Raw genomic sequence first — 118445 nt, forward strand, 5'->3', positions numbered from 1 at the left:
AAGAAGTATAATTATATACATAAATATCTAGTAATTGGTTGCCGTGTGAACATGGGAGAAAAATACCCTTATATTTCGTCAGTTGGGGTGCATTTCATTTCTGGTTAATTTTTATTTTAAAAGGACGACATAAAGTACCACATGAACTACAAGCGTTAAGCGTTAAGTAAATGTGGTAAAAATACAACATTCAGCCATACATACAATATAGTTTATGCATTGTTTTGGGGCTGATATCCTGACATAGGGCCGATAAAGATATGATCACGGTCGACACTCGGCAACCGAGAGATTGGTCGGATAAACTTTATTGAGTATGTGGCTATATAGGCAGTGGGTCTGTTAATCGGGTTGGTTATACGTCTGTTAAGAGTAAAACGCACAATTTAATGTTAAATTCTATTAAATATACAGATTTTTGGCATATTATAAGAATCAAATAAAAAAAAAAAGTGTCTGACAAAATGATATCTATCAAAGAACATTTTCCTCCTTTAAAAACATTTCATAGTCTGCGCAGTTTTCAGTAAAAGTAAAAGGCGTCGTGCAAGTATGTAGCATTTATGATTACACGCATAGCATTTGTTTAAAGAAAAGTCGAAACAAACAATTTTAGATATCATTTAAAAGACACAACATACTACTTTGGTTCTTAAATATAAATTGACATTAGTAAATATTTCATAATTGTATTATAACGTGAGTAATATCACGTTTTAGTGAAAATTATGTGAATAAAGTCTGTTAATGGGTTGAACAATTGAAATTGTGTCAGTTAAGAGTCATTTAGCCACGAAAAATAGTTTTGCTACCTTATATTTTCCAATTGAAAATGTTAGGAATGAGATTTTCTTGAGGTAAAAAAAATTGTAAGGGTTCCGAGGAACCCAGTGTCTCGCCTACTTTTGCTGTAAATCGCAGGCTCAACAATAATGAAGAAAAAAAATAAAAATAATCGTTTTGATACTATATTATGATTGTAAGAAGCTTCTGTCCAAGTTTGGTCAAAATTTAGGATAATGAATGTATCTAATAAATTATTTGAAAACTTTAACTGCAGACTGTATGTAATGTTAACTGGAAGAAAATCTAAGTCCATTTAAAAGTAAAATACAGAATAAATGGAGTTATCGTTTTACAAAATTTACTTCTGGATACTATCTTATGATCATAAATAAGCTCTGGCCATGTTTGTTACAAACCCAGGATAGTTTAAGAAAGTTATTAAAATTTTAAAAACTTTAACCACAGAGTAAATGTAATGTTTTCCCGCAGAAAAAATAAGTCCATTCAAAAGTAAAATACGGAAAAAATGGATTTATTTAATTACAAAATTTACTTCTTGATACTATCTTATGATCATAGACAAACTTCTGTCCATGTGTGTTACAAACTAAAGATAGTTTAAGAAAGTTATTTAAACTTTAAAAACTTTAACCACAGAGTGAATATTTGTGGACGCCGACGACAACGGAATGTAGGATCGCTTAGTCTCGCTTTTTTGACTTTAGTCGATGGCTCGACAAAAATAATTATACGGTGCAATACTATCCTTTCAGTAAAAGCATTTTTATTTTGTCTTTCCTTGCATTTTATTCAAGAGTGTGTCACTACAAAATAGCGTGATCTGGGTTGGCCGATGGAATATGCATGCATTTATTATTAACGATTTCAATCAGCCTAAATTTTTGTGTCTGCTCAAAGTAGCATGTTCTGAAATTCATTTTATTCCGTTTAGTTCCTTTTCTACATATGTGAAGAGGAGAACTGCAGATGTCTACATTTAAACGTCAAGCATTTGTCACCAATATGAGTACATCGCAATCATTACTGTTTCAACACCTAGGGAGGTTTAATGTCTTTATTCGTAAACAATTTTGTTTTTCCTTTTTTTAGCAATGCATCACTCTCTACTGTCCTTATCTTTTATGTATATTCTGTCTCTCCATCCAGATTCTCGTGTATACCATGAGGGTACGGATTAAGGGGGTATTGTTTATTTCTGTATTCTTTAAATGGTTATGATACTTTTCTCTACATTTTATTTATCTTACCCATTATTCTTTCTCTATTCTTTATAAATAGGCATCCCAATATACTGATGTTTAGTTACATTACGACGTTTATCTCTGATTTATATACTGTTTACCAATGTAGATGACAAATTGGTGCCATTCATGACAATTAAACAGAATCCACATGATATATGCGACCATTCTCGGATAAAATCAATTTTACTTGAATTTAACACTTTTTGAAACCATTTTTATCAATTTTCAATATCCATTGCCTAAATTGTTATTGTTAATGTGTTTTGTTCCGTATATTTTATATTCCATTGCTCATGTTTTGTTTCCGTTTATATTTTATGTTCCATTGCTCAAGTGTTGTTTCCGTATATTTAAGCCGCTCGTCTTGAGCCTACCAAATAATACACCATAAAGTAATAAATTCATACTTTTATTGTCATTCATAACTCTTAACAGACCAATTGACAGACCGGGTTTTATACATCCGACCCATTAACAGACCAGGTTTTTAATAAAGATGGATTTATATCACCAAAATACAGATTTTCGTGTAGATTTCTCACACAATGATATCATATTGGTTAACACATATAATGCCTGTCTTTGTTCGATGTTCAAAATATTGCATGCAAGTAAATTCAACCCGAGTGTCATTTTGTGTAAATTTTGTGTGTGTAAAATGTGTTTAAATTTACTGATGAGTAATTTGCCTTCTCATTTTTTTCGATCGTACATAGAAGCTAGAAAAATAATAATTACACCACTGGATTCAGTACTTTAAATAGTTTTGTGAGTCATAAATATTTTTAATGATAAACATATATTTAACAGGTTATACAATGAAACTTTCTGAGTTTTCAATGATTTTCTCGATAACGCCTGATTAACAGACTTTAGCCAACCCGATTAACAGACCCACTGCCGATATAGCCGCATACTCAATATGGATTAACCGACCAATCTCTCGGTTAGCCGAGTGTCAGCCGTGATGATATGAAAATGCCATGTAATAATCTATATCTATTATAATACATGTAACTAGGTCCAATGTATAGCTGGCATGACATAATAAAAAATTCAACTTCATAAAAACTAGTACAAGCCAATGATGTTGTTTGAAAATCAAACTTTTCTAGGCCGTTTTGTTTTGATTATAATCAATACCACTAGTAATTACACGTAGTTGCTTTAGTTATAAATGTTGTGTAACTACCAACTACTAAGACATTGCCAGTAAATAAAACTAGATCATCATTATAAATAAGACCGTCAATTAAACGGACAAATACATGTATGTTTATATCAGACATCGTCCGTTAGCTAGACAACGTTATGAATACATATATTTCATTTCGTTTCAAATTGAAGTTTTCCCGTTTGCTACGAAACGATGCGAAAGAGGAACAATGTTATATATCATGTATTTATATGTTGTTTAAATCGAGGAAATCTGTTCAGTAAAGTAATATTAAGGATTGTATCGCAAGAAAAAATAATATGGTATTGCAAACAACTAATCCTATATCTGTGTTTGTTATGTTTATAGTCTATTAAATTTTGAGATTAAATACTTTTATTTCGGATCTTGGATCTGTATTCTCCTCTGTGTGGTATTTGTTATAAAAGCGATACGATAGACTGTAGTTCTACAATTTAATCTGTTTGTCATGTTATCTCAATCCCCTTCCCTTTAATGAATGTGAACTACCGAATTAGACTATTTACCGGATTTGTAATCACATAAGCAACACGACGGGTGCCACATGTGGAGCAGGATCTGCTTACCCTTCCGGAGCACCTGAGATCATCCCTTGGTTTTGGTGGGGTTCGTGTTGTTTATTCTTTAGTTTTCTATGTTGTGTCATGTGTACTATTGTTTTTCTGTTTGTCTTTTCTTTTTTAGCCATGGCGTTGTCAGTTTGTTTTAGATTTATGAGTTTGACTGTCCCTTTGGTATCTTTCGTCCCTCTTTTATCGCAGGTGAACAGTTTACTCATGGTGAATTATGACACCTCCTCTTATTCTTTGTATCTACGTTTACATATAGTCGTTCAGAATCATTTGAACAAAACACTTCAGAAATGACTCGTTATAGGATGTGTTGTATGGACAATTGATTGTGTGAATGACACATGATACGAATTGGGTGAACCCTATACATTGGAAAGACACAATTGTGTACTATTTGTTGATTGCTATAGAACTCTTAAACTTTTAATATATATATCCAACTCGTCTAAACATCAACCCAAATTTTTGGTTCTTCCCTCGCCGGCATTCGAACCCATGCTACTGTGATATCGTGACACCAAATCGCCTGCACTGCAGCCGTCCCGCTAGACCACACGACCACCTGGGCTCTCAAAAAAAGAGTCACGATATCACAGTAGCATGGGTTCGAATCCCTGCGAGGGAAGAACCAAAAATATAATTATTTTCTGTGACTGTATCTTACATTAATTTGTAGGATCCTTTACTATAGATAATTTAGCTGATCTGTAACAATAACATCTTCATGCCTAATATATCATGTACTGTAGTACGCCGCTAGATTAAAACTGACGTGGAAAGGTAACACATGGCCAGCGAAAGCTCTTTTTTGAGAGCCCAGGTGGTCGTGTGGTCTAGCGGGACGGCTGTAGTGCAGGCGATTTGGTGGCATGGGTTCGAATCCCGGCGAGGGAAGAACCAAACATTTGCGAAAGCAAATTTACAGATCTAACATTGTTGGGTTGATGTTTAGACGAGTTGTATATACATTATGTACACAGCCATGTATCACCATCATTGATGGCGATCCGATGGATACATCTGTTGTAGGGTTGTCACTGACTAAGACGTACTTATATATATATATATATATATACAACTCGTCTAAACATCAACCCAACAATGTTAGATCTGTAAATTTGCTTTCGATCGTACATAGAAGCTAGAAAAATAATAATTACACCACTGGATTCAGTACTTTAAATAGTTTTGTGAGTCATAAATATTTTTAATGATAAACATATATTTAACAGGTTATACAATGAAACTTTCTGAGTTTTCAATGATTTTCTCGATAACGCCTGATTAACAGACTTTAGCCAACCCGATTAACAGACCCACTGCCGATATAGCCGCATACTCAATATGGATTAACCGACCAATCTCTCGGTTAGCCGAGTGTCAGCCGTGATGATATGAAAATGCCATGTAATAATCTATATCTATTATAATACATGTAACTAGGTCCAATGTATAGCTGGCATGACATAATAAAAAATTCAACTTCATAAAAACTAGTACAAGCCAATGATGTTGTTTGAAAATCAAACTTTTCTAGGCCGTTTTGTTTTGATTATAATCAATACCACTAGTAATTACACGTAGTTGCTTTAGTTATAAATGTTGTGTAACTACCAACTACTAAGACATTGCCAGTAAATAAAACTAGATCATCATTATAAATAAGACCGTCAATTAAACGGACAAATACATGTATGTTTATATCAGACATCGTCCGTTAGCTAGACAACGTTATGAATACATATATTTCATTTCGTTTCAAATTGAAGTTTTCCCGTTTGCTACGAAACGATGCGAAAGAGGAACAATGTTATATATCATGTATTTATATGTTGTTTAAATCGAGGAAATCTGTTCAGTAAAGTAATATTAAGGATTGTATCGCAAGAAAAAATAATATGGTATTGCAAACAACTAATCCTATATCTGTGTTTGTTATGTTTATAGTCTATTAAATTTTGAGATTAAATACTTTTATTTCGGATCTTGGATCTGTATTCTCCTCTGTGTGGTATTTGTTATAAAAGCGATACGATAGACTGTAGTTCTACAATTTAATCTGTTTGTCATGTTATCTCAATCCCCTTCCCTTTAATGAATGTGACCTACCGAATTAGACTATTTACCGGATTTGTAATCACATAAGCAACACGACGGGTGCCACATGTGGAGCAGGATCTGCTTACCCTTCCGGAGCACCTGAGATCATCCCTTGGTTTTGGTGGGGTTCGTGTTGTTTATTCTTTAGTTTTCTATGTTGTGTCATGTGTACTATTGTTTTTCTGTTTGTCTTTTCTTTTTTAGCCATGGCGTTGTCAGTTTGTTTTAGATTTATGAGTTTGACTGTCCCTTTGGTATCTTTCGTCCCTCTTTTATCGCAGGTGAACAGTTTACTCATGGTGAATTATGACACCTCCTCTTATTCTTTGTATCTACGTTTACACATAGTCGTTCAGAATCATTTGAACAAAACACTTCAGAAATGACTCGTTATAGGATGTGTTGTATGGACAATTGATTGTGTGAATGACACATGATACGAATTGGGTGAACCATATACATTGGAAAGACACAATTGTGTACTATTTGTTGATTGCTATAGAACTCTTAAACTTTTAATATATATATCCAACTCGTCTAAACATCAACCCAAATTTTTGGTTCTTCCCTCGCCGGCATTCGAACCCATGCTACTGTGATATCGTGACACCAAATCGCCTGCACTGCAGCCGTCCCGCTAGACCACACGACCACCTGGGCTCTCAAAAAAGAGTCACGATATCACAGTAGCATGGGTTCGAATCCCTGCGAGGGAAGAACCAAAAATATAATTATTTTCTGTGACTGTATCTTACATTAATTTGTAGGATCCTTTACTATAGATAATTTAGCTGATCTGTAACAATAACATCTTCATGCCTAATATATCATGTACTGTAGTACGCCGCTAGATTAAAACTGACGTGGAAAGGTAACACATGGCCAGCGAAGCTCTTTTTTGAGAGCCCAGGTGGTCGTGTGGTCTAGCGGGACGGCTGTAGTGCAGGCGATTTGGTGGCATGGGTTCGAATCCCGGCGAGGGAAGAACCAAAAATTTGCGAAAGCAAATTTACAGATCTAACATTGTTGGGTTGATGTTTAGACGAGTTGTATATACATTATGTACACAGCCATGTATCACCATCATTGATGGCGATCCGATGGATACATCTGTTGTAGGGTTGTCACTGACTAAGACGTACTTATATATATATATATATATATATATACAACTCGTCTAAACATCAACCCAACAATGTTAGATCTGTAAATTTGCTTTCGCAAATTTTTGGTTCTTCCCTCGCCGGGATTCGAACCCATGCTACTGTGATATCGTGACACCAAATCGCCTGCACTGCAGCCGTCCCGCTAGACCACACGACCACCTGGGCTCTCAAAAAAGAGCTTTCGCTGGCCATGTGTTACCTTTCCACGTCAGTTTTAATCTAGCGGCGTACTACAGTACATGATATATAAGGCATGAAGATGTTATTGTTACAGATCAGCTAAATTATCTATAGTAAAGGATCCTACAAATTAATGTAAGATACAGTCACAGAAAATAATTATATTCATAAGTACGTCTGAGTCAGTGACAACCCTACAACAGATGTATCCATCGGATCGCCATCAATGATGGTGATACATGGCTGTGTACATAATGTATATACAACTCGTCTAAACATCAACCCAACAATGTTAGATCTGTAAATTTGCTTTCGCAACGAGTCAGTGACAACCCTACAACAGATGTATCCATCGGATCGCCATCAATGATGGTGATACATGGCTGTGTACATAATGTATATACAACTCGTCTAAACATCAACCCAACAATGTTAGATCTGTAAATTTGCTTTCGCAAATTTTTGGTTCTTCCCTCGCCGGGATTCGAACCCATGCTACTGTATATATATATATATATATATATTAAATGACTGAATAAATAGTCAACGATAAATCTTACGGGGCGATGGATCATATAAACATGATGCAGTACACTACATAATATAATATATAACAAGTCTAAAAGAATACAACATCACCAAAACACAATAAAACGAACAATATGTTAGATATTTCGGATAACAGATATCCTTCTTCGGTAATTGCACGATGATAAATGAATCATGTCAATTCAAATTAAGACTCTATCAAAATCTTGATTTATACAATTTAAACGAACGCTGGAACAATTTTAAAATTTTCAAACACACCGCAAAGACTACAAAAATATGCCAAAAATAAAAAAAGTTATGTACGATGTGCACTGGCACAACTCTAAATTCCCAAATGTGTTGACAGTTGAGATGTTAAACAACTGCGTGGAAATACAGTTCCAATAAACAGTCCTGACCGATCTAAACTGGTATGATATCTAAAATATGACAACGGTAGGGCAGTTGCATCAGAGACTGCGTATTTAAACATCTAAAAAATATAGTAATTTGATGATAAGAAAATGGAGTAATAAATGTTTACTAAGGTTAAGTAATAGAACGTGGCTGCGTACTTACACATCCTTGCCAACTGTAAATAAAAACTAATATAATTCAAAAATTCCTGAAAAGTGTAAGGGTCCAGTACGGAAGCCGTAGTAACTGGCCACAAGTGAAGACAGGAAATTAGTGATGGTAGGAAAAATGAGTGACTCTTCTATGTTTTTTCATTAATGCCCTCTGGGGAAACTGTCCTCAGCTTTCTTATCCAAAAACTTTCCCGAGCAAGTCTGTCGGCCTTTGACCAATCCTCGTTGTGATCTATGATAGTGATGGTAAGTTTTTTAAGATCAGCTTGGGCGTGCCCATGTGATCTTAAATGACGACTTACGGGGAGGTCGGGCTTGCATGTGTAGTCGCTACGATGACCATTCATGCGTTTGTTGAATGGCTGTTCTGTCTCGCCAACATACTGCATGCCACATCGACACTGAAGAATGTATACAACATTCTGGGTTTTGCAAGTTACATTACAAAATATTGTGTACACAGACCCAGTGGAGTGGCAAGTAAATGTTTGAGTATTCACTATTTGTTGGCAAGTCAGACATCGTTTGTTACCACACGACTTGCACCATCCTGTAGTTGAACAGCTTTTATTAGAGGAGACGGCAGCTTTTACAAATAAGTCTTTTAGACTTGCTGGTCTCCGAAAAGCTAAGACAGGAGGATCGGGAAAGATTTTGGATAATTTTGGGTGATTGGCAATACTATGCCAATTGGCACGGATCAAACGTGAAAGGTTTGAAAAAGCGGGATTGTATGTTAACACAAATGGAACTATTTTGCTGCGCCTCTTCTTTTTGTACTGTAACAGGTCTTTGCGGCTGTTATTGTTAGCACGCGCAAACCCCTTATCTATGTCCCATTTCTTATAACCTCGTTTGATTAGAAATCCGCGAAGTTCCTGTAACCGCTGAGTGACAGCCTCCTCAGAGGAGCAAATCCGCTTTACTCTGAGAGCTTGACTGTACGGGATACTTTTTGTACAGTGTTTGGGGTGACAGCTTTGGGGAGAAAGGTACTGATGTTTATCTGTAGGTTTACAGTAGAGGTCTGTTGATATGACACCGTCCTTTATAGATGTAGTTGTGTCTAAGAAAGATATCTTAGAGTCGGATATTTCATATGTAAATTTAATTGACTGGTGGGCGTTGTTTGCATGTCTGATAAAAGCATCCAATTTTTGTTGGGATTCGATCCATTTCATGTCAACATCATCGATGAAACGGAACCAAGACAGAGGTTTGGATAAAGATGATGAAATAATATGTTTCTCTAATTTGCCCATGAAAATATTGGCGTAAGACGGTGCCATTTTCGTCCCCATCGCTGTCCCGTTTATTTGAAGGTAATTATCACCATTAAAGGTAAAATTGTTGCATTTAAGGACCAGAGTAAGCAGCTGGACTAAACATTCGGTTGGTGGTTCTAAAGTGTTGCGAGAGTCCCATATTTCCCTACACGATTGTATTCCGTCATCATGAGGTATGTTGGTATACAAGGAGGTGACATCTAAAGTGACAAGGAGGGTTTCCGGAGGAAGAGGGTTCATGGATTCCATTTTGCGAAGATAATCTGTAGTGTCTTGAAAGTGAGAAGGAAGATTTTCTACATGACATCTTAAATGAAAGTCTACAAATTCCGAGATTTTTTCAGTCGGGTGGCCGTTAGCGGATACAATGGGTCTACCAGGATTGTTAACCTTGTGTATTTTAGGAAGAAGATACAACCGACCAGGCTTGGCGTTCACTGGTTTTAAATATCCAATTGTATCCTCATCTATGTGACCGGCATTGTGCATGGTTTGTAACGCAGTGATAATTTTGGAACTAAACTCGGAAGTAGGGTCATAGTCAAGTTTCTTATAAAATCTCTCATCAGAGAGCTGACGCTCTGCTTCCGCGATGTAGTTGGCTTTGTCCATTATCACAACGGCACTTCCCTTGTCTGCTGGTTTTATAACAATATCATGTCGGTTTCTCAGCGATTGTATGGCTTTTTTCTCGTCAGGAGTGGTGTTATAAAACGACGAGTATTTGTTGCTGGCGAGATGTACAACATCCGATTTGATTTTGTCAATAACATCTTCCAGTGTAGCAGATTTGCTAGGCTTTGGAATCCATGAACTCTTCTTCTTAAAATGCGGAATTATGATTTCGTCCTCCGAGTTGGACGTGGCTGTGTCTCCCTCATTATCCTCCTCTCTATCCTTGTTACCAAAGTATTCTTTAATTCTGAGGGTTCTGGCAAAGTTATTGAGGTCATCCTCCAGTTTCATATTATCTATGTTACTTGGAGTAGGGCAAAAATTTAAACCCTTAGATAAGACTTTGGTTTCATCCTCAGTTAAAGAGACTGTTGACAAATTGACAACTGTGTTGTTCGGATTGGCCGTAGTATGAAATTTTCTTCGAAATCTACGGTTGCGAGGCTTTTTACTAGACTTTTTTGAAGGACTGTTTAAAGGGTGGGTAACTTTCACGCCGTCACGTTTAAATTTGTTTATCTGCTTGACATGAAGCTTATGTGACTCAATACGTTTGATATCACTAAGGCGTACTTGAATTTCGTCAAGTTCAAGACCAGATAATAGGTTACGAGATCGGCAGTGCAAGTCATCACTAAGTTTGTATAGATTATTAACTTGATGAATTGCTTCTTGACGTAAAAGATTCATCAGGCTAAAGGAACTATTGTATAGAACAGTGTTCCATCTATGTAAAAATCTGTTTGACTTATCGCCTGTTGTAAGTGGCGAGGCTTTTAAAACTAACCCTGTTGGAATAATTCCTTGGTCAATGTACGTTTCTAAATTTGAAATATGATGTTCTGTTTTGATAATTTTGATAGTAAAAGATCTTAATTTCTTAAAATAAAATTGAAAATGCATGATGGAATAAGCAGTAAGAATATCGGATCGAGTGAGCACACTCAATGCAAACTACAAAAAGGTAAAAATATTAAATGACTGAATAAATAGTCAACGATAAATCTTACGGGGCGATGGATCATATAAACATGATGCAGTACACTACATAATATAATATATAACAAGTCTAAAAGAATACAACATCACCAAAACACAATAAAACGAACAATATGTTAGATATTTCGGATAACAGATATCCTTCTTCGGTAATTGCACGATGATAAATGAATCATGTCAATTCAAATTAAGACTCTATCAAAATTGTTTTAGTTTTTGGATAAGAAAGCTGAGGACAGTTTCCCCAGAGGGCATTAATGAAAAAACATAGAAGAGTCACTCATTTTTCCTACCATCACTAATTTCCTGTCTTCACTTGTGGCCAGTTACTACGGCTTCCGTACTGGACCCTTACACTTTTCAGGAATTTTTGAATTATATTAGTTTTTATTTACAGTTGGCAAGGATGTGTAAGTACGCAGCCACGTTCTATTACTTAACCTTAGTAAACATTTATTACTCCATTTTCTTATCATCAAATTACTATATTTTTTAGATGTTTAAATACGCAGTCTCTGATGCAACTGCCCTACCGTTGTCATATTTTAGATATCATACCAGTTTAGATCGGTCAGGACTGTTTATTGGAACTGTATTTCCACGCAGTTGTTTAACATCTCAACTGTCAACACATTTGGGAATTTAGAGTTGTGCCAGTGCACATCGTACATAACTTTTTTTATTTTTGGCATATTTTTGTAGTCTTTGCGGTGTGTTTGAAAATTTTAAAATTGTTCCAGCGTTCGTTTAAATTGTATAAATCAAGATTTTGATAGAGTCTTAATTTGAATTGACATGATTCATTTATCATCGTGCAATTACCGAAGAAGGATATCTGTTATCCGAAATATCTAACATATTGTTCGTTTTATTGTGTTTTGGTGATGTTGTATTCTTTTAGACTTGTTATATATATATATATATATATATATATATATATATACAACTCGTCTAAACATCAACCCAACAATGTTAGATCTGTAAATTTGCTTTCGCAAATTTTTGGTTCTTCCCTCGCCGGGATTCGAACCCATGCTACTGTGATATCGTGACACCAAATCGCCTGCACTGCAGCCGTCCCGCTAGACCACACGACCACCTGGGCTCTCTAAAAAAAAGAGCTTTCGGTGGCCATATGTTACCTTTCCACGTCAGTTTTAATCTAGCGGCGTACTACAGTACATGATATATAAGGCATGAAGATGTTATTGTTACAGATCAGCTAAATTATCTATAGTAACATATGGCCACCGAAAGCTCTTTTTTTTAGAGAGCCCAGGTGGTCGTGTGGTCTAGCGGGACGGCTGCAGTGCAGGCGATTTGGTGTCACGATATCACAGTAGCATGGGTTCGAATCCCGGCGAGGGAAGAACCAAAAATTTGCGAAAGCAAATTTACAGATCTAACATTGTTGGGTTGATGTTTAGACGAGTTGTATATAATTATATTCTATATATATATATATATATATATCAATATACATAAACATCATAATAAGACAACTGTTATTTCAACAACGTCGGATTATCTGGTGCAAAATTTAAAAACATTACTGCAGTTACTGCTTTGAAAAAAAGCATGCCGAGCTGGGAAGTATGTTTTTGCGCTGTGCTAGTGATCTTTTGCTAAGATATTAAAAGAGCGAGTCCTAGTATTAGACCTGCTTAGTTAAATGAATACTTGTCTGTATGGTTGAAAATATGCATATTTTGAATAATAAAACATGCTCGAAATAAAAGAATGTAAATACTTATACTGGGTATGGTTAAACAATGTATATAAGGAAATGCCTGTACCAAGTTATGTATGTGACAATTGGTGTTTAATCATTTAATATGTTTGACATGTATGAGCTCTTGATTTTGCTATCCGATCAGAGATTTAAAACAATGCTAACGGTACGTGTGGGTGTTAAATAAGTTACATGATAAATTCGCATATCAAATACACATATTATGTTTAAATGTTGTTGGTTTTTTTCCAGTTCATATGAAGTGACAGCTTTTGCTTCTAAATTTGATTTCGAGAGATATGATTTGATCGGTAGCTTTTCTAATGTGTGTAGGTAGTGTAGTATATTCTGTTTTATTATGTAACATTGCATTAGCAGATTCAAAACTGAAATGGAATGCAAACGACTTTATTCTAGTTGTAGTTCACCGAGGATATTACAGTTCAAGTTGAATCTATTTATGTATTGACTTGAGTAATCGTTGATATATACAGAATATAAGTGAACTGTTTATTATCTGAGGAATAGATATCTTGAGCTTTAGAAATATTTGGTCCTTAATGCTTCTCAACTACTTAATTTGGTCTTTTAAAAAGTTTTTGATTTTTTATTCGAGCATCACTGATGAGTCATCTGTATACAAAACGCGGGTCTGGCGCATATATAATATTTTAATCCTGGTATCTATGATGATTTTATTTCTAGCGATCTGACACACACTTTATAAAAAGTATGACAATGAAGGTTGGTTAAAACCATGTTGTCCACCCTTAAATTATGAATAGATATAGCGCATAATGACTTATACTTTTTTCAGCTTTGCTTATTTAACGTTACAGAAAAGAAAATATTTCCTGACTGAAACTTTTGATCATTCATTTGAATTTTGAACAGCAGATTGCAAAAAGAAGGATTTCGACTGACGGACGCTACTTAATAAATCTTATGTCACTACTATTAACTGTTTTCGAAAAGACACTGTTCAGTATTTTTTTTATTAATGTTAATAATAATTAATTTCAGGTAAAACTACTTTGGTTTATTTTTGTAGAAATCATTTCATAGAAAGACCGCGTACATTCCTGTACCATAAATTAATACTGTAATTTAAAGCATGCTATAATAGTTTTAAGTAAGTTATATATTGAATTATCATGAAACGATATTTTATCCTTTTCCCCCCAAAAAACGATAATTCTAAGGTATCAGTTTGAGCAACATGTAGCATATTTCCAGCAAAGTGTATACAAAGTGTATATCTCGATCCATAACGTTTCGATATTCAAATCCCTATCATTGTTTCGTAAAAAGGATTGCTGTTCACAAGGGAGCTATAAGTCCAGGAGTCTGTTGTTCAACTTGTGATTAAACTAATCATATGCATAATTTTAATCAGTCGTTAAAAGTTAATCTCATGATTAGTTATTGCAATGAATAAATTTCGTTGTTCAACTTATTTCAATCATTGTATTTACTTATGGTGCGATTAATTTTTAATCATATGATTAAGTTTGGGTAGTTAGCAAGTATGTTCCTCAATGCATTGTAAATCAGGGCTTATATAACTTCCATTTTTGCATTAAATTGTAGCATTCTTGTTGAGTTTTGAGGTGCCAACAATTATTGAAAAATATAACATGTTCAAAGTTTTATAAAGATAAAATAATTTATGTGAAAAGTAATGCCCTAAGAATATGCCGATGTGTTTGGTCCCTGCATGTTTACAATAAAATGGTTTAGGGTACGTACATTTTGTAATAATACAAATTTGCATTTCACTTGAATATTTTTATCATGCAGCATGTTGTTGTTCTAACTCAGAAACACTGTCAGTGATTGTCTTCAATCCTCAATAAAAACGCATCATTAATGGCAATGATTTTCATGTTTTTACCCTGTTTTTTACATATCTAGATTATGATGAGTCCTTTAAAAACTGTCAGTTATATTGTGATAAATGTTTATTAAGTACAACCTTTTTTACATGCTTAATGAAAAAATAATTCGGAATACAATCTCCATTGACGCGTAGATAAAGAGTGCTTTCTTTCACGTCCGCATTTCATCAAGTATGGAATGTCAAGTTAACATTTAAGACAATGTTTAAGGATGGTGTACATCGAAAAATAACAGAACTGAGATCGATTGTAGTTACTAAGACATGAGGAGATACAGAGGGACAATCATAAATATCTAATGTGTAAGTGTAATGTCATAATGCACAGTCCGTCAAAGTTGTAATTCAGTCAGGATATCTAAAGTTTCAATGTTGTTTTTTTAATTGAAGTAACAACTTGTTCTTGATATTATTTGACAATACCCTGTTAGAAAAACAAATTCCAATAAAAATAATAATAAAGATCAAAGAAATCAATCCGAGAGTGGGATATATCTTGGTTATCCGATACACGTGTGGGAAAAGGTGCATATTAAAAAAATATAAAAAACAAGGATATGTAGTATGATTGCCAACGAGACAGCTTCCTTAGTTTCAGAGATCAATTGGCGTGGTAGTTAACGAGTATAAGTCACCGTACGGCCTCCAACAACGAGTAAAACTCATATCGATGAATAAGCTATAAATTTTTGAAGACCTAGATATAACAAATCACGGTAAAACAATTGGATGAATTGAAACGAGAAATCTATAGGCTTTATGTATGCACAAAACTATGGACATAAAACATAGCAACAAACGAAAACTACTGAATTACAGGCACATGCAAATAGCCGATTGCATACAAGAAGCAGATGCTTATTTGGTCCCTTTTGTGTGGTCTCTTTTACCATTTGTTAAAAGGGTGCAACAACTAACCAACAAAGATATCTGCTTACTATGAATAAAATAACTATGGATTATGTTTCTATTTTTTTTCGGCAGAAAGCGAAGCTTCTTGTTTGAAATACATTCTCTTAATTGCTGTCCGTTATATGTGTGCATGAAGTGTTTGCAAGTTCATATGTCTTCTAAAATGACAATATATTCTTTTAAACCTTTAAGAAGTGATAAACACTTGTCCTATATATTTATTCAACATGTTCAAATTTCAGCAGAAAAATACGAAAAAAAACAACAGTTTGTTTGTCTCACGCGACAGTAAAACTACCGATGGACGTCCTTAAAGCTTCAAATACAATACAGTTATCTCTTAATTAGGTTGGGTTGAACATGTTAGTGGGACTCCAAACCCCTACCATGGGATAGTGTTTAACAGTTCAACATAAGAACGAAATATAACAATTAGTTGAAAAACGCGTAACTCATCAGATGGATTAAAATAAAATACTTCAAATAAGCTAACTCATTAAAAAGATACAAATAGAAATACATGTAACAAAAACACAACATGGACGTGACCGGGTACTTGTATATCCAAACAATAACAAAGACACTGAGTACAGATGTGAGAGTACTTGCAGTTAAGGTGGGTCGGCCCTTTAACAATGCGCATATTTTAACGCATGTTTCTTACGACGAGTGCCTTGGAAACGGTCGCTTTCAGGGGTCTTCTCAAAAATAGTTTTGACGACCTTAGAACGCGGGCGTGTATGAAAGCACCCTTGACGATGTAAACAAGTGATGCAAAACGTTCTTCAAAATAGGAAATATGAACGGTCAGAAATTCAGAGTGTTTTCTTTATTTTTCGCATTAAAGTCTAAAAGGAGAGAAATATACATGATCTAAGCATATTAACATTAAAAAAAAGAATATATAAATACTGACAAAGTCACATGTATGACGTCGACGGTGCCGCTTCGCTCCAAAAACGCATTCTCATCTTACACGGTCGCCCCTTGGGTCCGTTCGTACCAGATTATGAATTCACTTAAATACCGATTGAATATTAAATGATGTCTTGGAGATTTATTTTTGAAAATGTTTTGCCAATGACGCAATGATTAACTGTAAACAAATGATAGCGATGTACACAACTGCATGTCATCGTGCAGCTTTCAAAAACAGGTAAAACCCGTATAGTATTAGTATGCTTTAAAGGCATCGGGGCGGGTAGTCCAAATAATTATGACGTCTTGAAAGGCTATTATAATTTTTTTCTTTGACGCCTTACAAATAATTATGACGTCTTGAAAGGCTATTATAAAAAAAAAGAAATAAATTATAATAGCCTTTCAAGACGTCATGATTATTTGGACTACGGGGCGGGTACTTTTTCAAGCTATCCGTTTGGCGTTTTATAACAGTTTGTTTCTGTCATAAATCTCTTTAATATCTTTATTTCCAGTTATTTTGAGGAGTTTATTACCAATTATGCGATATATTTTTACACTGCAAAATTTTGATAATTATAGTATAATATTTTTTATTTACCCCAAAAAAAATTTGAACATGCCAATTTTCTAACAGATTTAATACTTGAAAGGCACACCTAACATTTTCATTTAAAGATTTGTTTACCTTATCAATGAAAGAGCACGAAAATCATCTGATAAACTTCCGCGTATCACAATATCATTATTTCCTGAACACTAGACTAAGTCCTATAATCTGTGACCTCGGGGCCAATGTTATCTATTTTATGATTTTGTTTCTCTATTACTTATTTTGCATGATTTGCAATTTACTGTTGTATCTTTCAATATGTCCATCGAGTTCAATTTAAAAAAAAAGAAACATCATTAAGTGAATCAGAGCAAGTGTTATTATTATAATAGACTAATGGATTCAGCAACTTATTTCACAAAAATGACTATTTGTTTTCCGGAAGAAATAAAAGGACACTTCAATAATTGGCTATTTTCTGCCTTTTCATGGAGATGAAAATTGATCAATCGGGGCGGATCTAGCCATTTAATAGGGGGTTCCCAATCCAGGACAAAAAGGGTGTGTTATATTTTCCCATTCAAGAGCAAAAAAGGGTTTCCAACCCCCGGAACCCTCCCCTGGATCCACCACTGTCAAAAGTAACCGGGACTGGCTGAGTATTCCGACCTATGATATAATTCCTCAATACTGCATGCTTTGCGGAGGACCGCAAACATTTTGGTTACTATGTCGGCATTTTTCTAGGAACACCCGCATCGTGTCGGGCAGTCACAAACACTACTAAAGACTTTATATTATATATATAAAAAAAAATCTATACTACTACCATGTTCAATCAGGAAAAGTTTGGATGGTAATTTTGAAACCCCACCCGGTATACAGGAACGCTATATTAGCCGGGCAAATTTTTACTTTTATTTTGATTTTTGACATGCTTTTTTAAAAGGTAAGCTAATAAGGAAAGTTCTTGATGATGAAAATAATTATAGTAGAGTGATGTCATTGCGGCAAAAAAATGAGAATGACAATTTGTTTGTGAGCACGAATTTAATGGTCTTTGATCTTACTGTGGCAAAGAAATGTATAACTAATCTATGCGTGATGATAAAAGGAGATGACGTTTTTATTTATAATATTGAATTTTAAATTTGAACTTTGGTGGATAGTTGTTTCATTGGCAATCATACTACATCTGCTTATTTACTAATCGTATGGTTAACATAGAAATCTGAATAATCTGACAGATGATCCCTTGAGTATACAGGGTACTCAAACAGCTTGATGTATACATACGAAGCCTCGCAAGGTCAAAAGGGGGAATTTTGCCTATACATGCACCAAGCATAATTGCATAACTTTCATAATTGATACTTTTCTATATGTTCTCATCCGTGTTATGTTTGAAATATTTGCCACTGACCATTCAGTATGAACAAATTAAATATTCATTATGATCAATAAATAAAAAAAAAAAATTCTGTGACTTTTAGTTGTTTGACTGTGTGGTATATGGTTTTATTGGTAATTGACGGGGACACAATTGTTATCTTCTAAGTAAATTGGTCTCCGGATTAGAGTTGCCTCATAAACAATGATACCCATCTTCCTATTTTTATACCCAACGCAACGAAGTTGCAAAGGGTATAATGTTTTTAACCCGTCTGTCCGTCTGTCAGTCAGTCTTGTTTCTCGTCATCAAAACTCCTCTCAAACTGCCCAACAGAATTTCATGAAACCTTTTTAGATAATAAGTACATACTATGTAGATGTGCAGGAAATTACGATTCATTTATTTTTTCTAGACGTTACGCCTCTTTGAACTTATTTGCTGCAATATGGTACTGTAACAGTCTCGCATTGCAACTCCTCTCAAACCACACAACAGAATTTCATGAAACCTTTTCAGATAATAAGGACATACTATGTAGATGTGCATATCGACAGGAAACTATGATTCTTTTTTTTTTCTAATACCATTTGTTTTCTTATTTTAATTCAATAGTGACAATGAGGGGACTGACAGCCAAAGCAGGGGCTTCAGTTATTCGCAATATTATCAACCAATGAGCCCGCACCCTATGTCAGACTCTCTAAAAATCATCCCATCAACCAAATATTTTGAAACACATTTAGAATTCAAGAAATAGATAAATCCATGAAAATGAGGTTAAGTTCAGATAAACCCTGCAAGACAGACATTTTTGTTTTTCATTCATTATTTTGTACATAAATCACCCATTCGTTTTCTCATTTGAATTGTTTTAAATTGTTCATTTGTCATTTCAAGAAAAACCAACTATGCAGAAGTTTTACTCTTTGTTGAAGTCTGTATGGTGACCTACATGTATAGTTAATTTTGTGTTGTTTGGTCTCTTGTGTCTTATTTACAATCATATCACATCCTCTTATTTGATATTTCAATTTGTTATAATACATTTAATACACCAAATGATTGATTGATTGTTGGTTGCTTAACATCCACCAAATATACATGAAGATGATCTATTGATTACACAATATAGAATATTAAAAGAGGACTTACTGTTGATCAATGAACCATACAAATGATTATGTGGTCAATGATAATTGTGAGAATTGTAAACTATTGCACACAAATAGTTTATCTACTACGTGTACCTTTTAGTATCTATTACATGAGTATATGTCGACGACCATGTTGACGACTCTGACAGTCAATGGTGTACCATATTACATCCTGAAAAAGGGTGTAAAAAAAGGCTCAACTCAATTAAATTTTTTAAACGTTATTGATTTTATTCCTCAAATGTCTATGAGATCAAATTTATAAAACATTAATTGATATTTTTAATTTCAATGTTCTAGTATACAAGTAAGTATTGTTGCCATTTATACACCATGTACATGCACAATCATTAGCTGATCAGCTCTATAATTTAATTATTTTTATTCTCCTTCGCTTGTTTTTTTTTATAAGACTCAATATATATGATCTGTATTCATCATTGGGACAGGAAGGTGAAGTAGGTCCTTTTAATGCATTTTTTTTTAAGGATTTTGACAGCACTAAGGCATATACATGTAGTTCCAATTTATAGTTGATCTTAGCTCCTTAAGTGGATTGTGCCAACACATATTGCATATACATGTAGAATGTTGTTTTTAAGTTTCAGCACTTTACACATAGTTTCCGGTTGCAAGACTAGATGATACTGGCTTCTCATAAAATTCTGTCGGTACTGTGCCAATAGTTTCCAAGAAAAGTTGAACATTCCAAGATCACTACTTCCATTTGCATGTATATGTACAAATGTACTTGCAGCCTGAAATTAAATATCAGAGTAATTTTGTCAGAAAATCAACAATTATTGACATTCAAAAGCATATATGGTGTAAAAATAATGAAGAATTTGTTGTGATCAGTAATGAACAAACAAAATATAATTACATGCACAACAAGTGTAAATAGTGGTTTTGTTTCTATATGTTGAATAAAGACTTCTTGCTGTTCGGCTGCCTTCAATTTTGAAAATGCAGCTCAGTCCTAATGAAAAAAATATGCTGAGGCTTTATGTACCCTGTTTGGAATATAGGATACACAAATTTTGTATTCATTAAAAATTACTATTCACAAAGCAACAATTATTTTCAACTCAAAATACAGTACCTGGCCAAAAGTATTTGTCATATGCATTTTTTTGCTACATGTATATATTTCATATAAAATCACATTACTTCAAAAAATATTTTGAGGGCATTTAAAAATGTATGGTTGGATTTAATGTTTATCTATGAGGCCTTAAAAGAAGTAGAATGGTCTAAATTAATATGTGTTTATTTGATAATAGGTTGGTTTTATGCGTTTTTGTTTTCCCTTGAGAACACTGTCACATAAAATATTTTCTAATAATTTAATTTGATCCATTATAATTTTATAGCAAATTTCTTAACAGAAAATAATGAATATGAGACTAAAAAAAAAAAGAACCACAATATACAAACCTGTGACAATACTGCTTCTTTTGGTACCAGGTTGCTTAAATTCAATCCAAAATGATCCCAAAATAATTTTTTTTAAATGTAGTTTTAAATACAATATACAGCTCAAAATCTTAAGTGACAAATAAGTATGGCCACACTCTCTACATGTTTAACCCTGATACTACTATTACTAGACCTGGTGTTTTGTATACCAAACAGATTTTTTTTTTTTGGGGGGGGGGGGGGGGGGGGGGCTAGGGGGTAATTGTTAACAAATTGTTTAATTGTGATTGTATGTCTCTGTCAAGACAAATTCTTCAAAAAGATGTATTGCCTCCTACTGTAAGGGTTATCATTTACAAATTAGGCCAATTATGTCATATTCTCAACAACAACAAAAAACAAGTCAATCAAACCCCTTAATTGATTATTAAGGAAACAGGGAAATGAGGGAATCCAGAGAAAAGGGTTATCTTGAAAATACATTTTGTCATTTTTTTTTGTCTTGGAAAGAGGAGAAAAAATTAGGGTAAAAAGAAAGGAAAATATAGTTGGGGCAAGGGAGTAGAAACTGCCCATGGAAGTTATGGGGTAACCCACATACATATGACCCTAACTTGGCTACGAAATTAGATTTCACAAATGATGATCAAAAAAGACTAATTCATTGACACTAACAGTAGCGTAAAAATGAGTTGTGATGCTTCCTCTACGTCCGTTAGCCCACGGATATCTTTCAAAACGGGCCAGACATGTTTACAACTTGTCAGTAAAGGGTAAAAATACTAAGGTAAACACATTAATAAGATACCGGCTATAACGATTAAACATGGAACAGCAATTGAGCCCATGCAAGTTCTCAGTCGCAGTGATTTTCAACAGTAGCGAGTACTTTGAGACAGCCCCCAAGTTTGTATTTTTCGTGATACTGGTTACATTTGGCTGCCAAAGTATCGAAATCTATGTTTTTTTTATGTAATAACTATACCTTCATCGTTGTATATTCGCCACAATGTCTGTTATGCATGTACGTGGTCATATTTATCAATGTATTATGCTGCTCGGCAATGGCGACCTTGAAATTCCTCTGGTCCGATAATGGCGCCAAATTAGAGGGAAGCAACTCGCGCCAGAGAAAATTACCGTATTTCACCTAAATAATCAAAATTTCGCTTTTTGATAACAAACAGTCATACGATAACCACATTTATATTCAGCCATCGTTTATTGATATAATTACAAACATTATTTTATTCAAGCCATCAATAAAAAATTCACAATTACGTAATTATTGGAGTGCATTGAAATCAGACCTTATGGGGTAGAGGGGTTAAACAAAAGCTCGTAACTTTTTTAAAAACCTGGTGACCCCCATTTTATTTTACCTTAAAATGCTCGAAAAGTTAATAGCTTTGACATATCTGTTTTTAAAAAAAATCTACCGGGGAAATTTTACGAAAAATCGATTCCATTAATATTTTTTGCCTTACACTGAAATTAGAAAATGCAAAATTTAGACATAAATCCGAAAATAAAAGGATTTTTAAGTTAAAAAAACAACAATGGGAAAGGTTTACCTTTCAAATTCTAATGTTTATTCACATAAAAATCATACTGACTTGGTTTTAAAAGTCTTTGAATTTGATGTAACCGTTATTGTTGTAAGGGTGGACCTGTTTGGAAATAGGGTCAAAATCGCACATTTCGCTTCAATTTGAGGGAAAAACGAGCCTGGTGACCCCCTTTTTTCTTTGCATTTTTGGATTCAGCATAAAAAAATCTACAGAATAAGTGAAAGTAAAAAAAATCTACCGGGGGTCACTATTGGGGTGAGCCACCTTAACTGACAGCTAGTTCAAAGCCACTAACAACTAATGAAGAAAAAACATGCATCTAAGACAAAATTATCACAACAGACGTGTATTTCGTCTTCATAAGCCCTATCAGCGACGCTCAGATCAAAATAGTTGGAAAGCCAAATAACAAGTACAAACATGATAAGTATTGTGCAAAAAAATTGTGCCATTTACAGCTAAGTTGATATATGCCTGGGATGAGAAAATCCTTAGTATTTCGAACAATTCAGATTTTTCGTTAACAGTTTGCAATTTTTGAATTTTCTTGATCTGAATCAATATTTTAAGGATGAATATGTTGAAACGTATTAGTGTTTTGTATAACGATTTTTTTCATTAAAAGGGTCTTACGTTTAAAGTATTGAATAAGATAAACGTTTGTATTTGTTAAACGCGATTGCAATTCTTTCCCAGTTGGTGATAAACATGAACGGCCGTTTGTTTATAGTACGTTGTGTACATCTATACTTCTTGTTTTTCCTAAAATATGATTAAAATAAAAGAAAGGTCGGTGACATTTTGTTTGCATTGTTTAGAAATGCTGATATTTCTACCTTTTTTCTGGAGATAAAAGAACTTTTATTTGCAATAAGTCATCTTAAATATGTACAGATTTGTTATGTAATAATCCTTTGTATGATAAATATACGGACACGCATTGGGGTAATGAACGGGAGTACAATTGTTACCTTGAATTTGGAAATTAAAAACTGTAATTGCGCTGTAGTTCTTGTTCAAATTCAGGAAGGGTTGAATTGATAAGATATAATGTTTTCGTAGAAAAGATGATAAAACACGGTTTGCAATGTTACGAATATCAATATTTCTTCTTGTTATCCAAAATTAAGTACATTTGTTTGTTATACGACAAATTTGTTATCCATGCAGTTCGATGGAGTTTAAATTAATAACACGTCCGGGTAATAACTAAAGAAACTAAATGAAATTTAACAAGGTCAACACTTACTAGATTTATATTTTTTTAATGACGTTTTATTGATTATGTAAGCAAGTGTCAAATGTACGTACGTGTAATTGTTCTTACGTTGACGTTAGTCTCAAATATGAATTATTGTCTTTTTTCAGGATACAAATGGCTAGTTGGAATGAGGTAAGATTTCACTTTTACAAGTCAAGTTTTCATTCACTTATTTTCAATAAATTACCACATTTAGCATACAGGTTTAAATATTTTCGGAGACTAGAAACACATTTTTTTCCGGGTCATTTTATAATAATATTTCAGTGCTTGAAAGCTGATATATATTATACTGGTGTTTAAAGTTGTTCAATCGTTGGTGATATGAAATATTGACATGGAAGAAATAGTTCCAGGATGATAATTAAATACGCCATCCGCGAGTTTCGTCTTTATAAGATTAATCAGTGACGCTCAGATCAAAATAGTTTTATAGCCAAACAAGTACAAAGTTGAAGAGCACAGTCTTAACCTTTGTAATTAATCAATGACCTATCGAATACCCGATAGAAATGACTTAATATTGTCAAATGATTCTGGATAAGCCTGTCAAATTAACGCAGATTTTAGAATCAATTTTGTGTGATACAAGACATATTTTAGAAGGTGACTATCATCAGGGAATTGTTAAATTAAAAATGCTCGTAATTACGAAAGAACAATTTACGCACTTCAACGTCAGCAAACAATATTAATGCTTTTGAGAAAGTCTTATTAAAGAATTTTATGTTTTCAACGAAACTTACGTACGTTAACGCAAGAAACTTAGACTAAAAGTTATAAGACATAAAATAAATTGTGGTTATCTCCCTTCGCCGGTTTCTGTATTTCAGATTTCAGTCGGATAGTTATAATATTGTTTTAATTCTAAAATAACATTCATGCATCAGGCACGGACCATTCGATTTTCGGGGGGGGGGGGGGGGGGAGGGGGGGCAGGGTCTGAAAATTTAAAATGAAGATATTTCTGCCCATTTGATAACTTTTAAAACAAAATTTCAACGTCAGAGTCCACCCCCCCCCCCCCCCCTTTCCATGAAAAAATGTAAATGATCGATGACTTCATTAAAAATTAAATACAGAACAACCATAAATTGTCTCGAAATATCAATGTTATTTGTACAAGGCTTAGAAACAGGCAGAAAGCGAGGGGCTGTTTCTTAGCATTGATATTTCGAGACAATATATGGTTATTCTACATTAATGTGTTAAACGTAAGCTTTTTTCATTCCAATCATATCTATCTGGGAGGGGCCTAAATCAAATTTGAAATAAATATGCAGGACCCTCGAATTTATGATGAAACCAATTTTACAAAATCGAAAAACAAGATTATTGGCAAGCTTGGACAAAATAGGCTCAATCGAAATGGCCTTAAAAGTTTATCCATGCACCCCCTCCCCTAAAATAAATTGGTTGCATCCTTATTAAAAACAATGGACATTTATTTAGCTGAACGAAAGTAAAATGTTTACAAACAAAATAGAAAAAAAAAACCCACATTTACAGAAAAATAATTTAACACAAATGTTTTAGAATGTCAATATTTTCCATTAATTTCCATCCGTCTTCCGTCTTCTCGGAACTGAGGGAATTATCGACCTTACTATAAGGTAAACGGTACTGTAGTTCCATCAGTTTACATTAAGAAGTAAATCGGCTTAGTCATGTTTGTACATAAGTTGACAGAGTAAGAGGTCAACAGGTTTACACTAGAAAGGTTAACAAGATGACCTTATAAAGGTCTTCAAGGTTGACAAGTGTTAATTATCTCAAATACCCTTCCCTTTTCACGAATGTAACCTATCGAATTACAATTTTTACCGGATTTGTAATAACAAAAGCAACACGACGGGTGCCACATGTGGAGCAGGATATGCGTACCCTTCCGGAGCACCTGAGATCACCCAAAGTTTTGGTGAGGTCCGTGTTGCGTAGTCTTTAGTTTTCTATGTTGCGTCTTCTGTACTATTATTCGTCTGTTTGTCTTTTTGTTTTAGGCCATTGCGTTGTCAGTTTATTTTCAATCTATGAGGTTGGCAGGCTCTCTGGTATCTTTTGTCTTATTTATCATAAAGCAGATATAGTCTGAAAGCTACCCAAATTGAAACGTCAGAAATTTTAAACGAATCAAATGATCTGCTTCTTTCGCTTATGCCTCTAATTTGGCTCAAATATTTAAGGCAATGAAACAGGAAAGACAATATTTAGATTACTATTTCCGAAAACATTACTCGGCATGGTTCACTTGTTATGGTAATGTATTGTTTTGATTGACAGCTAAGCCAACACCAAATTGCCTGTGATAGTCAATTTGTTAAGATTATACGCTAATTGTCGTCAAAAGGTCCAATAATCTTAGCATCAAGTCACGCTTCGTTGACATACATGGTTCAGATATTACAACCCATTCTGCATCATTTGATATCGTATCTCGCCTTGGATAACATACATGTCGATAGGGATTTCTTTTGTCGAAACGCCGACCTTTTCTTTTCCCGCGACAGCTTTCTCTTTTCCAGAGTAACTACCTTTCATCAGGGATGCTTCAAATGGTAATAGTAACACAATGTAACCTTTAATTGCGCTGTCGGTCTGTATGTCCGTCCGTTTGTAACACCCCTGTTGGCACTCTTGAATCTGCATCTTTCAAGGGATTCTAAACATGGCAAATTTATCACACCGCGATATTGTTTTTGTTCACTAATACCATAATGAATTTTCCAGGTAAAAGTTTTTTTGATAGATTGTGACACACACGACACATATCATTCATTGAAAAGTGAATAAAAGCTGAGTTATCAATAAGACAAAAAAATTATGTTTGGTATTCTTACAAATATTAACAAAAGCCCTTACTCATGTTAATGGCAATCAAATAAAATAACACCCGAAACGATCAAATAATCCAGGTATTTTAATATGCCTAAATATTATAAAGACACTACAACCTTCATGTATATATTTACCTAAATTACTGAACTTGTACAAGGTCCGTAATCTTTGATCAACTTTATCCTTTTTAGAACAAATATGTTCAAAAATCATTTTCCCGTATACTCTCTGGCACGCTATATTCACAAATAAGTTGAAAAGAAAATCTTTTTTTACGAAAATAGGAATCACTGTTAACTGCTTATCATTCAAAATATACCTGTGTACCCTGCGAGCAAAGTTTGCTTTTTCGTTACGTATGTTGAGATGTAAGACAAGTGTACTAAACTCTCGCTCGTGGAATACGCTATTTTAAATAGATTTGAACTTAATGGAAAAAGGGAGACAAACACAATTTTACAACGACCAAGTTAAGGTGTATTACGTACGTCAAAATATATTCTTTTTGTTTAATTTACAAGTTAAATGGTCAACGGGAGATAACAATGAACATTTTTTGAAATGTAAAGGTATGTTACGTATTACGTACGTCAAAAACCTAAAATTCTCTATTATGCTATGTGTAATCAACGTCACACAAATATCAATTATATAAGTGTTAATCATTGTTTTGGTTTCAATGAATTGCCATGCATTATGGAAAATATTTATCAACTGTCAAATCTAACGGTATGCTTGTGGCTCAAATTCATATTTTGATTATATTGTTATATTTTGTAAGTTAACATTAGAACTGAAATGCTCTGTTAAACAACATAAGTTATAGTCATACATTTCGTCATGTGGCCAATACAAGATCACATTATCCGTAAACTGTGTACTCATGTACAATGTATATTATATTATTCTGTGGTCAACAGTAGGCTTTTCTTACAGAAACTCATTAAGGCTGCATGGGAAGGACGTTTAACAGATTTGAAACTTTCCATTGAAAACGGAGCTGATTTGGAATATAGAGATGAAGTAAGTGACGTAACAGATAACTTAAGCATTCAAATATATATATATCAATGAAATGGGAACTATTCGGAGGACATGTTTATCGTTCATTTACCGTTCGCTGTTTACAAATCATATACAAGGTGAGGATAGTGTAACTTGGATGTTATTTTATCAAGTTACTAAACAAATACGGTGTTAAATACAAACGAAAAACATGGACATGACTGTATAGGTTAAAAAGTGCGTGATCTAGTTTGAAAAGGTCAAAAGTAAACTTCTGAAGTTGTCAAACTGAATTACAGACCCCCTTACTATAAAATAAGCCATAAGTTAGATGCGATAGACTTTTCTATACTTTTTTATATAGGTAGGTGGAACAGATGCACTGCATTAACATAGATGAAAACACATTATGAAACACAGCATCGCTGCAGATGAATCCGAGATAGTGCATCCTCTTAAAACTACATACCTTTGATGTTGCGCTCTCTTAGTAGAGCACACATTTTGCAGTGTGCCATCTTAATAATACACACCTTTGATGGTTCACCCTCTTAGTAATACACACATTTGATACGGTGTTCTCTTAATAATACACACATTTGATACGGTGTTCTCTTAATAATACACACATTTGATACGGTGTTCTCTTAATAATACACACATTTGATACGGTGTTCTCTTAATAATACACACCTTTGATAATTTTGGTACAATGTGTAGGTGGAACAGAAACACTCAATTAATGTTGATAACAAATTGTTAATCCCAGCATCGCTGAAGGTGAATCATAATAAAGTCCTAATATGTATAAACACTACTAAAATTGAATTCTGATACAACCCACACTTCACTATTAAGAATTTCTCATTATTAAACAGTACTGAATTGAGTCATCAATAATTCACACATTATTGATGATGAACCTATTTTAGATCAAACACTACTTATTTCCAAAACCACACTTCACTGATGATAAATCATTATAACCGTACAATTTACTGATGATACATCCTTATAAATTCGCACACTTTACAGATGATTGATCTTTATAATTTAAATAAATGATGATGAGCATTCCTCTTATATTTTACAGATCAATGATTTTGAACAGTGATCAAAGTTAAAGAAAATGATACATCCATTATTTATTGATGAATATGGATAAACCCACGCACGACTTTAAACCCTAATTAAATACAAATAAGAAAATGTGGCATGACTGACAACGAGACAACATAACCTTCGTTGACAATATATAAAGAGTAATCAAATAAAGGTCAAAGTACGGCCATCAACACACAGACATGTCTACATATGATTAACTCACACACCTCTGATAAGGATCGTAGTAAACTCACAATTCGATAATGGGGGACCCTTTGTATTGTGCGCACCATTGATTATAAATTACAATAAAAATGAACAATATTTGTTTATGAAACGTTACATACCAGAATCTCCTGATAACAACTCCTGGTGAATTCTAACATCAGAGATTAATAATATTTATTAGTTTACTCTTATTAATGATTTATCCTCCTCGATTAGCATACTACTAATACAAAATCCTCATTAATTAACTATTCCCTGATAAATACACCGTTATACGTGATCATAATCAAAGCAACCACTTGATAGAGTAATGTGTAATAGAATACTCGAATTCTTTTCTCATCATATTGGTATGATTATGTTGTACATTTATTTCGCATATATACACCTGGAAAAAAGTATTGCAACATTTCCATTGAAAACAATGTGAAATGACATGATTGTAGAATGTGTATAATTTGTATTTTACCGAATACTTTTAATATGTTTATGTTTTAAAATTGAATTCATGGTATTGACTTACTTTTCATCCAATTTAAAGGCTACATGGATAGGACATAACAGCTTCACGGAAAAGTTTTTCGCGTTTTTCACAAAAAATGCAAATTTTACAGGACTCATTTTTCCAAAAACATTAGTTCTGCAAAAAGTACAGATGTTTTTTTTATGCATTTAATCATTTTCGGTGTCAGATGTTTAGTTTGCTGAGAAAAATACTTTTATAAAATGTCGGTATAGAATACAAGACAAAGTTTGAATAACGTTTTTCAGTACAGCTCTAATGATGCATTTTTCTAGTAAGTCAATAACACAAATTTATTTTCAAACCAGAAACAGATTAAAAGTATTTGGTAAAACCCAAATTATACACATTCTACAACCATGTCATTTTACATTGTTTTCAATAGAAGTGTTGCAATACTTTTTTTCCAGGTGTATATACATATATATATAGCACATCTTATACATATATATTATCTACCGAATTGCGAAAATTTAATGTCGTTTATATGTTTACATTACAGAATTCATTTACACCATTATTGATATCAGTGTTCCATGGACACATCGAGATAGTCCAATACCTTGTTTCTGTAGGCTCTAACAAAGAAGCTAAAACAAAGGTAAGATATATCCTGATCAAACTCACTAATGTATGAATAAACACATCATCAGTAACACAAAACTTGATGTAATTGAATAAGTGAGGTCTAATTTAAATCTTGTCATTAAAACGAAAAAGATAGTACAGGTTTTATCTATCTTTTAAAACATATATTTTTGTCAAAACACATATTTTTGGGAGAAACATGTGTTACTCTGGCCCTTAACCTCTAAATTCTGGACCAGTACATAATCTGTTTGTTGATCTGACTTGTCTTATTGACAAACAATAAAGTATCCTTTTTTCTCTCATCGAATTTTACCAGATCCTTAACATAAAATAACAAAAATCTGAACTCCGATGAAAATTCAAAAAGGAAAGTTCCTAATCAAATAGCAACATAAAATGATTTAGCACATCAAACAAATGGACACTAACTGTCATATTCCTGACTTGGTACAGGCATTCTCAAAAAAAGAAAATGGGGAATTTAAGCTGAATTTATAGCGCTAAAACTCTCATTTGTATGACAGTCACATACCGAGTTTGTTTCTAAAAACGCATTTTGTTTTACAACTCAACTACCTTTTTTATGAATAATTGATGAGACAATTTTTGCAAACTCGACAGTCAGATAATATGAAGTGTTATTGCGTTATTCTAATTCGTTACCAATTCATCACTTTCTGCACACAGTGCATAAACAAATTTAATCAACGTGTGGTTAGTTTGATCTCAGTTCTACGTTGGTTAAAAACCGATTATCACGTCGAATTTTCTTGGTTTCCTCTAAATTTCTGATTATGAACCCTATCAATTCAAATTTATTTATGATGATTAGTCACTCATCTACCTATGTAAAATTTAAAACATGTCTAAAACAAGTTATCCAAAATGCATTTCAATATGAAATTCAATGAAACAGATCAAACGGCAAATGTGTATTGCAATTTATAGGAAAAGGCTATTGTGTATCACTCTAAATATGTATCACTAAAAGAAAATTACCCATATGAGTATACTAACTTAAATAAAGTCTAGTACCATATAAGTTTATGAAAATTAAAGATTAAATGGTGGTATCTCTCTAAACAAATTTAAGTAACAGAAGGTAATTAAATGCTGAAAAATCTTTAATAATATAAATGCTATAAGATATGAAAAAAAATATTATACGACAAACTGAAATAATATTACATAGATTTGATTGCAAAATATTGTTCTTAGAACACAGTCTTGTAATCTTGTAATGCCAACTCGCCCCACTTGCCGATCAGCCCACACTATATCGCCACTTTATAAAATAATCGCCCCACTATTGTTTACCGACTCGCCCCACTTTTGAAAAAGTGTAAAATCAAATTGAACAATCAGTCTGAAAACTCACTTATTAACGAAAAGGTTTAAACCCAACTGATTCAAGGTCTGGCAATTCACCCACTTATAACAGGATCTTGCTTCCTTTAAGTATGTCAAATTAAGATAAGTTCGTATCCAGTCGTTCTGGTGTAGTAGTATGTGTCATGGCTTGATATGCTAAAGTTTTTGAGTTCAAATCCAGCATATACACTGGATTTTTTTCTCCGTGAATTTTGATAGATAGTCTTTTCCGTATAATTGATTATAAGTTTTATAGTGGATTTGACATTCCCGCCAAAATGTTACAGAACAAAGGAAAGCATGCATAACAAAGAAACACAAAATTGGGTGATCTGATAGGGGTGATCCGGCTCAGATCACCCCTGTTAGAACAAGGGAGGTGGGATGTAATGGAAAAAGAAAAAAAACAAGACAGTACAGGTCTTATCTTTTTTTTAAAAACACATATTTTTGAGAGACATACGTTACTTTGATTCTTATCCTTATAATTCCGGACTAGCACATAATGTTTGTGCTGAACATACCTGTTTAATTGACAATATTTGATTTTGTATGTAACGCTTCTTCCGATTGGCTGACGTCGTTTTTGTTTATCATATCATATACACAATTTTGTCATCAACGTTTTTTTCATGATTTACGCCGGTTTAAAATGGAATTAAGAATTAAATTATAAGAAATAACTGTAATATTCAGTCAGTTAACAGAAGAGTTGTTAATCATTCTATACATGCGCTAATCAGTGTGCACCACATTTTTTATGTTATTTCTTCATAAACAGAAAAAGTATAATTACAGTCATTCCTTTTGTTTCTTCCATTGAATTTTATCAGATGCTTCAAGGGTAAAATGACAAAAATACTGAACCCCGAGGAAAATTCAAAACGGAACGTTCCAAATCAAATTATATAACACATCAAACGATTGGACAATGTCATATTTCTGACTTGGTATAGAAATTCTCAAATGAAGAAAATGGTGAACTGTACCTGGATTTATAGCGCTAAGCCTGTCACTTGTAAGACAGTCACATACCGAGTTTGTTTTCTGACAACACATTATTTTTTCTACAATCTGATTACTTTGTTTATGAATAATTGATAAGACAATTTCTGCAAAATCAAAAGTCACAGATAGTATTAAGTATTATTAATTTCTTTAATTCTTCGTCAATTTATCCCTGTATACAACCATTGTACATAAATCTAATCGGTTCGTTTGATCTCATTTCTTTATTGGTTAAAAATGGAGTTTGACGTCGAATTTTCTGGGATTTCTCTGAATTTTCCATTGTGACTGCATACAAAAATGCGACCATGTCTGATGACGTCACATAGAAAAATCATATTTTGTTTGAAAATCATTCGAAAAGAAAAATAAGTGTTCCTGTATATTGTTATAACATCACCAGAAAATTAGATTTCACCACCAAATCTCTTGTAGTACGAAATTTATCCACTCTCGACATTTAAATTTTATTAATTTATAATGCTCGTCGGGCCCCACCTTTTAAATTTTAAAATTTCACTGTCTCGATTTTATAAATATCGGATCACAATCGATGCAGTGGTAGAATCAATATTATAATAGTTGTTAGAATGTTATAACATGATATTTTAAATTTTTAAGAACTCTATGATAAAATTGCTTTATCTATCTCTTGCAAAAATATCTTTTGAATGATTGTTATTAAAGAAGCTTTTTGTATTTCACAAGATGGAACTAAATCAAATTAAATCAAATTACGCATGTTTCATTTTGTTTTTCTGATACATTTGTTTTGGGTAACATCTCAATTTATTTGTCAAGAAAAAGTGGCTGAAGTTTTATACTATCATTTAAAGAGATTAATTTTAACCAGTTATTGCAAACAACAAGTGTTTGTTATAATGTCTTTGAATATAGATATTACTCATACAAAAAAGAATCACTTGATACACAGACTTTATACATTATATAAAGAACATTCTTTATTTATTTGGCAGATCAGATATCATAATAAAACTGGTTGTTTATTTGTCTTTTAATATATAATATAAACACAAGTGTGATGTGCCTTTAGTATATACCACTGTGTGCTATCTGGTTTGTTTATATTGATACCACAACAGTCTCCATTGTATTCAACATGTTTGTGAAATTGAAAAATCGCCTTAAAGAAATAATCCACAATGCCTTTCAGCATAAAAATCGTCGCATACGCTATAAATTTATTACTTTTGGATTTCATAAGGCATGTTTCGTAAATAGTGACAAGCAAAAAGGTAAAACATGCTACACAGAAGAACAAGTGGTCAGTATGCTGGAGTTTCTTATCGACAACATATTTGTTGAGTTTTGAGGTATACTTTTCCAACAAATTGTCGGCATTCCTATGGGAACAAACTGTGCGCCTCTTCTTACCGACCTCTTCTTTTTTCCATATGAATCGGAGTTCCTCCAGACACTTGTCAAAAACAAGAAGCCAGATTATTTAATTTCACTTTCAGATATATTGATGATGTTCTTTCCATAAACAATCCGAACTTTTCTGTCTGGGTTCCATTAATACATCCCCAGAACTAGAGATTAAAGAAACAACAGGTACGACTTCATCCGTTTCAGTTTTAGACTTATATCTCGAATTTGACTTACACAGTCATCGCACTACCAGAATCTATGACAAACGAGACGATTTGAAATTTTAAATTATAAATTTCCCCCACCTTAGTAGCAATATACCAACTTCATCTACATATGGGATATATATTTCCCAACTTATTCGTTATTCAAGAGCTTGCATCTCCTACTCAGACTTTGTAAAACGTCATCAGTGTCTGAGTAGAAAGTTGATGAACCAGGGGTATGTTAAAGAACCTTTCGTCCTTTTTCTAAAAAAGTACATCGGAAGGTACCAATCCCTTGTTGATAACTATTTCGTATCAACTTCACAAATAATACACGATGGTCTTATTATTAATATAACTTTTACTGTTGAATGGTTTTATGTGATATTCGTTTGACGTGCTCGGTAATTATACATCTCGTCAATGTGTTTGTATTGTCTTTCATTTTTTGGTGATGTGTTTTGTATATGCGACTTTTGTGTATTTCTATGGTTCTTATAACGTGACTCTGTACTTCAAAAGATCCCGTCAGTATGATATTGTTCTATTTTATGTCGTAATGATATATTTCTATTATGAATTACAATATACGTTGAACCGCAAACGTCAAAATCATTCCATCGCGTAGTGGAATTAACTATAAGTGGATTCTTATAAATCCTATATATAACTGTTGGACTAGTTTAAATCTCGGTTTATTTCTGAAATTTATTCTTACATACTTTTGATTTTTTGACCCTATATGCTAACAATGCATAGGTAAATTTTAAAATTGTTTGTATGCACATTGAACGACAAATATATGTGACGTATAAAATGTTCTGACGTCAGACACACAAATCAATGAATGTGTTTGTAGATAAATGTTTTTTGTGTTCTGTTAAATTGTTCCTTTTAAAATTGTTATACGATGATGACTGATGTACCCATATTCTGACTATTTTATTTATTGTGTCTGTTTAGCCAACGCATCAATGTAAATATAACGGAACTTGTTGAGACTGTCATCAAAGTGAGAGGGTTAGCGCTATAAAACCAAGTTTTATCCACCATTTTCTACATTGGAAAATGCATGTACCAAGTCAGGAATATGACAGTTCTTGTCCATCCTTTTTTGATGCGTCTTGTTATTTGATTTTGCCATGTGATTATGGACTTTCCGAATTGATTTTCCTCTTAGTTCAGTATTTTTGTGACTTTTTTTTTATCACTAATATGAAAATAAGATCTCAGACTTATAGAACTATATCAAGCTGGATTATATTTTTCCTGTTATTCTTTTTGATTAATTTTCTTTTTCCATTTTTTTTTTAACTGACCGTTTTGAAGGAAACTTACACTGACACTGACTTTGAATAAATGCCTAGTTCATTGAAAAATATACAGGAATCTGATGTACAGTAGTTGTCGTCTGTTTATATAGTTCATACGTATTTTCGTTTCTCGTTTTTATATAGATTAGACCGTTGGTGTTCCCGATTGAATGGTTTTACAGGAGTTGTTTTCTGGGCTATTTATAACTTACTGTTCGGTGTGAGCCAAGACTCCGTGTTAAAAGCCGTACCTAGACCTATATTGATTTACTTTTATAGATTATTATTTGGATGGAGAGTTGTCTAATTGGCACGCATACCACATCTTACTATATCTATACACAACTGACATATTTGCCGTGTGTTTAGGGACCTTCCGAATTGATTTTCCTCTGAGTTCTGTATTTTTGTGATGTTATTGTTTTGATAAAATCATGTAATATTCACATCACTGATAACCAATCTTCTTAAATGCACATATACATACTGATAATTCCTCTTTGATGCACGCTTATAATGCATCATCGTCTGTCACACTTCACTGATAATGAATTGACATACACTATCATCTATGATGATATTTTTGCATTTAGATGTAATGAATCGTCACCAATTAAAAGACCACTAACGAGGATTCTGATAAATTCACACTATTTTAATAATGAATCGTCACCAATTAACAGACCTTTGACGAGGTCCTGATAATTTCACAGACTGTTGATAAGGATCCGAATTGATTCTCACTTTTCTGATGATGATACCCACCAATTCAAAGAAAATTGACAAGAATCTGGCTTAATTCCGACTACTTTGAAGATCCTGTTCAATTCAATAAAACAAAACATTTCAAACAAATTGAAATTATGTTTCGTCCCCCTTTTGTTTATACAGAACCGATTTTAATATAGTGTCAGCATATCAAATAGCCGTTGATTTTTCTAGATGAGTTGCTGGTCATCTTACTTAGTTTTGACCATTGATTTCAGCGATTTGTATTGTATTGATATATTTTACATAACATTGTCCAGTTGAAGATACAGTATATGATGTTTTTTTATATGTTAAAATCATCAATTGGAACGAATACTAGTTTCAATTACTGCACGTGAAAGATAACTGCATTTCTTCCGTTTCTTGCTGTGGTTAAGAAGCTTCTTAGGTCCGATTCATCTTCTTTTTATTCTGAATCACCACAAACTAATGCTGTTAGTCAGATAGCCTTAATAAACAATAAATATATGTTGAATTATAAACATGTGGGTGTTATTGTACAGATTTTTGTAAAGGTAATGCTGTTAGTCAGATAGCCTTAATAAACAATAAATATGTGTTGGATTATAAACATGTGGATCTTATTGTACAGGTCTTTGTAAGGTAATGTTGTTAGTCAGATAGGTTTAATAAACAATACATATGTGTTGGATTATAAACATGTGGGTCTTATTGTACAGGTCTTTGTACAGGTAATGTTGTTAGTCAGATAGGTTTAATAAACAATGAATATTTGTTGGATTACAAACATGTGGATCTTATTGTACAGATCTTTTTGCACTGAATCATTTTTTGTTTTGTTTTGTTTTCTTACAACGAATTTTTTTTTTTGGAACATGTTATTGTCCTTTTTTTTAAGAAGTTGACCAGTTGTTTTAAAGTTTTAGGTAAGATAGTATTACAAACATACCAAATTCGGAGGAAATTTCAAAATTGCAAAGTTAAAACATGATAAAAAATAATAAAAATAGTCGTGTCATTAACATAAAGAGATACTTTTATTTACTTGCCTTATTGATAGAAATCTAAAATTTTAACAAGTTATACATTCTAAAATGTATTTAAGAAAACAAACTGTCATATATTCTTTTGTGGTTTTCTATATTGTGATGTAAAGCTATTGTTTCAGAAAAAGGGAAAAGGTTTGGTACAATAGTTGTCGTTTGTTTATGTTATTTATACGTTTTTCTCGTTTCTCCTTTTTTATATAGATTATACCGTTGTGCTTCCCGTTTGAAGTGGTCTATACTAGTACTTTTAGGACCCTTTACAGCTTTTTGTTCAGTGTGAGCCAAGGCTCTATATTGAAGGTTGAGCATTGACCTATAATGATTTACCTTTATAAATTGTTATTTGGATGGAGAGCTGTCTCAATGGCACTCACACAACATCTTACTATATCTCTTTATTCTATCTATACATTTCTGTAGCAAAATTGTATTTACTAGAATAGTGCTGATGATGGGTATATGTTGTTTATATAGAATATACAGACATGTTACGAAGTAATACATATTGTACATTCTTGTTTCGTTAACATCTGTTTAAATATGCTGATAAGAACAAGTTTCGTTGACATACTTAGTCAGATACTTTTAAAGGAAACACTATTTGTTAATGAATTATAAAATTACAATATATTTATTTATATTCACAAAAGATTATGAACAGGCTACAAGTATCTACATCAATCTGTTTCCTAAATTACTTTTGTTAAAACAGATTTAATGCAACAATATTTTTTCGACCAACAGCTTTTTGTTTTATTGTTATATTGTATTTGTATTTGAGTATATCTCATCATAAAAAAAAATCAGTCTTTCATCAGTATATTGAAATGTATTGAATAAATTTAATTCTGATATCTCAAATAAAGTAAGTTAAATAAGTATTCCTTCTGTTTTTATGTTGTCAAAGGATTTGTATGTTATATATGTTGTTCATATTTATGCCATCCCGTCTACGACTGAAGTTATAATATCTGTTATATGTGATGGCTTACAGGATGGAAATACACCATTATGTATCGCTGTCTATGAAGGGAACTTACAGATAGTCCAGTACCTCATCACTGTGGGCTGTCAAAGGGAGCCAAGAAACAATGTATTTATGATTTTATTTTGATCCAATCCCCTCTTAATTGGTTATAAATGTAAAATCATATTGCAAATTAGACAACTGTAATATATTACCACATCTTCCTATATCTACTAATATAGTTTACACAATCTTGTTCCCTTTTCTAGAATGTGACCATCCAAATTATACTTGTAACAGAGTTTGTACTAACATAATCAACCAGACCGTTGCCACTTGTGTCAATTTATATGTGTTGTCAAATTTTATCCGATAAAACATGATTAATCACCAAGTTTGTTTTCTTACAATTATAATGTTATCAAAAGTTGATATGTTTTGCATGAGAATATGGTGTGGTAACTCCTTATTCAGATAATATTAATTCATGTAATTCTTTAGACATAATTAAAATCATTTTGAATTAAAGCAAATACATCATTTTGTAAAAAAATTTAGCGAAAGGAATTTATTGATTGGGTTAGTTCATACACTTTGTTTTAATCAATGAATCTCAGTCATATGAGGCATATTTGATTTAGTTTTGTGATATTTTTGTCTGATTTTTTAAAATATCTGACTGTCATTGTTCAGAAGTTGATAAAAACAAGTTGTTGTACATTCTTTATAACTCACTATTATCTAAAACCTTTACTTGTTATATTGAAGTAGGTTTTGTTCTGGTAAATTACTTACATCAGTTTCACTTGAATTTAAATTCATGTGAATCTCGCGTGAATGTCTCGTAAATCTCATCTCAATCGAATTTATACGTGAAATCAGTTAATGCGAGTTTCATGTGAATCTGATGTAAAACTCACGTAAATTGCACGTGAACATCGTACTTCACATATATGTTCAAATTTAATAAAAATCATGCAAAATACAAAATACGAATTTTCAAATGTGAAATTTGTGTGAAAGTTTTCAGGTGAGATTCAACTTGAACGACCTTATACATCATTATACATGACACGAACGCTTAAATGTTCATGTGAATTTCTCGTGAATTGCGATTCACATATGCAGCAAAAAAAAAACCCGTTGAAATTGAAAACAAAAATTGTGTAGGATAATGTTGTTGTTTTAATATTTATGAATCAATCAAATTAAGGTCATCACTCAAGAATATTTACGGTCGCCATAATGAGCTGATTGGCCATTATCACAAATGTGTGTCAGAAATCATATCTGATATTCGTCCTCAGTCATAATAACCTTCCATCATTACGGAACAAAGAAATGATACGACGGGTGCCGTATAGGGTGCAGGAAATGCTTACCCTTCTGGAGCACCTGATTTCACTCCAGTCTTTTAGTGGAGTTCGTGTTGTTTCTTAATGATTATTTATAACTGTTGATGTAAATGTCCTTTGGTTTTGTGAGTCCTTGTTTACACCTTGGTTTTGATTGTTATTGATTGACATCAAAGTAAATAACTATATTTGCAAACTGTACCTGGTATGTCCGACCCATGTGTAGGATACCGTGGAAGTTTTAAATATTTACATGAAAGTACATAACTATGTTTGCGGACTATACATGAGGTATGCCCGAGCCATGTGTAGGATACCGCGGAAGTTTTAAATATTAACATGAAAGTACATAACTATGTTTGCGGACTATACATGAGGTATACCCGAGCCATGTGACGGATACGGTGGAAGTTTTAGATATTGATATCAAAGTAAAAAAAATAATTTTGCGGACTATACCTGATGTATACTCGAGTCTAAGCAGAATTTCTTTAAGAATTAGATAACTTTGAATACTTTCATAAGTATGTCCGAGACCTGTGCAGGATATTTTAATTAGTCTTAAATTTTACGCTGGTTAAAGAGTTTGATAATCGTTTACATGCATTACCGTCTATGAAATAGTAGTTTTTACTTTTTTTTTTAAATTGACGTAGTTTTCTCTTGCGATCTTTAAATCTAAAGATTTAATAATGCTACAGAATTTTAAATTTGAAAATTATAAAAATATTACTTTGACATGTTTGACCTTTCTTTGTGAGTACACAATCGCAATGATTGATTGTGTACCCTTGTTATTTTGTTATCAACCGTATTACAACACTAACTGTCGATTTCCACTGTGAATACAAAATCTCAATGATTGATCGTGAACCCTTGTTATTTTGTTATCACCACTAATACAACTCTTTCCATATTGTTACTCTTCTGTTAGTACAAGATCACCTATGAGTTTACTTTTACTTTGTATTCCCTTCATGATGTCCATTGTTGATGACTGTTTGATGAAGCTAGTTATCTAATTGTAATAACAGGATATAGCAAGAATACCAATTACAATAACAGGATATAACAAGAATAGTCTGTAAAAGTTAAACAATTGGAACACTGTTTCATTTTGAATGTTTCAATGAAATTGAAGCAAATCCTATATTATATAGGTAGGTAAATATTCATGTTCCTGGTCATGATAACAGTCAGGTCACATTCAACGTCGGTTATATCAAATCTTTTAAAATTCTCGTTTGAATTAATGGCCAAAAATTATCAATTTACCTTAAGTTTTAAAAATAAAATAACAAGGATATCACAACTTTGAACCGGTCAGGTCATTGTCAACGTTGGTTAGGTCACGTTTTCACCAAATTTAAATACTTCATTCATTTATGTCATTCTTATTTATGTATTACATCATGAAATCTTATTATCTTTCAAATTTGAGATGAATCCTTTTAGAAACAAAAAAGTAAGACTCATTTTGTTTTGTCCGGTCAGTTCGAAGTTGGTCAGGTCATTGTCAGAAGACGTTTTCGAATTGTTTTAAAAAATCATTGTTTTGCTTTCTTATATTTGTATATTATAGGCAGAATTTTATCATATATCAAATTTGAGATAAATCATTTGAGATATAAAAGAAAATATGAGCATTTTTCATTCGGTTCTGTATTTGTCTTGTCATCGGTCAAGTCATTAGTGTGACCAATATCTAAACAATATTTTGTAAGAAAGTTATTGATCGGCTGACCAAAGTGCAAACCCTTTTTGGTATGGAATAAAACTAATGGTGTAGAATTTAAATCCAATGGGTTGGTTATTCATACTGATGAATGACGAATCAACGCATTAGTTTTTAGAACCAACTCATTGAAAGTGAAAACCAACGAGTTGAAAGTAAAAACCAACGCGTTAGAAATATAAAACTACGCGATGAAAATTGCATACGATATATTTATACTGCAAATGACACAATTTGATTTGATTTGATTGTTGGTGTATGAACGCCACTTGTTTAGCACCACCTTTGGGATATTTCGTGTCGGAAAGTTTTAATTGGTTGAGGAATCCGAAGTGTCCGGAGACAACCATTTATCTTCGATAGGAAAACTGACAGTACTTGTCAATAACGACTGGAGTCAAGTGCATCCCCACGACAATGATACGAACGGCCACTCATACACGTATTTCTTTGTGTACTGATATAATTCTTTTGTAAACATCTTATTTGATTTGTTGATAAGTTGTTGATGAAAACACATTTTTGTTGTATTTGTCAAACAATTAAAAAATCAATACTGGTCAGATTATATATAAAAAAGAAGATGTGATATGAATGTCAATGCGACAACTCTCCACAAGATACCAAAAGGACACAGACATAAACAACTATAGGTCACCGGACTTGTCAGATTATATTTGTATTAGGATTTGTCTCCTTGACGGGAATCAAACTACAATAATATTATATAGTACATTATACTAAAGAATTGTCTTTACTTTTTTGTTACAACTGACGTGTGTGCTATTATATACATTGTTTATATTCAAATTATAAAACTGTTCAATATATGGTACAGGCATTTTCAAATGTAGAAAATGATGGATAAAACCTGGTTGTATAGCGCTAAACCTTTCACTGTGTACGACAGTGTCATCAAGTTCCGTTATATTTACAATGATGCGTGAACTAAACAGACAGAATAAATAAAATAGTAAAAATCTGGGTATAGCAGTCATCATTGTGTTACAATTTTAAAAGAAACAACGTAAAAGAACACAAAAGCATCTATCAAATTAAAATCATATACATTGCTGTGTTTGACGTCAGAAAATGTATACGTCACATATGTTTGTCGTTCAATGTTCATACAAACCTTTTTTTTTTTATTTCGAAGTGGGAAATGATAGCATACAGGGTTTAAACATCAACAGTATGTAAAAATAAATTTAAGAAATAGTCCGAGATTTAAAATAGTCCAAAAAGTTCTATAGAATTTATAAGAATCCACAAATGGTTCATTCGACTGCGGGATCGAATAATTTTGACGTTTGTGGTTCAACGTTTTTTCCCTAATTTATAATATAAATATAACATAATGGCATTTTATAGAGCAATAACATACTGACAGGGTATTTTAAAGTACACAGTCACGTTATCAGAACCAAAGAAACACAAAAAGTCGCATTTACAAAACACACGAGCAAAAATGAAAGACAATACAAACACATTGACGGGATGTGTAATTACCGAGGCAGGTTAAATGTATGTAACAGAAAACAATCCAACAGTAAAAGTAATATAAATAATAGAACAAAGACAAACGGAAGAACAATATACCACGTTTTTAAGATGATAAACAACGTCAGTTCGGAGAATATATACATCAAGACCATCATGTATTATTTGTGAAGTTGATACGGAGTATTTATCAACAAGGTCTTGGTACCTTCCAATGAACTTTTTTAGAAAAAGGACGAGACGTTCTTTGAAATACCCCTGGTTCATCAACATTCTGCTCAGACACTAATGTCGTTTTACAAATTCTGAGTAGGAGCTGCAAGCTCTTGAATATCGATTGAGTTGGGAAATGTATATACTATACAATATGCAGGTGAAGTTGGTATATTACTACCAAGATGGGAGTAATTTCAAAATTAAAATAGTCTCTTTTGTCATAGATTCTGGTACTGAGATGTTACAAACCCGTTTTCTGTTCTAGAATTTGACCTTCCAAATAAGACGTTTTACTGGGTTTGTACTAACATAAGCAACCCGACCGGTGTGTCATGTGTTATTTTATATGTCTTGTTAAATTTTATCCGATAATTTTTTAATCATTTTCTGGGTTAACTTTGAATAAAAATAAAACAGAGGGTACCTGTAAAGGAAAACTGAAAAAAATACTGAAGATAAGGTAGCTGGGATTAATTGTAAAAACACACCAGTCAAAGCATTTGAAATATATTTTGGTCATAACAGAGAAGAATGTGAAAAATTAAACTAAAAGAATAAAATTGAGAAAATGAATAAACTATTTCATTTATGGGGGACACGTAATTTTACTTTAATCGGGAAAATTCTTATTATTAAAACATTAGTTTTGCCACTTTTTATATTTTTGGCAAGTGCCTGTACAGTTCCGGAGAAATTCAGAAATGATATAGAAAGTAAATGTTATAAATACATCTGGGATGGTAAACCAGATAAGGTTAAAAGAAATACTATGATAAAGTCAAACGAAGAAGGGGGGTTACAAATGATCGACATACAGAGTAATGTATGTCTCTAAAAGCATCTTGGGTTAGTTCACTCATAAGAAATGATATGTCAAACTGGAAGTTGATTCCATTAAAATATTTCAGCGTAGTTGGCATTAATTGGTTGATTTTTAAGATGAATTTTGAAAGTTTTAAGAAGAAAATTCTAGAATATATCAAACATATCCCTGAATTTTATAGAGAAGTATTTAAATGTTAGGTAATATCAGGCGGTGGACAAACAAAAAAACTACTAACTTCACATAAGTAAGGAAACAGGTCATTTGGGGGAACAAACAGATTAATTTTGAAACAAAAACTAGTATTTGTGAAAATTGGATTAAGAGTTACTTGATATATGTCAATGATACTATAGACGACACTGGTAATATATCTCAACATTTTATTCTAGAAAAAATTAGAATGCAAGCATAATTGGATTGCAGAAATAAATATCTTTAAAAAAAGATATTCCAAAAGACTAGCTTCAGATGTTACAGTCTGAAAGTTCTATAAAAAGTATCGTAAATATTCCTAGACAGAAAATAATCTGGAAAGGTAGTTACATTGAAGCTTCAAGCTTTTCAACAAATATATTATATAAGTCAATGTGTAAAGATAAATCTGAACCATCAATTGGTGTTAGCAAATGGATGCGTATTTTACAAATTAATTAGAACCTTAGTATTAACCAACTATATGTTTTCATGTTTCATTATTTAGAAGAAAATAAGTTAAAAATATATAGATGGAAACTTTTACAATTCATATTACCAACAGAACAATTATTGTTTAAATGGAAACATAAGAATGACAGTCTATTTAATGTATGTAACGAAGAAGAAGATTATAAACACTTTTTTTATTTCTTGTCGATTTTTAGAAATTTTTTGGAAAAGTATTTATGAGTTTATGATAAAATCAAATTGAAATTTTAGAGTATCATTAAAGCAATTAGTCTTTGGATATAAAATTTTTCACTCTGAATTATTTCCTAACAATCTTAGGTTTTTTTCCATATACATATCATATTATGTATCTAATCTGAAGTGAAAAAAGGTTACAAGCATATTTGGTGAATAAATATATAATGTTGTTTAACAAAAAAACGATACACATAATAAATAACCAAGTTTGTTTTCTTACAAAACAAATTTTATCAAAAATTAATGTATTCTTGATGTTAACATGTTGTTTTAACTACTTAGTAAGATAATAGTAATTTTTTAGAACTAATAAAAGTAAATCATCTTTGAATTATAACAAATACATGTAACCATGTTGTATAATAGTATCCTATTTTACTCGTTGTAGCAAAAGGAATTTATTGATTTCATACATTTTCTTTTACAATATAGATCTGTCATATGAGGCATATTGAATTTAGTTTTGTGATATTTAAAAAAAAAAATCGGACTGCCATTGTTGATAAGAAGTTGATAACAGCAAGTTGTGGTACATTCTTAGTTACACACTAGTATTAAAACCTTTTTTGTTCTATTAAAGTATGTGCTATACTGGCGAATTTCACTAACATCAATTTCTTTTGAATTTAAATTCATTTGGATCTCTTGTAAAATTCTCGTAAATCTCATCTCAAGGTTATACGTGAAATCAGTTTGCGAGTTTCATGTAAAACTCACGTGAATATCACGTGTAAATCCTATAATGAATTTTTCATTTGAAATTAAAATGATTTTAGAATATCGTTATTCAAATAACATTTATATTTTATATTTTCAAACTTAAAAAAATCATGACAAATACCATTTTGTTTCTGTGAAATTCGTGTTTTCACTTGATTTCATGTGAATCTCAAATCATGAGAAATTCACATGAACATTTTAACGTGAATTTCATGTATAAGATTGTTTAAAGGAAATCTCACATGAATTTTTCACGTAAATTTCATGTGAGATTCAGGTGAAATTAACGTCCATAAATTTTGCCTGTGTACAAATGTACAAGTATATCAATAGTCGTTCGTGTTAATGGCGATATAAGCCATACCGTATCAAAATTTCAACGCTTTAGTATTACTATCTGCGCGTTTGTTTTCACTTTCAACGTGTTGTTTTTAACTTCCAATACTTTGTTTTTTACTTTCAACGTGTTGGTTATCATTTGCAACACGTTGGTTGTAAGAACTAACACGCTGATTCGTTATGCATATGGTATGAAAAACCTGAAGATTTTTCGTTCCATATCGTAAGTTTTGCACTTTTGTCAAACTATCAAAATATTTCGTACAAATAATTATCTAAATATAGGTTACGATAAAGACTGTACCAGTGACAGGACTAAATGAAAAAAGCCCCCAAAAAGATTATTCAAATGAAAAATACTGTATCTCAATTTTGAAAAATAATAAGATTCAATAAGGTAATACATAACAGAACCGGAAGCCATAATTTAAATACACATTGAAAGCTTGCAAAAATGTCAACTGACCAATATTTACTTTTTTAATATTTTCAAAAACAAAAAATAATTATTTTTGCAGCCTATACCTGAGGTATGTTCGAGCCTTGTGTAGGATATCGTGATAGTTAAAAATATTTACATTAAAGTAAATAACTAGATTCCGGAGGTAGTTTTAAATATTTACATAAAAGTAAATATCTATATGTGCAGACTATATTTGACGTATGAGCGAGCCTTGTGTAGGAGACCGTGGTAGTTTTAAATATTTACATACAAGTAAATAACTATGATTGCAGACTATACCTGAGGTATACCCGAGCCTTGTGTACGATTTTGTGGAAGTTTTAAATAATTACATAGAAGTAAATAACTATGTTTGCAGACTATACCTGAGGTATACCCGAGCCTTGTGTACTATATTGTGGAAGTTTTAAATAATTACATACAAGTAAATAACTATGTGTGCAGACTATGTTTGAGGCATGCTTGAGTCTTGTGTAGAATATCGTGGTCGTTTAAAATATTTACATAAAAGTAAATAACTATGTTTACAGACTATACCTGAGGTATACCCGAGCCTTGTGTACGATATTGTGGAAGTTTTAAATAATTACATACAAGTAAATAACTATGTGTGCAGACTATGTTTGAGGCATGCTTGAGTCTTGTGTAGAATATCGTAATCGTTTAAAATATTTACATAAAAGTAAATAACTATGTTTGCAGACTATACCTGAGGTATGCCCGAGCCTTGTGTAGGATATCGTGGTAGTTTAAAATATTAACATAAAAGTAAATAACTATGTTTGCGGACTATTCCTGGCATATGCCCGAGTCTGTGTAGGATATCGTGGTAGTTTTAAATATTAACATTAAAGTACAAAACAACTATATTTGCTGACCTTTACCTGAGTCTTATGGAGAATTTCTTTTCAAATTAGGTAACTTTGAATACTTTCATAAACATAAAAAATATATGAGCGGACTAATTGAGGTATGCCCGCGACCTGTTCATGATATCTTTGTTAGTTTTCAATTTTCCAAAATATTCAATAAATTCATCGCTTGTTAAAATCTTTGATAATCGCTTACATGCATTACATTCAAGCTATTCCTATAGATAAAAGAATTTCTATGATTTTTTTTTAATTTTGTTTCAAAAATTGACGTAGTTTTCTCTTGCGATCTTTAAATATAAAGTTTGAATTATACAATTTTGACATTTGAATTAAAACGTTACTTTGACATGTTTGACTTTGTACACTTGTTATTTCATGATCATTCCTTTTACAACACTAACTTTCGATTTCCTTTGTGAATTCATTATATTAATGACTGATTGTGTACTTTTGTTATTCTATTATTTTATTATCACCCCTATTACAACACTAACTTTCGATTTTCTCTGTGAATACAAGATCTCAATGACTGATTAGTGTACCCTTGTTTTTTTTGTTATCAACCCTATTACAACACTAACTCTCGGTTTCCTCTGTGAATACAACATCTTAATGATTAATTGTATATCCTTGTTATTTTATATCACCCTAAAACACTAACTTTCGATTTCCTCTGTGAATACAAAATGGAAATGTTTGATTGTGTACCCTTGTTATTTTGTTTAGTAGTAATCTAGTTGCAATACAAAGATATAACAAGAATAGTCTTTAAAAGTTGAACAATTGGAACACTGTTTCATTCTTAATGTTTCTATGACTTTGAAGTAAAACCTATATTATATAGATAGATAAATATGCATGTTCCTGGTCAGTCAGGTCTTTTTCAGTTAATAGCCAAAATTCAACATTTTACTTTTTAAAAATAAAATAACAAGGACATCACAACTTTAAATCGGACAGGTCAATGTCAACGTTGGTTAGGTCACGTTTTCACAAACTTCAAATACTTTATTCATTTATTTTTATTCTTTTTTAGGTATTGAATCATGAAATCTTATTTTCTTTCAAATTTGAGATTAATTCTTTTAGAAACAGAGAAGTAAGAAGCATTTTCTATTTAGTCCGGTCATTGATGATGTTGGCCAAGTCATAGTTAGATGACGTTTTCGAATTGTTTTAAACAACATTATTGTGCTTTCTTTTGTCTGTGTATTATAGGCGGAGTTTTATCAAATATCAAATTTGAGATAAATCATTTGAGATATAAAAAAAAAATATGAGCATTTTCTATTCGGTTCTGTATTTGTCCTGTCAATAGTGTAACTCATTTTAAAACAATGTTTTGTAAGACACCTTTTGATCGGCTGACCAACATGACCAAAGCGCAAACCCTATGGTATGGAATAAAACTAACGGTGTAGAATTTAAAAGCAACGGGTTGATGAATGACAAATCAATGCGTTAGTTTTTAGAACCAACTCGTTGAAAGTGAAAACCAACGCATTGAAAATTTCATAAGGTATGTACACACTGCAATTGACACGATTTGATTTGATTTGATTGTTGTTGTTATTACGCTTATGGGGTATTTGGTGTCGGAAAGATCTTCGATAGAAAAACTGACAATACTTGCCAATGAAGATTGGAATCAAGTTCATCCGGACGACAATGATACGAACAGCCACTCATCCTCGTATTACTTTGTGTACTGATATTATCCCTTTGTAAACATCTGATATGATTTGTTGATAAGTTGTTGATGAGAACACATTTTTGGTTGGATTTTGGAGATACAATTAAAACATACTTGTCAGATTATATTTGTATTATGATTTGTCTCCTGGACAGGAATCAAGATACATCAATATTATATAAATTATTCTTTACAAATGTCTATACTTTGTATTGACAACTAACATGTGTGCTATTATAAACATTGTTTGTATTTATAAAATAAACTTGTCAGTGTATGAATACATGTTTGATGAATTATATGTATGTTGGTCTTACAGGAAGATTTTACACCGTTATTGTTTGCTATACACAAAGGATATATAGAGATTGTTAAATACTTGGTGACAGCTCAATGTGACATAGAAACAAGAGACAAGGTAACCACATATATCATCTTATCCTACTTCTCTTTATATTGAATCAAACCAATTGTGTTGTGAATAATACATGTAAAGTGGACAACACGTACGTCTTAGTACATATAAAATGTCATGTTTACTCGTCAAATTTTATCAGAAACAAACAATAATGACCGAGTTTGTGTTCTGACAGAAACATAATGTTATTAATAAAGGCAACAGTAGTATACCGCTGTTCAAAACTCATAAATCCATGGACAAAAAACAAAATCGGGTTAACAAACTAAAACCGAGGGAAACGCATTAAATATAAGAGGAGAACAACGACACAAAACTGAAATGTAACACACACAGAAACGGACCAAGCATCAGACAAAATCCCACGAGAATAACAAATATAACATCAAAACCAAATACATGAATTTGGGATAGACAAGTACCGTGACACGTCTTATCGCAATGTGAATTTACACACAAAAATAGTAGAAAAAAAACGACGCAACGTTAATAAAATCTAAATAAACTTATTAACACGAAAGGGCTGAGAACATGTATTTATTAATTTCTTAGCCAGATAGAAGTAATCAAATGCAAAAATCATCTCTAAACCAATATACAATGATATGAAATTTTCTAAAAGCATGTTGTTTATTTGTAGTAAAACGAGTAAACGTTTATCTTAATCAGTTTTTACCACTAATTTCAATGATATGTATTGCATTTATTTTTGCTTCACAATATTGTCAAGTTGATGACACAGTATGTGATGTTTGTTACACATTGGAAGAACACTACTTTTCTGATTTTTTTCGTATCTGTTGTTCAAGAAAAGTTGTGGTTGTTACACACTATATTTAAACCTTTATTTGTGATAAGTAGGTACGACACTTGTAAAGTTCACCAACATCAATTTCTCGTAAATCTCATCTCAAACAAGTTTATATTTGTAATCAGTTAATGCATGTTTCATGTGAATCTCATTTAAAAACTCACGTAAAATTTACGTGTTAATCACATTCTATTTTTTCATGTAAAATCCACATGGATTTTAAACTATCTTAAGTTAAAAAAAAATGAAATGGTCAAATTTAATGAAAAATACATTTGTGAAATTCGTATAAAAAAGTTACCTTTAGATTCATAAGAATCTCAAATAACGAGAAATACACATGCACATTTTAACGTAAGTTTCATGTATAATGTCGTTTGAGGTGAATCTCACATGAAATTTTCACGTGAATTTCATGTGAGATTCATTTTTAATTATGTGAACAAATTTTGCCTGAAAACAAGTAATAATGTATCAGTAGGCATTTTTGTCATTGGAAGTATAAGCCATACATTATGACATTTCTAAAGCGTTGGCTATTTCTATCCACGCGTTTGTTTTCACTTTCAACGTCTTGCATTTTACTACAAATGCCTTGGTTTTCACTTTCAACGTATTGGTTATCATTTTCAATTCGTTGGTTGTTAGAACTAATCCTTCGATTCGTTATTCATACGGTATAAAAAAAAAACGCGTTGGTTTTAAATTCTAAAGTGTAATTTTCCGTTCCACATCGTAAGTTTTGCGCTTTTGTAAAACAATCAAAATCTCTCTAACAAAGTATTATCTAAATAAGTAACGCTAAAGACTGGACAAGTGACAGGAATAAATGGTAAAAAAACAATAAATTTTGTTCAAATGAATTATACTGTATCTCAATTTTGAAATATAATAAGATTTAATCAGTTAATACAAAAAACGAACCGGAAGTGAAAACTTCAATACATATTAAAAACTTACGATAATGACAACTGACCAACATCTTTTGTTTAGTTATTTTAATATTTTCTAGAACAGTATTTAATTATTTTGAGGTATGCCCGAGTTTTTGTGTAGGATATGGTGTAAGTTTTAAACAGATATATCATGTTAAGGAGGGGTATTTGCGAAAAAATACCAGTAAAGAGGATGTTAAATTTCGGAGCCGTAAGGCGAGGGAAATTCATTCTCAAGACTTGTAGACCTGAACAGGATATCTCTCTAAGTTCGATGTTCTCTGTCAATACAAGATCTTAATGACTGATTGTATACACTTTTTATTTTATTATCATCCACATTACAACAATAACTATTATTTTCCTCTGTTAATACAAGATCTCAATGACTGATTGTGTACCAAGGTAATTTTATTATCACCCCTATTTCACACTTACTGTTGATTTCTTCTGTAAATACAGGATCCCAATAACTGATTGTGTAACATTGTTATTGTATGCTCACCCCTATAGCAACACTAACTTTCGATGTTCTCTGTGAATACAAGATCTCAATGACTGATGGTGTACCATTGTTATTGTATTATCATCCCTGTTACAACACTTACTTTCGATTTCCTCTGTGAATACAAGATCTCAATGACTGATTGCGTACCCTTGTTATTTTATAATCACCCCTTTTATAATAATAACTTTTGATTTTCTCTGTGAATACACGATCTCAATGACTGATGGTGTACCATTGTTATTGTATTATCATCCCTGTTACAGCACTTACTTTCGATTTCCTCTGTGAATACAAGATCTCAATGACTGATTGCGTACCCTTGTTATTTTATTATCACCCCTTTTATAATAATAACTTTTGATTTTCTCTGTGAATACAAGATATCAATGACTGATGGTGTACCATTGTTATTGTTTTATCATCCCTGTTACAACACTTACTTTCGATTTCCTCTGTGAATACAAGATCTAAATGACTGATTGCGTACCCTTGTTATTTTATAATCACCCCTTTTATAATAATAACTTTTGATTTTCTCTGTGAATACAAGATCTCAATGACTGATGGTGTACCATTGTTATTGTATTATCATCCCTGTTACAACACTTACTTTCGATTTCCTCTGTGAATACAAGATCTCAATGACTGATTGCGTACCCTTGTTATTTTATAATCACCCCTTTTATAATAATAACTTTTGATTTTCTCTGTGAATACAAGATCTCAATGACTGATGGTGTACCATTGTTATCACCCCTATTACAACACTAACTTTCGATTTCCTCTGTAAACACAAGATCTTAATGACTGATTGTGTACTATTTTTATTTTACTATATCCCCTATTACAACACTATTTTTCGATTTCCTCTGTAAATACAAGATCTCAATGACTGGTTGTATACCATTGTTATTTTACTATATCCCCTATTACAACACTATTTTTCGATTTCCTCTGTAAATACAAGATATCAATGACTGATTGTATACCATTGTTATTTTACTATATCCCCTATTACAACACTAACTTTCGATTTCCTCTGTAAACACAAGATCTCAATGACTGATTTTGTACTATTTTTATTTTATTATATCCCCTATTACAACACTAACTTTCGATTTCCTCTGTAAATACAAGATACTAATGACTGGTTGTATACCATTGTTATTTTACTATCTCATTGACTATATGACAGTTGTTATTTTACTATCTCATTGACTATATGACAGTTGTTATTTTACTATCTCATTGACTATATGACAGTTGTTATTTTACTATCTCATTGACTATATGACAGTTGTTATTTTACTATCTCATTGACTATATAACAGTTGTTATTTTACTATCTCATTGACTATATGACAGTTGTTATTTTACTATCTCATTGACTATATGACAGTTGTTATTTTACTATCTCATTGACTATATGACAGTTGTTATTGTACTATCGCATTGACTATATGACAGTTGTTATTGTACTATCTCATTGACTATATGACAGTTATTTTACTATCTCATTGACTATATGACAGTTATTTTACTATCTCATTGACTATATGACAGTTGTTATTGTACTATCTCATTGACTATATGACAGTTGTTATTGTACTATCTCATTGACTATATGACAGTTGTTATTGTACTATCTCATTGACTATATGACAGTTGTTATTTTACTATCTCATTGACTATATGACAGTTGTTATTTTACTATCTCATTGACTATATGACAGTTGTTATTTTACTATCTCATTGACTATATGACAGTTGTTATTTTACTATCTCATTGACTATATGACAGTTGTTATTTTACTATCTCATTGACTATATGACAGTTGTTATTGTACTATCTCATTGACTATATGACAGTTGTTATTGTACTATCTCATTGACTATATGACAGTTGTTATTGTACTATCTCATTGACTATATGACAGTTATTTTACTATCTCATTGACTATATGACAGTTATTTTACTATCTCATTGACTATATGACAGTTGTTATTGTACTATCTCATTGACTATATGACAGTTGTTATTGTACAATCTCATAGACTATATGACAGTTGTTATTTTACTATCTCATTGACTATATGACAGTTGTTATTTTACTATCTCATTGACTATATGACAGTTGTTATTGTACTATCTCATTGACTATATGACAGTTGTTATTGTACTATCTCATTGACTATATGACAGTTGTTATTTTACTATCTCATTGACTATATGACAGTTGTTATTTTACTATCTCATTGACTATATGACAGTTGTTATTGTACTATCTCATTGCCTATATGACAGTTGTTATTGTACTATCTCATTGACTATATGACAGTTGTTATTTTACTATCTCATTGACTATATGACAGTTGTTATTTTACTATCTCATTGACTATATGACAGTTGTTATTTTACTATCTCATTGACTATATGACAGTTGTTATTTTACTATCTCATTGACTATATGACAGTTGTTATTTTACTATCTCATTGACTATATGACAGTTGTTATTTTACTATCTCATTGACTATATGACAGTTGTTATTGTACTATCTCATTGACTATATGACAGTTATTGTACTATCTCATTGACTATATGACAGTTATTTTACTATCTCATTGACTATATGACAGTTGTTATTGTACTATCTCATTGACTATATGACAGTTGTTATTTTACTATGACTATATGACAGTTGTTATTTTACTATCTCATTGACTATATGACAGTTGTTATTTTACTATCTCATTGACTATATGACAGTTGTTATTTTACTATCTCATTGACTGTATGACAGTTGTTATTTTACTATCTCGTTAACTATATGACAGTTGTTATTTTACTATCTCATTGACTATATAACAGTTGTTATTTTACTATCTCATTGACTATATGACAGTTGTTATTTTACTATCTCATTGACTATATGACAGTTGTTATTCGATTGATGATTTTCTGCTTTTTATTTTGCCATATGATTATGGACAGTTTCTTCGGAGTTCAGTATTTTTGTTAATTTACTTTTTTTGTATTCCCTTCTTGATATTCATTTTTTTATAATTGTGATATAATTTAATACATTATACCAAACAATTGTCTATACTTGTTTGTTACAACTGACGTGTGTGCTATTATATACACTGTTTGTATTTATCACATGTTCTTAATAGGGTAACTACAATCCTGTTCCGTTTCTTGAATGTGACTTACCAAATCATACTTGTTACCGTTTTTGACTAACATAAGCAACATGTCCGGCGTCATTTTATTTGGCTTATCAAATTTTATTCGATAAACATGATAAATAACCAAGTTTGTTTTCTTACAAAATTATTTTGTCAAAAATCGGATGTGTTCTGGATGAGAATATGTTGTGTTTACTCCTTAGTCAAATAAAATTAGTTCTTTAGAACAAATATAAATCATCTTTGAATTATAACAAATACATGCAGTCATTTTGTAAAATGTTGTAGCGAAAGTAATTTATTGATTGCGTAATTTCATACAATTTGTTTAACTATAAATGGATCTCAGTCATATGTGGCATATTGCATTTAATGTTGTGATTTTTGTTTCTGATTTTTGAAAATATCTGACTGCCATTGTTCAGGAGAAGTTGATAAGAACAAGTGGGGTACATTATAAGTTACCCACTATGATATAAACCTTTATTTGGTATATTAAAGTAGGTACTAAACTGAAAAGTTTCACTAACATCAATTCCATGTAAGTTTAAATTCATGTGGATCTCACATGAAATTCTCGTAAATCTCATCTAAAGTTTATACGTAAAATCAGTTAATGCGAGTTGCATATGAATTTCACGTTAAAACTCACGTAAAATCCCATAATGATTTTTTCATATGAAATTCATATGATTTTTTAAAATATCGTTATACAAATCACATTTATATTTTCAAACTTCAAAATCATGAAAAATACCATTTTTGTCTGTGAAATTCATGTTAAAATCGTCATGTGAGAAAATCATATGAACATTTTAACGAACATTTTAACGTGAGTTTCATGTATAAGAATGTTTATGTGAATCTCATATGAATATTTCACGTTAATTTCATATGAGATTCAGGAGAAATTAAGGTAAATAAATTTTGCCTGTGTACATATGTACATGTATATCAGTGGCCGTTCGTGGCAATCGCGGCTTAAGCCATACCGTATCCAATTTTCAATGTTTTGGTTTTCACTTTTAACGTGTTGTTTGTTTACCTCTAATACGTTAGTTTTCACTTTCGATGTGTTGGTTATCATTTTCAACACGTTGGTTGTAAGACCTACGACGTTGATACGTTATGCATACAGTATGGTAATCCGTATTTTTTTCCTTCCATTTCGTAAGTTTTGCACTTTTGTCAAACATCAAAATATTTCTTACAAAGCATTATCTAAATGTAGGTTACGCTAAAGACTATACCAGTGACCGGACTAAATGAAAAACACTGTATCTCATTTTTGAAATATAATAAGATTCAATCAGATAATAAATGAATAAACGGAAGCGAAAACTTAAACACATTTTGAAGGCTTGTTTGCGATCATATGTAATGTCAACTGACCAATATTTTTTTTTAATATTTTCAAAAACAGTAATTATTTTTGCAGACTTTACCTGAGGTTGCCCAACCTTGTGTATATCATCGTGGTAGTTTTAGATATTTACATAAAGGGAATAACTATGTTTTCAGACTAAATCTGCGGTATGGCCGAGTCTAAACAGAACTTCTTTTTGAATTAGGTAACTTTGAATCATTTCATAAAAATAAAATAAATATATTAGCGGACTACTTGATGTATGCCCGATACCTGTGCAGGATACCTTTCCTAGCGTTGAGTTTTCCCAAAAGTCAATAAATTAATTGCTTTCTTAAATGTTTGATAATCGTTAACATGCAAAACCTTTAAGATATTCCAATAGGTAAAATAATTTCTATGAAATAGTTTTGTTTTTATATACTTTTATTGAAATTGAATGTGTTGAAAATATAAAATTACGCGTTGAAAGTAGAAACCAACCCGTTGAAAATTTCATACGGTATGTTTATACTATAAATGACAAGATTTGATTTGATTTGGTTGTTGGTGTTTTAACGCCCTTTTTTAAGCACCGCTTTTGGGATATTTCACGTCGGAAAGTTTTTATTGGTTGACGAATGCGGAGTGCCCAGAGACAACCACCGATCTTTGATAGGAAAACAAACAATACTTGTCAATTAAGATTGGAGTTAATTGCATCCGCACGCCAATGATAGGAACGGCCATTCATACAAATGGTACTTTGTGTACTGATATTATCCCTTTGTAAACATCTGATATGATTTGTTGATAAGTTGTTGATTAGAACACATTTTTGGTTGCATTTTGGAGACACAATAAAAAATGCGTGTCAGATTTTATTTGTATTATGATTTCTCTCCTCGACAGGAATCAAGATACATCAATGTTGTATACATTATTCATTACAAATGTCTATACTTTGTAGTGACAACTGTCGTGTGTGCTATTGTATACATTGTTTGTATTTATAAAATAAAATTGTCAGTATATGAATACATTTTTAATGAATTATATGTATGTCGGTATTACAGAATGGTTTTACACCGTTATTGTTTGCTGTACAGGAAGGACACCTAGAGATTGTTGAATTCTTGGTTAAAGCTGGATGTGACATAGAATCAAAAACCAAGGTAACCACATATATCATATTATCTTCTGACAGAAACATTGTTTTATCAATATCTGAATTAACTTATCAACACGATGGGGTTGAGAACATGTATGTGTTAATTACTTAGCCAGATAGAAGTAATCAAATGTAAATCATCTTTAAACCAATATACACTTATATAAAAAAAAAAAAAAAAAACATGTTGTTTATGTGTAGTGTAAAGAGTAAACGGTTATCTTAATCAGTTTTTACCACTAATTTATTGATATATATTGCATTTATTTTTGCTTCACAATATTGTCAAGTTGATGACACAGTACGTGATGTTTGTTACACATTGGAAGAACACTATTTTTCTGATTTTTTTCGTATCTGTTGTTCAAGAAAAGTTGTGGTTGTTACACACTATTATTTAAAGCTTTATTTGTGATAAGTAGGTGCGACACTTGCAAAGTTCACCAACATCAATTTCTCGTAAATCTCATCTCAAACAAGTTTATACGTGTAATCAGTTAATGCATATTTCATGTGAATTTCATTTGAAAACTCACGTAAATTTTACGTGTTAATCACATTCTATTTTTTCATGTAAAATCTACGTGGAGTTTAACATATTTTAAGTAAAAAAAAATTGATATGGTCAAATTTTAATGAAAAATACATTTGTGAAATTCGTATAAAAAATTTCCCGTGAGATTCATAAGAATCTCAATTAACGAGAAATACACATGAACATTTTAACGTGAGTTTCATGTCGATGTTTGTGATTGGATAACAACACAGAGATGTCAGTGTATATTCAGGAAACTGCCGGGGTATATACGACGTTTTTATCCCCAATTTGAACCTCAAAAACGTCATCATAACACCGGTTGCTATGTGACGTAGTCAAAAGCTATCAGATTGTCAGAGGCTCACAGAGGGAAAACAATGACGTGCTTCAGTCAATAATACATTTTTGATACAAAATCACGCAATTTACACTTTTAATACTTAAATTTAATTTTGAAATTATTACATACACGATAAAATTACAGCAAATTAGAAAATCCTTCACTTATGTCGAACATAATAGGGTTTTCACCTTATACTATGTGTTGTGAATAAAAACCTGCACTGGAAAATTACATAAAGTCAGGGGTAATCCGTAATATATGTGTAATTCAGGTCTCAGAAAGGGTATATATTGTGACATTCCCGGCTTAGTGCTTATATCCCCTACGGCTCAGGGGATATAAACTCTAAGCCGGGAATGTCACAGTATATACCCTGTCTGAGACCTGAATAACATATAATGTACCATTGTTATTTTATTATCACCCCTTTTACAACACTAACTTTCGATTTTCTCTGTGAATACAAGATCTCAATGACTGGTTGTGTACCAATTTTATTTTATTATCAACCCTATTTCACACTCACTGTTGATTTCGTCTATAAATACAAGATCTCAATGACTGATTGTGTCACCCCTATTACAACACTAACTTTCGATTTCATCTGTAGATACAAGATCTCAATGACTGGTTGTGTACCAATGTTAATTTATCATCACACCTATTTCACACTAACTTTTGATTTCTTCTGTAAATACAGAATCTCAATAACTGATGGTGTACCATTTTTATGTTATGCTCACCCCTATAGCAACACTAACTTGCAATGTTCTCTGTGAATACAAGATTGTAATGACTGCTTGTGTACCATTGCTATTTTATTATTACTCCTATTACAACACTAACGTTCGATTTTCTCTGTGAATACAAGATCTCAATGACTGATAGGCACCCTTGTTATTTTATTATCACCCCTGTTACAACACTTACTTTCGATTTCCTCTGTGAATACAAGATCTCAATGACTGGTTGTGTGCCAATGTTGATTGATCATCACCCCTATTTCACACTGACTATTGATCTTGTCTGTAAATACAGGATCCCAATACCTAGTTGTGTACCATTGTTATTTAATTATCATCCCTGTTACAATACTTAGTTTCGATTTCCTCTGTAAATACAAGATCTCAATGACTGGTTGTGTACTATTGTCATTTTATTATCATCCCTGTTACAACACTAACTTTTGATTTTCTTCTGTAAATACAAGATATCAATGACTGATTGTGTACCATTTTTATTTTATTATCACCCCAATTACAACACTAACGTTCGATTTTCTCTGTGAATACAAGATCTCAATGACTGATAGGCACCCTTGTTATTTTATTATCACCCCTGTTACAACACTTACTTTCGATTTCCTCTGTGAATACAAGATCTCAATGACTGGTTGTGTGCCAATGTTGATTGATCATCACCCCTATTTCACACTGACTATTGATCTTGTCTGTAAATACAGGATCCCAATACCTAGTTGTGTACCATTGTTATTTAATTATCATCCCTGTTACAATACTTAGTTTCGATTTCCTCTGTAAATACAAGATCTCAATGACTGGTTGTGTACTATTGTCATTTTATTATCATCCCTGTTACAACACTAACTTTTGATTTTCTTCTGTAAATACAAGATATCAATGACTGATTGTGTACCATTTTTATTTTATTATCACCCCAATTACAACACTAACTTTCGATTTCCTCTGTAAATACAAGATCTCAATGACTGATTGTGTGCCATTGTTATTTTATAATCACCCCTATTACCATGATTACAACACTAACTTTCGATTACCTCTGTAAATACAAGATCTCAATGACTGGTTGTATACCATCGTTATTTTATAATCACCCCTATTACAACACTAACTTTCGATTACCTCTGTAAATACAAGATCTCAATGACTGATTGGGTACTATTGTTATTTTACTATAACCCCTATGACAACACTAACGTTCGATTTCCTCTGTAAATACAAGATCTCAATGATTTATTGTGTACCTGTGTTATATTAATATCACCCCTATTACAACACTAACTTTCGATTTCCTCTGTAAATAAAGGATCTCAATGACTGATTGTGTACCATTGTTATTTTATAATCACCCCTATTACAACACTAACTTTCGATTTCTGTAAATACAAGATCTCAATGACTGATTGTGTACCATTGTTATTTTATAATCACCCCTATTACCATGATTACAACACTAACTTTCGATTACCTCTGTAAATACAAGATCTCAATGACTGGTTGTATACCATCGTTATTTTATAATCACCCCTATTACAACACTAACTTTCGATTACCTCTGTAAATACAAGATCTCAATGACTGATTGTGTACTATTGTTATTTTACTATAACCCCTATGACAACACTAACGTTCGATTTCCTCTGTAAATACAAGATCTCAATGATTTATTGTGTACCTGTGTTATATTAATATCACCCCTATTACAACACTAACTTTCGATTTCCTCTGTAAATACAAGAGCTCAATGACTGGTTGTGTACTATTGTTATTTTATAATCACCCCTATTACAACACTAACTTTCGATTTTCTCTGTTAATACAAGATTTCACTGACTGGTTGTATACCATTGTTATTTTACTATATCATTGACTATATGACAGTTGTTATTTGTTTGATGATTTTCTGCTTTTTATTTTGCCATATGATTATTGACATTTTCTTCGGAGTTCAGTACTTTTGTGAATTTACTTTTTTTGTATTCCCTTCTTGATGTTAATTTTTTTATAATTGTGATATAATTTACATTATACCAAACAATTGTCTATACTTGTTTGTTACAACTGACGTGTGTGCTTATATACACTGTTTGTATTTATCACATGTTCTTAATAGGGTAACTACAATCCTGTTCCGTTTCTTGAATGTGACTAACCAAATTATACTTGTAATCGTTTTTGACTAACATAAGCAACATGTCCGGTGTCATCTTATTTGGCTTATCAAATTTTATCCGATAAACATGATAAATAACCAAGTTTGTTTTCTTACAAAATTATTTTGTCAAAAATCGGATGTGTTCTGGATAAGAATATGTTGTGTTTACTCCTGAGTCAAATAAAAATTAGTTCTTTAGAACAAATGTAAATCATCTTTGAATTATAACAAATACATGTAGTCATTTTGTTTTAAATGTTGTAGCGAAAGTGATTTATTGATTGCGTAATTTCATACAATTTGTTTAACTATAAATGGATCTCAGGCATATGTGGCATATTGCATTTAATTTTGTGATTTTTCTTTCTGATTTTTGAAAATATCTGACTGCCATTGTTCAGGAGAAGTTGATAAGAACAAGTGGGGTACATTATAAGTTACCCACTATTATACAAACCTTTATTTGGTATATTGAAGTAGGTACTAAACTGACAAACTTCACTAACATCAATTTCATGTCAATTTAAATTCATGTGGAACTCACGTGAAATTCTCGTAAATCTCATCTAAAGTTTATACGTAAAATCAGTTAATGCGAGTTGCATATGAATCTCATGTTGAACTCACGTAAAATCCCATAATGATTTGTTCATGTGAAATTTATATGATTTTGTAAAATATCGTTATACAAATCACATTTATATTTCAAAATCATGAAAAATACCATTTTTGTCTGTGAAATTCATGTTAAAATCGTCATGTGAGAAAATCACATGAACATTTTAACGTGAGTTTCATGTATAAGAATGTTTGAGGTGAATCTCATATGAATAGTTCACGTAAATTTCATATGAGATTCAGGAGAAATAAAGGTAAATAAATTTTGCCTGTGTACATATGTACATGTATATCAGTGGTCGTTCGTGGCAATCGCGGTTTAAGCCATACCGTATCCAATTTTCAACGCGTTGGTTTTCACTTTTAACGTGTTGTTTGTTTACCTCTAATACGTTGGTTTTCACTTTTGATGTGTCGGTTATCATTTTCAACACGTTGGTTGTAAGAACTACCACGTTGATACGTTATGCATACAGTATGGTAATCCGTATTTTTTTCGTTCCATATCGTAAGTTTTGCACTTTTGTCAAACATCAAAATATTTCTTACAAAGCATTATCTAAATGTAGGGTATGCTAAAGACTATATACCAGTGACCAGACTAAATGAAAAACACTGTATCTCATTTTTTTGAAATATAATAAGATTCAATAAGGTAACAAATGAATAAACGGAAGGCTTGTTTGCGAGCAATGTCAACTGACCAAATTTTTTTTTTTTTTAATATTTTCAAAAACAGTAATTATTTTTGCAGACTTTACCTGAGGTTGCCCAACCTTGTGTATATCATCGTGGTAGTTATATATATTTACATAAAGGGAATAACAATGTTTCCGGACTAAATCTGTGGTATGCCCGACTCTAAGCAGATTTCTATTTTGAATTAGGTAACTTTGAATAATTTCATAAAAATAAAATAAATATATTAGCGGACTACTTGAGGTATGCCCGAGACCTGTGCAGGATACTTTTCCAAGCGTTTAGTTTTCCCAAAAGTCAATAAATGAATTGCTTCTTAAAATGTTTTATAATCGTTTACATGCAATACCTTACAGATATTCCAATAGGTAAAAGAATTTATGAAATAGTTTTGTTGTTATATACTTTTAAACAATGACGTAGTTTTCTATTGTGATCTTTTAATCTACAGTTTGAAGTATGTCTCCGAATTAGTATTGGATGATACACAACTTTGAGATTTGTATTAAACAATACTTTGACATGTTTTACTTTCCTTTGTGAAAAAAAAAATCAATGATTCATTGTGTACACTTGTTATTTTATTATCACCCATATTACAACGCTAACTTTCGATTTCCTCTGTGGATACAAGGTCTCAATGACTGATTTTGAACCCTTGTTGTTTTATTATCATCCCTATTACAACACTAACTTTCGATTATCTCTGTGAATACAAGAACTCAATGACTGATTGTGTACCCTTGTTTTTCTATTATCTCCCCTTTTACAATTCTTTTTTTCTTGTTACTCTTCCTAGATCACCTATGCACTTACTGTTTTGTATTCCCCTCGATATCCATTGTTTATAACTTTTGTGTTGAAGACAATTATCTAATCACATTAAAAATATATACCTAGAACAGTCTGGAAAAGTTGAACATATTGAACACTGGTGAGGTCCAGCCTTTTTTTATAGATTTTTGTTTATTTGATATTACGACTGTTACATTCTTAATCTTTCTATGAAATTGAAGCAAATCCTATAATATATCGATAGGTAAATATTCATGTTCCTAATTATGATATCAGTTAGGTAACTGTCAATTTCGGTTAGATCAAATCTTTCTAAAATTATCTTTTAATTAAAAACCAAAATTCAACGATTTACATTTTAGAAATAAAATAACAAGGCAATAAAAACTTTAAATCGGTCAATATTGATCAGGTCATTGTCAACGTTGATTAGGTCAGCATTTTCGTGTGGTCCGGTCATCGCCGATGTTGGTAAGGTCATTGTCAGATGTTGGTAAGGTCATTGTCAGATGTTGGTAAGGTCATTGTCAGATGTTGGTAAGGTCATTGTCAGATGTTGGTAAGGTCATTGTCAGATGTTGGTAAGGTCATTATCAGATGTTGGTAAGGTCATTGTCAGATGTTGGTAAGGTCATTGTCAGATGTTGGTAAAGTCATTGTCAGATGTTGGTAAGGTCATTGTCAGATGTTGGTAAGGTCATTGTCAGATGTTGGTAAGGTCATTGTCAGATGTTGGTAAGGTCATTGTCAGATGTTGGTACGGTCATTGTCAGATGTTGGTAAGGTCATTGTCAGATGTTGGTAAGGTCATTGTCAGATGTTGGTAAGGTCATTGTCATATGTTGGTAAGGTCATTGTCAGATGTTGGTAAGGTCATTGTCATATGTTGGTAAGGTCACTGTCAGATGTTGGTAAGGTCATTGTCATATGTTGGTAAGGTCATTGTCAGATGTTGGTAAGGTCATTATCAGATGTTGGTAAGGTCATTGTCATATGTTGGTAAGGTCATTGTCAGATGACGTTTTTGAATTGTATTAAAAAATCATTGATTTGCTGCATTCTGTTATCTTTGTATTGTCATGATTATTGTCGGAATTTTATCATTTATCAAATTTGAGATAAATCCTTTGAGAAATAAAAAAAAAGTATGAGCATTTGTCATTCTATTCTTTCTTTGTCCTGTCGTCGGTCCAGTCATTAGTGTAACCCATATTTAAACAATATTTTGTAAGAAAGTTTTTGAACGGCTGACAAAAAATGCAAAACCTACGGTATGGAATGAAAAACTAACGGTATAGAAATTAGAGCCAACGGGTTGGTTTCTCATACTGATGAATGACGAATCAACGCGTTACTTTTTGGAACCAGCGCATTGAAACCGGAAACCAACGAATTTAAAGTGAAAAACAATGTGTTGAAAATATAAAATTACGCGTTGAAAGTAAAAACCAACCCGTTGAAAATTCCATACGGTATGTTTATACTATAAATGACAAGATTTGATTTGATTTGATTGTTGGTGGTTTAACGCCCTTTTTTAAGCACCGCTTGGGGATAGTTCACGTCGGAAAGTTTTTATTGGTTGACGAATGCGGAGTGCCTAGAGACAACCACCGACCTTTGATAGGAAAACTGACAATACTTGTCAATCAAGATTGGAGTTAAGTGCATCAACACGCCAATGATACGAACGGCAATTCATACACATTTTACTTTGTGATATTATCCCTTTGTAAACATCTGATATGATTTGTTGATAAGTTGTTGATGAGAACACATTTTTGGTTGCATTTTGGAGACACAATAAAAAATACTTGTCAGATTATATTTGTATAATGATTTCTCTCCTCGACAGGAATCAAGATACATCAATGTTATATACATTATTAATTACAAATGTCTATAAGTTGTAGTGACAACTGTCGTGTGTGCTATTGTGTACATTGTTTGTATTTATAAAATAAAATTGTCAGTATATGGATACATTTTTAATTAATTATATGTATGTTGGTATTACAGGATGATTTTACACCGTTATTGGTTGCTGTACATGAAGGACACCTAGAGATTGTTGAAATCTTGGTTAAAGCTGGATGTGACATAGAATCAAAAACCAAGGTAACCACAAATATCATATTATCTTACTTCTCTTTATATTGAATCAAAACAACTGTGTTGTAAAGAATACAGGTAAAGTGGACAACACGTACATCTTAGTAAATATAAAATGTCATGTTTACTTGTCTCGTCAAATTTTATCAGAAACAAACCTAAATGATCGAGTTTGTGTTCTGACAGATACAATAACTTATTAAAATCTAAATTAACTTATTAACACAAAAGGGCTGAGAACATTTATGTATTAATTTCTTAGCCAGATAGAAGTAATCAAATGTAAATCATCTTTAAACCAATATATAATTATATAAAATTTTCTAAAAACATGTTTTGTATGTGTAGTGTAAAGTGTAAACGGTTATCTAAACAAGTTTTTACCACTTATTTTAATGATATGTATTGCATTTATGTTTGCTTCACAATATTGTCAAGTTGATGACACAGTATGTGATGTTTGTTACACATTGGAAAAACACTATTTTTCTGATTTTTTTCGTATCTGTTGTTCAAGAAAAGTTGTGGTTGTAACACACTATTATTTAAACCTTTATTTGTGATAAGTAGGTACGACACTTGCAAAGTTCACCAACATCAATTTCTCGTGAATCTCAACTCAAACAAGTTTATACGTGTAATCAGTTAATGCATGTGTCATGTGAATCTCATTTAAAAACTCAAGTAAATTGTACGTGTTAATCACATTCTATTTTTTCATGTAAAATCCAAATTGAGTTTCAAATATCTTAAGTTAAAAAAAAATGATATGGTCAAATTTTATGAAAAATACATTTGTAAAATTCGTATAAAAAATTTCCCGAGAAATTTACAAATTAAAACATTTCCCGAGAAATTAACAAAAACATTTTAACGTAAGTTTCATGTATAAGGTCGTTTGAGGTGAATCTCACAGGAAATTTTCAGGTGAATTTCATGTGAGATTCATTTTTAATTATGTAATCAAATTTTGCCTGATAACAAGTATATCAGTAGGCATTGTTGTCATTGGCAGTATAAGCCATACCTTATGACAGTTCCAAAGTGTTGGTTATTTCTATCCACGCGTTTGTTTTCACTTTCAACGTCTTACATTTTACTTCAAATGCCTTGGTTTTCACTTTCAACGTATTGGTTATCATTTTCAATTCGTTGATTGTAAGAACTAACCCTTTGATTTGTTATTCATACGGTATAAAAACAAACGCGTTGGTTTTTAAATTCTAAAATGTAATTTTTCGTTCCACATCGTAAGTTTTGCACTTTTGTCAAATAATCAAAATCTCTCTAAAAAAATATTATTTCAATAGGTAACGCTAAAGACTGGACAAGTGACAGGAATAAATGAAAAACAAAACAATAAATTTTATTCAAATGAATTAAACTGTATCTCAATTTTGTTCAATCATTTAATACGAAAACGAACCGGAAGTGAAAACTTCAATACATATTAAAAGCTTACGATAATGACAACTGACCAACATCTTTTGTTTAGTTTTTTTAATATTTTCTAGAACAGTTAATAATTATGTTTGCAGACTATACTTGAGGTATGCCCGAGTTTTTGTGTAGGATATCGCGGAAGTTTTGAACAGATATATCATGTTAAGGAGGGGTATTTGCAAACAAAAACAGTTAAGAGGATGTTGAATTTCGCAAGCCATAAGGCTGGTAGACCTGAACAGGATTTTTTATTTTTTTTCCAAAATTCAATAAATGTAGCGCTTGTTAAAATGTTTGATAATCGTTTACATGTGTTACCTTTAAGAGCCAGTCTGTGATAAAACAATGCAAAATGGTCCAAACCCAATATATTCCAATCAGGCTAATATTTTGTATTTTAGATACCTTATATGTAATAACTATTTGTGCAAAATATTTTGAAAAAATATTCAGTCATTATTTGTGTATGCCGAACATTCGAAAATTGTCCATTTCTGTACTGACAAATTGCCATTTTAAGCCTATTTTAGGGTATTTTGACCTGATTTTTTTTTGTTTTATAGAAAAAAATTTAGCTTAATGATAACATAAATCTTAACAAACAACTTGAAATGAAAGGAAATTATGATAATTCAAAAAGTTGTGAGATTTCTCAATACCCTTACTGACAGGTTGAAATTGCATGGTTTTGAAAATGTGCCGATTCAGCAAAATGTGTATATTTATAAAGGCTTTAATCTTGTAAGATCATGTTTTATTTTCAATAAAATGTAATATTTCATGAAGCTTATATATTCATCTACAAAATGCTAGAAAATGGTGCTCGGCAAATGATACCTTATAGCGATCAAATAATAATTAAAGATAGGCGTGATGGCCATTTTGCCGATTTTTTGATTTTTTGATCGGTTTAAATAGAAACTTTTCAAAAGTATGTGATAGTCACAATATAAGAAAAATAATGACTGAACTAATGTAAAATGGTTATATTAATTGAATACACCAACTTCAACTAAGTTTAAATTAGAAAATATAGGAGTAAACCCGGGGAGACCGCTTTTTTGCATGTTTTGCCCCTAAACTGAGCATTTTTACAATATGTTTAAAATTTTAACCTATTCAAAAGAAAATAACTTTAGTAACATAAAAATGGGCTGTTTTATTTACAATACTATGCACACTCATCAGGTAATATCACCATGAGTTCTTCACAAATTTAGCAATTTATAATAGTCTAGTTTTTAGACGCTTGTTGTCTAAATTCAAAGTGGCCACAATTGAGTTCAGTCTTAAATTTTTAAAACATGTTGTATTTGATAATGATTCATAAATATGAAAGCCTTGTACATTCATGTAATCTGTTTCCAGAAAAGAGCAAGATTTAATGGTTTTGTGAATTTCATAGAATTGTGCCTCTTACAATGTACCTAGAAAAGGGCTATATTTTCTATATTATGATACAGCTTTATGCCAAATATAAAGAGACTACTAAAAGAAGTTCCTGATAAAACTGCAACTGAATTTTTGTAACGCTGACATGAACCAATTAGTTACGACCGCAGAGATTGAACCCTGAAAATTTGGGGCAAGTATGGACAGAACATTTAAGCTTGATATAGCTCTGAATTTGGATTGGGATCAAATAGTTGACACAACACAATGAGTGTGGTCTAAGAACTAAAACTTAAAAACTTAAAAAAAAATATTTAACATTTACCTATAATGGTCCAATTACCAAAATATAAATGCATGGTTATATTCAGAATATCATAGAACCCCAAGAATTAAATTTTTTGATGTCAGAAATCAAAAAAATTTCAATTTTAGACCCTTAAGACCTCAAGTTGGACCAATTTGATAACCGGTCCCAAATATTAAAAAACTAACATGGTTAGATTCAGCATATTGAAGAACCCCATATATTCAATTTTGTTGAAATCAAACAAAATTTAATTTTGGACCCCGATTTGGACCAACTTGAAAACTGGGCCCATAATAAAAAATCTTAGTACATTTTTAGATTCAGCATATCAAAGAACCCCAAGAATTGAATTTTTGTTAAAATCAATCTAAGTTTAATTTTGGACACTTTGGACCTTGATGTAAACCAATTTAAAAACAGGACCAAAAATAAAGAATCTAAATTCACTGTAAGATTTGGCAATTTTTTTTATGAAAGCAAACAGTTTAATTTTGGACCCTTTTTGGCCCCAAATTCCTAAACTGTTGGGACCAAAACTCCCCAAATCAAACCTTTCTTTTATGGTCTTAAACCTTGTATGTAAATTTCATAGATTTCTATTTACTTATACTAAAGTTATAGTGCAAAAACCAAATGTCTTTGAATGACGACGACGATGACAACGACAACGTCATACCAATATAGGACCAATTTTTTTTCAATTTTTGCGGTTGTATAAAAACAAATATACACAGATAAATGGTTAAACTGTTGAGCAGACATACAATTACCCTACCACGTCCACTTGTATTTTTGTCCATCGGATGAGTTAAGCCATCTTCAACTGATTTTTATAGTTCGTTCTTATGATTTACTTTTATACCACTGTCCCTGGTTAGGGGGAGGGTTTGGATCCCGCTTACATGTTTAACCCCGCCACATTATTTATGTATGTGCCTGTCCCAAGTCAGGAGCCTGTAATTCAGTGGAAGTCGTTTGTTTATGTGTATCATATTTGTTTTTCGTTCATTTTTTATATACTTAAGGCCGTTAGTTTTCTCATTTGAATTGTTATACATTGTCTTATCGGGGCCTTTTATAGCTGACTATGTGGTATGGGGTTTCCTCATTATTGAAGACCGTACAGTAACCTATAGTTGTTAATGTCTGTGTCATTTTGGTCTCTTAATTGTAGACAGTTGTCTCATTTGCAATCATACCACATCATCTTTTTTAAATTGTCATTTGAATGGTAAGATTTTACTGTTCATATACATGTAATATTATGGTGGTCTACCGTAAGGAAAAACCTGCAAAATGGTCTAAATACAAGTTTTTAGTAATGAATGAACATGATGAAGGTATTAGCAAAAAAGGGTAAAAGTACGATAAATCTATAAACAATTTCACATAATAAAGTCATCAATATCTATTTTAACTAAATATTAAACATGTTTTTCAGAGTTGAACATTTTTTGATAAAAACAAGCATTCTGTGAATAATACATAGCAACACATAGTCCCCAACCCGTTACAAATTCATTGTAATGGAACAAAAATTTGATCTATAATTTGTCATAATGTAAACTACATAAAAATATCGAGACAAAATCTTCCAACAAAACGTAAAAACTTGTTGAATTCTGACTATCTAATTGAATTTCCTTTGTCCAAAGATCAAAACTCTACACACAAATATCAAACTGGAACAAAATTTAATCACTAAATACCAAAGAAAAGAAAAAAAACATTCAAAATGTCATTTTGTCTTTTAAAAAAATGAGTTATTTTCGTTTGAACAGAAGTCTTCTAATGAATAAGTATTTCATCAAAAATTTAATTCTAGAGAAAGGGCTTCAACTGAACAAAGATAAATGCTTAAAGGGTTAATAATGAATTTGACCTGTAACTTGTCATGATAAATCAAATCAAAATCTACAAGCACAAACAAGTCTGATTTGCCAAACTGACAGATAGACAGACTGACAGACACGCAGTGCAAACCTAAGTCCACTTAGACGTTAGCCGTTAGGGGACTAAAAATCAAAATCTTAAAGAATCAACAAACACGAAAGAGATGCTCTTTGGAGAGGGAACATTCAAGAAAAGTTTGAAAAAGCTTTCGATTTTTAAAGAAGTAGGGTTACCTCAAATGTCTTTTATCTTGATTTAATCTGAGATATAAATCACAAACTTTTATATGGCACATTATATATGCAAACATAATCTTTTTTCGTAGATAAAAAATATCACATTTTTTTTACATATGCTCTAATAGACACAACTTTCTAATCAAAGCACTCAATGAGTGATTGACCCTATAATTGGTTGCATTCCAGTCAAAATTTTCAAGGAGGAAGATTTTTGAAGCACAAGTATGTTCACAACTCTGTTTCATATAACAAGCTTTTTAAAAAACTGTCATCAATTGAAAGTATGTAAAAACCAGGTGCTCCACAGGGCAAAGCTTTATACAACCGCAGTGTTTGGACTCTGATTAGTTTGGGCAAATTAAATATGGTCACAATAATGTTCAAGCTTGATGCTGTCTGAATTTTGATTGTGATTGTATTTTTGACAAAAAAGAAGGTTTTTGTTACAAAATAAATGTGGCCAAAGATCAACAAATATATTGCAAAATACCGTGCAATTGAAAATTTCTTCTTGAAATATTTAAAATTTGAAATTTGAAAAATTAAAAAAAAGAAAGAAATCTCTTATTTTTTTTAAACAACTACCCCCTCCCCCCAAAAAAAAAAAACTTATTGAAACCCCCCTTTCCGCAATAACCCTGAAAACAATCCCATACTTTCCTTTTTAGTATAGAACCTTGTAGTACAATTACAGAGAGATCTATATACATGTACTTAAACCCAAGTTATTGTTTGGAGACTAAAAATTAGCTTCTTTTTGGCCCTTTTTTGGCCCTTTATTCCTTCATATTTTGGGCAATTAATCCAAAACTAAATCCAAGCATCCCCTTTGTTATATGGAGCATTGTGGTACAGTTTGAAAGAGATCCATACAATCTATAAAGATTAGACCGTTGGTTTTCCCGTTTTAATGGTTTTACAAAAGTGATTTGGGGGGCCCTTTATAGCTTTTTGTTCGGTGTGAGCCAAGGCTCCGTGTTGAAGACCGTAATTTAAGCTATAATGGTTTACTTTTTAAATTGTTATTTGGATGGAGAGTTGTCTCATTGGCACTCAAATCACATCTTCATATCTAATTACACACAAGTTATCGTCTTGAAAAAAGAAAATTGCTTGTTTTGGGCCCCTTATTGGCCCTTTATTCCTAACTTTGATTCCATGAACCATTTAAATGAATCCAAACCTTCTACTTGTGGTTTTTAACATTATGATACAATATCATAGAAATTGAAATACTTATACACAAGTTATTATCCTTAAACTATAAAAATGCTTGTTTTGGGCCCCTTTTTGGGCCCTTTATTCCTCAACGGTAGTGACCATCATCCCCAAAATTGTTCAAAAGCTTCCTTTTGTGGAATTGAATCTTCTGAAAAAATCACATGGATCTATACACTAACACTAAAGTTATTGTCCGAAATATAAGTCTACTTTGATCAGTTTTAGTTAAAATGTTAAGGGTCAAAAACTATTACAATAGTGCATTTTATAGATATTTTGGGGCATTTTTTTACTAACTTTGCATTATTTGCCAGGCTAAAATTGTTTACTTGTCTTAGAACTTATATGTCTCTTTAAAAAAATCCGGAAAGTTTAAAAAAAATAAATATGATCTTGAGAGAAAACACCTACTGAGTACATGTACTACATGCAAGTTATCTAATGCATCTGTTGCACGAATCTCTCTGGCAACCTGCCAAAAGGTAAAAAGTATGTCAAAATGCATTTTTTCTTTTTTTTTTATAATATTCTTTGCAAAATATAACAAGATAATGCTATATTTTAGAGATATATCAATTTTTCAGACCTTTAAAAAGATCCTAAATTTTGGTGATTTTTTTTAATTATTTTTTTATAATTCACAAATATGTAAATAAGGCTGTTAAATGGAAAATCGTGTGAATTAACCAAAAATTTGTTTTTATCTTAACTCCTACATACTGAAAGATTTTGGAAATATATATAATGCTGCAAAGTTATTACTACCAATTTGGACGAAATTTGAGATTTTGCATCGTTTTATGGCAGACTGGCTCTTAAGCTATTCCTATAGATAAAATAATGTGTATGGGATAGTTGTTTTTATATTCTTTTTAACATCCATGCAGTTTTCTATTGTGATCTTTGAATCTTAAATTTGAATTATGCTAGAGAACTAGTATTAGGTGATACACAAATTTGTGATTTGTATTGAACCGTTACTTTGACATATTTAACTTTCTTATGTGAATTCAAGATCTCAATAACTGATTATGTACCCTTGTTATTTTATTATCAAACCCTGTTACAGCACTTACTTTCGATTTCCTCTGCAAATACAAGATCTCAATGATTGATTGTGTACCATTATTATGTTATAATAACCCCTGTTACAACACTTACTTTCGATTTTTTCTGTGAATACAAGATCTCAATGACTGGTTGTGTACCAATGTTAATTTATCATCACCCCTATTTCACACTAACCGTTGATTTCTTCTGTAAATACAGGATCTAAATAACAGATTGTGTACCATTCTTATTTTATGCTCACCCCTATAGCAACACTAACTTTCAATGTTCTCTGTGAATACAAGATTTAAATGACTGATTGTATACACTTGTTATTTTATTATAACCCATATCACAACAATAACTATTAATTTCCTCTGTTAATTCAAGATTTCAATGACTGATTGTGTATCAACAGTAGTATACCGCTGTTCAAAACTCATAAATCCATGGACAAAAAACAAAATCGGGGTAACAAACTAAAACTGAGGGAAATGCATTAAATATAAGAGGAGAACAACGACACAACACCGAAACGCAACACACACAGAAACGGACCAAGCAACAGACAAAACATCAGGAGAATAACAAAAATAAGAGCAAAACCAAATACGTGAATTTGGGATAGACAAGTACCGTGCCACGTCTTATCTAAATATCTCAAAAATAAGAGAAAACACAAATGACTCAACGTTAAAATGCAACACACACAGAAACGAACAATATTATAACAATGGCTATCTTCCTGACTTGGTACAGGACACTTTTAAAGGGGAATACAAGTGGTGGGTTGAACCTGGTTTTATGGCATGCCAAACCTCGCACTTTAATGGCAAAAATAAATATAACATTGAAATGACAACATAATATTACAGGACTACAATACAAATAAATAGGAGAACACATTAGACAAAGAACACCATGATGAATAGATAACAAAAGGCATCGGGTTTAAAATTCAATACGCCAAAAACGCGTCTTGTAGACACAAGACTCACCAGTGACGCCCAGATATAAAAGTTTGAAAGTGAAAAAAGTACAAAGTTGTACAGCACTGAAGATCAAAAGTTGAAAAGGTTTTGCCAAATACGGCATTGTGTGTATGCCCGGGATAAGAACATTCTGATATTAGAACCATTCATGCTATTGCAAACTGTAAATTTTATCAAATGAATATGAAAGAGATATACATAATGAAACTGAAGTATTAACTAAATACAGAAAACTAAACCCGAATACATAACGCCCAGATATAAAAGATCGAAAGTGAAAAATGTACAAAGTTGTACAGCACTGAAGATCAAAAGTTGAAAAGGTTTTGCCAAATACGGCATTGTTTTTATGCCCGGGATAAGAACACCATTATTATATAGAACGATTCATGCTATTGCAAACAGTAAATGTTAACAAATGAATATGAAAGATATATACATAATGTTATTTTATTATCAATCTATTTCACACTAACTGTTGATTTCTGTTGTAAATACAGGATCCAAAAACTGATTTTGTACCATTGTTATGTTATGCTCACCCCTATAACAACACTAATTTTCGATGTTCTCTGTGAATACAAGGTATTAATGACTGGTATTAACTATGTTTGCAGACTATACCTGAAGTATGCGCGAGCCTTGTGTACGATATTGTGGAAGTTTTAAATATTTACATACAAGTAAATAACTATATTTGAGACTATATTTGAGGTATGCCCGAGCCTTGTGTAGGATATCGTGGTCGTTTAAAATATTTGTATGAAAGTAAATAACTATGTTTGCAGACTATACCTGATCTATGCCCGAACCTTGTGTACGATATCATGGTCGCTTTAAATATTTACATAGTAAATAACTATGCGGACTATACCAGGTGCATGCCGAAGCCTTGTGTAGGATATCGTGCAGTTTTAAAATATTAACATAAAAGTAAATAACTATGTTTGCGGACTATACCTGGTGTATGCCCGAGTCGTGTGTAGGATAACGTGGTAGTTTAAAATATTTGCAAAAAGGAAATAACTATGTTTGCGGACTATACCTGAGGTATGTCTAAGTCATGTGTAGGATATCGTGGAAGTTTTAAATAATTACATAAAAGTAAAAAACTATATCTAATGATTTTACCTGAGGTATACCCGAGTCTTATGCAGTATTTCTTTTCAAATTAGGTAACTTTGAATACATTTATAAACATAAAACATATATGAACGGACTACTCCCGCGACCTGTTCATGATATCTTTGTTAGTTTTCGATTTTTCCCAAAAGTCAATAAATGTATCGCTTGTTGAAATCTTTGATAATCGTTTACATGTATTACATCCAAGTTATTCTTATAGATAAAAGAATTTCTATGACATATCTTTTTGATTTTTTATTTAAACAACGACGTAGTTTTTCTTGCAATCTTTTAATATAAAGTTTGAATTATGCCTAAGAGTAAGTATAAGTTGATACACAAATTTGAGATTCGTATTAAAACGTTACTTTGACATGTTGACTTTCCTATGTGAGTACAAAATGTCAATGCTTGACTGTGTACACTTGTTATTTTATTATCATCCGTATTACAACACTAACTTTCGATTCTCTCTGTGAATGCAGGATCTCAATGACTAATTGTGTACCCTTGTTATCTTATTACCCCTATTACAACACTAAATTTCTATTTGCTATGTGAATAAAATATCTCAATGACTGGTCGTGTACCCTTGTCATTTTATTATCACCCCTATTACAACACTTACTTTCAATTTTCTCTATGCAAACAAGATATCAATGACTGATTGTGTACCCTTGTGATTCTATTATCACCCCTATTATGACACTAATTTTCGATTTCCTATGTGAATACCAGATCTCAATGACTGATAGTGTACCCTTGTTATTTTATTATCACCCATTTTACAACACTAACTTTCGATTCCCTCTGTGAATACAATATCTCAATGGCTGATTGTGTTCCCTTATTATTTTATTATCACCATATTACAACACTTACTTTCAATTTCCTCTGTGAAAACAAGATCTCAATGACTGGTCGTGTTCCCTTGTTATTTTATTATCACCCCTATTACAACACTTACTTTCAATTTTCTCTATGCAAACAAGATATCAATGACTGATTGTGTACCCTTGTGATTCTATTATCACCCCTATTATGACACTAATTTTCGATTTCCTATGTGAATACCAGTTCTCAATGACTGATAGTGTACCCTTGTTATTTTATTATCACCCATTTTACAACACTAACTTTCGATTCCCTCTGTGAATACAATATCTCAATGACTGATTGTGTTCCCTTATTATTTTATTATCACCATATTACAACACTTACTTTCAATTTCCTCTGTGAAAACAAGATCTCAATGACTGGTCGTTGCCCCTTGTTATTTTATTATCACCTCTATTACAACAATTACATTCGATTTCCTCTATGAATACAAGATATCAATGACTGATGGTGTACCCTTGTTAATTTATGATCACCCTTATTGCAACACTAACTGTCGATTTCCTCTGTGACTACAAGATATCATTAATCGATTGTGTACCCTATTGATTTTGTTATCACCCCTTTTACGAAACTAACTTTTAATTTCCTCTGTGAATACAAGTTTTCAATGACTGATTTTGTACCATTGTTGTTTTATTATCAGCCCTATTACAACACTAACTTTCGATTTCCTCTGTGAATACAAAATATCAATGACTGACTGTGTATCCTTGTTATTTTATTATTACCCCTATTACTACACTAACTTTCGATTTCATCTGTAAATACAAGATCACAATGATTAATTGAGTACCATTGTTATTTTATTATCACCCCTATTACAACACTTACTTTCGATTTCCTCTGTGAATACAAAATATCAATGACTGATTGTGTACCATTGTTATTTTATTATCACCCCTATAACAACACTAACTTTCGATTTCCTTTGTGAAGACAAGATCTCGATGACTGATTGTGTACCATTGTTATTTTATTATCACCCCTATTCCAACACTAACTTTCGATTGCCTCTGTGGATACAAAATATCAATGATTTACTGTGTACCATTGTTATTTTATTAAAACCCAAATTACAACTTACAATAACTTTCGATTACCTTTGTGAATACAAGATCTCAAAGACTGATTGTGTACCCTCGTTATCTAATTATCACTCCGACTATAACATTTACTTTCGATTTCCTCTGTGAATACAAGATCTCAATGATTGATCATGATTGTGTACCCCTGTTATTTCATTATCACTCCGACTAAAACACTTACTTTCGATTTCCTCTGAGAATACAAAATATCAATGACTGATTATGTACCCTTGTTACTTATTATCACCACTATTACACCACTAACTTTCAATTTCCTCTGTGCAAACAAGATATCAATGATTTATTGTGTACCATTGTTATTTTATTATCACGCCTATTACAACACTTACTTTCGATTTCCTATGTGAATGAAAGATCTCAATGACTGATATTGTACCCTTAATATTTTATTATTACCCCTATAGCATCACTAATTTTCGATTCCCTCTGTGAAAACAATATCTCAATGACTTATTGTGTATCCTTAAGATTTTCCTATCACCTCTATTACGACCCTTACTTTCGATTTCCTCTGTGAATACAAAATCTCAATGACTGATTGTGTTCCCTTATTATTTTATTATCACCATATTACAACACTAACTTTCAATTTCCTCTGTGAAAACAAGATCTCAATGACTGGTCGTGTACCCTTGTTATTTTATTATCACCCCTATTGCAACACTAACTTTCGATTTCCTCTGTGAATACAAGATATCATTAAATTATTGTGTACCCTTTTGATTTTGTTATCACCCCTATTACGACACTAACTTTCAATGTCCTTTGTGAATACAAGATATCAATGACTGATTGTGACTGAATCCTCTAACGTTTGGTTCTGAATCTTTAAGAACTCGCACACTATTAACGTCACTACTTCACTTTTTATGTAAAATAAATATTGTATCCTAGTGTTCATTTAAAGTTTATCAAGACAAACATACAATTATATAAAATGCAATGACAGGTATGATATCACACAACAAAACGTGTTATACACTTGTCAGGTGATGACACAGTATGCGATGTTTGTTATAAGTTAATATTACAAATTGGAAGGACACTAGTTTATATTGATGCACGGGATTGATAACTGTATAGCATTCGTTTCTTTGTCCGATTGAACTCCTCTTTATTCATAATGTATATCAAATATGTATTAGATTAAAATAACATATAATTTTTTGTGTATAACAAAAATATCTCTGAAACCCTTGCACTTTCTTTTAATAAGAATTTGACGAGTTGTGTTGAAGTTTAAGATGACATAATATTAGTTCTGCATATCTGATACGAAACATGGTTGAATAAAAACAAATTGTTTCAATCACGTACAGATATGTTTTTATTTCATTGATCTAATTTGAAAGAAACCTTTTATTTTTACAATTTATACATTTTAAAAATTTGTTTTAAAACAAAACATTCGATTATTCTTATTCTGCTGTGTTCATGTTGTTTATATATAATATACAATATATCAAACGGAATACTATTGTAATTATTGGTTAACTGACATGCTTGTTATGTTAACTTCTGTTGATAAGATGTGTACATACTAAAACAGATACTTTTGGTGAACAAAATATTTTATAACGAATAATTTTTTTTTGTATTATGATTTTTAAAATTTCAATACATATGCGATTCAAAAAATGATTCAGAAACAAGCAAAAAATGCGTCTATCAATCGGTCTTCTTAAATACTATTGGTAAAACATATTTTTTACGCAAAAAATTGAAATCAGCAAATACTTGTTTTATTGTAAGATTTTATTTGTATTTCAGTGTATCTCATTTTGAAGAATCAGTCTTTATACAAACTTTCTTCAGTATTTTGAAAAATATTGAAAAAATAAAATTCTAAAATCTCAAAGTGAAACAAGCCAAATAAGTATTTCTTTTGTTTTAATCATGTACCAGAATATTGGACATTTCAAAGCGAAATAACCCAATTTTTTTTTTTTTTTATATCAAAACCCTGATAATTTTTTATTGCTCACCGAGATATAATTTATAATGACACATGATATCTCGTATGTGTATTTTCATTAAATCCTTATACTTTAAGTAAATTGTTATAACCTCGGTTTTGAATGTATCATGTATTTATGTAGTAAATCATGAAATCTTATTATCTTTCAAATTTGAGATGAATCCTTTTAGAAACAAAAAAGTAAGAAGCATTTTAATTTAGTCAGGTCATTGCCGATGTTGGTCTGGTCATTGTGAGATGATGTTTTCGATTTTTTTTAAACACAACATTGTTTTGCTTTCTTTTATTTTTGTATTATAGGCTGAATTTTATCATGAATCACATATGAGATAAATCATTTGAGATTTAAAAAAAAATGAGCATGTTTCAATCGGTTCTGTATTTGTCCTGTCATCGGCCCTGTCATTAGTGTAACCAATATTTAAACAATATTTTGTAAGAAAGTTTTTGACGGGCTGACAAATTGGCAAAATCTACGGTATGGAATGAAAAAGTAACGGTATAGAATTTTAGACCAACGTACCGATGAATTACGGGTCAACGCGTTAGATTTTAAAACCAAAGAACTGAAAGTGAAAACCAACGAGTTGAAAATGAAAAACAACGTGTTGAAAATATAAAACTACGCATTGAAAGTATGAACTTACGCGTTGAAAATGTCATACTGTATGTGTGTACTGCATATGACACGATCTGATTTTTTGTGTTTTAACGCCACTTTTAAGCACCGTTTTTGGAATATATCATGTCGGAAAGCTTTTATTGTTTTAGGAATCCGGAGTGCCCAGAGACAACCACCGCCCTTCGATAGGAAAATTAACAACACTTGTCAATTAAGATTGGAGTCAAGTGCATCCGCACGTCAAGGACAAGGACGGTCACTCATATACGTATCACTTTGTGTACAGATATCTTTTTGTAAACATCTGATATGATTTGTTGATAAGTGTTGATGAGAACACGTTATTGGTTGCATTTTGGAGATACAATTATATGAACTCTGTCAAACAATTTAAAAAAAACAATACTTCTCATATGATATGTGTAATATGATTTGTCTCCTCGATAGGAACGAAGATACTATAATATTATATACTTTTGTTGACAACTGACATGTGTGCTATTATATATATTGTTTATATGTATACAATAAAATTGTTCAGTATATGACTACAGTTTTGATTAGATATATGTTTGTCTTACAGGATGATTTTACACCTTTATTGTTTGCTGTACAGCAAGGATACCTGGAGATTGTTAAATATCTTATCAAAGCTAATTGTGATATAGAAGCCAGAACAAAGGTAACGACATATATCATTTAATCCTAGTTTTTTTTTAATTATGAATCAAGACAGATTGTTGTTGTTATTTATGCAGGTGTAGTGGACAACACATATTTCTTAGTATAAATAAAGCCACTTTTAAGCACCGTTTTTTGAATATATCATGTCGGAAAGCTTTTATTGTTTTAGGAATCCGGAGTGCCCAGAGACAACCACCGCCCTTCGATAGGAAAATTAACAACACTTGTCAATTAAGATTGGAGTCAAGTGCATCCGCACGTCAAGGACAAGGACGGTCACTCATATACGTATCACTTTGTGTACAGATATCTTTTTGTAAACATCTGATATGATTTGTTGATAAGTGTTGATGAGAACACGTTATTGGTTGCATTTTGGAGATACAATTATATGAACTCTGTCAAACAATTTAAAAAAAACAATACTTCTCATATGATATGTGTAATATGATTTGTCTCCTCGATAGGAACGAAGATACTATAATATTATATACTTTTGTTGACAACTGACATGTGTGCTATTATATATATTGTTTATATTTATACAATAAAATTGTTCAGTATATGACTACAGTTTTGATTAGATATATGTTTGTCTTACAGGATGATTTTACACCTTTATTGTTTGCTGTACAGCAAGGATACCTGGAGATTGTTAAATATCTTATCAAAGCTAATTGTGATATAGAAGCCAGAACAAAGGTAACGACATATATCATTTAATCCTAGTTTTTTTTTTAATTATGAATCAAAACAGATTGTTGTTGTTATTTATGCAGGTGTAGTGGACAACACATATTTCTTAGTATAAATAAAGTCTCATTTTACGTATTTCATTAAATTTTAACACATATCAACATAACAATAGGCCAAGTTTGTTTTTTGACAAAACAATTTAGTTTATCAAAATCTGAATTCGCAAAAGGCTGCGAACATGTGTTTGTTCATTTCGTAGCCAGATAGAAGTAATCAAACAATGTTTAACGTTACATCGTTTTTTTCTCGTTTTATTGAACAAAAGTTTTAATATTTCATTTATTCTCTCAACCAATAAATACGAATCAAATGAGGCATGTTGAATTTTGTTTTCTGATATTCGTTTTTGATTTTTCGTAAACTTCTGAATTCATTTACTGATAAGAAGTTGTGCTTTTTTTTTTGGTCTTTTTAATTTTTTTGGATTCGAGCGTCACTGATGAGTCTTTTGTAGACGAAACTAAAGTTAGTCCTGGTATCTATGATGAGTTTATTTGCACTTTAATTTTAATGCTTTTATCCAAACTGAAAAAAATGTTTTTTTTCAAATCAACCAATATTTGATATATTGAATTAAATGTTACTTTGTTAAATTATACTCTGTTTCCTTAACATCTGATTAAATTTGTTTAAAAGAATTTGACGAGAAAATGTTCTAGGTAAGTCATTTGTCATTTTTAGTAAGCAATATCTACTATACACATTTAAAAACTTTATCAAGGTGTACTTACATTCAACGGACTTGTCTTTGACAATTTTTACTTCTATCATCAAATTGTATCGAATATTAAACATAATAAAGAATCAAAATTAATTGTCTTCTATTGTACTTGCCTCATCAAACTAGACATAATAAACATAACAAACATACAAAAGGACCACGTGTGTTTTCTAGAACGTGTGGTCTGCATAATGAGTTCAAAACAATATGTTGTGTTATCTCTTGAATCAGACAAATAAAATACACAGATGTAAAGTAAAATATTGAAGTCATTTATTATTCTTACAAAAAAATGTTTCAAATAACAACTAATGCAAGTTATGACAGTTCACAAGACGGGTCTTAATCATATTATACTTGTTGTATTTTGTTTTTCTGGTTTTTATATCAGCGTATAAGAAACCCATGAAATCAGGTTGTGTATCTATTTTAAGTTACATACTATTTATAATTTGACAACAGTTTCTTTTATATTGTATATTTTTTTGAATTTGATCGATACATTAGATTGGAGATTTTTTTGTCGGTGACCAATACATAAAACACAATCTGATTGAAGTTTTGACATCTTACCTCAGTACTGCATAATAATGTGTTGTTTCTAATGTAACTGGTAATTGTATTCACTTTTGATCATTGATACCTATATATGTTGACGGTAATAAATAGACACAATACCAGCTGATTGAAGTTTTTAAAACATCTCACATCAGTACAGCCTGATAATGTGTTGTTACCATTGTGATGATTGATTCATATGTTATATATTGTGTTTATATGTATTAAGGTAATATTAGTTACATAGTGTGTTAGTGACCTAGTATGATATATACAGGGTCAGTAAATTCCATATGGGGTGAGAGCAAAGCTCGAACCCCTTATGGAATTTACTGACCCTGTATATATCATATCAGGTCACTAGCATGAGTACTGGTGTCAGCACAATTTTGAAAACAACTATGTTTTATATTTTGATTAATCTCAAATACTGCATGTATTTCGTGCATCAATATAAAACAAACTTCTGTAGATGAAACGCAAGTCTGGCGTACTAAATTATAATCCTGGTACTTTTGATAATTATCCTGATAACGCACGAAAAACATGATGTTGAAGGTTTTCAAATAGAACATTAGAATTGACTGTTTACTAAAGAAGAATATAAGAATTAATACAAGTACGACTGGTCATTATATTCACGTTTGTTCATTGTATAAATTCATATTGTTTGCTCATATATAGGGAGATGTGGTGTGAGTGCCAATGAAACAACTCTCCATCCAAATAAAAATGTATAAAGGTAAACCATTGCCGGTCAAGGTACGGCCTTCAACACAGAACCTTGGCTCACCCCGAACAACAAGCTATAAAGAGTCCCAACATTACTAGTGTAAAACCATTCAAACGGGAAAACCAACGGTCTTACATGTATCTATATACACGAGAAACACGTATAAATAACATAAACAAACGACAACTACTGTACATCAGATTCCTTATATTTATAACACAACATTGTCTTTTTTTGTGACACATGTTTTGATGTAGGTTATATATATCTTGATATTACAGATAGGATCTACACCATTATTGCTTGCTGTAGAGAAAGGACACCTGGATATTGTTCAATACGTACTCACAGTTGGCTGTGAAAATAAAGCACAAGACGATGTAATGTTATCTTATTCTACTACTAATTAACACAATAGCTTTCAAAGCTACCTGGCTTATAATTCAATACGTCAGACGCAAGTTTCGTCTGATCGTTAAGTTAATCAGGCAGGTTTCATTGACAACAAATACCGCTAAGTATATATTAAGTCTCATTTTACTTCTCTTATTAAACCTTATTTGGTGAAACACATTATCAACAAACAATTTATTCACACAAGTTTAGTTTTCTGAAATATAATCCGTATCTTCTTTTTATTCACACAAGAGTTTTAATACCGAGACATGTTTATAATATTTAAAAAAAACAACAAATACACTAATATAACGGGGGTCTCTCATTAAAAGTGTCGTCGTTATGGATCCAATAGTATACTCATTTGATGTATTTCTTCAAGGAATGACTGTTATATTTTTTCTGTCTTTGAATATATAACATAAAAACAGGAAAAAAGTGGAGCACACTGAATAACCCGTGTATATTACAATCATTTCTTGTATTTTGATTCTTAATTCCATTTTAAACTGGAGTAAAAAATGAAAAAAACGTTGATGACATCACGGTCACATGAAAGAAATATGTCTATGATCTTATAAACAAAACGGCGTCAGCCAACCAGAATACGCGTTATATACAAAATTAAATTATTAAACAATATTTTTTAACATGACAGTTCTGATTGAAGTGTTTACATCTAACTACAAAAATTCGTGTTTAATGTATTTTATTTTTGATCCAGAATATAAATACTTTTGCGACTAGATAGTTAATTTTGTTATGACCACTGACTTATGTCTTATGTGATATATAATTTTTTTAGCTATCAAGTAATAATGCCTATAACAGTTTATAACCAAAGTTGTACAATGTAACACAATTATATTGCATTTGGTTGATACTAATTACAACAGCATTGCCTTGATTGTCACATGGTTTGGTATGTTTATAGCAAGGAAGAACTGCGTTACATGTTGCTGCTCATTTTGGACATTTACAGATCACAAAGATGCTGATAGAAAAAGTTGGAATTAATCCGTTGGATGTGACTTATCAGGTAATATTTGATGATATATTACCTCCTGGAAAAATTATAAGCCTTTGTGAGGTATTATAGCATTTGGTTATATTTTATTTGTATCTAATTGTCAATAAAACTCGTATAATCTAAAATTCTATAATAAGATAACAAGAAGAGTAAGAATGTACCAAGACAACCAACCACCTTATTATTACACTAACTCACTACACCAAGTATACATCAAGTCAATAATCAAACACATGACTGTAAATATATAATACCAACAACCAACCACCTTATTACACTAACTCACTACACCAGGTAAACATCAAGTCACTAATCAAACACATGACGGTAAATATATAATACCAACAACCAACCACCTAATAACACTACCTCACTACACCAAGTATACATCAAGTCAATAATCAAACACATGACTGTAAATATATAATACCAACAACCAACCACCAAATTACACTAACTTACTACACCAAGTATACATCAAGACACTAATCAAACACATGACGGTAAATATATAATACCAACAACCAACCACCTAATTACACTAACTCACTACACCAAGTATACATCAAGTCAATAATCAAACATATGACGGTAAATATATAATACCAACAACCAACCACCTAATTACACTAACTCACTACACCAAGTATACATCAAGTCAATAATCAAACATATGACGGTAAATATATAATACCAACAACCAACCACCTAATTACACTAACTCACTACGCCAAGTATACATCAAGACACTAATCAAACACATGACGGTAAATATATAATACCAACAACCAACCACCAAATTACACTAACTTACTACACCAAGTATACATCAAGACACTAATCAAACACATGACGGTAAATATATAATACCAACAACCAACCACCTAATTACACTTACTCACTACACCAAGTATACATCAAGTCACTAATCAAACACATGATGGTAAATATATAATACCAACAACCAACCACCTTATTACACTAACTCACTTCACCAAGTATACATCAAGTCACTAATCAAACACATGACGGTAAATATATAATACCAACAACCAACCACCTTATTACACTAACTCACTACACCAAGTATACATCAAGTCAATAAGCAAACACATGACGGTAACTATATACTACCAACAACCAACCACCTAATTACACTAACTCACTACACCAAGTATACATCAAGTCAATAATCAAACACATGACGGTAAATATATAATACCAACAACCAACCCCCTAATTACACTAACTCACTACACCAAGTATACATCAAGTCAATAATCAAACACATGACTGTAAATATATAATACCAACAACCAACCACCTTATTACACTAACTCACTACACCAAGTATACATCAAGTCAATAATCAAACACATGACGGTAACTATATAATACCAACAACCAACCACTTAATTACACTAACTCACTACACCAAGTATACATCAAGTCAATAATCAAACACATGACGGTAAATATATAATACCAACAACCAACCCCCTAATTACACTAACTCACTACACCAAGTATACATCAAGTCAATAATCAAACACATGACTGTAAATATATAATACCAACAACCAACCACCTTATTACACTAACTCACTACACCAAGTATACATCAAGTCAATAATCAAACACATGACGGTAACTATATAATACCAACAACCAACCACCAAATTACACTATTTTACTACACCAAGTATACATCAAGACACTAATCAAACACATGACTGTAAATATATAATACCAACAACCAACCACCAAATTACACTAACTCACTACACCAAGTATACATCAAGACACTAATCAAACACATGACGGTAAATATATAATACCAACAACCAACCACCAAATTACACTAACTCACTACACCAAGTTTACATCAAGACACTAATCAAACACATGACGGTAAATATATAATACCAACAACCAACCACCTAATTACACTAACTTACTACACCAAGTATACATCAAGTCACTAATCAAACACATGACGGTAAATATATAATACCAACAACCAACCACCTAATTACACTAACTCACTACACCAAGTATACATCAAGTCAATAATCAAACACATGACTGTAAATATATAATACCAACAACCAACCACCAAATTACACTTACTCACTACACCAAGTATACATCAAGTCACTAATCAAACACATGACGGTAAATATATAATACCAACAACCAACCACCTAATTACACTAACTCACTACACCAAGAATACATCAAGTCACTTATCAAACATATGACGGTAAATATATAATACCAACAACCAACCACCTAATTACACTAACTCACTACACCAAGTATACATCAAGTCAATAATCAAACACATGACTGTAAATATATAATACCAACAACCAACCACCTAATTACACTAACTCACTACACCAAGTATACATCAAGTCAATAATCAAACACATGACGGTAAATATATAATACCAACAACCAACCACCTAATAACACTACCTCACTACACCAAGAATACATCAAGTCACTTATCAAACACATGACGGTAAATATATAATACCAACAACCAACCACCTAATTACACTACCTCACTACACCAAGTTTACATCAAGTCAATAATCAAACACATGACTGTAAATATATAATACCAACAACCAACCACCTAATTACACTAACTCACTACACCAAGTATACATCAAGTCAATAATCAAACATATGACGGTAAATATATAATACCAACAACCAACCACCTAATTACACTAACTCACTACACCAAGTTTACATCAAGTCAATAATCAAACACATGACTGTAAATATATAATACCAACAACCAACCACCTAATTACACTACTTCACTACACCAAGTATACATCAAGTCACTAATCAAACATATGACGGTAAATATATAAAACCAACAACCAACCACCTAATTAAACTACCTCACTACACCAAGTATACATAAAGTCACTAATCAAACATATGACGGTAAATATATAATACCAACAACCAACCACCTAATTACACTAACTCACTACACCAAGAATACATCAAGTCACTAATCAAACATATGACGGTTAATATATAATACCAACAACCAACCACCTAATTACACTAACTCACTACACCAAGTTTACATCAAGTCAATAATCAAACACATGACTGTACATATATAATACCAACAACCAACCACCTAATTACACTACCACACTACACCAAGTATACATCAAGTCAATAATCAAACATATGACGGTAAATATATAATACCAACAACCAACCACCTAATTACACTAACTCACTACACCAAGTTTACATCAAGTCAATAATCAAACACATGACGGTAAATATATAATACCAACAACCAACCACCTAATTACACTAACTCACTACACCAAGTATACATCAAGTCACTAATCAAACATATGACGGTAAATATATAAAACCAACAACCAACCACCTAATTAAACTACCTCACTACACCAAGTATACATAAAGTCACTAATCAAACATATGACGGTAAATATATAATACCAACAACCAACCACCTAATTACACTAACTCACTACACCAAGTATACATCAAGTCAATAATCAAACATATGACGGTAAATATATAATACCAACAACCAACCACCTAATTACACTAACTCACTACACCAAGAATACATCAAGTCACTAATCAAACATATGACGGTTAATATATAATACCAACAACCAACCACCTAATTACACTAACTCACTACACCAAGTATACATCAAGTCAATAATCAAACACATGACGGTAAATATATAATACCAACAACCAACCACCTAATTACACTAACTCACTACACCAAGGAACATCAGGTCAATAATCAAACACATGACGGTAAATATATAATACCAACAACCAACCACATAATTACACTAACTCACTACACCAAGTATAAATCAAGTCAATAATCAAACACATGACGGTAAATATATAATACCAACAACCAACCACCTAATTACACTAACTCACTACACCAAGTATACATCAAGTCAATAATCAAACACATGACGGTAAATATATAATACCAACAACCAACCCCCTAATTACACTAACTCACTACACCAAGTATACATCAAGTCAATAATCAAACACATGACTGTAAATATATAATACCAACAACCAACCACCAAATTACACTAACTTACTACACCAAGTATACATCAAGACACTAATCAAACACATGACTGTAAATATATAATACCAACAACCAACCACCAAATTACACTAACTCACTACACCAAGTATACATCAAGTCACTAATCAAACACATGACGGTAAATATATAATACCAACAACCAACCACCTAATTACACTAACTCACTACACCAAGTATACATCAAGTCAATAATCAAACACATGACTGTAAATATATAATACCAACAACCAACCACCTAATTACACTAACTCACTACACCAAGAATACATCAAGCACTTATCAAACATATGACGGTAAATATATAATACCAACAACCAACCACCTAATTACACTACCTCACTACACCAAGTTTACATCAAGTCAATAATCAAACACATGACTGTAAATATATAATACCAACAACCAACCACCTAATTACACTACCACACTACACCAAGTATACATCAAGTCAATAATCAAACATATGACGGTAAATATATAATACCAACAACCAACCACCTAATTACACTAACTCACTACACCAAGTTTACATCAAGTCAATAATCAAACACATGACTGTAAATATATAATACCAACAACCAACCACCTAATTACACTACTTCACTACACCAAGTATACATCAAGTCACTAATCAAACATATGACGGTAAATATATAAAACCAACAACCAACCACCTAATTAAACTACCTCACTACACCAAGTATACATCAAGTCACTAATCAAACATATGACGGTAAATATATAATACCAACAACCAACCACCTAATTACACTAACTCACTACACCAAGAATACATCAAGTCACTAATCAAACATATGACGGTTAATATATAATACCAACAACCAACCACCTAATTACACTAACTCACTACACCAAGTTTACATCAAGTCAATAATCAAACACATGACGGTAAATATATAATACCAACAACCAACCACCTAATTACACTAACTCACTTCACGAAGTATACATCAAGTCAATAATCAAACACATGACGGTAAATATATAATACCAACAACCAACCACCAAATTACACTAACTCACTACACCAAGTATACATCAAGTCAATAATCAAACACATGACGGTAAATATATAATACCAACAACCAACCACCTAATTACACTAACTCACTACACCAAGGAACATCAGGTCAATAATCAAACACATGACGGTAAATATATAATACCAACAACCAACCACCTAATTACACTAACTCACTACACCAAGGAACATCAAGTCAATAATCAAACACATGACGGTAAATATATAATACCAACAACCAACCACCTAATTACACTACTTCACTACACCAAATATACATCAAGTCAATAATCAAACACATGACGGTAATTATATAATACCAACAACCAACCACCTAATTACACTAACTCACTACACCAAGGAACATCATGTCAATAATCAAACACATGACGGTAAATATATAATACCAACAACCAACCACCTAATAACACTACCTCACTACACCAAGTATACATCAAGTCAATAATCAAACACATGACGGTAAATATATAATACCAACAACCAACCACCTTATTATACTAACTCACTACACCAAGTATACATCAAGTCAATAATCAAACACATGACGGTAAATATATAATACCAACAACCAACCACCTAATTACACTAACTCACTACACCAAGTATACATCAAGTCAATAATCAAACACATGACGGTAAATATATAATACCAACAACCAACCACCTAATTACACTAACTCACTACACCAAGTATACATCAAGTCAATAATCAAACACATGACGGTAAATATATAATACCAACAACCAACCACCTTATTATACTAACTCACTACACCAAGTATACATCAAGTCAATAATCAAACACATGACGGTAAATATATAATACCAACAACCAACCACCTAATTACACTAACTCACTACACCAAGTATACATCAAGTCAATAATCAAACACATGACGGTAAATATATAATACCAACAACCAACCACCTTATTATACTAACTCACTACACCAAGTATACATCAAGTCAATAATCAAACACATGGCGGTACATATATAATACCAACAACCAACCACCTTATTACACTTACTCACTTCACGTGACGGTAAATATATAATACCAACAACCAACCACCTAATTACACTCAGTCTTTGTAAGAACTCCCTCACTTGTCGTTTCTTTGATTATATTTTCTGCCAATTTTCCCTAATATAATTTTTTTAGCACCGTATTATTCAATTCTATTTTTTTTTGCCTATTTTAATTTATCTTTTTTTTTTTACCTTAATCCGATTTTTTTACCCATTTTTATCTTATTTATATCTATGTTATAATCATCAAGACCTTCAGATATGTGATGTTAAATCACGAAGTAACAATTTACTCGAAGTCTGTCTACTCTTACAGCGTCATCTTACACAAACATTTCTTACTGAATTTCAATGTGTATTTCATTTGATCCTCTTTATACACTTTATACACCTTTTCTACGCACTAACATTGTATGCCAACGACAGAGAAAAGACAGGAGATTGATGTTTAAAACAAATGATAGAACTAACAACGTGTTTATCTCTGTTTGCTGTTAATGTTGATCTCCTTGATATAACCAATTAACAACGTTTGATGGCAATTCAATTTTTAAACGACATTGTAAAAAGGGTTTTGATTGGGGTTTTATAAATTGTATCGTTTAACGTTTTTGTCCACATATGAATCAGACCGTTGGTTTTCCTGTTTGAATTGTTTTACACTAGTCATTTGGGCCATTTATAGCTTGATTGTCGGCTCTTCGTTGGAGGTCTTACTTTTACCTATTACTGTTTCGATTTAAAAAATAATTTTAAAAAAATACCTTTAAAATCAGTAATAGTTAGGAGTTCAAACATTGAGAAATGCGGAGATTTTTATTAGATATACGTTGTTCCGTGTCAACTTTAAATTGTTCTTTAAACAAACAAATAACAAGACGGGTGACGTATACAGTGCAGCAAATGCTTACCCTTCTGGAGCACATGTTTCACTTCCGGTTTTAAGTGGAGTTCGTGTTGTTTCTTGTTGATTATCTATAACTGTCGATGTAAATGTCCTTTGATTTTGTGAGTCTTTGTTTACTTCTTTGTTTTGATTTTTATTTTCTATAAACAAAGGTATTGATTATTTTCCTTGTAGTTTTCAATCGTTTCCGTGATATATTAATAAAGACATATAATTCCACTTAAAGGGGGACCCGGAACTATTCTACTGCGTCTAATTTTACGCATGAATTACCATGCACACGAAAGAAAAAGTTTGTGTTTTTTTTTTTTATTTCTAATGAAGGTGCTCAAAATGACATTTCACCAAATTTCACAATTTTCCCGGCAAAATATAGGTTTTAAGGCTAAATATTTTCGTTTTCCTTATCGGTGACCTATATTTTTTATTTGCTTAATCTTTGAATCTATATTATCCATGATATTACAGCTTTTTATACTACAGTTTTGAACCAAGTGTCACAGACAGTTTTTTTTATATTCCAATAAAAATTTATGTCAACACTTTTTACATACCTGATCACAAGTAAAATTTTGATCTTAAATGGTCCGGGACCCCTATCATCTCCGACCAATTTGATTCACTCTCTGTAAAGATTAAAATAACCAACAATACGGCCTTTCTGACGGAAACTTTGAATAGGCCCGAGCCAACTTAAAAAGAAACTTGTAATGACATGAGCAACACGACGGGTGCCACATGTGGAGTAGGATCTGCTAACCCTTCCGGAGCACCTGAGATTACCGCCAGTTTATGGTGGGGTTCGTATTGCTTATTCTTTAGTTTTCTATGTTATGTCAGGTGTACTATTGGTTGTCTGTTTGTCTCTTTCATGTTTAGCCATGGCGTTGTCAGTTTAGTTACAATTTATGTGGTTGACTGTCCCTCTGGTATCTTTCTCCCCTCTTTTTTAACACAATAAATGAATACATTGCTATAATTGATAGACATCATGTCAGTTTTTGGCTATGCTAGAAATCATTACAAGACTTCAGTTTCAAAATAACAAGCCATTAATAACACTAGTATACATTGATAGGGGATTAATAAAGGATCAAATAGAGCACAAATAAAATATAGGTCAATGTGCTTGTTTTCGAGATATTAGCCATTGAAATTATGTTGGTTAAATGTTCTCTATTTATTTTTCATAGCTTTATCACGGACAAATTAAAGTTTTCAAAAATAATTAAAAAAAAAAAAACATTTTTAAATTTAAAACTTTTACAGAATACTTATAAAATGTATAATTACACATGTAAAAGATTTATAAAACGAAAAACGGGTGTCAATGGGCAAAAGATCCAACGTTAAGTTAAATGTGTCATTATTTAGTTTCAAACAGAAGATATATACATATTCGAGCAGCGACCAAAACAACAACTTGTCTGCGATATGACAAAGCAACTAATGAGATTCTATACTTTATATAAAATAAGTTTAAACTTGTTGTTGAGATACCTATTCTTCATTTTGTCTCGTTCATTCGTTGACGAAAAGACAAAATACAAACAGCAACAGACAACAGCATTTAAAGTAAAAATAAAACAGTCAATAACAAATAACGAATGCAACCAACAGAAACTTTAGACACAATGTAAAGAATCAAAGACATGCTTAATATCAGGTACTAGCAGCAACCAATAAAAACAAAGAGTAATCAATGCTTTATTTGTACTTAACATGTGGTAAACAAAACAATACTCAAATATATGTTAAGGAACATATGTATACTGTTGGAATGTGTTATAGGATGAAACTCCTTACCAGCTGGCAGCAGAAAATGACATACAAGATTCTACAGAAAAAAGACAAGAAAAAGATGAAATAATGAACTATCTCAAGGTACATGTTCTGCTTTATTAAATGGTAGATAACGATCACAAAAGTATACAGACCATATCAATCATTAAACAAAACAAACACGGAACAGAGAGGAGTGATATTTTTGGTTATGTGATTTTGTAGTATTGTCTTATTAAACGGCAGATAACGACCACAAACGTGTCGAAAGTATATATAGAGTATATATAGAGAATATGTTAGTAGACATGTCATTCATTTAAGTAATACGAAATTCAAACATATCAATGTGATATTGTTTGTCATGTGACTTTGTAGTATTGTAATCAATTAATGTTTGGTTAGATGTCGCATTCACCAAAATCATGAACACATCTTTCTAAAAATTATTGTATCTAGAAATTATTTTGTCGATCAACCCTTGGTTCATTCGATAATTTGTCAGGCTCGTCAAATATTTTGTTTGCATTATTAAGTTTGATAAGAAGATCTTTATTATTGGTATCTAAATGAACTCAAACATATTTTTACAGCTTGATAAACTATTACCATAAGTGTGTCTATGTTTAAAGTTTAGAACACAAATAAAACACGAGTTTAAAACACTCAGTGACAATATATTTTTAGCATCAATATGAAAATAACTTTGTGTTTTTAATGTTTTTGTACAATTAAACGATAACAAAGCAATGGTTTAAAATTATATCATAATATTGAGATAATATGACTGTGTGCATCATAATGAGTTCTGCTCTATTTGTAAAAATGACATGTTTAATTTTGTTGGAATAATAGTTAGACTTTAAGTTCATGTTATAAGTTACGGTAATAATGATGGACTTCAGCCAATGCTAACTCAATGAACATTGTTTTAGTCAACACTATGCATTGCTTGCAAGTGAGCAACTCATACATATTATATCATTTAGTTACATACCCAATTTAATATTTTTACAAGTACATTTCATGTTGTAGAATGTCATGTTAACAGAAAACATACCCAATTTAATATTTTTACAAGTACATTTCATGTTGTAGAATGTCATGTTAACAGAAAAGCAAAAAGTCAGCCCAAAAGTCCTACAGCGGCAGGGTCTATTACAAGTCCCAACAGGTTTGATTGTTTATATAATAAATAAGATATGTGTGATCTATGAAACTGTAACTCACTGTTAATGATTCAGGATTAAGTAACTGGTTTGATACACTTTAATGTTATGTTGAATGTATATAGGATGTCATTTATGTCTGATAGTCAATTGGATTTTGGTTATACTGTCATTTGTGTTAATATATAAATTGAACGGAGCATGGAATATTTTGTAATACACTTTTCCGCTGTATTGTTTTTTTTAACTTTTGACCTATAATATTACTATTTATTGAAAAAATTCTGAAACAACTTCTTATTTGATTATGGTAAAATGTTCATGTGGTTGGATTTGCTTTTTACGTGTCACAATTTCTTTGCGAAGTGATGGTTGATTTTCGATTTGAAGTGTTGCAATTAAAAAATCTGTCACTTTTTGTTCAAGGCTCAAGATTTTACATACGCTATACACTATAAACTTATAATGGTATCGGTAAGATATTTTTATGCATTCACTGTTTTCAAGCTATATGGTTCTTTTCTATAAAGACCTACCAAACATCGTTAAAGACAAGATGAACACAGCGAATTAAATAATTCAATGCGTCTGAATCGCTTTTCTGGATTTACCTTTCTCAGAAATACTCGAAGTCGAATATTCGTTTAGCAGTTATGAATGAACATACAACTTTATAAATTGCAAGCGTCCATAGCACTTTTCTGGATTTCTGTTTTTTCATGACGGTTCAAAACTGAATATGCAAAAGCAAAAAATGGATATAACCTAAATCTTTTTAAAAGCTGTATGATCCTATGCTGTATATTGAAATGAACTTGATAAGATATATGCTTTCGAAGCGCTTTTCTAGATTAACTTCAACGCCAACAATTTAAAAGCCTAAGACTAAACAGTAACATAAACACGATTTAATCTAAATGACTAAAAGGAATTAAAACATAAAAAAACAAATCAATCAAAGTCAACTTAGCACACAATTTAGATAGAGTAAGTCAAAGATTTATGTAAGATTTGATCTAAAAGTATATGGTATTGATGTGTACTGTATACATGTGACATATATACAACTGTCCGTCAATTATTTAAAATCTCAGTTTACTTGACAAAATTTGTTTCCAATGTGTAACATTGATAAACGGTTAAGGTTTTCTCAGATTCGTTTGTAGCTTTTTGTCCATACTGGCTTTTCTTTTTATGTCCAAATAAAAACTTTAAAATTGAAGTCTATATTTAATAATTTTTTATTGTTTTCGGCTTTGATATTACAGGCCCTAAGGAAGATATACAGATCTTCTCTGATAAGGAATTCAAAGATCTGTTAATGAGCGGGGCGTACAGATGTTTCTGGAACAGAATATTTTTAACTGGTCCATTTGGTGTGGGGAAAACTAGTTTAGCCAAAATTTTGGTTGGAGACGAGGCTCCAGAAGAACGGCAATCTACAGATGGTATCTGGATTTACCTGGGGAGGGCTGGAATGGACATAAAAGAACGTTGTTGGATATTCTTAAAGCATGGTAATTACTAATTATCAAATATGCAAAAGCAATTCACTGATTTCATTGAAACATAGTAATGTGTGGAGTTCGAGGCGTATTTGTGATAATGGAGTTATTATTTCAGTACACATTTGCCTGGTTGAAACATAATCGAAAGTTTGTGGCTGTAGTGATGTTGTAGTTAAACCAAACCAAATTTTGGCTGGAACAAATGATACGAAGATGATTACATGAATATTATATGATTCAAATCTTCCTTTCTCTATGAACATTATAATACTTGCTATTTAAGTCTGCTTTCTATTTCACCATCTGGGACCTTTAGATTGCACAGAAATAAAGACGTATTATACAATTAATGCTGTTTTTTAACATAAAAACGACTTTTGATATAGACACAAAGTTATTCAATTTCAATAAGATATACTTGCATACAAATGGTATTGACACATTTCTAATTTGAAGTTCATACTAGGTAAAGTCCCTTTTAATGAAAATAGGTTGTATTCGTTGGATTAAACTTGTAGAAATAGTTATCATAGCGAGTTGTGCTTTGCGATCTTAAATACATAAACAAGGATTGCAGTAATGAAAATTAAATTGAATAACAAAACAGACCACAACAACTACAATCACTCACCTCCCCGGAAAAAAACACCAACAGATAAACACCACTTTACAACAGCACATTCTTTAAATAGGTCGCCAAGGTTCAGGCACAAACCACAAAGTCAAACCCGTGTTACCCATGTCCTATTTGCATCGTAAGATAAAAACTACTTCCTATAGATTCTATACCAAAAAGTGAAAAAGTAAAATCACAACAATACTGAACTCCGAGTAGAATTCAATCAAAAAGACCCTAATCACATGACAAAACACATCAACAACTCTCATATTCCTGACTTGGTACAGAGATTTTCAAATTTAAAAAATGGATTGAACCTGTTTACATGTTGCAAACCTCACAAAGTTTGACGATCAATTTCGAAAAAAAACATTGTTTTTGATCAAAAGATTATTCATTATAGGATTGAACACATTTTTTATAGATCTGTAAACCGGGGCAAGTAACTCACAAACTGAATAAAAGCCCGAAGGACTTTCATGTAACGTTTGTGAGTAAGAGCCCCGGTTAGTTATTTCCCGAATTTGAAGTGTACGAGTAACGAAATAATCTTTCGTTTGAAAGATGTCCTTCGTATGACGTCGTATTATGCATGACATAAATTCGCCAAATCATTCGTGAAATTTCCCGGAATTTTATATGAATTTAAATTTTATGTAGTTTTTAGGCATTCATTCTTTTATGTTTTATATGCATTAAAATAGAAACATGTCAACATTTATGTGGTTTGTTTTTCAATCTCAATTTGCTGAAAATCCCAAGATCCCTGCGTGTATGTGCATTGCGCATGAATAGCTTACAGTGATGTTTATGAAAGTAGTTTCGGAAACATGTTTTTTTGAAGTGTACACCAAGGGTAATGTAATTGGCCAATCCCGTTCAAGTATTTATAGATATGCAATTCATATAAGAATTATTATTCATTAAAAGGAACCATATTGAACGCAACAGTTCAAAGTTTGCTTAGGAGTAAAGAAATGACAGCTACAGTAGGTACTGTTAAATCAGTTGATGACAAAGAAGATACAAGTGAACCAAGCGAGGACAAGAAGAATCAAGATCGTGTAACACCTATTCAGGATGCAGTAAAACATAGCGGGAACTTGTCAAAACCAGGTGCTCTTAAATCTCAGGACAATATTCAACAGGCTGTCAAAAAGAAGTCAAAATTCAAGGCTTTTCTCGATCTCCCAAATCGAATACAGAAAGCATTTAAGGGTACATTTATATTATCATACTGTTGAAATGTGCAAATAAATTAATCGTATTTATTCTGTAAGTTTCGAATCTTTGGAAACAATGGTTTTTAGTAAAATGTATTTAAATATTTTTTTTATTTATAATATTTTTTTAGACACAAAACTTTGAATTTTTCGAAAAACTAAGAAGTTACTTATTCCAGGCATATATTACCTTAGCTGTAATTGGCGCAACTTTTTGGAATTTTGGATCCTTAATGCTTTTCAACTTTGCATTTGTTTGATTTATGACTATTTTGATATGAGCGTCACTGATGAGTCTTATGTAGACGAAACGCGCGTCTGGCGTACTAAATTATAATCCTGGTACCTTTGATAACTATTTGTTTAGATTGCCACTTTTTAATATCTGCCCTGTCAATTTGTATGGTTAAACAAACGTAACTAAAAACCATTGTTTCAATTTCTGTTCGATTGAACATTTTTTTTTATAATTAGATCAGATGATTATGACAAGAGCCAGGGAAGTAAAGTATCACCGACACTATTCAAATGGCATACATGTTTAATATGATACGATATCATGTATAACAAATACACAATTATGCCTTTATAGTATACATGTATTGCCTAGAACACATGAACGTTTTGAGTATATATGTACTCCCAATGACACAATCGTGTTCCAAAACGTAAAACGACAGACGTTGTAGGTGTGAGCTCACGTTACACAAAAACGTAAACCAACAGACGTGTGAGGCGTGAGATCATGTTAGACAAAAACGTATCTGCAAATACACACATAACATCTTTGTTGAAAGTTGAATGATTTTTATGTGATTTTAAAATTATTACTTCCTTTAAATAGTAAAACGTTATTTTAAAGGTAAAACGCCTCCCTCACATATCGAAACTGCAAATGATAGACGTGCACAGATGGACGAAACGAAGAGAGACGAATACTTGACTGGCATAGATATGTCAGAAGAGGAAATAATCAAGCTTGTCCGTTCTCAATGTACTCTAGGGCAGTACGAAATGGTAATAGTACCTATAGACCTGTGGGATTTTGGTGGTCAGAAAATCTACCATTTGACTCACCAACTTTTCATTACAAGCCGGGGTACATTTCTGTTGATCTTTAACGGTAGCAGAGATATACACGAAGACATACCAGATTATACCGAACTCCCCGGATGTCAGGGGCAAAGAAACACAGCAGGTACATAAATATTTATAATTGGAAGATATGGTCCATTTTCTTCAAACAAAATATTGTCCCGTCACGTACAAATAGTAAATTGCCCATTAACATACCAAGTATATATGTTCCATGTTTACATGGATAACACATAGTGATATGTATATATTTATAATGTATTTACATCTACCTTCTAGAACCGTAGTACATGTATTGCGACATTAAAAGTCTGTTTGGTCAATATGACGGTCCTATACCCATCATTATGTCAAACATAGTTAGTTGCATATGTCAACATAAATGCGAGTAAAACAAATTATCTTTAACTACAAACTGATTGATTGTATTTACTTCAGAGTTCAGTATTTTTGTCGATTAAAGTAATGAATAGTAAATTGCAAGACCAAAACTCCCTATTAGGGTTTTTTTCAACTGCCATAAAGGAATGGTCTCTCAAATGTCGACTCCATTTCGTCAGCTGAGTTTGATCAAAAATGGATTGCATGATCTTACGGAGCTGTTGAAAATAAAGTATTGCCTTGAAATGATTATTTAAATCATTTGTCATAATGTGTTAAGGCATTGTAATGCTGGTGACCATTCAACAAAGGAAATATGATTTTGTCTTGAAAGACCCTTATATTATTTTTTCCTGTGCTAAACAAATTTATTGTTCACAAGGTTTCATAAAAAACTTACTTTAGCTACGTGTGAGCATTGAGTATACACAAATTACAAATAACAAGTTGATGATAATTCACCTCGCACATGTTTACTGTAAGTTTGATCAAAGAATACAATGATGTGTCCTGCACAACACACATGACATGAAATAAAATTGATCAGCTCCCACTGTAGAAAACTGATAAAGGGTCTAAAACTCTCTGAATATATTTGTATAGGCTACTACAACAACTTAGAAGGCTAAATAGAAGTGAAGACCCATATTTTGAAAACAGCCATACTGACTATTTTTTTTTTGAATTTGAACAGAGCTGATTATAACCTATCCCGATTTCACACATTTGCGTATAGACTGGCGTTCACCAGACGTACAGAGAAAATTGACAAAATCCGTATACGATAGGTGCGAGCCAGAAGAACGTTAAGCAATCGTTAAACGCGTGTTGCATAAGTTTGTAGTACGTCAGAATGCATAGGTATACGCTTGGCGAACGCTATGACCATGATGACACTGTGAAATGTTTATGCGGCACAAACAATTTCATCAAGCTCAAGCGTTTGTCAAGCGTATACTTGTACGCTACACGCGCGTTATGCATACACTACAAGCTTGTGGAAACGCCACAGATAAGTTTTAGATACGTTTAGAGCACCTTGTATACGCTCTAAGATCGTTCGACTTTAACTCAAACGTATGCGGGTGTTTGTTCAAACACCCCATAATCAAACCTCCTACACAAGCCGGAAGCACGGATTATACGACCGGAAAGCGTCATAAGTACGTTTAATAGACTTTTTTCCTTCGTATCGTGCATTCCATCAACGTTACACAAACGCCAGACATACGTTACTTGAACTCCCGGTATGCTTAGGTACGCTTCTCGCACGCCCAATTCACGCTTAAAATATCGTTGTGCATGATACAGTTATGATCGACAGGGTGAATGCCTCCAAAATTACAAGCGTATTTAAAGAGTACATGATATTTTACCACGCCTGGCGTACGTCGGAGATATACGCTGATGTATGACACCGGTTATCTTTAAATGGAATGAACATATTTCAGAAGTTTTAACATTATTTTGCATATTAATTTTATATAGTTCAATATAGATTTGTACTTTCAATATATATATATATATATATGAATGAATGTCTTTTTTGTAGTATATCTAATCCATTGGGTCAATTCCGTCCTCACGTATTGCAAGTCTTTTGTAAACAATGCGTACCCGAAAATTGTATGTGTGGCAACCCACAAAGATCTGGTCAAAGTACGTACTATAATGATTTTAACTGTAATCTTTTTAATCTCATTGTCATCTGCTGTTTAAAGAGGTAAACTCTCTCTGTGTTTTTATTAACTTGAAATCCTGTTTACAGTAAATTGAAATAGTTGTGTCGTGGGTGGCGTGTCCATGAACCAATTCCTTCAAAACAATGATAGAATAAACCTGTAATTATTGAAATAACATACGATTATGCATAATCAGTATACACAACTAGCAAGTTGTTACAAAATGCTGATCTATACAAGATATATAGTCCCCTTTAGACAACGGTATTAGTAAGTGTGGCTAGTCTTTGTTCATTGCTAATGATTAAGGTATATAATTGGGTGATATATAAGACCATAGATTCTGCAATAACTCGGCTTTTTATACAACATTATGATCTATGTTTATTTTAGGGTGATGTTGAAGAACAGAGAACTTCATTAGAAAACTCAATCGAAGATCTCTTTCAAAACCATGGAGGAAAAAAACATCTTCAATATAAAACACTTATCTTTGTTAATGCAAGAAACAAGGAAGACGATGAAATAGCCACATTAAAGAATTTGTTAGTAGACGTTGCATTAGACCATCCTCGCTGTGGGGAACTGATGCCAACCAAGTTTGTTCCCCTGGAACTTCAACTAGCAAGAAAAGTAGAGGAAAACAAGAAAATACTAACAATGGATGAACTGAATGATATGAACAAACAAAACGAAAAAATGGCTTTGACCCCTACTCAGATTAAAACCTTTCTGAAGGTCAACCATTCTCTGGGAAAACTTATCTACTTTGATGAAGCTGGCCTTAGAGGTAACGTTATAATAGATCCTGTGTTTTTGGTGGATGTATTGCGTTCCATTGTCACGGATGACCAGTTTTGGCCAGATAATCTCAAAGAAATCTTAAAAGCTCTAAAAGAAAGCGGAAAATTGCTGAAACAGGACTTATATGAAATATGGAAGCAAGACTGTTTCCGTGAGATCTCAACACATAAAGATTACATAGTAGACATGCTAGTTCATTTGGACATAATGTGTAGACCGAGGGACGATGAAGATGGATCAGACTTGTTCTTGGTGCCATGTATGATTAGTACCAAACGAGAAGACAGCCAACAGATAGACCATGACAGAAGCATCCATCTGGCTTATAGATTTAAGGAGGAGGTAGTACCACCTGCTGTTTTGTACAGATTCATTGCCACCTTCATATCAATATGGAAGTTACGCGTTAGTGCCAAATCCAGTCGGCTGATGATCTTTACAGACAGTGCTGATGTAAAAATAGACGGGGACCATGATATGAGATTTGACATTCAGGGAAACAGATTCATAGTTACGCTTTCGCATACAGAAAAGAACATCTCCATTGTACCATCCATTGCATCTACAGCACAGGAATGCCTTACACATGCCATCACAAACATTTCCAATTTCTATTTCTCAGTTTCAGAGGATTCTACTTGTAATAGAGATTTACCGTTTACCATTCAGATTGGTATTCCTTGTGGAACAGAACTTTGCTTTTTTGACCACACATTGTCATCAAAGAAAGAATGGAAATGCCCGGATCACAATATAAAACACAAAACTAATATTGTGTCTATTTGGTTTGCAGACAAGGTATATGCTTTCTTTATAATTTATGAAAGTTTTGCTGTTAGATTATTTGAAGATAGTTATGCACAAATATACATAAGCCTAAACAGTAAATTTAATTAGGAATTGAATGCTTCTTTTTGTAAATTGGTTTGGTTGTTAAAGTGTTAAAGTGATTTCTAAATATGGGTGCACGGTCAACGCTTTTACAACCCTATAGAATAAATAAATAAAGCGTTTTGTACGTATATTATAAGCTTTACTAGGATCGTGCAAAACACTGGTTAGTGTACTATTGTTTGTCTGTTTTTCCTTTAGCTATGTCGTTGTCAGGTTTTTTTCGACTTATAAATTTGAATGTCCTTTGGAAATTTTCGCATCAAGCTAGTGATTATACGGAAACATAATAGTGGTGTAATAATTTATGTATTCGAAAACAGTTTCATAAACTGTTTGCATGGTGTGGTCTGTTTATTGTATACTATGAACAGTAGGTGAACCAGATTTAGTTTGTGGAATGATTGGCACGTGTACATTCAGGCATGATTTAGTTGAAATTGACACTTTTTTTCTTGGTTAATTTGATACTTGAGGTAGAACTCAATATGTAGGGCTATGATATTTTTGCAGGCGAGATATTTCAGACTATACACTCTTGTTTATAATAATGACAGGGCAGTTGTTACACCTGGAGCAGAATCTGCTAACCCTTCGTGAGCACCAGAGAAAATCGATTATTTGTTAGATTTGTCGGAGTTTTGTCGTTGTTTGTTACATGGATCCCTACATATCTTCCGCCCATTTTGTTTTCAATAAACCAAATTCCCCCATACTAAAACAAGATTTGTACCTCCTTCAGATAACTGTGAAGACATTGTCTCTGTAATTAATAGTTTTATGACTCCTATCTTACAGTTACCTACAAAGGACGACAGATGCCCTCGGGATTGTTCTGGTAAGAATTATAAGTTATATTTTACAATTCCTCAACTCCTGTCAATATAAGAGAATTATAATCTGATAAGCATCAATGAAACTAGACACGATGTGCATTGACGTAATACGATTGTTGATAGTTAAAAAAATCAATCTTACCAATATTTGAAGAACATTAATATTAAATAAGAAACTAATGGTTAACTGATTTTATGTTAAGTTCACTCCCTTTTTGAAATAAAAAATCCTTCAATTGCAATCTCTTCAAGGTCGTATTCACCAATACGAGAGTATATAATATGAGACTCTCCGTGCCAATTACGATCAGTTAATATTATCTACAAGACTACAAAACTTAGAATTGGGTTGGAAATTATTATCTCTACTCTTTTTGGATTTTTTTGCCGAACTTTTGTGGTACAGCTAGAGTGAAATAATTAATAGCAATGCCGATCAGCCAAAACGATCAGGAATTAAGTCGTCCAGGCTAAAAGTATAAGTCAGCTTTCAATTGGTTTTATACCCTAAATGAGCATTTTTTTTATTATTCTGATCGGCTCGATAAATATGTAAGGAGCAGGGAAAAACTTATGATCTTGAAACTATATTTGATAACAGAATCTTAGTTTATAAACAACTAGAACACATCCGCGATATCGTGGGCATCAAGAGCTGTTGAGATTTTGTGTCTGGAGAATTTCAGCAAAAGATTTCATATCTGGAGAATTTCAGAAATTATATCAAAATTCATAGGTACTTGGAAACAGTTTAAGCCCTCTCCCTTGTTTCCAAAGTCCTTTATTTTTTTCTGTTAACTTTCATTATTTTCGCCTTTCTGTATACTATTTTCGCGTTTCTGTATACTTTGAAAATACATATTAACTATCAATCTAAAGTTTCTTCTCCATTGCGATCACTGCAATATTACAAAGATAGTCTCTATATATAATAGTAGTACATTTATCATAGTATACATGCAGATAAATACAAAAATGATTGTCCTGAACCTGTCCGAGTACTTACGAAAATAATGTGCAAGTTAAAACCGAGGTATAATGGTAATGGTTCTTACAATTTAAAAACCACGATATGAACAACGGTCTGATTGGTTTGTTAATTTATCATTTGTGTTATCGATCATACGATTGGTTCTCAATATTACATCCGGAAGTCACAAATGACATAAAAGTGGGTTTGTTAACGGAAACCATATTCGGACACCTTATTTTTCGTTTTTCCCCCAAAATAACCCCAACTGAATAGTCATAAGAATGGATGACAAATGCGACTATGCATAGTACCTATATGACACAGAGGCATGATGATTAATGTATTGTGGAAAAGAGAGAAGCGACACAAACAATGAGGTCTTCTCGTTTAATAGTATAGACAATCAACAATACAAGATTTTAACTCATGCAATTCCATTGAAATAGATATATTTGTAATGCATTAGTGTAATCTGATGTGAAAATGTGATATAAACAATAATGGCAAATAATTTGTAATAACGGAATATAGTTTAGTTGTAATTAGAAGGTAGTATACACACTTAAAGTTATGCAGGGGTTCTGTCGATCAAAAGAGAACATAAAAAACATAATTCTTGTAACAGTTATACTGTTAACTTGAGTTAATTTGTTTACAGGCTTAGACAAGGTATGGTTAGACCGCCAGCCCGAGGACAAACACTTGGGAAGATTAGCATCTAAACTAACACACGAAGACACAAGGACAATATATATGTTGATAAAGGAAAAAGAACCAGCCCTGCAATGGGACATTATTAACGAATCAAACAAGCGAGAAGGGTTTAATATAAAACTTAACGCGCTTTATGATTGGAAGAAAAGTTCTAAATATGCTTCATTTAAGCAGCTACAGAATAGTTTGGAAGAGGCAAAAATTGACATTCACAAACTATGCCAGGTATACATTTGATATTTACTGTCCACCATGCTGTGATTCATTATTCTCACAATTTTCCAGAAAACTTTGGAAAATGATTTGAAATTGTGAATCCGTATATTCAAACTCTACTTTATACTACTGCAACTCTGTGCTTATACTCATCGGTTCTGGTGTAAAATTCTCAAAGTGCAAGTATAACTGTTGTTATTTTGACATTTTGAAATAAGTCTATTGTGATGACATTATATATGGATTGTATGAAGCCACTCAAGTACCAAGTTAGGAATATGACCCTTGTTTTCCATTCATTTGCAGTGTTTAAACATTTTACAATACTTTCTGATTTGATATGTCCCTGAAGTTCAGTATTCTTGTTATTTTACATTTTCATGAAATCAGTTTCTGCCTTGATGCCGTCGCATAAACCCATTGTTTACGTTTATATTTCCTGTCCGTTAAGATATTTGGCTCTGGTAACGAAGATTGAAGTGTATCATTAACTATTTCATTCTGTTTTGATCAATAGTCTACAGACAGGTTGTTTGAATCTTTATTATTTCAAGACTATTATGTAGGGCTATTATCCACGTGATTTATTTGATACTACAGTGTTTATGTTGTTAAGATAATATAAAACATGCTGTTAGATTGGCATTGTCTTAATTTGACATTCAGTATGATTCAAATAAATTGATAACCCACAAAAATATTGTATAGACTTAAGTAACATGAATCAATAAATATATAACACGGTAGCTCTCTATTTGATACCACATATATCGAATTGATAAATATATAGACTGGAGTCTTTCTATTTGATACTTTACACTGAATAATCCATAATTATATTGTATATAAACAAGAGACACGAATCGACAAAAATATAGCATGGAGTCCTTCTATGTGATACTTCACACTGAATAATCCATAATTATATTGTATATAATCAAGGCACATGAATCGACAAAAATATGACATGGAGGCTTTCCATGTGATACTTCACACTGAATAATCCATAATTATATTGTATATAAACAAGAGACACGAATCGACAAAAATATAGCATGGAGTCCTTCTATGTGATACTTCACACTGAATAATCCATAATTATATTGTATATAATCAAGGCACACGAATCGACAAAAATATGACATGGAGGCTTTCCATGTGATACTTCACACTAAATAATCCATAATTATATTGTATATAATCAAGTGACACGGATAGACAAAAATATGACATGGAGGCTTTCTATGTGATACTTTACACTGTATAATCTTCAATTATATTGTATATAATCAAGGGACACGAATCGACAAAAATATAACATGGAGACTTTCTATGTTATACGTTACACTGAATAATTCATAATCATATTATATAGATTTGCGTGACATGTTTCGACAACTACACAGCCGGGTTGCTCTCTATGTAGTACCATAGTTTAATATAATAGATATACAAATACATCAACCGAAAAAATCTTTTTATTTATCAGATGAGATAAACATTGATGATATGGGAATAACACATCTCTCGGTTATCTTTAAAACATTGATTACACGGTGGGTATGGTTGTCCTGCGAGAGAACGTACTGTTGAATTGTTTTATGTAATATCTATTTAACGTGGCTCAGTACTTAAACATTCCGTCAATGTGTTTGTATTGTCTTTCATTGTTTGCTTGTGTGTTTTGTATATGCAACTTTTTGTGTTTCATTGGTTCTTACAACGTGACTCTATACATTAAAAGGTCCCTTTCATTATGATATATTTATATTATGAATTACACAATACGTTGAACCACAAACGTCAAAATTACTCAATCGCGTAGTGAAATGAACTATTTGTGGATTCTTATAAATTCTATATAACTTTTGGACTATTTTAAATCTCATTGCATATGTGAAATTTTAAAATTGTTTGTATATACATTGAACGACAAATATATGTGACGTATACATTTTTTGACGTCAGACACGCAAATCATTGAATGTGGTTGTAGATGTTTTTGTGTTCTGTTAAATTGTTCTTTTTAAAATTTTTACACGACGATGAGTGTTGTACCCATATTTTTACTATTTTATTTATTATGTCTGTGTAGTTCACGCATCATTGGAAACATAACGGAATTTGATGAGACTGTCATCAAAGTGAGAGGATTAGCGGTATACAACCAGGTTTAATCCACCATTTCCTACATTTGAAATGTCTGTTCCAAGTCAGGAATATGTCAATTATTGTCCATTCGTTTTTGATGTGTTTTTTTATTTGACATTGCCAAGTGATTATGGACTTTCCGATTATATTTTACTCTAAGTTCATTTTTTTTGTGATTTTACCATTTTAATGAACTAGATATAGGAGGGTGTGGTATGTGTGCCAATGAGACAACTCTCCATCCAAATAACAATGTATTAAAGTTACACGGAGCCTTGGCTCACACCAAACAAATTGCTATAAAGAGCACACAGCATTACTAGTGTAAAATTGAGAATGGAAATGGGGAATGTGTCAAAGAGACAACAACCAGACCAAATAAAAAAACAACAGCAGAAGGTCACCAACAGGTCTTCAATGTAGCGAGAAATTCCCGCACCCGGAGGCGTCCTTCAGCTGGCCCCTAAACAAATATATACTAGTTCACAATTTAACACCATTTAAACGGCAAAACCAACGGTCTAATTTATATAAAAAACGAGAAACGAGAGACACGCATACATTACATAAACAAACGACAACTACTGTACATCAGATTCCTTACTTAGGACAAGTGCAAACATTTGCAGCGGGATTAAACTTTTTAATGGTACCAAACCTTCTAATTTTTCTGAAACCATAGTATAACATCACAACATAGATAATAAACACACTGTAAATAATCAATTGGAAGGCTTAACACAATACACAAAAATTAACACACTCTGAACGAATAATTTTGATCTGCGATACCTGAAAGCAAATACATAATTAATAAAAATCATAAGAGATGAATAATTAAGGTGAGAAGAAAATAAAAAGGTGAGAATTGTCTATTTTCATAATCTGTATATTTTCATTTTCTGTATATTTTAATTATCTATATATTTTCATTATCTGTATATTTTCATTATCTGTATATTTTCATTTTCTGTATATTTTCATTATCTATATATTTTCATTATCTTTATATTTTCATTATCTGTATATTTTCATTATCTGTTCATTTTCATTATTTGTATATTTTAATTATCTGTATATTTTTATTATCTGTATATTTTCATTATCTGCATTTTTCCAATATCTATATATTTTCAGTATCTGAATATTTTAATTATCTGTCAATTTTCTTTATTTAAATATTTTGATTATCTGTGTATCTTCATAATCTTTATATTTAATATTATCTGTATATTTTGATTATCTGTATATTTGATTACCTGTATATTTTGATTATCTGTATATTTTGATATTTTCATTATCTGCATATTTTGATTATCTGTTTATTTAACATTATCTGTATATTTTGATTATCTGTGTATTTTGATTTTCTGTATATTTTCATTATCTGTATATTTTGATTATCTGTATATTTTCATAATCTGTATGTTTCACATTATCTGTATATTTTCATTATCTGTATATTTTCATTATCTGTATATTTTGATTACCTGTGTATTTTGATTGTCTGTATATTCTGAGTATCTGTATATTTAACATTATCTGTGTATTTTGGTTATCTGTATATTTTGGTTATCAGTATATTTTCATTATCTGTATATTTTGATTATCTGTATATTTTGATTATCTGTATATTTTCATAATCTGTATATTTAACATTAGCTGTATATTTTGATTATTTGTATATTTTCATTATCTGTATATTTTTATTATCTGTGTATTTTGATTATCTGTATACTTAACATTATCTGTAGATTTTCATTATCTGTATATTTTGATTATCTGTATATTTTCATAATCTGTATATTTAACATTATCTGTATATTTTGATTATCTATATATTTTCATTATCTGTATATTTTTATTATCTGTGTATTTTGATTATCTGTATATTTAACATTATCTGTAGATTTTCACTATCTGTATATTTTGATTATCTGTATTTTGATTATCTGTATATTTTCATTATCTGTGTATTTTGATTATCTGTATATTTTCATAATCTGTATATTTAACATTATCTGTATATTTTGATTATCTGTATATTTTGATTATTTGTATATTTTGATTATCTGTATATTTTGATTATCTGTATATTTTGATTATCTGTATAATTTGATTATCTGTATATTTTCATTGTCCGTATATTCTCATCATCTGTAATGTATCATTTTTATTATATTTATTTCGGTTACAGTTAATTTTGATCAGATCTAATTTCATTTCAGGTTTTCTTGAAGTATTTGGTATGTATGATATGGGATATGTTCAATGTGGTGTAACTACAATCCCGTTCCCTTTTTCATGAATGTGACCTACCGAATTAAACGTTTACCTTTATATGTGACATTTTTACCGATTGTGTCTGTTAGTTTTGTTCACGCATCATTATTAATATTATTAAATTTGACGCGACTGTCTTACAAGTGAGTGATTTGGCTCTGTACAACCAGGTTCAATCCACTATTTTCTACATTTGAAAATGCCTGTACCAAGTCAGGAAAATGATAGTTGTTTTCCATTCGTTTGATGTGTTTAATCCTTGGATTTTGCCATTACATTAGATACTTTCCGCTTTGAATTTTCCTCGGAGTTAAGAATTTTAATGATTTTACTTTTTTATGAAAACTATCAGATGGGAGCGACTTAAAACAAACATGAATGGACGTGATACTTAACATATCTGCGGAAAGATATAGATTCAAGATGCAATATTTTATTATTGTCTCACCACGTATAAACATAAAATTAAGATTTACAGTATATATGTATACTAAATGAGACTAAAACATGTGTTTCTTTTTAAAAGAACTAGTGAAACAAAATAATGTTTCTTCTTAACGAAATATTGTGGCAGGTTTTGGCAATTTAAAATTTAAAAACGGATTATCGGAGTAGAACGAAAACTACCAGCAATCCACGTAAAAATAAAACACAGCCATCATTGCCATGCACATGAAATTTTTAAATATATTTTTCCATTACATTCAATTCCGATCCTTACATGTATGACGACGTAGACAAGTACACGTCAATTTTGACATAATTAAATTGAGTTAAAACGTATAAAAATCTGATATTGTGTCTGTTAAATCAATATAAAACAAGGTTATCAACAAGACAACAATATATATACAGTCCGCCAAAAGTTAAGCACCATCCATTTTTATTGCATAGATATTTTTTCAAATTTAAAAAATCAATTATTCCACGAAAAAAAGAAATCAATCATATAGCAATTTTACTAATGTATACCATAAACAAACCAGAAATGTAATTTTAGTCACTTATGAAGGTTCTATGCATGTAGGTTTTCCGTTCATATAAATAGTGTAAATTACACAATTCAGAAACAGAATTTAAGTTTCACTGTGAATTTATTCTTTTACAATAATTGATCACCCAATTTTATTAAAATGTTCTACACATAAGCTTTGGTATGTTCGGCAAATTTAATGTCAATATTTGAGTCAATAGCATGTGTAACAACCTCACTTCCGGTACAGTTCAATACAAGACGTATCATTCTCGGTGCAAGCCTCCAAGCTTTAGTTTAGGATAATCTGTTGCATTAAACAACAAATACCTCTTTTTAATCGACAAAATATTGTGAAGGTGGATCTCTGTGATTGATATTTCAGCCAAAGGCATCTCAAACATGTTTGATAGGGTTTATGTATGGGGACATGGAAGGCTAAAAAATAGTGTAAATGGCTTTGCTGCTCTTTGAACTCGGGTTAAAATCCTTGCCCTATGTGTTCTAGCGTTGTCGTCCATGACCAAGGGTCTTGGCAATGTAGACGCAAGTGGGGGATTATTAAAATGAGGGACTACAATGTTTTAAGGCACCAAATATCTGTATGTCTGTCGGTTTATGTTACCCTGTAGACTATGCGTACCCAGCTTATAAGGGTATAAGAAGCAAACCCGCACTGGAACACCACCGGCACTGAATGCAGTCCTTGTGCAAACATTGTTTTTGGTCATAGGCTGTTTTGTTTTCCCGCGAAATTCGTATTATGGCGTCTACTGGCAGTAAAGGAAACTGACTACCATCTGAACAATGAGTGTTTTCTCAGCTTCTTATGTTCAAGCAAAGATAGTCAGTATCCCATAAAAACCTGAAGGTAGAGTGCCTACCTGTAATTACAGGTCTCTATACACCAAGACTTGCTCTTCGGTTGCCTCTGAGAAGTCGACTGACCAATGTACGAACACTAACACGACCACCTGGAGAAACAGTGTATTTGTAAACGCGCAGATGACCTTTGATAAGAGGTTGTTTGACTGCTTTATCGGAATTCAATCTTTTTGGTCGTAATGGATTTTCTTAGGGTATGTTAAGGGTAATTCATAACACCAAACATTAATATTTGTTTCGCAATAGTTATGAAAATATTGCCAGTTATATTTCGGTGGTGTTTTACTTTTGGCGGACTGTATCTATCAAAATAGACAAAAGGAAGAGGGTATCAAAAGTAAAATCACAAAAATACTGAACTCTGGGGAAAATTTGGAAAGTTCCTAATCAAATGGCAAAATCAAAAGCTCAAACACATCAAACAAATTACTGGCATATTCTTGACTTAGAACAAGCATTTTCGTATGTAACCTGGTTTTATAGCTCGCTTAACCTTTCACTTGACATTGACCTACATGTTGTCATAAAGTTCAAGCACCATGTATATTTATGTACCACATACCACCTATCGGAACTAGACAGTGACGTCATACTTATATTGTTTTAATTGTGTACTGTAGTACAATGACGTCAATTTTTCATATTCAATCATGTGATTAACATTAAAGCCTACAATATTTAGAACGAAAGAACTTTGTACTTCAGTGTTTGTTTTTCTTGTATCATGTATGTCGTTCAACGAAACCAGAACTTAATTTGACATAAAGAGATATTTATCAGTCTGACAACTTGACATAATTTGATGCTAAATAGTTGAAATCCAGGAGCTTGTGAGTTTCCCAAATGGACCCTCAACCAGGTCAGCCGTAATTACGCATCCCTTTCATAATAGTATGGCCTACTAGGACTATTGAAATGTTAAGTAACGCCTTATACCCTAGAATGAGGAATTGCATGTTATTGGCCTACTGCTGTTAAGATCCATCTATTCAATAAATGAAAAGAATTCGGCATAACAAATTTGACCCGGACACTGTAACCATAATATATCCATGCTCCGAGTCAAAAACCGTTACATTAATGTATTTCCAATATTTAATATGTTTTAGCCCAAAAAAGGCCAAATTTGTTTTCAAATCGATCCGCTCGGCGACGGATTCCATTCTACGCCACCTCTTTCATACATCCTAGAAACAGAAACTGAAATTGTTAGCTTCAAAACATTTCCACCACTATCATCGGATGAAGGTTATTATTCACAGTCGTTCTAAACATGGGACTATTGGTAGCATGGGATTATGGGTAACATGGGATTATGGGTACAGTAATGTAGCTAGGAAAGTTTATTGACTTACTGGCTAGAAGTCTTTATCCTGTATTATAACAGAATCTGTCTTAGATGGCAGACACCAGTTTATTGACTTATTGGCTAGGAGTCTTTATCCTGTATTATAACATAATCTGTCTTAGATGGCAGACACTAGTTTATTGACTTATTGGTAGGAGTCTTTATCCTGTATTATAACATAATCTGCCTTAGATGACCGGCCCTAGTGTATTGACTTATTGGCTAGGAGTCTCTATCCTGTATCATAACATAATCTGCCTTAGATGACCGACACTAGTTTATTGACTTATTATCTAGGAGTCTTTTTCCTGTATTATAACATTATCTTCATTAGATGACCAACCCTAGTGTATTGACTTATTGGCTAGGAGTCTTTATCCTGTATCATAACATAATCTGCCTTAGATGACCGACCCTAGTTAATTGACTTATTGGCTAGGAGTCTTTATCCTGTATTATAACATAATCTGCCTTAGATGACTGACACTAGTTTATTGACTTATTGGCTAGAAGTCTTTGTCCTGTATTATAACATAATCTGCCTTAGATGACCGACACTAGTTTATTGACTTATTGGCTAGAAGTCTTTATCCTGTATTATAACAGAATCTGCCTTAGATGACCGACCCTAGTTTATTGACTTATTGACTAGGAGTCTTTATCCTGTATTATAACATAATCTGCCTTAGATGACAGACACTAGTGTATTGACTTGTTGGCTAGTAGTCTTTATCCTGTATTATAACATAATCTGCCTTAGATGACCGATACTAATTTATTGACTTAGTACCTTTTTCAACAACAGCATTGTCATTCTGTTTTTTGAATTTGATTCTCTTTGACGTATTTAACAGGTATTGTGGATATACCATTTTCTGATTTTGAGTGTTGCAACAATTTTATCACACGTTTATTTAATTAAAGATTTCAAATATACAAAATGTTCCTGCAATGTGTTCATGTTATAGTTTTTATTGTGGTAATGTCCTGTTAATAAAAATGTGGAAATCTTATTCAATTCAAAATTTTATTAGAAAGAGCACAATATAGGCCTAATCCAAACAGACAATAACAATATTTAAACAACATACAAAAGAAAAATATAGATGCACGAAACAACAAGTCATCAATAGATATATGAATACAATAACATTCTAAGTTTATTCTATGAATACTATTACATTCAAAATTCATATTGAGACCATACACATATACAGCAATTTCTAAATGTCCATGTAATTGAGGAAATGACTTTTCCAAATATGTTTATGTCTAATTAATTTTGAATTGACCCCTGGGGAAATGACTTTGCCATATATATTTATGTCGCATTAATTTTAAATTGACCCCTGAGGAAATTACTCTGCCAAATATGTTTATGTCGCATTAATTTTGAATTGACCCCTGAGGAAATGACTTTGCCAAATATGTTTATGTCTAATTAATTTTGAATTGACCCCTGAGGAAATTACTTTGCCAAATATGTTTATGTCGCATTAATTTTAAATTGACCCGTGAGGAAATGACTCTGCCAAATATGTTTATGTCGCATTAGTTTTGAATTGACCCCTGAGGAAATGACTTTGCCAAATATGTTTATGTCTAATTAATTTTGAATTGACCCCTGAGGAAATGACTTTGCCAAATATGTTTATGTCGCATTAATTTTGAATTGACCCCTGAGAAAATGACTTTGCCACAAATATGTTTATGTCTAATTAATTTTGAATTGACCCCTGAGGAAATGACTTTGCCAAATATGTTTATGTCGCATTAATTTTGAATTGACCCCTGAAAATGACTTTTCCAAATATGAATTGTGAACGATGTGTTCCATTCTTTTGATGTATTTGAACTTTTCCTTTGACTATTTTTAAAAAACGTGAATTTCTGATTTTGATTTTCTTTGGAGTATGGTCTTCCTGTTATTTTACTGCTAGAACATTGGTATGTTTTACATCTACACTTACTCATCTACAACATTTCATCATCATTAAATATAATAACTAACACATTGATATTAACGTCAAATTAACTGACGTTGGAAATATACGGATGATGAAATTTACAGATAATGAAAATAGGCAGATAATGAAAATATACAGATAATGAAAATATTCAAATCATAAAAACATACAGATTATGAAAATATACAGATTATGAAAATGTACATATAATGAAAATATACGTACAATGGAAATATGCAGATAATTGAAATATACAGATAATGAAAATATACATATAATGAAAATATGATAATGAAAATATACATATAATGAAAATATGATAATGAAAATATACAAATAATGGAAATATACAGATAAGTAAAATAGACAGATTATTAAAATATACAGATAATGAAAACATACAGTTGATTTAAATATACAGATAAATATAGATTATGCAACTATACAGTTAAATATACCGATTATGCAACTATACAGATTATGCAAATATACAGTTAAATATACAGATTATGCAAATATGCAGTTTAATATACATATTATGCAAATATACAGTTAAATATACAGATTATGCAAATATGCAGTTAAATATACATAATATGCAAAGATACAGATAGTGCAAATATACAGTTAATTATACCTATTATGCAAATATACAGTTAGATATACAGATTATGCAAATGTACAGTTAAATATACAGATTATGCAAATATAAAGATAATGACGGTATACAAATACTGAAAAATATACATAAATTACTTGCAATCCCTTAAGTATATATTGTTAACAAAATATAGATGAATCACTTTCAATCCCTTTAGTATTAATTGTTAACAAAATATACATAGTATTACAGTATGTTACAGTAGAACAGTTAGTGGTTCGTATAAAGATCCACATTAAATCTTGCAAGATTTAGGTTGTAAAAGATGGACAAAAGATACCAAAGGTACAGTCAAACTCATAAATCTAAAACAAACTGACAACGCCATGGCTAAAAATGAAAAAGACAAACAGAAAAACAAAAGTACACATGAAACAACATAGAAAACTACAAAATGAACAACACGAACCCCACCAAAATCTAGGGGTGGTCATAGGTGCTCCGGAATGGTAAGCAGATCCTGCTCCACATGTGGCACCCGTCGTGTTGCTTATGTAATTACAAATCCGGTAAATAGTTTAATTGGTGTAAATCACTCAGTGTTCTGTCCATGATTCTTTCTTCTGTTATTGTTAGTTTTTACACTCAGTAGAAACTTAAACGAAACTTGACGAGTCGTTGTTGTTTTCATTTTAGTTATATCATCTTGTCACTGTATAAAAAAGTATTACAAGTTTTAAATCCATTTTATAAAGTTCGAAAACATCATATCTATTCAAATGCGACTAAGTATTCAATATATATGTACATCTCTGCATTACGAATCGAATTATAAATTGAAACTAATATTGATACTTTAATACAAACAAAGAAAACACCACTTACTAATACATGGGATGATATAGTGTTATCTATGCTGAACCCCTCGGGACACCAATGGATGATGAATCAAATGCTATAATGTAACCGATGTTAACCATTCTCGATCACCTTAGTACAGCACTGGATAATGAATGGTATGATATATTGTGAAATATGTTGTATCTTTTGGACCACCTTAGTACAATACTGGATAATGAATTGTTTGATATAATGTTATCACTGCTGGTCCTTTCGGAACACCTTAGTACACCACTGAGTAATAAGTGGGAACGTATGATGTAATCACTGCTGATCCTTTCGGAACACCTTAGTACACCACTGAGTAATAAGTGAAACCGTATGATGTAATCACTGCTGATCCTTTCGGAACACCTTAGTACACGACTGAGTAATAAGTGGGACCGTATGATGTAATCACTGCTCATCCTTTCGGAACACCTTAGTACACCACTGATTAATAAGTGGGACCGTACGCTGTAACCACTTCTGCTTATTTTGGAACACCTTAATACACCACTGGATAATGTATTTGTTGTTATAGTAAGTGAAAAATGCTGACACTAAGAAAATCCTTAGTTTTTCGAAAAATTCTAAGTTTTGTAACAGGAAATTTATTAAAATTACCACATTATTGATATTCATGTCAACACCGAAGTGTTGACTACTCGGCTGGTGATACCATCGGGGACGGAACGTCCACCAACAGTGGGACTGATCCAGTGGTGTAAATAGTAAATGGTATGATATATTTTGAATTATGCTGACTCTTTCGGAACACATAAGTATACCACTAGATAATGAATGGCATAATGTTTGTGTCATTTTGATCTTTTGTGGATAGTTGTCTCATTGGCAATCATACCACATCTTCTTTTTTATATAATATAATGTAATCAATTTCAATGCTGATCATATCATAAGACCACCACTAGATAATGATGGTATGATATAATGTATTTACAATCCTAGCCCTTCATGAACACCCTAGTACACTTTAGATAATGAATGGAATAATATACTAAATAGATTTTAGTTTCGTGTTTACAATTAGTATGGCGTTCATTATCACTGAACTAGTATATATGTGTTTAGGGTCCAGCTGAAGGACACCTCCGGGTGCAGGAATTTCTCGCTACATTGAAGACCTGTTGGTGACCTCCTGATGTTGTTTTTTTCTATGGTCGAGTTGTTGTCTCTTTGACACATTCTGCATTTCCATTCTCAATTTCAAAGTAATTTAAAATAGAGACGAAAGATAACAGAGGGTTATCAATGCAAACCTTTCGGTTAAACTTAGTTCACTCCTGGATGTTAGTATGTATTTTGTTCTATAGAGAGACATGTAGACTTATGCATGTCTTCTAATCATTTTACCTTCATTGTTAATATAAACATTGCCTAGTATAAGAATATACAGCATTGGTATTACAAACTGCTTTGTACATGTTGTAATTTTAATGGCGTTGTCAGTTTATTTTCGATTTAAGAATCTTTCGTCCCTCTTTTGTAATTCATTGGATTGTGTTTATTGCTGCCGATCATATTCCGTATATTCCTTTTTCATTTTTCAGACAGTTATTTAATAATCATTTTGATGTATTTACACTTTCATATCGGGGCTTTTATAGCTTACT

The 118445-nt window shown here is 31.8% G+C and overlaps 2 protein-coding genes across 2 annotated transcripts; one reads left to right on the forward strand and one right to left on the reverse strand.

Annotated features, from left to right (window-relative positions):
• Positions 1–8347: 8347 nt before the first annotated feature.
• On the reverse strand, positions 8348–11039 carry LOC134719279 (uncharacterized). The gene is made up of 2 exons (XM_063582284.1): positions 9211–11039; positions 8348–8390 (listed from the first exon to the last, which is right to left on the reverse strand). The coding sequence occupies exons 1-2, from the start codon at positions 11037–11039 to the stop codon at positions 8348–8350; spliced, it is 1872 nt and encodes a 623-aa protein (XP_063438354.1).
• Positions 11040–27836: 16797 nt separating this feature from the next.
• LOC134719280 (uncharacterized) lies at positions 27837–105793 on the forward strand. Its single transcript, XM_063582285.1, has 19 exons — positions 27837–28019; positions 30359–30457; positions 48454–48516; positions 49430–49528; positions 57395–57493; positions 65418–65516; positions 80365–80463; positions 81069–81167; positions 83515–83613; positions 84564–84668; positions 93620–93712; positions 94709–94784; positions 96048–96296; positions 97837–98124; positions 98992–99327; positions 101158–101264; positions 101681–102889; positions 103781–103820; positions 105450–105793. Exons 1-19 carry the CDS (start codon positions 27837–27839, stop codon positions 105740–105742), a joined length of 3735 nt encoding a protein of 1244 aa, XP_063438355.1. The 3' UTR covers positions 105743–105793.
• The last annotated feature ends 12652 nt before the right edge of the window (positions 105794–118445 follow it).

The sequence above is a fragment of the Mytilus trossulus genome, chromosome 5 (assembly GCF_036588685.1).
Source record: "Mytilus trossulus isolate FHL-02 chromosome 5, PNRI_Mtr1.1.1.hap1, whole genome shotgun sequence".
NCBI lineage: Eukaryota > Metazoa > Mollusca > Bivalvia > Mytilida > Mytilidae > Mytilus > Mytilus trossulus.

Excerpts from the sequence above, each read along its gene's own strand:
- LOC134719279 (XM_063582284.1), bottom strand. The coding sequence starts at position 11,039 with ATGAATCTTTTACGTCAAGAAGCAATTCATCAAGTTAATAATCTATAC. Across the intron at positions 8,391-9,210 it reads AAATGGGACATAGATAAGGG|TTGGCAAGGATGTGTAAGTA; the intron begins GTTTGCGCGTGC and ends TTTTATTTACAG.
- LOC134719280 (XM_063582285.1), top strand. The coding sequence starts at position 27,837 with ATGTGGCCAATACAAGATCACATTATCCGTAAACTGTGTACTCATGTA. Across the intron at positions 99,328-101,157 it reads GGGGCAAAGAAACACAGCAG|TATATCTAATCCATTGGGTC; the intron begins GTACATAAATAT and ends TCTTTTTTGTAG. Across the intron at positions 102,890-103,780 it reads CTATTTGGTTTGCAGACAAG|TTACCTACAAAGGACGACAG; the intron begins GTATATGCTTTC and ends CCTATCTTACAG.